This window comes from Phyllobates terribilis, unplaced genomic scaffold (genome assembly GCF_046119375.1).
Source record: "Phyllobates terribilis strain yellow unplaced genomic scaffold, ASM4611937v1 Scaffold_2__4_contigs__length_985480577, whole genome shotgun sequence".
Classification (NCBI taxonomy): domain Eukaryota; kingdom Metazoa; phylum Chordata; class Amphibia; order Anura; family Dendrobatidae; genus Phyllobates; species Phyllobates terribilis.
In genome coordinates, this window is record NW_027362762.1 from 133,985,236 (window position 1) to 134,129,414 (window position 144,179).

Here is a 144,179-nt window from a genome sequence, read left to right on the forward strand (position 1 = left end):
CAGGTTCAGAGGTTTATCGTTTGTTACCTGGTGAATCCTCTAGACACCAGCTCTAATGTCACCAGAGCGAGTTGTCCTCCTGAGCTCCTGGAAGAAGATCTACTGACGTGTAGAAGAGTGGACCCAGGCATCGAAGAACTGGAACGTCTAATAACACCTACAATTGGCACAGGACCGAAGCACATCATCTTCCCAAGAATTCATCAGAGATGAGGACAAGACTGACAGTGAAGACACCTGTCAATGGAGATGTTGAGGGACCCGACAAGAAGACATCAGAAGACCAGCACAACCGATGGTTGTAAGTGGTGGCGCCAGAACATCTGCGCTCCTTTCCCCTCATAGGCATGTGAAAAACACTTCAAAATGTATCTACCGGTAACTGGATTTCCTCACATTCATGACAGCACCACCATATTGTGCTGTCTTGGGTTGGAAGAACCAAGTGGTGAGTGTTGGCCGGCTATTTAGGGGTGGAGGAGGCCGGATTTTTTTTTTTTTTTTAATTAACATCTCCCACATGCCTATGACACTTAAAAGTGTTACTATATACAGATGTATCCACTGTGTATAGTAATTTTTAAAACTGACCGGTAATAGGATTTCCTCTGATTCATGACAGAGCTGTCATAGGTGAGGGGAAAAAGGTGAGTGATGGCCGGCTATTTAGGGGTGGAGGAGGCCGGATTTTTTTTTTTTTTTTTTTTTTTTAGTAACATGTAGCACATGCCTACGACATATTTATTACTATATACAGATGTATCCACTGTGTATAGTAAATTCTAAAACTGACCGGTAATAGGATTTCCTCTTATCCATGATAGAGCTGTAGGTGAGGGGAAAAAGGTACGTGATGGCCGGCTAATAACACTATAATTTGTACTTTACATAATTGACCAAAGGATTTAACTAAATGACTCTAATAAAAAGTAGATTTAGTTAGCGAAATATTTAGTAATGTGTTAGGAAGCTTTTATGTTAAGGCATTGACCACTTTCTGGTTATTGTTAAATAATGTGTTTGTGAGATGATTAAAAGGCTCTTAGAAATATAGGCTATTCTGCACTATTTCCCATATTTCATATTTGGTGACAAAATTCAAGAAAGGCCATATTAGTAAGAGCCTTATCATCATCTCAAACACATGGGTCAACAAAAAACAGAAAATGGCCATTACTTTTAATCATAGTTTAAAGATTTGGAAAGAATTTACTTTAACGTTTGTCACCCCTTATATCATCAAATAAGAAATAAACAGAAATTGCTTTTCTAATAGACTGACACATCCAGAAGAGATCCCATTTCAGCAGTCACCGCATTATCATAACAAGCAGGATTACAATGAGAGATAACAGAATCCACCATTCACAGTAGGTAGTGTCACAGCTCACCTCTTCCCCCTTCCTGCACAATGACATCTTTATGTCACTGAACATGAGAACCTCTATATAAAACTCTCGCAAGGAACGAAATAAAGTCCCCTATATTGTCTTGTGAGATAGATAGATAGATAGATAATAGATAGATAGATAGATAGATAGATGTCTATGTCCAATCTCCAAACAGGCAAGAGAGCAGCTTCCATAAATGTACAAAAAAAACAGTAATCTGCGATCAGAAATACAGGTTATAAAAAAAATTATCACAATCTGATTTCAATTAGTTTAAAAAAAATTATTTGACACATTCCCTTAAAGAAAAATAAATAAAAAATATACATAAAAAGAGTATTAGATATTATAAGAAATGTTTAATAGGTTAGAGTAGAGTAGGGCCCTGCCGAAAGAGTCTACCTTGTCGTGGTGGCAGGCTTAAAAAATCTTTTGGTCAAAACAAATCCTGATGGCTATGTATGTGATCTGGTGTTCAATGGAAACTATTAATGTGTGATTGGTGAGGACGTGGTGCAGAAGTGGAGTTTTTCCAAAGTGGGCGGTGGGACTGTGGAAGGTTTGAGGGTTGGAGGTGGAGCTAGGGTGGAGGCGGACCTGGGGTGGAGGCGGACCTGGGGTGGAGGCGCAGCTGGGGTGGAGCCTGGGTGGAGTCTGAAGGGGGTCTGAACATTTTGCCAGTATGTGGCCCTGAAATTCCTGGTGGCAGGCCTGACCACTCCTATAGCATGTGATAGAATATTTTTTTCAGCTTTACTGACAATCAAGAGAAAAGGGCTGACATTTCCTCCGAATTACATTATTTACACTCCAGCACTTCATTTTCACAAAGGCTGCTAGTAGATAAAATAAATGGTCATTTTAAAGGGATTGTGCCACCATTAAAGGGGTTTTCCCACGAACAAAAGTTGATTTTAACCAATAGATCTTGGAATAATAATAACTTTCACATTTGAATGTGTTTAAATAAAATGTTCCTGTGCTGAGATAATCTTATAAATGTTCCCCTGCTGTGTACTGTGTAACGGCTGTGTCTGACCATACAGGAACATGGTCTGATCATACCACAGCTCCTGGGCAGGGGAGGACACAAAAGAGTATACAGATATTACAGCTCGGGATCACAGATGATTCTTTCTTTGAAGTAAAACATTGTTTAAATACAGGAAGAGAAATGTTTTACCTCACAAAAAGTATAAGCTGTGTTCCCCTGCTGTAATATATGTATTCTCTTTTCCGTTCTCCCCTGTCCAGGAGATGTGGTATGATCAGACCATGTTCCTGTACGGTCAGACACAGCCATTACACAGAACACAGCAGGGGCACATTTATAAGATTATCTCAGCACAGGAACATTTGTTTTAAACACATCCAATTGTGGAAATTATTATTCTTCCAAGATCTGTTGTTTAAAATGATTTTGTGTTTGTGAGAAAAAAAACCCTTTAAATATCATTCATTGTATACAGTACTTGCAATTTACGTGTTGGAAAAAAAAATCCAGTGAAGACTTATAACATTTACTTCTGGCACCACCTTTTGTTGAAAGTGTGTAGCATGTCCACCTTATGAGCTGATGCTGGTGGTCACACATGCGCCGTCCCTTCCTCTGTAGACAGTTCTAGACATATTGATCCCCTGTTTACTGCAAATATAAATGACTTTTTACAAGGTATATTGTAGTGTAGCTGATAAGATTCCTTCTGCTGGAGACATAGGTGCTATATTGTTAGCTGCCAGAAGGTGAAGGAGATCAATTCAGTTTATCACCCACCCCTTGCAGTACTCATGGGAAGCAAACCATTATGGGTACTTTTTATACTATAAGCACTGCAAATTACCTTAACACACTGATCCCCTGTCAGGAATTTTAGTGTAAAAATTATTCCTGGGATAGCCCCTTTAGCCACAAATCCGAAAAGTGGAAACTATTGTCTTCAGAAAATTATATAACAAGGAATAATACATGTAATTCATCTGTCTGGAGAGAAAAAGTCTGAATATTTCCTTTTAGAACCAGGCCTACTTATTACTACTTTGAGTCTCAGAATATTAATATTGCTATGGTTTCTATTCGTATAGTGGAATATTGTTAGCAGACCTGATCTTTGTGCCAACGTTTCTCAAGGTTCTTATTCTAACATACAGAAGAAAAGTCTATTAAAAACCAGATATTGTATTAACTAGTGGAAAGGTTTAGTGTCACACATTAAGGCAGAGGGGAGAGCGGGATTACGGCCTCAGTGCGGATCCATCTTGTCCTGTTTCTCTTTCGGTCTGTATTCATCCACAATGACATGACTGGTTTCTTTTGCAGTTTTTTTCACCATTGCCTTTATACCTAAATGGCCAATATTAAGTGCAGTCACCCCGACACTGATAGCAGAATGTACTGCATCGTCAGGGGCATGACCAGCATCTTTTCCACACCTACAAAAAAGAAGTCAACTAGGTTATTTCTCAGTGAAACTGTTAAAAATGAAATTGGTAGAATTTGTACATCTGTGTAATTAATGTGCCAGGACGAGTTCTCCAGCTCGTATACATGACCCATGTGCTACAGACTCAGGCAATACGGGTGCTAAAATGTCACCATATTATGGAGGGATCACTCTACTTTTTACTTGATATTTGGGAAAAGGCCTAATCTGAGAGTGATCAGTTAAAGGAAAAAGGCGGCAGGATATTTTTGCTCCTGGTACTGCGCTTCCTGGCAAAAAAAATGCATATTTGTGAAAAGATATAAAACAATTTTACATCCTGTCAATGTTCAATTAAAAGTTCTATTAAGAATGTACTTGCTGTCAAAAATTATGTGGAATTAACAGAATATAAAAAGGTTGTTCCCATGACAGCAAGTTATCACCTATCCGAGGGATGATGGATAATCTAATGATCGCTAGGGGACAGAGCACAGGAACACCCAGTAATCATGAGACTGGGACCTTAGACTACGAGAATTGGACTGTCAACAAATCCATATGAGTAAATAGGATAATTTGTCAATCACACACATATAACCGATAAATAGACACATATACCAGAAATAATAAAATAGTCACATTTATTTCATACTTAATATTAAAAACAGAATACATAGAAATAGGAAAAAGGGAAAGTTGATAAAGACACTCACAAAAAGAGTACACTGGGGTGAGGTATTCTAGACCTATCAGAATAACAAATATCACATGCGAGGAAGTCAAATGACACTCAAGTGTATATATCCACAAACAGTGGAAAGTGCATAGTGCTATTCAATGAATCATGATAAGTATATAAATATAATCATACCCATAATATATAAATCCAAGTGGATAAGTTATAAATAAATAAATATATAAATATATCATGAATATTGCACTGAAAGAGTAACCATGACCAAACAGATCGATGTAACAATCAGTAAATGAATAGGTACTAACCCTGGAGCATGTGGTGTCTCATGTGTGAGTCCTGCATCCAACGCGCGTTTCGCTGTCGCTTTCTCAAGGATACTGAGGTAAGATGAAATTTAGGTATATATATATCCGCAATAATTAGTGTGGCCAGGTGTAGCGGGAAAGAGAGAGTTATTACCATGCATGGTATCGTCCGGCATTGACAACCCCCCGTGACAGACGCGTCTCACACTGAGCGCGGCCGCACAGGAAGATGACAAGCCGGAAAGCGTTCCACAGTGGAACGCAAGAGGGAGTCGAATGCGCTCCACAGTGAAACGCAAAGGGCAGAACCGGAAGTGATGTCGGCTATAATAGCGCTACATGGAAACCAATGGGAATATGCAGAGCCAAGGTATGAATGTGAATAAAAATAAAAAAAATATAAAAAAGGAGTGTCAAAAGCCCTAATGTTAAAGGCAGAATATGTATATATGTATATATATATAAAGAATGATAGACGTGAAAAAAGTGAATAATAACTAAGTGTGAGTGTAGTATACAGCAAATATACGTGTATAAAATGTGAAAACACCACAAAACAAAAATGGGGATACATAGTGTACAATAATCATAATATAGCGTGATGCCAATCTTCATATATTAATATATGGGTCCATACATGTCCAAAAAGAGGCACCCATCGATAAAAATATGTACAAAAATATATATATATATATAAGTGCATACATGTGCACAAAACAGTCACATTAAAACGACGTGAAGAGGAGAGGAAGCCCTGGATCTTCGCAAGCCACCAAGCCAAACCCAATACCACCTCAGGAAAAAACGCAGGAAAACTAAACGGAAGAAAAAGAAAAAATTAAAATAAAGAATAAAGCCAATTAAAAATAAAACAAGACTAAAAATGAATGAAGCGTATAAGGAGTATAAAAACCTATCCCAACAAGTTACAAAAAAGGAGCGAAACTATAGGATTCATTAAGACCATACGGAGAGATTGAATTCAAAATGGTGATCCATTTCACTTCCTTCTGGGCTAGGGCCTTTCTCCAATTACCCCCCCTAATGCCTGGATAAACTCGATCAATCCCGCTTACCTTGAAGGATGATGGATCACAATTGTGATATTTCTTATAATGACGAGGAATGGTCTTAAGTTCTTCAAGGTTAGCTATTTCACTGGCTGCCCGTATGTCCAGTACATGTTCACGTGTCCTCCTATTTAGCTCTCGTGATGTCATGCCAATATATATCTTGTTACAGGGACACCTCGCGCTGTAGACAACGCCAATTGTATTGCAGAGATGGTATGAGTAATTTTATAGGTCTTCAAACCCTCTGCATCTGTGAATGTCTTAGTACATTCAATATTGGGACATGCGATGCACCCACCACAAGGACGGCAACCCCATTGTGGTCCTTTTGAGTCAAATATATACTTCTTGCCATTTGTCAAATGACTATGGACCAATACGTCACGTAAATTCCGTGCTCGGCGATATGTGATGGTAGGGTGGTTAGAGATGATATGTGATAATGAACGGTCCAATTCTAAAATACGCCAATGTTTCTTGAGTGCAGCCCAGACTTCAGAGCTCCTGGCATTGAAGGTAGAGATGAATCGAACGGTATCTGTTGTTTCCACCTTACGTTGTTTATAAAGTAGATCCTTACGATCAGAAAATTTAGCTCTTCTATAGCTGCGTTGAATGACCTTTTCACTATAGCCCCTGTCCAGAAAGCATTTTTTCAGTAAATTGGCTTGAGTCTCAAATTGGGCGTCATTTGAACAAATACGTCGTATTGGTAGGAATTGTCCGGTAGGAATATTGTTAACCAGACTTTTAGGGTGTGACGAAGTGGCGCACAGAAGTGAATTTGCCGAAGTAGGTTTACGGTATATATCTGTTTGAATGAAACCGTCATTGTCTATGTCAACCAGGACATCCAAAAAGTCCATTTTATGTCGTCTATATTTAAAGGTTAGTTTAATGTTGAGATTATTAGTATTAAGAGTAGTCATGAATGATGAGAGGTCAACATGAGAGCCCTGCCACAAAAAGAAGACGTCATCAATAAAACGACCCCAAAAAGTGACTTTGTCAATATTCAAAATAGGGTTAATCATAAAAATCTCTCTTTCCCACAGCCCCAGGAATAAATTAGCATAAGAGGGGGCACAAGCCGCCCCCATCGCGGTACCCTGGAGCTGTAGGAAGAAGGAGTCCCTAAAAGTAAAAAAGTTGTGTTTTAAGACAAAGTCCAACAGGCTCAGAATAAAGTTAGCAAATTCATTATCAATATTGGACACCTCAAGAAAAGCGGATACCGCCCTGATTCCGTCACTATGGCGAATGGAGGTATAAAGAGACTCTACATCACAAGTTACCATGAGAACATCATCGTCAACTTGGATGCCATCGATCCTCCTCAGAAAATCTGACGTATCTTTCAAATATGATGGTAAAGACTCCACCATAGGTCTTAAGATATGATCAATCAATTTACAGGCCGGTTCACAGAAATTATCAATCCCAGACACAATGGGCCTACCTGGGGGATTGGTGAGATCCTTATGAGTTTTGGGGAGAATATAAAAAGTAGAGATCTGTGGATCTTTTTTGAAAAGATAAGACATCTCCAGTTGAGTCAAGGATCCCCTCTGGACAGCGTCACAAAGAATAGTCTCAAGGAGGTTCTGGAATTTAGACAAAGGATTGAATGTTAGTTTTTGGTAAGTAGATGAGTCATTTAATGACTCCCTCTTGCGTTCCACTGTGGAACGCTTTCCGGCTTGTCATCTTCCTGTGCGGCCGCGCTCAGTGTGAGACGCGTCTGTCACGGGGGGTTGTCAATGCCGGACGATACCATGCATGGTAATAACTCTCTCTTTCCCGCTACACCTGGCCACACTAATTATTGCGGATATATATATATACCTAAATTTCATCTTACCTCAGTATCCTTGAGAAAGCGACAGCGAAACGCGCGTTGGATGCAGGACTCACACATGAGACACCACATGCTCCAGGGTTAGTACCTATTCATTTACTGATTGTTACATCCATCTGTTTGGTCATGGTTACTCTTTCAGTGCAATATTCATGATATATTTATATATTTATTTATAACTTATCCACTTGGATTTATATATTATGGGTATGATTATATTTATATACTTATCATGTTTCATTGAATAGCACAATGCACTTTCCACTGTTTGTGGATATATGCACTTGAGTGTCATTTGACTTCCTCGCATGTGATATTTGTTATTCTGATAGGTCTAGAATACCTCACCCCAGTGTACTCTTTTTGTGAGTGTCTTTATCACCTTTCCCTTTTTCCTATTTCTATGTATTCTGTTTTTAATATTAAGTATGAAATAAATGTGACTATTTTATTATTTCTGAGAATTGGACTCTGCAGATAGGAGACTGCCAGAGAAAGCGGAGTACAGACCTCCTCTATTTCCGGCAGTGCAACAGACAATAAATGGAGAGATCGAGCACATACACCCCCATTGTATTCAGGAATTGGCTTTGCAGGGTCCTGTCCTCGCAGATTCCAGAGTGCCAGTCTCACAATCACTGGGGGTTCCAGTGCTCTGATCCCCAGCCACCAGCGGGTTAAAGATAATGAGAACTTTCCGTCTTGGGAATAACCTAATGTAATGATGTAGTTTATGCTTAATTTAAGAAAAACATTACAAACCATCACCCCCTGCACAAGACACTGAATACATACAGATCTCTGTCTGCAGTTATAAGTATTGGTCTATAGGGGTTTGTAAACCCAATGGTGGATTAAGAGTAGCAAGGGCCCTGGGTAGTTTAGAAGGTGCGGGCACCCCCCCACACACACCTGATGTATCACGTGACATGTCACATGATCCCCTGTGATAGATTATGTGATAGTTCACGTGAAATTAATATGGCACAATATTAATAAATTAATTATAATAATTTTTTTACATTAGCTGTATGATTTAATATTGAGCAGAATTAAGTATGCTGACATCCCCTATATACAGTATGAGACCCTACAGACAATATGAGCTGCCACAATCCCCCTATACACAGCAGGAGGCCGCACGTAGCCATCTATACACAGCGGGAGGCCGCATGTAGCCATCTATACACAGCAGGAGGCTGCAAGGCGCCATCTATACACGGCAGGGGGCCGCACGTAGCCGTCTATACACAGCGGGAGGCCGCATGTAGCCATCTATACACAGCGGGAGGCCGCATGTAGCCATCTTTACACAGTGGAAGGCTACACGTACCCATCTATACACAGCAGGAGGCCGCACCGCGCTCACCAGATAGAGCGGGAGGCCGCACGTAGCCATCTATACACAGCGGGAGGCCGCACATAGCCATCTATGCACAGCATTAGGCCGCAAATAGCCATCTATACACAGCAGGAGGCCACACGTAGCCATCTATATACAGCGGTAGGCCACACGGCGCCATCTATACACAGCAGGAGACTGCACGTAGCCATCTATACACGGCGGGGGGCCGCATGTAGCCATCTATAGTATACACAGTGGGAGGCCGCACAGCGCCTTCCATACACGGTGGGGGGCGCACGTAGCCATCTATACACAGTGGGAGGCCTCACATAGCCATCTATACACAGCAGGAGGCCGCATGTAGCCATCTATAAATAGTAGGAGGCAGCACGGCGCCATCTATACACAGCGGAAGGCCGCACATAGCCATCTATAACAGCATTAGGCAGCACAGCGCCATGTATACACAGCAGGAGGCCGCATGTAGCCATCTATAAACAGCAAGAGGCCGCACGGCGCTATCTATACACAGCGGTAGGCCGAACTTAGCCATCTCTACAGAGTGGCAGGCTACACGTAGCCATCTATACACTTCGGGAGGCGGCACGGTGCCCCCAGAAACAGCGGGAGGCCGCACGTAGAAATCTATACACAGGGGGAGGCCGCACGTAGCCATCTATACACAGTTGAAGGCCGCAAGTAGCCATATATACATAGCAGGAGGCCAGACGTAGCCATATATATAAAGCGGAAGGCTACACGGCGCCATCTATACACAGGAGGAGTCTGCACGTAGCCATCTATACACAGCGGGAGGCCACACGGTACCATCTATAAACAGCAGGAGGCCGCACATAGCCATCTATAAATAGCAGGAGGCCGCACAGCGCCATCTACACACAGCAGGGGGCCACATGTCGCCATCTAAACACAGCGGGAGGCCGCACGAAATCATCTATACACAGCAGGAGGCCGCACAAAGCCATGTATACACAGCAGAAGGCCACACGTAGCCATCTATACACAGTGGGAGGCCACACATAGCCATGTATACACAGCAGAAGGCCACACGTAGCCATCTGTACAAATCAGGAGGCCGCACATAGCCATCTATGCATAGCAGGAGGCCGCACATAGCCATCTATACACAGCGGGAGCCCTCACATAGCCATCTATACACAGCATGGGGCCACATGTAGCCATCTATACACAGCAGGAGAACACACGGAGCCATCTACACACAGCGGGAGGCCGCATGTAGCCATCTGTAAACAGCAGGAGGCAGCACGACGCCATCTATACACAGCGGGAGGCAACGGGCAGCCATCTATAAACAGCAGGATGCAGCACAGCGCCATCTATACACAGCGGAAGGCCGCACGAAACCATCTATACACAGCAGGAAGTCGCACGTAGCCATCTATGCACAGCAGGAGGCCACAGGTAGCCATCTATAAACAGCTGGAGGCAGCTAGGCGCCATCTATAAACAGCGGGAGGCCGCACGACGCCATCTATACACAGCAGGAGGCCACACGTAGCCATCTATACACAGTGGGAGGCTGCACGTAGCCATCTATACACAGCAGGAGGCCGCACGTAGCCATCTATACACAGCTGGAGGCTGCACGTAGCCGTCTATACACAGCAGGGGGCCGCACGTAGCCATCTATACACAGCGGGAGGCCATATGTAGCCATCTATAAACAGCAGGAGGCAGCACGGCTCCATCTATACACAGCGGGAGTCTACACATAGCCATCTATAAACAGCAGGAGGCAGCTCGGCACCATCTATACACAGCGGGAGGCCACATGGCGCCATCTATATACAGCAGGAGGCCGCACGTAGCCATCTATACACAGAATGAGACCGTATGTTGCCATCTATACACAGCAGGAGGCAGCACGCAGCCATCTATACACAGCAGGATGCCGCAAGTAGCCATCTATACACATCGGGAGGCCTTACGTAGCCATCTATACACAGCAGGAGGCCACATGTAGCCATCAATACAAAGCAGAAGGCCGCACGTAGCCATCTATACACAGCGGGAGGTCGAACTTTGCCATCTATACACAGCAGGATGCAGCCATCTATACGCAGCAAGAGGCCGCACATAGCCATGTATACACACCAGGAGGACGCACGTAGCCATCTATATACAGCGGGAGGCCGCATTTAGCCATCTATAAACAGCAGGAAGCAGCTCGGCGCCATCTTTACACAGCAGGGGGCCGCACATAGCCATCTATACACAGCAGGAGGCCACACGTAGCCATCTATATACAGCGGGAGGTCACACGACGCCATCTATACACAGCGGGAGGCTGCACGTAGCCATCTATACACAGCGCAAGGCCGAACATAGCCATTTATACACAGCAGGAGGCCGCACGGTGCCATCTATACATGGCGGGGGGCCGCAAATAGCCATCTGTACACAGCGCGAGGCCTCAAGGTGCCAACTATATACAGAAGGAGGCCGCACGTATCTATCTACACACAGCAAAAGGCTGCATGTAGCCATCTATACACAGCGGGAGGCCCTACGGTGCCATCTATACACAGCGAGAGGCAGCACGAAGCTATCTATACACAGCAGGAGGCCGCACGTAGCCATCTATACATAGCAGGAGGCCGCACAAAGGCATCTATACATAGCAGGAGGCCGCACGTAGCCATCTATACACAGCAGGTGGACGCACGTAGCCATCTATACACAGCAGGGGGCCGCACGTAGCCATCTATACACAGCGTGAGGTCACATGTAGCCATCTATAAACAGCAGGATGCAGCACGGCACCATCTAGACACAGCGGGAGACAGCACGCAGCCATAAATACACAGCAGGAGGCCGCACATAGCCATCGATACACAGCAGGTGGCCGCATGTAGTCATCTATACACAGCAGGAGGCCGCACGTAGCCATCTATACACAGCAATAGGCCACACGTAGCCATATATGCACAGCGGGAGGCCGCATGTAGCCATCTATAAACAGCAGGAGACAGAACGGCACCATCTATACACTGCGGGAGGCTGCACATAGCCATCTATAAACAGCAGGAGGCAGCTCGGTGCCATCTATACACAGCAAGAGGCCGCACGGCGTCATCTATACACAGTAGGAGACCGCACGTAGCCATCTATACACAGCAGGAGGCTGCACGTAGCCATCTATACACAGCGGGAGGCCACATGGTGCCATCCATACACAGCGGGAAGCCGCACATAGCCATCTATACACAGCTAGAGGCCGCATGTAGCCATCTATGCACAGCAGGAGGCCGCACATAGCCATCCATGCACAGCAGGAGGCAGCATATAGCCATCTATACATAGCAGGAGGCCACACATAGTCATCCATACACAGCAGGAGGCCACACGTAGACATGTATACACAGCGGGAGGCAGCACTTAGCCATCTATACACAGCAGGAGGCTGCACATAGCCATCTATACACAGCGGGAGGCCGCACATAGCCATCTATACACAGCAGAAGGCCGCACGTAGCCATCTATGCACAGCAGGGGACTGCACGTAGCCATCTATAAAAAGCACGGGGCCGCATGTAGTCATCTATACAGAGTAGGAGGCCAGACGTAGCCATTTATACACAGGGGAGGCCGCATGTAGCCATCTATAAACAGCAGTAGGCAGCACGGCACCATGTATACACAGCGGGAGGCTGCACAGCGCCATCTATAAACAACAGGAGGCAGCTATGCGCCAAATATACACAGCGGGAGGCCGCACGGCACCATCTTTACACAGCGGGAGGCCGCATGTAGCCATCTATAAACAGAAGTAGGCAGCACGGCACCATGTATACACAGGGGGAGGCTGCACGGCGCCATCTATAAACAACAGGAGGCAGCTATGAGCCATATATACACAGAGGGAGGCCGCATGGCACCATCTATACACAGCAGGAGGCCGCACATAGCCATCTATATACAGCAGGAGGCCGCACATAGCCATCTATACACAGCAGGAGGCCGCACATAGCCATCTATACACAGCGGGAGGCCGCACATAGCCATCTATACACAGCTGGAGGCCACATGTAGCCATCTATAATCAGCAGGAGGAAGCACGGCACCATCTATACACAGCAGGTGGCCACATGTAGCCATCTATACACAGCAGGAGGCTGCACGAAGCAAACTTTACACAGCGGGAGATCGCATGTAGCCATCTATAAACAGCAGGTGACAGCATGGCCCGCTCTATAAACAGCAGGAAGCAGTACACCGCCATCTATATACAGTGGGAGGCCGCACGGCACCATCTATACACAGCAGGGGGCCGCACATAGCCAACTATACACAGCGGCAGGCCGCACGGCGCCCCCCAGATACAGCAGGAGACTGCATGTAGCCATCTATGCACGGCGGGGGGCCATACGTAGCCATCTATACACAGCAGGAGGCCACAAGTAGCCATCTATACACAGCGGGAGGCCGCACGTAGCCATCTATACACAGCGGGAGGCCGCACGTAGCCATGTATACACAGCAGGAGGCCGCATATAGCCATCTATCTCCTGCAATAAATGAAAAATTAAAAAACCAACCTTATCCTTACCTTTCGATGGTTCCCAGGACAGCTCCAGCTCTGCTACATCGAGATGACAGGCTGGACCGCAGCAGAACGCTGATATCCAGCCTGTCATCCCGCGGACACTGAGAAGCGCAGGCATGCTTGCGCTCCTCAGTGTCAGGCTGTGACGGCATCCTGATGAGCCGAGTCTCTCACGGTCACCGCATGCGCAGGAGAATTCTCCCACGCTGTAAGTGACGTGCACGAGGTGAGCTGAGTTCATTGTCGGCTCATCTGGATGCCGTCACAGCCAGACACTGAGGAGCGCAACATGCTTGCGCTTCTCAGTGTCCGCGGGATGACAGGCTGGATGGCAGCGTTCTGCTGCGGTCCAGCCTGTCATCTCGATGTAGCAGAGCTGAAGCCGTCCTGGGAACCATGGGAAGGTAAGGATGATGTTGCTTTATTATTTTATTTTTATTGCAGGAGATCATTGGCTTCAGTTGGAATGGGTATGACGGTAAGTATGGTTTAATTTAGAACAATAAAGAATTGTGTGTTTATTTCAATTAAAGGATTTTATTCTGGGTGTTTGTGTTTTTTTTAACTTTGACTATGGGGTTAGTAATGGGGGTGTCTTATAGACGTCTCTCCATTACTAACCTGGGCTTGATGTCAGCTGGCATTATAAGATGACATCAACCCCAACCCCATTACCCCACTGCCACCGCTACAGGGCAGTGGGAAGAGCGAGGCTAAGTGCCAGTATTGGCACATCCTATGGATGCGCCATTTTTGGGGCGGCTGACGGCTGGTGTTTCTAGCCTGGGAGGGGGCCAATATTCATGGCACCCTTCCTGGGCTATTAATATCAGCCCCCAGCTGTCTGCCTAGCCTTTGCTAGCTATTAAAATAGGGGGGACCCCACGTCATTTTTTTTGGGGGGTCCCCCATTTTAATAGCTAGTAAAGGCTAGGTATTCAGCTGGGGGCTGATATTAGTAGCCTGGGAAGCTCCGTGGGTATTACCCCCTTCCCAGGCTTCAAACATCTGCCCCAGCCGTCTGCTTAACCTCCGCTAGAGACTAAAATTAGGGGGAACCCCACGCCAATTTTTTTTTTAATAAATCCTTTATTTTAACGCTAAATGACAAGTACAGTAATCAACACTATCACTGTACTTCTTATATATGTGACTGACATGTTTCTATCTATCTATCTATCTAATCTATGTGTGATTCTCTATTCTTTCTATTCTAAATTGTTGGGTACAGATGCTGAATTGCCGGCCGGCTTTTTTAAAGAGACGGTGCATGAAAACACTAATATTTTTTTAAATAAATCCTTTACACTAAATGACAAGTACAGTAAGCAACACTGTCACTGTACTTCATATATATGTGACTGACATGTTTCTATCTATCTTATCTATGTGTGAAGCTCTATTCTTTCTGTTATAAATTGTCGGGTACCGGTGTATGCAGCTGCTTAATTGCCGGCTTTTCATGTTTCACTGTGAGCACTGTTCCCATCGATTTGGGCAACCACCTCTCCCAATACAGTCTACATTATTGTTAGTTGTTTTCCTTCATGTAGAATTAACCTACAAGGAAAGAAAGGGTTTATTTTCATTCCGATATTTGTGTCCCATTGACTTGCATTGGTTTCCGGTATAGGAATCGGCGATGTCCGATACTTTTTGGGTATCGGCCCGATCCAATCCGATCCGATATTTCCTGATATCGGAAGGTATCGCTCAACACGATACACGAGGTGACTTCAACTCAAACAACGGGTTGCTCTGGGTCAAGGGCTCAATTGGAAGATATGGAAATTCCAATTGGAGATTCTCCCAGTGAAACATACATTTTAGAATTGGACACCAATACAGATAAAATTGAAAAAAACATAGAAAATATAGATCAGAACATTGAAATATGTACACAGGAAATAATAATAAATGAAAAGGAAAATAGTCATATGGAAAACACGGGTGAAAATGGGTATATAGACAGCTTTACTGGTATTACGGTTGGGGGTCAATTGGAAATTTTACCTGTAATCACAGAGACATCAAATGTAAATATGTATGCACCTCAAAAGGAAAGAAACTCCAATGAAGGTAACTTACCAAAATCTATTATCCAAACAAACCTAAAAGACTCAAAAATCACTCAATTTTTTCGGGTGGCCCCAGGGCGACACCCCAAAAGAAATAGAGAACAAGAGGGTGTAGAGGCAGTGGAAGAACTAGAAGAAGAGAACTCCACGGCACAGAGCACCACTCTGAAAAAGACGAAATCAGGTTAAACCCCATAAGCATGATACAAATAGGGAATCCTGATGATCAGGATAGTGGAATATACAACTTATCGAGCTATACACTTACTAATGATGAACGCTGCTGTCGTCACTGCATTCTTGGTCTTCTATCCTTTGGATTACGATATCGGAGAGAATGAAGACACAGGACAGGATGTTTGTGTCTAAACATGCTCTAAACTTTATTACAAAACACAGGGCTAATATACACCCTGAAGGCAGGAAACGGATTTGCCATATATGGTTCGATTATACAGTTTAGCTGAACAAGCGAAAAAAGCTAGCTTCTGTATGCTTTAAAATATTTAATTAGACGTATCTGGTTAGCAAGGCCATGTTATCTTCTTGCAAGAACACATTATTGCTACAAGAAGAAACATCTGGCCAGGGAGGACACTTTATCTTCTTAGCAAGGACACGCTATTGATACAAGAAGGAACATTTCAGCTTGCTGTTGTTTTCTACCTAAAATAACTGTCAGACTTATATAGCATAGATGGGGCCTTTAAACTTGAGGGACTCCATCTTCTGCTATAACATTCCATCCTTTTGTTCCTTCATTTATCAGTACGAATCTCTATGTTTTTTTTTAGTACAACGCTGAATACACATTAGAAAAAGCTTAAAAACCAAATAAACCGCAAGGCACATTAGCAAAACCTGTAAAATAGCTTGCACTATACTAGCCAACCACCCACCAATACCTTTAAACCAATTTGCGGGATTTAGAAAGGAAAATCTCTATGTGAAATTATTGGCCAAAGTATCTGAACAGTTCACCCAAAAGTTTATCTCTTCCCATAAGACTGGGACAGCGAGAAAGGGTATGCTAGTGGACGTCACAAGGGCATGTGTACATATCCAACAGTTAGCAATGGTCTGGTTTTGCTCCTTTAGTCCATCGATTAGAGCAAGATGGTGTTTAATGAATCTATTGTCGTCTCCATCTGTGGTGCTCAAACTAGTCCATGCGCCTGTGGTCGCAAGGATGCAGGTAAGTATAAACAATGTCATCATTCTTTGTCCGCTGGTTCTCCTAGTATCTTTTTGCAATGGGACGCGTGGATCCAGGCCTCTGGAGCAGAACTTGAAAGGGTCCATCAAACCGTGGATCTAGGCTTTTCCTCACGTGTCTTTTTATAACCACCCATTCTCCAGGTTGCAGCGTATGGCTGCTAGAGTCTTGATCTGGATCTGGAAGAGAACTGAAGACATTATCATGTATTTGCTTAATCTTTTTGTGTAAAGCCCTTAAGTAGGAACTTAGCACATGGTTGTTCATTTCTAATGCTTGCGGATAGAAACACCCTAGGCTGGGTACGTTGCCAAACAATATCTCATATGGAGAGAGTCCAGTCTTTCTATTGGGCGTGTATCTTACTGAAAACAGAGCAAGCGGTAAAAAGTCTGGCCATGGTTTTCCTGTCTCAGCCATGGCTTTCTGAATTTTTAATTTCAATGTCCCATTCAGTCTTTCCACTTTACCACTACTTTGTGGGTGATATGGGGTGTGGAATGCTTGTTGAATTCCTAGAGCTGACATGACTTCATTCATTATTTCACCTGTGAAGTGTGTACCTCTGTCACTCTCAATTACCTCTGGTACCCCATACCTGCAGACCACCTCCGCAAGCAGTTTCTTTGCGGTTGCCGCAGCCGTGGCTTTGGCAATCGGGAAAGCCTCTGGCCATCCTGAGAACAAATCAATACAGACCAACACATATTCCCATGATCCTGACTTTGGCAGCTGAATATAATCAATTTGCAGTCTCTGGAATGGATAGAGGGGCCGGGGGGGGTGTTTGAGTGGTGTTTTAACTACTCTACCCTGATTATGTGTAGCACATATCATGCACCCTTGTATCAGGCTTTCAATACAGGTGGAGAATCCTGGTGCCACCGAATGTTTCTGCATCACACTCATCACACCCGTTTTAGATTGGTGTGTCGGCCCATGTAGTATCTGGGCAGCTGCTGGGTACAGTGCCCTTGGAAGGCATCGTCGTGTTCCTTTCCCCCATACCTCATTTGCTTCATTCAGGCATGCACCTTCCTTTAACCACTTATCAACCTCCTCCTTTTGAGCCTGAGCCTGCATTTGGGATAAGATGTCCTCCGACACAAAGGGGTTTTTAGGGGCACTTAGCTGACATACTGTTGACCCTTGTTGCGGCTTACAGGCTTCTGTTTTTGCCGCTGCATCTGCCATCGCGTTTCCTCTGCTTACCTGGTCGGTGCGTCTGGTATGTGCTCTTACCTTTATGACGGCTACTTTTTTGGGTAGTTGTAGTGCATCAATTAACTGCTGGACTGCATCAGCATTCTTAATGGGGTGTCCTGCTGCCGTCAGGAAACCTCTTGACTTCCATATGGGACCAAAATCATGCGATATACCGAATGCGTACCTAGAATCTGTGTAAATGTTAACAATACTACCTTCCGCTAGTTTACAGGCCTCGGTTAGGGCCCTAAGTTCAGCTTCTTGAGCCGATTGATGTGGGAGCATTGGTTCTGCCTTGATTACTGCATTAAGGGAGACAACTGCATATCCAGTATGGAAGGTACCTGAATCGTCCTGATGACGGGATCCATCTACAAAAAATTCAAAATCTGCATTTTGTAATTCATGTTCAAATACAGTAGGTAAACCTGCCGTTTCTTGTGCCATCATTTGTACACAGTCATGAGGAACTTCCTCTCTTGGATCTTCCTTAAAAAGCACAGAACCTGACCCCTCCTTTAGATCCGAGAGAGGTAACAAAGTTGCTGGGTTCAGGGTAGTACACCTCTGTAAAGAAACATTGGGAGGCATTAACAGTGCACATTGTAACCTGAGATGACGTGCTGCTGAGAGGTGAGCGGGTTGCACTTGGTTCAATATAGTGTAGACATCATGAGGTGTTAGAACGGTGAGCGGGTGGTCAAGAACAATGTCTGCGGATTTATGGAGTAATAGTCCAACAGCATGCAGAGCACGTACGCAGGATGGTGCACCTCTGGCTACCGCATCCAATCTGCCACTAAAGTAGGCAACAGGTCTCTGATTATCACCGTGTGTTTGAGTTAAAACTCCTGCTGCATGTCCAGCTTGTTCATGAAGGTTCAGACTAAATGGGAGCTCATAATTAGGGGTACCCAAAGCTGGAGCGGCCAAAATACGGTTCTTGAGAGAATAATAACAGTCTATTGCCTCTGGTGTTAGTATGAAAGGTGTTGGAGTAAGACAGTCATAGAGGGGCTGCATTAAAACAGAGACGGCATGAATCCACTGTCTGCAATAGGAAACAAGTCCAAGAAAAGTTCTGAGGGCTGCAACATTAATGGGGACGGTGAATGCCTGTACTACTTGTTTGCGTGCATTTGTTAAATGACGAGCTCCTGGTGTAATGCAATGTCCCAAAAAGGTGACTGAAGATTTACAAAACTGAAGCTTATCTTTCGATGCCTTGCAGCCAGCGTGATAGAGAAACAACATAAGTGATATAGTTGCACTATGACATTGTTTCCTGGAGGGGACACAAATGAGCAGGTCATCGACATATTGCAAAACAACGATATGTGGTTCAGACCATCCCTCCAGTATTTCCTGCAGACTTGCAGTGTACATTGTGGGTGAATTCTGGGCACCCTGTGGCAACACTGTCCATGTATATTGACTGCCCTGGAATGTGAAAGCAAACAGGTACTGGCAGTCAGGATGTAATGGTACACTGAAAAATGCATTTGCCAAATCGATCACTGAAAAGCAAAGAGAGTTAGAAGGTATCTGTGACAGGAGAGTATGCGGGTTGGGCACAACTGGTGTTAGAAGTTCTGTGGCTTTGTTAACCAACCGGAGGTCATGGACCATTCTATATGCGGCTGGTTGTCCTGGCACGCTCTTTTTCTTTACTGGGAACAGGGGAGTGTTGCAAGGGGACTGGGTTTTGACTAGGACTCCTCTCTGTAGTAATTTTTGGACTTGCTGGGCTATGGCATTCTCCTGAGCCGAGCTAAGGGGATACTGCCTCTGTTGAGGCAAGATTGCTCCTGGTTTTAATTTTACCATTACTGGTTGAACTCTTAACCTACCAACATCTGTTTTGTCTGAGGCCCAAAAATCATGTGACACAGCATGCTCCAATATCGGGGGAAACTCATTTGTCTCTTCTATGCTGGCAATATCTAGTGACATAATTTTGCAAAGGGTATGACATGATGGGAAAAATCAGTGTCAGTATATGGCCAATCACCTTGCGTAATTACTGAATTGTCGGCCCCCGTATCTACTTGGAAATCGATTTCATGTCCCCCTGGGTGGTTCACTTGCACTATACAACTGGGAGTTGGGGGTAAGGAGATGAGGGGGTCATGTGCAAGCTACCCTCATCCTATGGGGGCGTTGTTTGGTCGGCTGGAGGACCCGTACTCTGAGCATTTGGATACGGGTTGGTCCTACAGTTCTTTCTAAAATGTCCTGGCTTTTTACATCCGTAACACAGTTTCTGTCCTCCTCCTTCAGTCCGTCCTCTGCCTCTGTTGTTTCTGGGGGTCGTCTCTACTATATGTATTCTGGCAGCTCTTTTTGCCTGCGCTAAGTCATGCTGTGCCCCCTGAGCTATTCTAGCTAAATCTTCTGCCTTCACTGATCTCCAGTCCGGTCTACTTGCTTTTACCTTCTCTGCAATCTCTTTCTTTAGTCCATTCATGAAAGCACTTGCTAATACCCTCTCACTAGTCTTATTCCCGGGGTTGAACCCCATTTCTGACCAGGTTTTCTTTAGTGCATAGAAATAATCCTTAGGATCTTCCTCCTTCCCCTGCACTCTATCTTCTAGTGTAACTTGCTTTTCTGCTTGCCTGTCTTGACATGCTTTTACCAACGCTGCTGCGAATAGGACTCCAGCTGCTGCATCATTAGATTCTGCATCTACGGGTCCGGTCCTATTGGCCTACTGTTTTTTTGTCTCATCTATCAACCTATCATAGCGGGCTTCATCTGCCAATTTTCTCTTAACCCCTTTCTTACCGGGGACGTATTAGTACGCATATTTGCGTACCCACCGTTCAGTGAGGGCTGCTGCGCTGAGCCCTCACTGAACGGAGCACATGTCAGCTGATTCTTACAGCTGACATGTGCCCGCAACAGCCGCGGGTGGAATCGCGATCCACCCGCGGCTGTTAACCAGTTAAATGCTGCTGTCAATCTCCGACAGCAGCATTTAACGCGCGCTTCCGGGTAGCGCGTCATAAGCCCCGCCCACCGGCGACCCCGTCACGTGATCGCGGGTCGCCGATGGGCGTGCATGACAACCCAGGGTCTGCAGCAGACGCCTGTGGTTGTCATGATCTTGTCGCTATGAGCGCCACCTAGTGGTCGGCGCTCATAGCACAGGACCATTTCTGCTGCATGCAGGGGACCTGCTCGTCCCCTGTATGTAGCAGAGGTGATCGGATAGTTGCTGCTTCTAGTCTCCTATGGAGACTATAGAAGCATGCAAAAAGTAAAAAAAAAAAGTTTTTAAAAATATAAAAAAAAATAAAAAAATATAAAAGTTTAAATCACCCCCCTTTCGCCCCATTCAAAATAAAATATATAAAAAAAAACCCCACATATACATGTTTGGTATCGCCGCGTTCAGAATCGCCCGATTTATCAATATAAAAAAAGAATTATTCCGATCGGTAAACGGCGTAGCGAGAAAAAAATTCTAAACGCCAGAATTACGTTTTTTGGTCGCCGCAAAATTGCAATAAAATGCAATAACGGGCGATCAAAACATCGGATCTACCCCAAATGTTAAAAATAAAAACGGCAGCCTGGCACGCAAAAAATAAGCCATCAACCAGCCCCAGATCACGAAAAATGGAGACGCTACGGGTCTTAGAAAATGGCGCTATTTTTTTATTTTTTTTTTTACCAAATTTTGGAATTTTTTTCACCACTTAGATATAAAAGAACCTATACATGTTTGGTGTCTATGAACTCGTAATGACCTGTAGAATAAGAAGGGCAGGTCAATTTTAGCATTCAGTGAACATGGTAAAATAAATAAATAAAAAACAACTGTGGTATTGCACTTTTTTTGCAATTTTACCGCACTTGGAATTTTTTTCCCGTTTTCCCGTACAGGATATGATAAAACTAGTAATGGCGTTGAAAAGTACAACTTGTCCCGCAAAAAATAAGCCCTCAAATGGCCATATTGACCAAAAAATAAAAACGCTATGGCTCTGGGAACAAGGGGAGCAAAAACGAAAATGCAAAAACGAAAAATGCTCCGGGGCTTAAGGGGTTAATTACCCCCTGCAGATCTATTCTAGTGGCATGGTACGTATCCTGTATGGTGGTGATCATTCTAGCGAAACCCATAGGGGACTGGGATGGGCCTGGCAGCTGGGAGATCAGTGCCAACTGCTCTGAAGGACTCCATGGTCTATACATTAACATTGTACGAGCTTCCTGACCTGGAACCACTGCATCCCCCCCTGCTGCTGCTGCTGCTGCTCCCGGTGCTCCTGGCACAACTACCGTCCTCATTGGGAATAGTCTAGCTGGGTGGGGTCTCGGTCCTCCACATACCACACAGATGTCTACTGTCAAGGGGTTCTGCTGTCCACATCTGGGGCAAACCCAACAATTGGGTTCCTGAGAATTCTGGTACTGGGGTGGGGGTGACGTCGGGAGCGGACAGGGAGGAAAATCTGTCATTTCGGCTTTTGTCAGTCTGTAACATCCGTCTCCTAATTTTTCAATCTTTCCTTCAAAATAAGCGCATGCATTCATCCATACATCTACTGTCCCTAACAGACCCTTATCTTTCAGCCATACATGATAGGAGTTAAAGAAGGATTTCCATTTCTCTCCATTCATCTCTCCATTCTCATTCATTCCCGCTTTACACAATATTTTGTCAATTCCAGTCAGTGCCTGTTTCCCTTCTCTGCGTACCACTAAGTCTTTGGCTATAATGTCTTCCTTGGCATTTTGATTCCGCATTCTTTTGGTTCTCCTCACCTAGAAGAGACTCCTCAGTCACTTAGACAATGGTCACTTAGACAATGGGCCACAAAGGTTTCTGAACCATTCCACTACTAGCCTCTCTAGGACTTATACGCCAGCCAGAAAAACAGACCAAAAACATCAATCCCGGGACACATCCACAACACAATCATCGGATCCATACTTTCATTCTTAAATTCTCCAAAGGATAGAAGGCAGGACTGTCAGTTTATCTGAGGGATTCTACTGGTTCAAAGGGACCTGAGCCAGACAACAATCTGTTGAATTACCTGGGGAGCCAACCGCTCGGGGGTGAGGGAGTCTCTTCTATGCAGTGATATAATTAGGTAGAATATAACAGTTATTCTTACCTCAGCGCTGTATATATCACCAACAGAGAGCTTCACTCGTCCCACGTCTCGGACCGGTCGAGCACCCTTGGGTAGATTAACTCAAGGTCCCTGTTCGAGGTGCCAGCTGTCGTCACTGCATTCTTGGTCTTCTATCCTTTGGATTACGATATCGGAGAGAATGAAGACGCAGGACAGGATGTTTGTGTCTAAACATGCTCTAAACTTTATTACAAAACACAGGGCTAATATACACCCTGAAGGCAGGAAACGGATTTGCCATATATGTTTCGATTATACAGTTTAGCTGTACAAGCGAAAAAAGCTAGTTTCTGTATGCTTTAAAATATTTAATTAGACGTATCTGGTTAGCAAGGCCATGTTATCTTCTTGCAAGAACACATTATTGCTACAAGAAGAAACATCTGGCCAGGGAGGACACTTTATCTTCTTAGCAAGGACACGCTATTGATACAAGAAGGAACATTTCAGCTTGCTGTTGTTTTCTACCTAAAATAACTGTCAGACTTATATAGCATAGATGGGACCTTTAAACTTGAGGGACTCCATCTTCTGCTATAACACTCCCTTCTAAGTAAGGGGCTTTCATTTTGTCCCACAGCAGAAATAGACACATTCTTGCTTTACCTTGACTTTAATGAGTTTTTTTAGGAAACTTGAAGAAAAAAATGGTAAAAATGTTAAGATGAACAAGAGACAGAAAAGGATAGAACCACAATAGATGAAATAGTACATGTAGAGATCAAACACCCAAATAAAAATGTTTATCCTCTACACCATAAGGGGTCGCATATTGAGGCATTCCAGCAACTAATATTAAAGGAAGAAAACAGAAGCATACAACGAAAAAGGGACTACCAAAGGTTTTCTTTAGAAATTCATATAAAATTTATTATTAAAAAGAATAGAAGGCACAAAATAGGGGAGAAGTGAACCTGAGAACAGTGGTAGCATTTAAAAAGCCTCTCACAAAGCACGGTCATTGCCCCAACGGACCCCACATATTCTAATTTATACAATCATATTACTTAGAGAGCACCAAACTGTTGTTGTCATAGCAACAGTGGTTAACAATCAAAATCAATAAATATATAAATATATATATATATATATATATATATATATATATATATATATGGTAATCAAGTAAATCACCTCTATAATACATAAAGAGTAGACAGGAGGGAATTTCTCATCAACTCACTTCAATGTACAATCCCTATAATGAATAATAGATGCCAATACATAGCAGGGATTAAACCAAATCACGGAGTTCTATCCAGGAAGCCTGAGACCGAGGGATCCATTGGGAGAGCGCACACGTGAAGTGAAGTGCCCCGACGCGCGTTTCGAACTCCCTTCTTCAGGGGGCAATATTAAAGGATGTAAGATCAATTCCCCGCATGAAAATGAGAGATAATTTGAAAAAAGAAGAGAGAGCAGCCATTGAATCCATCAGAGAAAATAAAGATATCATCATTCGTAATGCAGATAAGGGAGGAGGAATTGTCCTTATGGATAGATCTTGGTATGTGGAAAAGGGCATGAGAATATTGAGTGATACGGAATTTTATGAAAAATTGGAGGATGATCCTAATATCAGTATCTTTATAAAGTATAATCTTCTAATTAAGAAGGCTTATGAAAATGGGATACTCAATAAAAAAGAAAATAACTTTTTAGATATTGCGCAATATAGAATACCTTTTTTCTATTTTCTGCCCAAACTGCATAAAGACCCAAAAAATCCTCCTGGACGCCTAATAATATCAGGGATCCAATCCATTACAAGTAATCTATCGCATTATGTAGATTTATTTTTGCAGACATATGTGCTGAGATTAACGTCATATCTAAAGGACTCGTCACAATTAATTAAAGAATTAAGGGCTCTACCACCCATGGAGGGATGAATCTTCCTCTCTCTGGATGTAGTGGCCCTCTACAATAATATATCACATACATTGGGAATAAAGGTCATCGAAGAGGTTTTAACTGGAGACACTAATATGCCTATAAACCAAAGAGAATTCATTCTGAGCGCAATAGCGTTCATATTGGAGAACAATGTGTTTTCTTTTGAGGATGGATTATATAAACAGATCAAGGGCTGCGCGATGGGGACGAGATTCGCACCAAGCTATACTAACCTCTTCATGGGTGCGGTGGAATCCGTCCTCATCGCGCAGCCGGGATCATCCACGAGTGGAGTACTTTTCTATAGGCGCTTTATAGATGATTTATTCATTATATGACACGGATTAATGGAGGAGGCTTTGAGCTTTGCGGACAAACTAAATACCAATGATTGGGGGATAAAATTCACGGCCACAGCATCATCCACTTCTCTCCAATTCTTGGATCTATGGGTGCAGTTCGACCACCTGGGGAGAGTATCCACATCCACGTTTTTTAAACCAGTGGATGTGAATAGCTACCTCAAATTCAATAGTGGACACCTTCCCAGATGGATCAAAAATGTGCCTTATGGGCAGTATTGAAGAGTCAGGAAAAACTGTACTCTGGATTCTGACTTTGAGGTGGAATCCAAGATTCTCAAAAAGAGATTCTTGGAAAAAGGCTATCCAAAAAAACTTTTAAAAGATGCATATAAAAGAACGTGCACCCTATCACAAGATTCGTGCTTGAATAGAAGGGAGAATCCAGATAGGGCTTCTTTAAGAACAGAGGAAAAGACAAAGTGGAGTTTAATTACCACATTTTGCTAATCCAGGTCGGTAGTACGGGAGTTATTACAGAAACATTGGTTCATTTTAAAAGGTGACCCCATTCTCTCCAAAAGCATTCTAGAGAAACCAAATATTATCTTCAGGAAGAATAGAAGTTTAAAAACCTTGCTTGCTCCCAGCAACACGAATAGAAAGAAAAAAATAAGGGATGTGACGACTAATACCAACACAGGAGGCTGTTTCGCATGCAATACACCTAAATGTATGTGTTGCGGCGTTATAACTAATAATGCAAAAACCTTTAAATCTAATACCACTAATGAGGTTTTTCAGAACAAACAGAGATTAACATGCCAATCCACCTATGTAGTATTCCTGTTGGAGTGCCCTTGTGGCTTGCAATACATCGGCCGGGCAATTCAGACGGCCCATGCCCGATTAAATAAACACAGATCTAATATAAGGGCAGGATATCAATTCCATAGTGTTTCCAGACACTATGCAAACCATCACCACAAAGACCCGAGTAAAATGAAAATAACCATCATTGACCATATTGTGGATAATGGACAAGAACGATTGAGTACACTTATAAAGAAAGAAAGTTTTTGGATATACAAAATAGGTACTTTGTACCCTGAGGGTTTGAACATTATGATTGAAAACACATCAAACCATTAAATCCGAGAAGGTTTAATGTTGTCCCTCTCATATCTTTCCCGGGTTGTCATCAGCCGTTTAATGACGGCTTGCGGGGTTACCTGCACAGGATTTTAGGTATGGTATGAGGCAGCCTAGCAGGAGACTTGCTCGCCCTTTCAGGTTGTCATTTAGCTCATTTTTCCTATTGTCGTCGGTTACTTGGTTTACTGGAAGCATAGGTTCCGATCATGATAATGGATAGTATTGGGTTTTAGGAGCTTTATAATAGTAGTGGGCAACCGTACAAGGTTATTTTCATCCATTTTATATGAAAGTGTACTGTCTCTTTAAGAAACTTAACTTTTGAATTGGGGGTTGGTAATCGCAGTATAGCATTGTCAGGACACCCTGGGAAGGTTCCCAGGGTATTCTTAAAAATGTATGGGGTTCATAATCGTAGTGGGCAACCGTACAAGGTTATTTTCGTCCATTTTATTTGAAAGTGTACTGTCTCTTTAAGAAACTTAACTTTTGAATTGGGGACTAGAAATCGCAGTATAGCACTGTCAAGACACCCTAAATAGGTCCCCAGGGTGATTTTAATAGTTGGTAGTAAAATTTAAAAAAAAAAAATTTACATTTTTTTTAAACATAAATAGGAAGTTTTTATTAAGAATTGTGAGTTTATGAATCCATGTAGGGATTTTTAAATATGAGTGCACAATGCTGTTTCAAGGGGAAATAAGAGGTTAATTGGTAAATAATGCATTATATGGAGTTCTTCAATGAACGGGTTAATTGATTACAACACGTGGTCTAAATTATGTAAAATACGACCCCTTTATAAAGCTGTAATTGTAACATTCTCCTTTACCCCACCTGATGAAGACGGCTTAGACAGTCGAAACGCGTTGTGGCAGTGGTATTGGAGGAATAATAAAGGTCAGTTATCATCTATCAAATTGTCCAGTATTCCTTTAGCGCTCCCTGAGACCGCTGCACCATTGTTTATATGCATATAGCCATCTAAACAAAGCGGGAGGCCGCACATAGCCATCTATTCACAGCAGGAGGCCGCAGGTAGCCATCTATACACAGCAGGAGGCCGCACATAGCCATCTATACACAGCAGGAAGCCGCACGTAGCTATCTATACATAGCGGGGGGCAGCAAGTAGCCATCTGTACACAGCAGGGGGCCGCATGTAGCCATCTATACAAAGCAGGAGGCCGCACATAGCCATCTATATACAGCAGGAAGCCGCATGTAGCCATCTATACACAGCAGGAGGCCGCAAGTAGCCATCTATACACAGCGGGAGGCCGCACGTAGCCATCTATACACAGCGGGAGGCCGCAAGTAGCCATCTATACACAGCGGGAGGCCGCACGTAGCCATCTATACACAGTTGGAGGCTGCACATAGCCATCTATATACAGCAGGAGGCTGCACGTAGCCATCGATACACAGTAGGAAACCGCACGTAGCCATCTATACACAGCAGGAGGCCGCAAGTAGCCATCTATACACAGCGGGAGGCCGCACATAGCCATCTATACACAGCGGGAGGCTGCACATAGCCATCTATATACAGCAGGAGGCTGCACGTAGCTATCTATGCACAGCAGGAGGCAGCACATAGCCATCTATACACAGCAGGAGGCCGCATGCAGCCATCTATACACAGGAGGAGGTCGCACATAGCCATCTATACACAGCAGGAAGCTGCACGTAGCCATCTATACACAGCAGGGGGCAGCGAGTAGCCATCTATACACAGCAGGGGGCCGCATGTAGCCATCTATACACAGCAGGAGGCCGCACGTAACCATCTTTAAACAGCGGGAGGCCGCATGTAGACATCTATAAACAGCAGGAGGCAGCACGGCGCCATCTACGCACAGCGGGAGACCGCATGTAGCCATCTATAAACAGCAGGAGGCAGAAAGGCACCATCTATACACAGTGGGAGGCTGCATGTAGCCATCTATAAACAGCAGGAGGCAGCACAGCACCATCTATGCACAGTGGGAGGCCGTCCATAGCCATCTATACACAGCAGGAGGCCGCACGTAGCCATCTATACACAGTAGGAGGCCGCACGTAGCCATCTATTCACAGCAGGAGGCCGCACATAGCCATCTATACACAGCAGGAAGCCACACGTAGCTATCTATACATAGCAGGGGGCAGCAAGTAGCCATCTATACACAGCAGGGGGCAGCATGTAGCCATCTATACACAGCAGGAGGCCGAACATAGCCATCTATATACAGCAGGAAGCCGCACGTAGCCATCTATACACAGCAGGAAGCCACACGTAGCTATCTATACATAGCAGGGGGCAGCAAGCAGCCATCTATACACAGCAGGGGGCCGCATGTAGCCATCTCTACACAGCAGGAGGCCGCACATAGCCATCTATACACAGCAGGCGGCCGCACATAGCCATCTATATATAGCAGGAGGCCGCACATAGCCATCTATACACATCAGGAGGCCGCACGAAGCCATCTGTACACAGCGGGAGGCTGCACGTAGCCATCTATACACAGCAGGAGGTCGCACATAGTCATCTATACACAGCAGGAAGCCGCACATAGCCAACTATACACAGCAGGGGGCAGCAAGTAGGCATCTATACACAGCAGGGGGGCGCATTTAGCCATTTAAACACAGCAGGAGGCCGCACGTAACCATCTTTACACAGCGGGAGGCCGCATGTAGCCATCTATAAACATCAGGAGGCAGCACGGCGCCATCTATACTCAGCGGAAGACCGCTTGTAGCCATCTATAAACAGCAGGAGGCAGATCGGCACCATCTATACACAGCAGGAGGCTGCATGTAGCCATCTATAAACAGCAGGAGGCAGCACAGCACCATCTGTGCACAGCGGGAGGCCGCACATAGCGATCTATACACAGCAGGAGGCCACGCAAAGCCATCTATACACAGCAGGAGGCAGGGCGTAGCCATCTATTCACAGCAGGAGGCCGCACATAGCCATCTATACACAGCACGAAGCCGCACGTAACATTCTATACATAGCAGGGGGCAGCAAGTAGCCATCTATGCACAGCAGGGTGCCGCATGTAGCAATCTATACACAGCAGGAGGCCGCACATAGCCATCTATATACAGCAGGAAGCCGCACGTAGCCATCTATACACAGCAGGAGGCCGCACGTAGCCATCTATACACAGCGGGAGGCCGCACGTAGCCATCTATACACAGCAGGAGCCCGCACAGAGCCATCTATATACAGCAGAAGGACGCACGTAGCCATCTATACACAGCAGGAGGCCGCACATAGCCATCCATACAAAGCAAGAGGCCGCACATAGCCATCTATACACAGCAGGAGGCCGCATGCAGCCATCTTTACACAGCGGGAGGCTGCACGTAGCCATCTATACACAGCAGGAGGTCGCACATAGCGATCTATACACAGTAGGAAGCCGCACGTAGCCATCTATACACATCAGGGGGCAGCAAGTAGCCATCTATACACAGCAGGAGGCCGCAAGTAGCCATCTTTACACACCGGGAGGCCGCATGTAGCCATCTATAAACAGCAGGAGGCAGGGACGGCACCATCTATACACAGCGGGAGGCCGCATGCAGCCACCTATAAACAGCAGGATGCAGCACAGCACCATCTATACACAGCGGGAGGCCGCACATAGCCATCTATACACAGCAGGAGGACGCACATAGCCATCAATCCATAGTGGGAGGCCGCATGACACCATCTATACACAGCAGGAGTCCGCACGTAGCCATCTTTACACAGCAGGAGGCCGCACATAGCCATCTATACACAGTGGGAGGCCGCACGAAGCCATCTATGCACAGTAGGAGGCCGCACGTAGCCATCTATACACAGCGGGAGGCCGCACGGTGCCATCTATACGCAGCAGGTGGCCGCACGTAGCCATCTATACACAGCAGGAGGCCACACGTAGCCATTTATACACAGCAGGAGGCCGCACATAGCCATCTATACACAGCAGGAGGCCGCACGTAGCCATGTATACACAGCGGGAGTTCACACATAGCAATCTATACACAGCAGGAGTCAGCACGGCATCATTTATACACTGCGGCAGGCCGCACGGCCCCTTCTATACACAGCAGGAGGTCGCAAGTAGACATCTATACATAGTGGGTGGCCGCACGTTGCCATCTATACATAGTGGGAGGCCGCATGTAGCCATCTATACATAGAGGGAGGCCGCACGGCGCCCCCCAGATACAGCGGGAGGCCACATGCAGACATCTATACACAGCAGGAGGCCTCACGTAGCCATCTATACAGAGCAGGAGGCCGCACATAGCCATCTATACACAGCAGGAGGCCACACATAGCCATCTATATATAGCAGGAGGCCGCACATAGCCATCTATACACATCAGGAGGCCGCACATAGCCATCTGTACACAGCGGGAGGCCGCACGTAGCCATCTATACACAGCAGGAGGTCGCACATAGCCATCTATACACAGCAGGAAGCCGCACATAGCCAACTATACACAGCAGGGGGCAGCAAGTAGGCATCTATACACAGCAGGGGGGCGCATTTAGCCATTTAAACACAGCAGGAGGCCGCACGTAACCATCTTTACACAGCGGGAGGCCGCATGTAGCCATCTATAAACATCAGGAGGCAGCACGGCGCCATCTATACTCAGCGGAAGACCACATGTAGCCATCTATAAACAGCAGGAGGCAGATCGGCACCATCTATACACAGCAGGAGGCTGCATGTAGCCATCTATAAACAGCAGGAGGCAGCACAGCACCATCTGTGCACAGCGGGAGGCCGCACATAGCGATCTATACACAGCAGGAGGCCACGCAAAGCCATCTATACACAGCAGGAGGCAGGGCGTAGCCATCTATTCACAGCAGGAGGCCGCACATAGCCATCTATACACAGCACGAAGCCGCACGTAGCATTCTATACATAGCAGGGGGCAGCAAGTAGCCATCTATGCACAGCAGGGTGCCGCATGTAGCAATCTATACACAGCAGGGTGCCGCACGTAGCCATCTATACACAGCGGGAGGCCGCACGTAGCCATCTATACACAGCAGGAGCCCGCACAGAGCCATCTATATACAGAAGAAGGACGCATGTAGCCATCTATACACAGCAGGAGGCCGCACATAGCCATCTATACAAAGCAAGAGGCCGCACATAGCCATCTATACACAGCAGGAGGCCACATGCAGCCATCTTTACACAGCGGGAGGCCGCACGCAGCCATCTATACACAGCAGGAGGTCGCACATAGCGATCTATACACAGTAGGAAGCCGCACGTAGCCATCTATACACATCAGGGGGCAGCAAGTAGCCATCTATACACAGCAGGAGGCCGCAAGTAGCCATCTTTACACAGCGGGAGGCCGCATGTAGCCATCTATAAACAGCAGGAGGCAGGGACGGCACCATCTATACACAGCGGGAGGCCGCATGCAGCCATCTATAAACAGCAGGATGCAGCACAGCACCATCTATACACAGCGGGAGGCCGCACATAGCCATCTATACACAGCAGGAGGCCGCACATAGCCATCAATCCATAGCGGGAGGCCGCACGACACCATCTATACACAGCAGGAGTTCGCACGTAGCCATCTTTACACAGCAGGAGGCCGCACATAGCCATCTATACACAGTGGGAGGCCGCACGAAGCCATCTATGCACAGTAGGAGGCCGCACGTAGCCATCTATACACAGCGGGAGGGCGCATGGTGCCATCTATACGCAGCAGGTGGCCGCACGTAGCCATCTATACACAGCAGGAGGCCACACGTAGCCATTTATACACAGCAGGAGGCCGCACATAGCCATCTATACACAGCAGGAGGCCGCACGTAGCCATGTATACATAGCAGGAGGCCGCACATAGCCATCTATACATAGCAGGAGGCCGCACGTAGCCATCTATACACAGCGGGAGTTCACACATAGCAATCTATACACAGCAGGAGTCAGCACGGCACCATTTATACACTGCGTCAGGCCGCACGGCCCCATCTATACACAGCAGGGGGTCGCAAGTAGACATCTATACATAGTGGGAGGCCGCACGTTGCCATCTGTACAAAGTGGGAGGCCGCATGTAGCCATCTATACATAGAGGGAGGCCGCACGGCGCCCCCCAGATACAGCGGGAGGCCACATGCAGACATCTATACACAGCAGGAGGCCTCACGTAGCCATCTATACACAGCAGGAGGCCGCACATAGCTATCTATGCACAGCAGGAGGATGCACGTAGCCATCTATACAGAGCAGGAGGCCGCACGGCGCCCCCCAGATACAGCGGGAGGCCACATGCAGACATCTATACACAGCAGGAGGCCTCACGTAGCCATCTATACACAGCAGGAGGCCGCACATAGCTATCTATGCACAGCAGGAGGATGCACGTAGCCATCTATACAGAGCAGGAGGCCGCACATAGCCATCTATACACAGCAGGAGGCCGCATGTAGCCATCTATACACAGCGGGAGGCCGCACAAAGCAATCTATACACAGCAGTAGGCCGCACGTAGCCATCTATACACAGCAGGAGACCGCACGTACCCATCTATACACAGCAGGGGCCCGCTTATAGACATTTATACACAGCAGGAGGCCGCACTGAGCCATCTGTACACAGTGGGAGGCCGCATGTAGCCATCTATAAACAGCAGGATGCAGCACAGCACCATCTATACACAGTGGGAGGCCGCACATAGCCATCTATACACAGCAGGAGGCCGCACATAGCCATCAATCTATAGCGGGAGGCCGCACGACACCATCTATACACAGCAGGAGTCCGCACGTAGCCATCTTTACACAGCAGGAGGCCGCACATAGCCATCTATACACAGTGGGAGGCCGCACGAAGCCATCTATGCACAGTAGGAGGCCGCACGTAGCCATCTATACACAGCGGGAGGCCGCACGGTGCCATCTATACGCAGCAGGTGGCCGCACGTAGCCATCTTTACACAGCAGGAGGCCACACGTAGCCATTTATACACAGCAGGAGGCCGCACATAGCCATCTATACACAGCAGGAGGCCGCATGTAGCCATGTATACATAGCAGGAGGCCGCACATAGCCATGTATACATAGCAGGAGGCCGCACGTAGCCATCTATACACAGCGGGAGTTCACACATAGCAATCTATACACAGCAGGAGTCAGCACGGCACCATTTATACACTGCGGCAGGCCGCACGGCCCCATCTATACACAGCAGCAGGTCGCAAGTAGACATCTATACATAGTGGGAGGCCGCACGTTGCCATCTATACATAGTGGGAGGCCGCATGTAGCCATCTATACATAGAGGGAGGCCGCACGGCGCCCCCCAGATACAGCGGGAGGCCGCATGTAGCCATCTATACACAGAAGGGGGCCGCACGTAGCCATCTATACACAGCGGGAGGCCGCATGTTGCCCCCAAGATACAGCGGGAGGCTGCACGTAGCCATCTATACACAGCGGGAGGCCACACAGCGCACCCCAGATACAGCAGGAGGCCACATGGTGCCCCCCCAGATTCAGCAGGAGGCCGCACGCAGTCACGCACACACACAAACATATACAGACATACACATACACGCATAAACACATTTGAAACACAAAAATACATATAAACAGACATCACACAATGATTTCTTCCTGCACACACACACAGACACACTCACTCACACACTCACTCATTCACTCACTCACTCACTCACTCACTCATACACACACACCCTCACACACACACACTCACTCACACACTCACCATCCCCCGGCTCGGCTCCAGTCGTCCAGCTCCTCTCCGATGCAGCAGTACAGGGCACACACTGTGTGATGTCATGCTAGCAGACACGGCCACGCACAGGGCCGTGTCTGCTACCTGTGACGCGGCCGAGCCAGCACAAGCACACAGGGAAGTTAACAGGTGCAGTTATGGCCCGGCCAAAGAAGCAGCGGCCGTGCGCAGCTGCTGTGGAAGCGGTACGGGCTCCTCTGCCTGCTGCCGGCATGTGCTGCATTGGCGCCGACATATTAAAATGAGGACAATCTGGCCATGGGCTCCCCGGAGCCACGGGCCCCGGGCTGTAGCCCACATTGTCCTCATTATAATCTGCCTATGTGTAAACCTATAAACAATCTATAAACAACCTATAAACAACAACCTATAAACCTGTAACAAGACCAATCTCACCCCATAACAGTAGAGATATGTAATGTCCACAAGACACCAGTTTGCAGACATTTTGTAACTAATATTAATTTCAGAACAATTAGAAAATTCTGTAAAGTTCGGGGTTCATACCGGACACCTGGTGATTTTTTTCTGGATGTCCGGTTTACTTTTCGAAAGTTCAATGGCTGTGCGAAGTTCTTGTATGGCCAGCATACTCACCGGACATGTCACCCATTGAGCATGTTTGGGATGCTCTGGATCGATGTATATGACAGCTGTTCAAGTTCCCCCCAATATCCAGCAACTTCGCACAGTCATTGAAGAGGAGTGGACCAACATTCCACAGGCCACAATCAACAGCCTTATCAACTCTATGCGAAGGAGATTTGACCACCATTTGCATCACGCAGTTCAACACACCAGATACTGATTGGTTTTCTGACCCCTGCAATACTGTAAAACTGCACATTTTAGAGTGGCCTTTTATTGTGGGCAGCCTAAGGCACACCTGTGCAATAGTCATGTGTCTTAGATTTTTGGTCACTATAGTGGGTGCAGGGGTTGCAGTTGCATCTTTTTCCAGGAGCCTAGGGAAGGCGGTGGACCAAATGGTCTGTTTAGCCCATCTGAAAAATCAATTCTAATATAGAGATTCTCTGAGAATATGATAAAAATGTCCCACCAACACATATTTCAAGCTACAACCTGTTCTAGTCATGTCAGGATGGGCTACATCCTAAACAAACACCATCTGAGACATGTCAACTGTCAGAGGAGTAACACTGTAAGCAAACACATCTGATCTTCCCACTCACATCTGATCTACCCCCTGTCAGTCTGACAGCTTTACAGCAGGGCACAGAGACTGACTGAGCACACAGTCAGACTGAAAGTGGACAAAAAAAACAACCATTGTGCTGTTAGCTGAGGGGGAAGTTTTTTGGGGTTTTTTCGTTCATGTTACAGCCCTGCTCTGTGGCTTAGTGAGCAGATTAGTTCATGATGCTGCATCTCTGACACTTGGGACATGTCTCAAGCAGTATTTATTCATCCTGAAAGCCGTCCTGACAAGTAACTAGGAAGGGTTGCAGCTTGACACAGTGAAGGAAATAATTATTTGATCCCTTGCTGTTTTTGTAAGTTTGCCCCCTGACAAACACATGAACAGTCTATAATTTTAAGGGTAGGTTAATTTTAACATCGAGAGATAGAATATCCCCAAAAAAATCAAGAAAATCACATTGTATAAATTAGACAAATTATTTTGCATTTTGTAGTGAGAAATAAGTATTTGATCCCCTACAAACCATTATGAGTTCTGGCTCCTACAGACCAGTTAGATGTTCCTAATCAACTCATTACCTACATTAAAGACAGCTGTCTTACATAGTCACCTGTATAAAAGACTCCTGTCCACAGACTCAATTAATCAGTCAGACTGTAACCTCTACAACATGGGCAAGACCAAAGAGCTTTCTAAGGATGTCACGGTCAAGATCAAAGACCTGCACAAAGTTGGAATGGGCTACAAAACCATAAGTAAGACACTGGGTGAGAATGAGACAACTGTTGGTGCAATAGTAAGAAATAAAAAATGACTGTCAATAGACATCGATCTGGGGCACCATGCAAAATCTCACCTCCTGGGGTATCCTTGATCATGAGGAAGGTGAGAGATCAGCCTAAAACTACACGGGGGGAACTTATTATTGATCTCAAGGCATCTGGGACTACAGGCACCAAGAAAACCATTGGTAACACATTACACCTTAAAAGTTTAAAACCCTGCAGTGCCCGCAAGGTACCCCTGCTCAAGAAGACACATGTGCAGGCCCGCCTGAAGTTTGCCTATGAACACCTGATGATTCTGTGAGTTACTGTGAGAAGGTGCTGTGGTCAGACGAGACAAAAAATTGAGCTCTTTGGCATTAACTCAACTCGCCATGTTTGGAGGAAGAGAAATGCTGCCTATGACCCAAAGAACACCGTCCCCACTGTCAAGCATGGAGGTGGAAACATTATGTTTTGAGGGTGTTTCTCTGCTAAGGGCACAGGACTAGTTCACCACATCAATGGGATAATTTATAGAGCCATGTACCATAAAATCCTGAGTGACAACCTCCTTCACTCCACCAGGACATTAAAAATGAGTCGTGGCTGGGTCTTCCAGCAAGACAATGACCCAAAACATACAGCCAAGGCAACAAAGTGGCTCAAAAAGAAGCACATTAAGGTCATAGAGTGGCCTAGCCAGTCTCCAGACCTTAATTCCATAGAAAGCTTATGGAGGAAGTTGAAGCTCCGAGTTGCCAAGCGACAGCCTCAAAATCTTAATGATTTAGAGATGATCTGCAAAGAGGAGTGGACCAAAATTCCTCCTGAGTCCTGACATGTGCGCAAACCTCATCATCAACTACAAAAAACGTCTGACTGCTGTGCTTGCCAATAAGTGTTGTTTGCCAGAGGGATCAAATACTTATTTCTCACTGCAAAATGCAAATAAATTTATCTAATTTATACAATGTGATTTTCTTGATTTTTTTTTGGATATTCTCTCAATGTTAAAATTAACCTACCCTTAAAATTATAGACTGTTCATGTCTTTGTCAGTGGGCAAACTTACAAAAACAGCAAGGGATCAAAAAATTATTTCATTCACTGTACATTGCAAACTTTTTAATTTCGCTTTTCTACACTCGTGGTTTCCAAATCCAGAATTCATGTTTTGAATAATAATCTTTTTATTTGGGGATTTTTACAATTAGGGGGAAGGGAAAATAAAATGTAATATATTGTTACATCAACCTCAAGAAAACAAACTTGTAACATAGAAGAAACAAAGAAGAGAACAGGAAAGAGATTCGGAGGGTAAGGAAAAGGGGAAAGGAAAAGGGGAAAGGAAAAGGTGGACAAAAAAGGGGTGGGAAGGTAAATTTAAATATGGAAAGAGGGATAAAGGGAAATAAAAGAGAGATCATACATATTATAATCATAGTTATAATTTCACAGGTTTTCAATTTATATGTATTGAAATAAAGAAATCTATATATTTTCTGGCTAAAAATAATAACACATTTATGTTGAGAGGTTATTCCTGCTTGGGGAGAAGTACAGTACAGACCCAAAGTTTGGACACACATTCTCATTTTAAGATTTTTATGTATTTTCATGACTATGGAAATTGTACATTCACACTGAAGGCATCAAGACTATGAATTAACACATGTGGAATTATATACTTAAAAAAGTGTGAAACAACTGAAAATATGTCTTATATTCTAGGTTCTTCAAAGTAGCCACCATTTGCTTTGATGACTGCTTTGCACACTCTTGGCATTCTCTTGATGAGCTTCAAGAGGTAGAAATGGGATTCATCTGAAAATATACTGCAATTTAGGCAAGATAATCATTTTTATAAAAAAACGATTCTGCTTAACCATGAAGTGTTGATTTTATCAAAATTGTTCATACTAGTTTGAATATGTTTTTGTAAGCAATTTAAGTTCTCATTCAAGATTTTGTTTAAGAGGTTCATAATTTTAATTCCTAAGTAAGGAATTTGGGATGTTTCCCAGGTGTAGGGAAATTCCCTTTCCATTGCTTTTTTTAATTGAGAGTCTAAAAAACTTAAGAATTTTGAGTTTTTTTGATTAATTTTGTAATAGGATACCAACGAGAACTCCCTAATTATTAAAGAAACAGCTCTTAAAGAGTTAATAGGGTCCACAATAAAAATTAAAATGACGTCCGCAAATAGTCCAATTTTATATTGTCTATATTGTATACTGTCTATATTGTGATTGAATGGAATGCCCTTTATGAGATTGCTGGTTCTGATGGTTTCAGCGAAAGGTTCCATTATAAGATCAAAAAGGAGCGGGGATAATAGGCAACCTTGGCGTGTGCCGTTTGAGATAAAAAAGGAATTAGAAAGTAGGTTATTGACTTGGACCCGTGCTGAAGGGCAAGAATATAGGGAAAAGATGGCCTTAAGAATTTGTCCCTGAAAGACAAATTTATTTAAAATGGTGCGCATAAAATCCCAATTGATCCTATCAAACTTCTTTTCTGCATCTAGAGAAATCAGAATGGAGGGGATTTTCCCCTTTTCCACAGATGTAAGTAAATTCAAAATTCTCCTGGTTCCATCTGAGGCCTGTCTCCCCTTAAAAAACCCTACCTGATCAGACTGAATTAATAAGGGTAAGATTTTCAGAAATTAGTTTATCAAAAAATTTTATGTCTGTTTTTAATAGGGATATGGGTCTATCATTCGAAATCGCCTCAAGAGCACTGTTTGGTTTGGTATAACAACGATAGTCACTTCTAAGGATTCTTTTGGAAGAAGGCCTTCGTTATTAGCTTGATTAAACATGGACGTCAAGGGGCTGGATACTTTATGCTTAAATAATTTGTAATATTCACTGGGGAATCTATCAGGTCCAAGAGATTTATTTTCTTGTAGTTTTTTAATGGCAATTTCTGTTTTGTCTATGGAGAAAGGGGAATTTAGCGAGTTAATTTGTTCAGAATTTAGTTGCGGTAGGTTGACTTTAGAAAGGAATTGATTTGTTTCTTTGATGTTTGGTTGGGTGGTAGTCACATCCTTTTTCAGGTTATATAAAGAGGAATAGAATGCTGCAAATTGCTCAGCTATGTCTTGCGGATGGACATAAGAGGCTCCAATTTTTTTAATAGAAATTACCCTTGATCTTATACGTGGTTTTTGTTAGAACCCTCCTGTTTGTTTTTGTTTCTATCTTGTGTTTTGCAGTCATGTGACCTTCTTCCTATATATTTCAGCTCCGCCCTTTTGGCCTTGCTGGACTTCAGTGTTGTTTAGGCTGTCTCTCTAGCCAGGTGCTTTTGTGCCTATCTATCTCTAGTTTGCTTGGTCCTCTGGACCTTTACAGTCATGGCCAAAAGTTTTGAGAATGACACCAAAATTATATTTTCACATGATCTGCTGGCCTCAGGTTTTTATTAGTGTTTGTCTGATGTTTATATCACATACAGAAATATAATTGCAATCATATTATGAGTACCAATAGGTTATATTGACAGAATGAGTTAATGCAGCAAGTCAATATTTGCAGTGTTGCCCCTTCTTCTTCAAGACCTCTGTAATTCTCCCTGGCATGCTCTCAATCAACTTTTGGACCAAATCCTGACTGATAGCTGTCCATTCTTGCATAATCAATGCTTGCATTTTGCCAGAATTTGTTGGTTTTTGTTTGTCCACCAGTCTCTTGATGATTGACCACAAGTTCTCAATGGGATTAAGATCTGGGGAGTTTCCAGGCCATGGACCCAAAATCTCTGTTTTGTTCCATGAGCCATTTAGTTATCACCTTTGCTTTATGGCAAGGTGCTCCATCATGCTGGAAAAGGCATTGTTGGGCGCCAAACTGCTCTTGGACGGTTGGGAGAAGTTGCTCTTGGAGGACATTCTGGTACCATTCTTTATTCATGGCTGAGTTTTTAGGCAAGACTGTGAGTGAGCCGATTCCCTTGGCTGAGAAGCAACCCCACACATGAATGGTTTCAGGATGCTTTACAGTTGGCATGAGACAAGACTGGTGGTAGCGCTCACCTCTTCTTCTCCGAATAAGCTGTTTCCAGATGTCCCAAACAATCGAAAAGGGGATTCATCAGAGAAAATGACTTTGCCCCAGTCCTCAGCAGTCCACTCCCTGTACCTTTTGCAGAATATCAGTCGGTCCCTGATGTTTTTTCTGGAGAGAAGTGGCTTCTTTGCTGCCCTCCTTGAAACCAGCCCTTGCTCAAAGAGCCTCCGCCTCACAGTGCATGCAAAAGCACTCACACCAGCCTGCTGCCGTTCCTGAGCAAGCTCGGCACTGCTGGTAGTCCGATCCCGCAGCTGAAACAGTTTTAAGATACGGTCCTGGCGCTTGCTGGTCTTTCTTGGGCGCCCTGGAGCCTTTTTGACAACAATGGAAGCTCTCTCCTTGAAGTTCTTGATGATGCGATAGATTGTTGACTGAGGTGCAATCTTTGTAGCTGCGATACTCTTCCCTGTTAGGCCATTTTTGTGCAGTGCAATGATGGCTGCACGTGTTTCTTTAGAGATAACCATGGTTAACTGAAGAGAAACAATGATACCAAGAACCAGCCTCCTTTTAAAGTGTCCAGTGATGTCATTCTTACTTAATCATGACTGATTGATCCCCAGCCCTGTCCTCATCAACACCCACACCTGTGTTAATGGATCAATCACTAAAATGATGTTAGCTGCTCCTTTTAAGGCAGGACTGCAATGATGTTGAAATGTGTTTTGGGGGTTAAAGTTCATTTTCTGGGCAAATATTGACTTTGCAAGTACAGTATTTGCTGTTAAGCTGATCACTCTTTGACATTCAGGAGTATATGCAAATTGCCATTACAAAAAATGAAGCAGTAAACTTTGGAAAAATTACTATTTGTCTCATTCTCAATACTTTTGGCCATGACTGTAGTACTTTTGTCAGTTTATCTTTTGCTCTGCAACAACTTCTGTTAGGAGGTGTCCCATTTTTGTCCCAGTCCTTAGTTCTTTTAGGGACCCCTCCCTTTCTCTATAGGTCTCCATTTAGACTAGCCGAGGACGAAGGCGGTTCTGTTCACAAGGAACAGGTCGCCCGCTACAACGTAGGGACTCAGCTTAGTCTTACTGCAGGGACAGCTCTCCCCTTCTTTCCCTAGTTTATGTTGCAGATCATAACAGTTTTCTAACTTTATTAGCCATCAGTTTGGTCATTTTGTTAATAGGAGAAATAATAATTAAGTTTGATAAGGTTCATTAATTTATCGTAATTATTCCATAGAATGAATTTAAGTTCTGCTCTAAGACTCAGTATAACTGAGTGGGTTTTATTAGTCGGGTTTTGTTGTTGTTTTTCCTCCTCATCACTAATCTTTTGAATTATATTTTGGATACTTTCTCTAGTTTTTCTTTCATGTTGTGAGTTAAATAGTATGACAACTCCTCTAAGTAGTGCCTTATGGGCGTTCCATATACAGTACAGACCAAAAGTTTGGACACACCTTCTCATTTAAAGATTTTTCTGTATTTTCATGACTTTGAAAATTGTACATTCACACTGAAGGCATCAAAACTATGAATTAACACATGTGGAATTATATACTTAACAAAAAAGTGTGAAACAACTGACAATATGTCTAGGTTCTTCAAAATATCCACCTTTTGCTTTGATGACTGCTTTGCACACTCTTGGCATTCTCTTGATGAGCTTCAAGAGGTAGTCACCAGAAATGGTCTTCCAACAATCTTGAAGGAGTTCCCACAGATGCTTAGCACTTGTTGGCCCTTTTGCCTTCACTCTGCGGTCCAGCTCACCCCAAAACATCTCGATTGGGTTCAGGTCTGGTGACTGTGGAGGCCAGGTCATCTGGCGTAGCACCCCATCACTCTCCTCCTTGGTCAAATAGCCCTTACACAGCCTGAGGGTGTGTTTGTGGCCATTGTCCTGTTGAAAAATAAATGATGGTCCAACTAAACGCAAACCGGATGGGATAGCATGCCGCTGCAAGATGCTTTGGTAGCCATGCTGGTTCAGTATGCCTTCAATTTTGAATAAATCTCCAACAGTGTCACCAGCAAAGCACCCCCACACCATCACACCTCCTCCTCCATGCTTCACGGTGGGAACCAGGCATGTGGAGTCCATCCGTTCACCTTTTCTGCGTCGTACAAAGACTCGGTGGTTGGAACTAAAGATCTCAAATTTGGACTCATCAGACCAAAGCACAGATTTCCACTGGTCTAATGTCCATTCCTTGTGTTCTTTAGCCCAAACAAGTCTCTTCTGCTTGTTGCCTGTCCATAGCAGTGGTTTCCTAGCAGCTATTTTACCATGAAGGCCTGCTGCACAAAGTCTCCTCTTAACAGTTGTTGAAGAGATGTGTCTGTTGCTAGAACTCTGTGTGGCATTGACCTGGTCTCTAATCTGAGCTGCTGTTAACCTGCGATTTCTAAGGCTGGTGACTCGGATAAACTTATCCTCAGAAGCAGAGGTGTCTCTTGGTCTTCCTTTTCTGGGGTGGTCCTCATGTGAGCCAGTTTCTTTGTAGCGCTTGATGGTTTTTGCAACTGCATTTGGGGACACTTTCAAAGTTTTCCCAATTTTTCGCACTGACTGACCTTCATTTCTTAAAGTAATGATGGCCACTCGTTTTTCTTTACTTAGCTGCTTTTTTCTTGCCATAATACAAATTCTAACAGTCTATTCAGTAGGACTATCAGCTGTGAATCCACCTGACTTTTGCACAACACAACTGATGGTCCCAACCCCATTTATAAGGCAAGAAATCCCACTTATTAAACCTGACAGGGCACACCTGTGAAGTGAAAACCATTTCCAATGACTACCTCTTGAAGCTTATCAAGAGAATGCCAAGAGTGTGCAAAGCATTCATCAAAGCAAAAGGTGGCTACTTTGAAGAACCTAGAATATAAGACATATTTTCAGTTGTTTCACACTTTTTTGTTAAGTGTATAATTCCACATGTGTTAATTCATAGTTTTAATGCCTTCAGTGTGAATGTACAATTTTCATAGTTATGAAAATACAGAAAAATCTTTAAATGAGAAGGTGTGTCCAAACTTTTGGTCTGTACTGTAGTAGCGGGGGAAAAGTCTTGTGAGATATTTTCTTGGAAGTATAATTTAATTATTATCATTTTTTGTTTTATACATTGGAAAATGCAGTAGAAAAGAATTGCATTTCCACATTTTAGAGTAAATATTTGATTATGTGGATTTCAAAGACAATTTGATAGGAGCATGGTCTGAACCAGTGATGGTACCTATTTGAATATCTGTACATTTTTGTAGGGTATGTAAATTAGTCAGAACCATGTCTATTCTGGAAAAGGTTGTATGTTTAGCAGAATAATAGGTGTATTCCCTTGAGATCAATTTAAAATTTCTGAATACATCAAATAACTGTTCCTTTATTAACCAATTTTTTAAAGTAAACATTTTACATCTCGGAGAAGCTGAAGTATCCAAATTTTGCTTGGGGATAATATTAAAATCACCAAAAATAAATACATTTCTTTTTTGGTGTCTACCTTTTTCATTAATTTATTGAGGAAGGAAATTTGGCTCTGTTAGGGGCATACACATTTACCAAAGTGTACGTTATTGTGTCAATAATGCAGACAAGAATATGCTAGCGACCATTGTTATCTATAATCTCTTCTAATAATTGAAAGGACACGGTGTTTCTTATGGTTGTAATAACACCAGGCTTTTTTTCCTCCAAAGAGGATCTAAAAATATGGGGGAAATCTTTATGAGAAAATTCTGGTGGGTTAATTTGAGAGAATTTCGTTTCTTGGAATGCCACTATATCAGTATTGGAGCTCTTGGCTTCCCTCCAGGCCGAATACCTCTTAAACCGACTATTTAGTCCTTTGACATTCAGTGATAGAATTTTTAGCACCATTAGGATTTAAACAAGAAAAATATGTATAATAGCCAGAAAAAAACATATGTAGTGCTTTGTACAATATTTAAAAGCATATACCTATGGTGAAGGTGGTAAAATAAAATGCAATTCTGTAGAAAACCAATCATAAAACAAAACAAAAAACAAAAGAAAGCCAGATTCTGATACTCCTTAGATGATCTGGGGAAAAAGGTTGAGAACAAAAATATACCAGTTCTCGAACACCTCATGCTATATCTGGGAAAAGAAAGTTCAGCGAACTCTGTGTGCAAGTCCTGGAGTTAAAGCAATTTTAAGTAGAAGAAGAGAACTCAAATCAGAAGATTGCTTATAATCAGCTGTAAAATAAAATAGAACAAGAACAAGGAAACTGTATAGCAAGTTTTACTTTAAAACCTTCAACTACCATTACTCCGCAGTGTCTTCTTTTCCTTCATGGTCGCAGTCTATCTCTTTCCGGGTATTTTGCTTTGTTTTAAACAGTTCCATCTCGTCTCTGGATCCTGTAACGTGTTTGTCCTTCCATTAAAAAATACTGTGAGTTTAGTGGGGAAACCCCACTTAAAGGAAAGGTTGTTTGATCTTAAAATGGAGGTAATACCTGCCAAAGATTTTCTGGTGTCTAAAGTTTCTTTCAAGAAATCCGGAAAAACTTTAATCGACTCATAGGGGGGAGGTAGGTTCTTGTGTTTTCTTAGATAGTCTCTTAAATTGATCTTTTGCTTGGCAAAAGTGCAATCTAGCAATCACTTCTCTTGGTGTTTCTTTTGGAAGAAAGCTAGGTTTTTGTAACCTATGTACTCTGTCGATTTTAAATCTACAGTAGGAAAGGAAGGCAAGGGTTTGTGCAATATATATTTAATACATGGAACAAGATCTGCTGGTGGTACATTTTCCGGGATACCTCTGAATTTTATTTTGTTCCGCCCAGTAGCATAGCTACCGGGGTGGCAGAGGGGGCGGCAGAGGGGCCACGCTCTGAGGGGGGACCACAACAGAGCTACGCCAGTGTAACGGTATCAGCGTGCGCAACACGTCGATACAGTTACACGTTGGGCCAGAGCAGGGAGACTCGATGTCCCTGCACTGCCAGGTGGCCGCTATCGGGCCCTTGAGCAGGAGGGGGGGCCCCCAGTGCCAGCATCAGACCCCCCACTAGTCACCCAAAGACAGTTCAATGATGAGAGAGGAAGCGTGACGCTCCCTCTCCTATCAGTTCCCTCTGTGCCTGACGTTGCTGAACGGGCGCGATGACGTTACACTTGGCACCCGCTGTTCTGTAGATGTACGGGCACTCGGAGCAGTTGGGGAATGAGGAGGAAAGGTGAATATTGTATTTATTTAATTTTATCGGGGTGCATTACTATGTAAAATGCCTCTAGGGCTGCATTATACTATATACTCTGCCTATGGGGGTGCATTATACTATATAGAAGCCTATGGGGGTGCATCATACTATATAGACTGCCTATAGGGGTGCATTATACTATATAGACTGCCTATGGGGATGTATTATACTATATACTCTGCCTATGGGGGTGTATTATACTATATACTCTGCCTATAAGGCTGCATTATACTATAGACTCTGCATATGGGTGTGCATTATACTATATACTCTGCCTATGGGGGTGCATTATACTACATAAACTCTGCCTATGGGGAGTGCATTAAACTATATTCTCTGCCTATGGGAGTGCATTATAGTATAGACTCTGCATATGGGGTGCATTATACTATATAGACTGCTTATAGGGGTGCATCATACTATATAGACTGCCTATGGGGGTGCATTATACTATAGACTCTGCATATGGGGGTGTATTATAGTATATACTATGCCTATGGTAAGTGCATTATACTATATACTCTGCCTATGGGGGTGCATTATACTATATACTCTGACTATGGGGATGCATTATACTATAGACTCTGCCTATGGGGGTGCATTATACTATATGGAGGCATATGGGGGTGCATTATACTATATAGGCCTATGGCGTGCATTTTACTATATAGGGTCTGCCTATGGGGAGTGTATTGCACTATAGAGGCCTATGGGGAGCGCATTATACTATATTGGGGACTATCTGGTGTGTTGCATTATACTTTATGTAGGCTACAGTGGGTACGAAAAGTATTCAGACCCCTTTTAAATTTTTACTCTTTGTTTCATTACAGCCATTTGGTAAATCTAGGTGTTTAGTTGAGTTCTGTTGATAAGGAATTGAATAGCCTTATCAATTTGAATTCCCAGATTTTTCTGGGAATTCAAATTGATAAGGCTATTCAATTCCTTATCAACAGGGCTCAACCTAACACCTGGATTCATGACTCACTACATGGACACAATTCACACCTTCAGATAATTAAACATCCCCACTGCATCTCCTCTTGCAACAAAAAAAAACTAATTTGATCTCCTTGACTTATCAGTAGGAAGCATCACCCCCTCCACCTCATGAACAAATGTCATACTGTAACATCTCTTAAATGTTGTGCATTGTGTTTTATGTATTAATTTGTAATATAGCCTGAAGAAGAAGCCTCTGTGCTCTGAAAGCTTGCATATATATTTTTTCTGGTTAGCCAATAAAGGAATCATTCCTAGAATACTTTTGTCATTTTTGAACTTAAAAGTATTTACATAGATTGTCAGTTTCAATAATTTTGTGATTTATATCATCCAGTGATGTTTGTAAACTGTTAAACTTTTAATCATATTGACATTCAGTTGCTGTATTGTAGATGTCAGAAGGTCTAGTATACACTTCTGTGATGCTGAAAGGTTTACAGAGTGTCTAGTTGTTGGGAATGTTTGAGAAATATCACTAGGAATATTTTTAGGTAGGAACAGCAAGTGTGGAAAAGGGACTTGTACAGTCCATTTTAGGTAGTTGTTTATAAGGTGTGACTTTTGGTGAGTAGTCCTCTGAATCCTTATCTGTTTCTACTGAAGGTGATTTCTATCATCATTATTCCCACAGGCAAGCTCTTTCCTTTTATTTCTTGACAGTGAAACCCCTGAAAGAAATGTCATGTCCAGATCAACTATTTGGCTATGTGCGCAAGATGCGTATTTGAAGCAGAAATTTTCTGTGCGTTTCTGCTTCTCCTTGGCAGGGAAAATACATGCGATTTTACATGCATTTTTGATGCGTTTTTTTTAAGCGTTTTTGTACATCAATGAATGATTTTTGGAGCTATATAAAGTTATTTGGTGAGATATTGCTTAAACCTTGGATTACCATCAGAACTGGGGTGAGTATATTGGTTAATTTGAATTGTTAAAGAATGTGTTTGTTGTAATTCAAATAAAGTGTTTGCTCTGTTTCTGTGTGTTTATTTAACTCTTTACTTTAATTAAGTTTGATAATGAAAAGGTCTGATTGACACTTTGTCATAACCAAGCAAAAGAGCAAGATGTCAGCTAGTCCCATTCACCCAATCTTCATTAGCATTTCTATTCACGTAATTTATGCAGCTGCTGTGAGCTACTATTTTTAGCCTGGGAAGGTGCCATTAGGCAAACATGGTCAGTGACCATTAATAACATCTCACAGCTGGTTTGCTAGCCACTACGTCCCCCTGATCAGCACTCAGCAGTGCTTTGGACATAGCTTATTTTTACTGCGTCCAAAACGCGGTGTTCTAATGCCGCACTTTTGTTGTCGGTAAATGGGAATCCACCTCATATAATGACACTTCAATTGGTCAAAATCTGCAGCGGAGACTGGCCTGTCCGCTACTGAAATTGACATGCTGCGGGTGAGTTTCCTGTCCGTCATCACTGATGTCACTGCTGTAGAAGACAGCAATGTATACTGACAGGGGTGTAAAATCATCCCCTGACAGTGTACATTGCTGTGCAGGAGGTTACGTGACCATCAGCTGATACTGACGTCACCGCTCAGCTGATGGTCACGTGACCAGCCATGCCCATGACTCGCCCCCTGGGCCGTGGGGCACTCGGGACCAGGCGATGGGGAGACGATGGGGGTAATAGTGGCGGCCCGGTCCCGTGGCTCAGGGTGGTCAGACCAGTGGTAGTCTGCTATGCACTCTTGATAATGTCCGACTACGCCACCCGTGGATTTGCGGTCATTAGGAACCGCCGCTGCAGGGCAGACCGCTGGGGCTGATGGTGGGTGCAGCTGAGGTGGTGTGACTCCCCACGGGAAGAGTGCAGCCCCAGGCAGTGTGATGGATGGTGGGAGTGATGGTGGTGAGAGTCCCAGTACCGGTAGTGCTGGAGGCGCGAAGGAGCACACAGACAACAAGTTACAGTCCAGGGTCTTTACTCACAGTTCATTTGTTCCGGGTCACTTCTGTCAGCAGTGACCGCCCGAGCCGTGCTGCGTCCACCAGGTGTGGCGTCCACCAACTCCCAGGCAGCTCAGAAGTATGGCTCAGGACCCCCTTCAATCCTTCCTCTGGCCCGCCTCACCAGTGACCCACTTTTGTCCAGCTAAAGCGGATCTGCGGATCTTTATGGTGCCTTCCTAGCAGGTTTGATGAGGTGCTGCACCAATAAATGGTCACAGCCTCCGGTCTTTGGCTGAGGGTTGTTTCTCCTCCACCAACTTGGGTTCCGGTACCCTTAATGTGCCTGACCCTTCACCCGGTATTCTCGTGGGTTCTTAGGGTCCCTTCCACTTTCTTGTTCCTGAGCCCCTCTGTTCCTCTGTCTCTTCCTCTATTCTGTTCTGTTCCTCCTTCTTCTCCTTTTTCGTGGAGCTGGGCTGAGAAGGAACCACAGCTCCCCTTTACCTCCTCTCTCTCTCCACTCTCCTCCTCGGCCTCTCACTAGGCCCACTCTGGAGTAGAGCTCCTACAGAGCCTCTTCTCCCTGTCTTCTCCTCTCTCTGCACAGACTGACCGTCTGACCTAAGATGGTGCCCACCTTTTATACCTCCCTCTAGCCATGAGCCCAGGTGACCAGCAACCAATGGGCTCCTACCTACGATCAGGAACCAACCCCTATCTGCTCCTACATCACTGGGTATCCCCCCCCCCTCCCCACTCCAGCCAGGGACATGGTCTGTCGTACCTGCATTTCTGTCTAATGGGAGTACCGTTGAACTGTCCCTCGGAAATGGGGTGAGTGTGCTGTATGCAGCTAACTGAGCCCTGGTCCATATTCCATCCTTACCTGGGAGTGGAATACCACATCTCTGGCAGAGGTGCAATACCCCTGCAGCGGCCGAACCCTCGGGGCGCTACACCCACCAACACCTGCCTGTCTGTAAACCAGCCGTGCCCACCAGCACCTACCCAGCCTGTCTATTTACCAGCCATGCCCGCCTGCATCTACCTGCCTCTCTGTATACCAGTTGTGCCCACCAGTACCTACCTACCTGTCTGCATACCAGCCGGATTTGCCCGCATCTGCCAGTGGTTATCCAGTCTGTCCTGGGCCCTACCCGTTCCTGTATTCCAGTCTGTCCTGGGGCCTACACAGCCTGGCTTTGTATCAGCTGCGCCAGCCAGCACCTACCTGTCTGTCTGTATACCAGTCGGATCTGCCCGCACCTGCTAGTGCTTATCTGCATACCAGCCGAACCGGCCAGTGACTGCATACCTCATTGAGGGTCACAGCCGTGTGTCCGAGGTCTGCCCTGGTGTAGCACCTGGTCCACCTCCCTCGTCCCTCCTTAGATTGCGGAGTAATCAAGGCGTCGTATATCTGCGTTCGGATTTGCTGAGGTCCCTAGTTACGCCTCTGCAGGCACTACTTGGTCCCTGGCACAGTGGGACCACAATCCATGCTTGCGCTAAACTGAGCGTGAGCATAACAAAATCTAATGATGTTTGAAATAAATCAAATTTCTGATCTGGGGCAAAATTGAATCCCTTGGATAATACTTCTCTCTGTTCGTTATTTTCTGAGTAAGAAGTATGACATTATTTTCAGTGTCTTCTATGATGTTGATTCTTGTCTCTTCTTCCTTGTAAAATATCCTTTTATATTGTCCATTCCTTCTGCGTCGTCTTCTCCTTTGTCTTTCCCGTTTTTGATGGTTGTTGTCGATTACCCATATCATTGTTGACATAATTTTTTTTTTAAATTTTGGCCGTATCGGGACAAGAGTCAAATGCTTCATAATCTGATGAAGAGAAATTGAATTTTTTCTTTTCCTCATTAAAATGTTATCTTTTTTGTTGTTATTTTTTTAAATAGATTTTGGTGTACATTCTTTCCAAGTAGGTCTCCAGTCATAAACTTTATTATTTTCATAGTCAATACTGTCCCTTTGCAATTTTTTTTATTTACTTGCGTAATAGAATTTCCAAATTTATCCACATTTTCTTTTAATTTTTTATGTAGCTCTTCATATAGTTAGTGAGTAGAAAATTTCAATGCTTCTTTTTTTATCTCCACAATTTGCTCTTTAACCATTCTTAGTTTTTTCTCTTCCTCCATTATAATTCCATTCATTAGATCTAAAGAGATGTTGATATGATCTCATTCATTTATAGATTGTAAGCCCGCAAGGGCAGGGTCCTCTTCCCTCTGTACCAGTCTATCATTGTTAGTTTACTGTAAGTGATATCTGTATTTGGTATGTAACCCCTTCTTATGTACAGCACCATGGAATCAATGGCGCTATATAAATAAATAATACTAATTTCATTTAATCATGAATTCATCAGAGAATATATATGTGAGTATTTTTTTATCCTTTAACCTCGTGGTATCATTTGACATTCCACATAGATGCTTAAGGTATTGCAGTCCCATCATGCGCGTGTTTCTTGATTTAATTTCTTATTCCACTCATGCATTCATTTTTTTATTTCTGTATAATATGGTGCATCCTCCATTGTTTCCCCAAAAACTTGTGCTAACTTAGCAAAACGTTCATCTCCATTGGAATTAGCCATATTGCCTTGAGTGTGGTTTACGTTGCAATTATCCATCATAGTGCTAGCATCCAGCTGCTATGCAGGTATAAATGCTTTAATACACTGGCAGACACAGACAGAAATGGGCCCCTATGCAAAAACAATATATGATTCCTTTGCAGCCCAAGAGCTCCTAAATATGCAAAATTACACCTGCTTGGGAAGTAGAAGTGGACCCCCTTAACTCTTGGTCCCCTGTGCAGCCGCACAGGTTGCACCAATGATATATCCTCCCCTGCTTCAATATATGAATGCAGTGTTTTTTGTCTTTTTATAATATACCATTCATGCACTATCCTTCCATATAAGTGGAGTTCAAATAAATCAAAAACATAGCATAACTTGTAAAAAAGTTTTTTTTCAGAACTCACCACCTTTATATATTCAAGAATTCACACTGTGTGTAGGATACATTTTAACTGCTAACTTGCAGTATAGTATATGTTCCTTTGGAGATAAACGGTACATCCACTTGTAAGAACTATTTTTTTTATTTCTTATCCATTAAAGCATGTTTTGATAGTCCATTAGACTTTAGAATTAAACACATTGCCATGGGTGTAGTTCACATTGCAATTTTCCACCATAGCACTGGCTTCCTGCTGCTATACAGGCGTAAATTCTTTAGTATATAAATTTAGTGCAGTATTTTTATAATAATATATCATCCATGCATTATCCTTCCATATACAGTTGAAACCAAAAATTTGACCCCATCATCAGTGTTACTATCCCACTTTTTTGCCTCCTAGAAAAAACGCTTCAGTCAATGAAAGATGAGGTGGTAGCACAGGAGAAAGAGGGACTATTCACACCATTATCAGTTCAGTCGTCTACACATGGATTGGATGGTGGGTTCCTGCACCAACAGTGGCCAGGTGGTCAATTGTCCAGCCAGGTGACAGTTCTAGAGGATGAGGAGGAACCGTGTTCACAACAGAATGGCACTCAAGGCAGTTTACAGCATCAATGGAGTGTGTCTGGGGGATACAGAGGACACAGACAATACACCTCCCACCCAGGCCAGCTTGTTGTGCCTCTGGGCAGCTTGGCACACATGAGCGAAGACATGCTGTGGTGCCTGCGCAATGACCGCCGCATTCCCTGGATTGTTACCGGTGCAGATTACTGGGTGGCCACATTGCTGGATCCTCGCTATAAGAATAACGTACCATCCTTACTTCCATCACTGGAGCTCAAAGCCAAGGAGGAGGAGTAAGTCGCCAACGCAGCTGAGGCACTGGCACCTGGAGGATTAGCCTGGCTAATTAGCCTAGCCTGGCTCAGACTCAGAGAGGGTTAGCCTGGCTCAGACTCAGAGAGTGTCATGAGAGAGTGAGAGAGTGTCATGACTAGGTCACAGCGGGCCACCCAAGCATTAAGTCGACTTGTCACCTGTTGAGCACAAAGTATTGGTGGCAGTCCTTGGGTAAGGATATTGAAGCTTGCACACGAGATCTGTGCCAAGAACAAAGTGCCTCACATCGCCCCGGCAGGCAAACTTCCCCCCTTGCCTATTTCTGTATGTCCCTGGTCCCACATATCCATAGACTTCATTACGGATCTCCCTGACTCCAAGGATATGACTATAGTGTGGGTCATTGTGGACCAATTTTCTAAACAATGCCATTTGGTTCCTTTGGCTCAGTCCAGTGTGCAGAACTTGGTAGATTAGTTCCTTGTTCAGGTGATAAGATTACATGGGGTTCCTATGAATATTGTCTCCAATCGTGGGTCCCAGTTTGTCTCCAGATTGTGGAGGGTTTTCTGTAAACGCCTCTGGTCGGAACTCTCGTTTTCATCTGCATACCATCCTCAAACTAATGGGCAAATGGAGCGAGCCAACCAGTGTCTTTTGTCCTATCTAAGATGTTTTTGCTCCCATTTTAAGCATGATTGAGGATCATACTTAGCCTTGGCAGAGTTCGCCCTAAACAATAGACACCACAAGGGCTTGGGAATGTCTCCCTTTTCTGTAATCTAGGATTCCATCCGAGGTCTCCTTATTTTGATGGAGGGGACAATGTACTTCCAACGGTCTCTGCTACTATCCACCGCCTCCGGAAGGTTTGGGGGGAAGCCTGTATCCATCTGAAGAAAGCAGGGGAGAGCATGAAGAAACAGGCCGATAAGCGTTGTCAACAAGGTTGCGAACTCAGAGTGGGGGACAGAGTTTGGGTGTCTACTAAGAATCTGAAGATTAAGGCACCATCTTCTAAGATTGTATATGGGTTTATAGGTCCATTTCCCATTATTGAGGTTGTCAATAAGGTAGCTTTTCGGGCAGATCTGCATTCCTCTATGTGGGTTCCCAATATTTTTCACAAAACGTTGATAAAGAAGGTGGTTACCCCGCTTTTGACCCAGGATAATACTGAGGAATTTGAGATAGAAAGTATTGTGGACTCTCGTAGAGTTCAAAACTCCATTCAGTATTTGATTCATTAGAAGGGAACAGTCCTGAGGAGAGGTCCTGGGTCTCAAGAGGTAATATATATGCCAATCATCTCATCGCTGAGTTCAATAAGAGGTTTCCGGACAAGGTAGGTGGTGAGAGCCCGGAGGTCTCTCCTAGGAAGGTGGGTACTGTTAGGAATCGTGATTCTGTGCTCACACCTGGGAATGGAGCAGGTCCGGCGCTACGCTACTCCAGTCGCAGGCGCCGCCATTGCCCTGACCCTGGAGGCGGATCTACTATGCATGTGACTCGCCCCCTGGGCCGTGGGGTACCCGGAACCGGGCCTTCTGGTGTACGGTGCTGATGGGGGTAGTAGTGGCAGCCCAACCCCGTGGCTCAGGGTGGTCAGACCAAATTGTGGCAGTCTAGTTATCAGTGTTTTGTGAATGTCCGACTACGCCACCCGTGGATTGCGGTCAGGGACAACCGCCGCTGCGAGGCAGACCGCTGAGACTGGTGTTGGTGTGCAGCACAGGGATAGGATAACTCCCCACGGGAAGAGTGTAGCCTCAGGGCAGTGTAGGTGGATGCTGGGGGTGATGGTGCAGGCGCAGCAAAGATCACACTGAGTCCAATGGTGCAGTCCAAGGTTTTTACTCACAGTTGTTATCCATGTCACTTTTGTCAGAAATGACTGCCCAAGCCGTGCTGCGTCCACCAGGTGAGGAGCTCTGTCAACCCCCAGGCAATTCAGGAGTATGGCACAGGACCCCCTTCTGTCCTTTCTCTGGCCTCTCGTGCCCCACCAGTGACCAAACTTCTGTACAGCTACCGCGGACCGTGTCGGGCAAGCGTTGACCTCCGCTTCCCGCTATCCTTTATGGTGCCTTCCTAGCAGGTTTGGCGGGGGGTCGCACCAATAAATGATCACGACCTCCGGTTCTTGGCTGAGGGATTATTTGCCTCCATCAACTTGGGAATCCGGTACCTTTCCACAGCATGACCCTTCACCTGATATATCGCGGGTTTGCAACAGTTGCTGTCCGTTCTGCTCTCTTAGGGTCCCTTCTGCCTTCTTGTTTCTGGAGCCTTTCTACTCCTCTGTCTCTTCTCCTTCCTTCTTCTTCTTCTCTTCTCCTCTCTGGCCCCGGCCTTCTCTCTAGGCCGGCCTCGTGGAGCTGAGCTCAGGCTGAGCCTCGGCTCCCTGTCAGCTCTCTCTCCCTTCTGCTCTGACTGAACTTCTAAGATGGTTCCCACCTTTTATCTGCTTCTCTGTGTCTGAGCTCAGGTGACCTGTACCCAATGAGCTCCTTCTTATGCTCCAGAAACCGTCCCCTCTGCTCCTACATCACTGGGTTCTCTCCCCCCTCCCCACTCCAGCCAGGGACATGGTCAGTTGTGCCTGCATAAATGGGAGCACCATTGAGCTGTCCCCCGGAAATGGGGTGAATGTGTGTATTCAGCTAACTGAGCCCTGGTCCACACTCCATCCTTACCTGGGAGTGGAATATCACACCTCTGGTTGAGGTGCAATACCCCTGTAGCAACCGAACCCTCGGGGCGTTACACATGCACGGAGACTGTACCAATCTTATGGAGCATCGCGTTCTGGTGTTGTAGGATGTGTGAGGACATGGGACGCCGTGTCTCTCACTGATTTCCCAGGTTGCCAGGATACGCAGGACGCTGCTTTGTCTGACACTAAGCAGTGGTGCAATTATGTTCATTCTGCTGTGCAAGCTAGCAGGGAGTGGCTGTGTGGGGATGATTGAGAGGTATTCAACACCTGAACATTAGGCGGGCTATTTAATCATGCTCCCTGCTCAGTGTGACTCGCCCCCTGGGCCGTGGGGCACTTGAGACCGGACTTCAGGGCAATGCTGGGAGTAGTAGTGGCGACCCGGTCCCGTGGCTCAGGGTGGTCAGACCAGTGGCAGCCTTTTATATGTTTTAAGTAATGTCCGACTACGCCACCCGTGGATTGGGGTCAGGGAGGACCGCCGCTGCAAGGCAGACCGCTGAGGCTGGTGTTGGGGATGCAGCAGGGAATAGTACAACTCCCCACGGGAGGAGTGTTGCCTCAGGGCACTGTAATAGGATGCTGGGGGTGATGGTGCAGGCGCAGCAGTAACCACACATAGTCCAATAATGCAGTCCAGGGTTTTTTACTGCAGATCTTATCACAGGCCCACCAGGAGTACAGGGTAGGAATGGACCTGGGTGTCTGAGGGCATTCGGGCGAGCTCCGCTGGTCAGGGTGAGTGGGTAGGCCTACCGTTCTCTCTCTGCCCTTGCTGACTATCTCCCCCTTTAGTGGTATGATAGCCCACGTCCCTGAGCTTGCCGTGTACTACGCCTGTATGGCTTGCGACTCGGGCCTTAGGTACCTGTAGCTTCTCCGTGCTGTACCGGTCCCTCTGTGTGGCGGAGCCTCCAGGCTTCTTGACCAAGGGACCTGAAATCCCTTGCGGGTTGGTTATCTGCTGCAGGGCTTGCAACTCTGACAGCCTCGGACCCCAGTGTCCAGTTGTGTGGTCTCTCTCTGCCAGGACCGGCTCTCGTCGCCTCTGTCCCTGGCTTTCTGTTCCTCCTTTGCCTCCTGGACTCCTCAGCTGCGGCTGACCTGTCCCTCTCTTCTGGGAACCCTTCTGGAGGCTTCAGAAGTGGGTCCTGGTCTCCCTAACCCTGCCCTCAGTACCAGTTTTTATAGGGGCAGCCTGCTCCCCCTACTGGCCTGGGACAGGAGGTGTTGCATGCAAATGGACCATGACCAGAGAACCTCCCTCCTGCTCTCAGACACAGACTTACAAGTTTGTGGCATCCAGGCCTGGGGTGACACAAGTGCTTTGCTGTTCATTGCAGTTCCTATGTGCAGTGGTGGTTAGTGGTACTAGTACTAATGTTGTTAGCTTTTCAGGGGTTTTCACATTTTCTCTTCTGGCTTCACTTCCTGGGGTTCTTGGAAAGGTACTAACCTGGTTCTTGACTAGGCACCAGCCACGTCACCAGACGACAGCTCTCCAGCGACAATGAACCTGGGAAGGGCTCTGCCAAAGTCCCCCTTCGATTTACTGGAAGCTGAGTGAAGTGTATTCCCAGCCTTCAGGGGGTTGCCTAGCTTGGCAGCTTGTGCCAAGAGCATCTGTGGCTGTGCCTTTGCTGGTTTGGTGCCAGTCTTGTTGGGTCTCTCTGCAAAGCGCATAACAGAAACAAAGCGCTGGATAGTTCTGAAGTGGCCATCAATGAGTCAGGATCTAAATACCATTGAACACCTGTGAAGAGATCTTAAAATTGCGGTTGGGAGAAGGCACCCTTCAAATATGGGAGACCTGTAAGAGTTTGCAAAACAAGAGTGGTCCAAAATTCCAGTTGAGAGGTGTAAGAATCTTGTTGATGACAATAGGAAGCAATTGATTGCAGATTTTTATTCCAAAGAGTGTGCAACCAAATATTAAGTTGAGGGTGCCAACAATTTTATCCGGCTTATTTCTGGAGTTTTGTATGAAATTATGTCCAATTTGCTTTTTTTTCTCTGTTTTTTTGTGTGGTTCCAATACACACAAAGGAAATAAACATGTCTATAACAAAACATGTGTAATTGCAATAATTTTGTGGAAGAAATACTTCATTTTCTGGAACAATTTCAAGGGTGTCAACTCTTTTAGCCATGACTGTATGGTTGGCTGATTTCACAACTATAGAATACAGGGCGTAATACAGCCATAGTACAATCTGCTGCTGGCCAGAGTCCAATTCTAGTTAGCAACTCTTCCCAAGTAGTACCGTACGTCTGCACAGGAAGCTATGGCCCAGTACACTCAAAACTTCCTCCAGAGGCGGCAAGCGTTTCTCTCTGCCCAGTGATCAGCATCTGCTTTCGTGGGTTGACCAACGAAGCCTGGTCTTTGGTACTTGACCGACGAAGTCAGGTCTTTGGTACTTGACCCAGGAAGCCAGGTCCTCTCTGGGATCAGGTCACTCTCTAAAGCTTCTACTGCAGTGTCAGCCTCGAGCCCAGTCCGCTGCTCATGCATACACTCTCTCTTTCACACCCTGGTGCCAACTGAACTCTTGCGTCATCGTCCTGGCCTTTTACATTTAGCAACTGCTTCAGAGGAAAAGTATAATAGAAACAAGTCACCACTTGTGCATTTTTCATCCACTCCTGGTTTTGATTTACAAATACTGATGCAAAATACTGTCAAAATACTCAACGTGTGACCTTAGAGTCCGATTCATTAAGACTGGTGTTGTTCCAATCTTAATCATCGGTGTGCAGAAGTAAAATGCACCTAATTTGTTAAGAGGCACCTCTTATCTTATCACTGGCACGCACCTCCCCCAGAATTGTTACTCTAGTCAGGGACTGAAATAACATTTCTTGCGTAAGTTACGCCACAACTTTTGATGAATTTATCAGGGGGGCTTCGCCATTTTGATGGAGCTGTCTAAAACTGGCGTGAAAATGGCAAAAGTCACAAATAATTTGCACAACTTTGTGTTACACAAAACAATTTGCAACATTTAAAGATGTTTATGCCAAAATTCTGTCCAAAACACTTTCATGAATCAGTGCCATAGTATATGAGTATCAGAAAAGGAAATATTTGAAAGGGGAGACTGGTAATAAGCAACATGCACTTATCACAGCCTTTTATTTCTAATTTATATGTTTAGATACTCTCAAAAACTTAGAAAACTTAATGAGAAAAGGGATTTAATTATTAAATTCCATAATTAGATTTTCTCCTCAGCATGTGGGTGCTATGTGGTAAAATCTCATCCACTTTGATGGTACCGTTACATGGAAAAACAGAAGATGCTCACCTCTTACGGCCCATGAGAACAGACCTTAATTTTGGACATAAAGTTAGAGCTATCTGTTACTTTCAAGTAGAGACCTGAATAGCAAGTTGGATACCCATCATTTATCTTTGAGCAAATCAAATGGCTGAGTCTCTACATTTGGGTCATTATGGTTGGCAACTGAGTGAAATGAAATGTTGCAGTAAAATATAAAATATTTGTGAATCACTTACATACAGTGGATATAAGTCTACACATCCCTGGTAAAATCCCAGGTTTTTCCCATGTTAAAATAAGAGGTATAATTTCAGAACTTTTTCCACCTATAATGTCACCCATAATCTGTAGTAATCCATTGAAAAACAAGATGAAATAATTTTGAGGGGAGAAATAAAAATATGAAAGCTAAAAGTAAATTGTTGCATAAGTGTTAACACCCTCTTAAAATTGGGGATGTGGCTGTGTTCAGAATGTGCCAATCATATTAAAACTCATGTTAAATAGTAGTCAGTACACAGCTGCCATCATTTACAGTGATTCTGATTAATCCCATATAACATTAAGCTGTTTAATTACAATTTTCATGATGTTTTATTAGTTCCATTTTACAACAAAAGCCATGATCCATAAACAGCTACAACACAGCAAAGGGATCTCATTGTTGAAAGTTATTAATGAGGAAAAAGGTACAAAAAGCTTACAAGGCATTAGATATACCATGGAACACTGTGAAGAAGGCCATCAAGAAGTGGCTTAAAGGGAAACTGTCACCACATTTGACCTATCTAAACTATTAAAATGGGCATACAGGTTATAGACTGGTGAAAAAAGTGATACGTGTATGCCTCATATCAGATGCCTTGTTGTTAATAAATCATCTTTTATCACTTTATGAAAATGACCTCTTTCAAGTTCTGGGGAAGACACTGCCTGGAACATAACTCTGCCTCCAGAGCTTATTTTATATAAAAGGGGGAGTTACCAGTGTGAGACAAGAAACTAACGAAGAATGGAAGAAACGAAATTCGGCTTCTTGCAAACAAATTTTTTGCAGCTCTCTGAGCTCTGCTGTATTGTAACAATATAACAGCCCTATCTATCTGTGAGATGGAAGTTGAGAGGAACCTGCAGATGTGTCAGGTATAATCACACACAGCTCTGCAGTGAGATCAGGAGAGCAGAGAGCGGCCATTACACATCACACTGCTAACTCCTCCTTCATGTAAAATAATCTCTGGACTCAGAGTTATCTTCCAGGCAGCGTCCTCCCCACAGCCTGGAAAAGGTCATTTATATAAAGTGATAAAAGACGATTTCTCAACAAGGCATCTGAAATAAGGTATACAGGGATCACTCTCCTCAGCAGTCTATAACCTGTATGCCTATATTAATAGTTTAGATAGGTCAAATGTGGTGACAGATTCTCTTTCAGGGGTACCTGCCATGTCAAAAAACACTATTAATCTGCAGATAGGGGGTTAATCTGCAGGTTAAAAGTTTTCTGAGTTCATGCAGCCGCTGCACTGAATGCCCGGCTGCCAGGAGGAAATGAATTTTATTCCCCTCAGAAGCATCCGGCTTTCAGTCAAAGATGCGCAGCCATTGCTGCTTCAGTCATCACTCAGTACATAGTGAGTGGCGGCTGTAAGGACGCCCGGCACTAACTGACAGCCAGTTTAGCGGTGCATCAGTAGAACGCCAGCTGTCAGTCAGTGCTGGGGCGTGGTTACAGCCACCCCTGACTATGTACTGAGTGGAGGCTGAAGCCGTGCCGGTCGCACCTCTGTGGCTGAAAACCAGAGACTGCTGGGAGGAATAAAGTTCATTTCCTGGTAGCCGGGAATCCAGTGTGGCGGCCACACAGCTTTAGAATGCTATTAACCTACAGATTAACCACATATCTGCAGATTATTAGCATTTCTTTTACATCACAGGTTCCCTTTAAATTTGGTACAACAGTGGCATCACCTAGAACATGACATACCTGAAAATATGGTCAAGAAAATTGTTCCAGGAGGCTGCTAAGAGGCTTACAGCAACATTAAAGGAGCTGCAGAAATTTCTGTCAATCATTGGTTGTGTACTACAAGTGACAACACTTATATTGTTCATATGTCTGGCCTGTGGGATAGGAAAGCAGAAAAAAACACCAAGCCCAGCTATGTTTTGGCAAAACCTAGAATGCCAAAAGAATGTGGGAAAATATGTTATGATCTGATGAGACCAAGGCTTTTTGGCCATAATTCTCTAAGGCATGTTTGGTGCAAAGCGTAGACTGTGCATCACTAAAAGAACACCATAACCACAGTGGTGGAGGCAGCATTATGCTTTGGGGTTGTTTTTCAACAGCTGGGAAAAAAAACAGAACGTTTTACCTGGGGTGTAGGAACATTTTACATCCACTGTACTTGCAAATCAACAAAAGAATGGTTTCACCAGAAGAAAATCAAAGCTTTGGAATAGCCCAGCCAGAGCCCAGACCTGATTAAAAATAAAAATCTGTGGGTGACCTGAAGAGGGCGCTGTACATTGTGTGCACAATTATTAGGCAAATTAGTATTTTGACCATATCATAATTTTTACGCAGATTTTCCAATTCCAAACTGTATAAACTTGTATGTTTACTGAATGAAGCAGATCAGGTGATGTGTTTTGTGTAATGAAGGAGGATGTTACCCAAATATACAACACCCTTTATCACAGTGTGCATAATTATTAGGCAGCTTGTTGTCCTCAGGCAAAATGGGCCAAAAAAATTAGATTTAACTGATTCTAAAAAGTCAAAAATTGTTACAAGTCTTACGAAGGGATGCAGCACTCTTGAAATTGCTAAAATATTGGGGTGTGAACAGAGAACCATCAAAAGTTTAGTTGCAAATAATCAACAGGGTCACAAAAATGTATTGAAAAATAAAGACGCACATTTACTGCCAAATATTTGGGAAGAATGAATCATGAAGCGACCAGGCACCCATTATTTTCCATTATTATACACTATTCTTAAATATTCGGGTTTCAGGGTTATTAAACTTTTGGATTGACAGACAGCAATGTAATAATAATAGAATTAATCATCAAAAATACAAATTGTATAATAATTGTGCTGACATATTCCAGAACTACAATCTTCCTGGAGGCCCAGAAGTACAAGATGTTCAGTGCTCAGAGACATGACCGAGGTAAGGAAGGATGAAACCCGACCACCACTGAACAAGACACAGAAGTATAAGGTGTTCAGTGCTCAGAGACATGGCCGAGGTAAGGAAGGATGAAACCCGACCACCACTGAACAAGACACAGAAGTATAAGGTGTTCAGTGCTCAGAGACATGGCCGAGGTAAGGAAGGATGAAACCCGACCACCACTGAGCAAGACACAGAAGTACAAGGTGTTCAGTGCTCAGAGACATGGCCGAGGTAAGGAAGGATGAAACCCGACCACCACTGAGCAAGACACAGAAGTACAAGATGTTCAGTGCTCAGAGACATGACCGAGGTAAGGAAGGATGAAACCCGACCACCACTGAACAAGACACAGAAGTATAAGGTGTTCAGTGCTCAGAGACATGGCCGAGGTAAGGAAAGATGAAACCCGACCACCACTGAGCAAGACACAGAAGTACAAGATGTTCAGTGCTTAGAGACATGGCTGAGGTAAGGAAGGATGAAACCCGACCACCACTGAGCAAGACACAGAAGTACAAGGTGTTCAGTGCTTAGAGACATGGCTGAGGTAAGGAAGGATGAAACCCAACCACTACTGAACAAGACACAGAAGTACAAGGTGTTCAGTGCCCAGAGACATGGCTGAGGTAAGGAAGGCTGGAACCTGACCACCACTAAAGATGACAGAGAAGCTGAAACGTCAAGACCAGGCCAAGAATTGTCTGAAGACAGAGAAAGGTTTATGGACTTATGAGATGAGAATGACTCTTAACAAACCAGATTGATGGGCCCATGGCTGGATCAGTGTTGGGCACAGACCTCGACTTTCACTCAGATGCCAGAAAGGGGGTAGGGTACTGCTATGGGCTGCTAATATTAAAGATGAGCTAGTTGGACGTTTTTGGGTTCAAGATGGACTCAAAATCAACTCCCAAGCCTCCCAGTACCTGCCTGCCTGTCTGTATACCAGCCGTGCTCGTCAATAATCGCCTGCCTATCTGCATTCCCGTCGGACCTACCGCATCTGCCAGTGCTTATTTACACTCCAGCCAAACCTGCCCGTTTCTGCATACCCCGGTGTGGGTCAATATCTGTGTGACCGAGGTCTGCCCTGGAGTAGCACCTGGGCCACCTCCCTAGTCCATCCTCGGACCGTGGAGTCGATTAAGCCGCCGTGCGTCCGGAGTCGGATCTGGCAAGGCCCCTAGTCACACCCCTCCAGGCACTCCTCGGTTTGTGGCCCAGTGGGACCACAAACCACCCTCACGCCAGAAGATCCAGGTGTGAGCGTAACAAAGGGCGACTATGTTGGTAACTGATTTTTTTTTTTTTGAAATGTCAAAAATAGTTTTTTGTACATTTTAAGTAGTTTGGTTAATATTCTCACATTAACAAATGAAAATAAACAATCGAAATTGGAAATTTTAAGTTTTTATTTGCATAATAATTCTGCTCAAATTGTTGTCCTATACACATAGATCTTCTAAAAAAGATGAAACCTCACTTTTACTTTCTTAAATATTATAGTTTCAGGGTTATTAAACTTTTGGATTAATAGACAGCAATGTAATAATTATAAAATGAATCATTAAAACTACAAATTGCATAATAATTGTGCAGACAGTGTATATCTCTCCCTATCTCTCTCAGGGTACCTAGGAGTCCCATTTCCCTCTTCGCCTTTCCCGACCCCTCTGTTTTCCTTTCAGAATGTCATTTCACATTTTCCACATATACAGAGATCCCTGCCCCGTGTAACTGCTTACACTCAGGCAGCTTTAGTTCAGGGTCCTATATGGTGGCACGCAGCCGCTGCTTTTCCTTCCTGCTGCTGCTGACAATGTGATAGTGTGCAATAAGCTCACTGATTGCTGGAGCAGTCCTGCTTGCTGACTGTTGCTCTGCCTATCAGCACTGTGCACACTTACCCGAGATTAGGATGGGGATGAGGGGCACACTAACTGCTGTGACTGTTTGGTCCCCCCTCTTTACCTATCCCTTAAAGCCTGAGTTGGACAGAAGGTTGAGGAGGGTGTTTAACATAAAAATAAAAATATGTTATTTCTATTAGCTGTGACTGCCGCCGTCCTGCCACCTGCCGCCCTGGGCACTGGACCTTCACTGCCTTGTAGCAAATACAACCCTACACCAGAATGGTGCTGAAAAGAAATGCAATGTGTCCTGCATACATCAAAGCCTCATACAGCTATGCCACTTAAAAAATAATAAAGATATGGCTGCTAAAAAGCAGAAAAGGAAAAACATGGCCAGTTATTAAAGCCCTTCCAGCAGGGTTGTAACTATAGTTGATGGAAGAGTCACAGTCACATCTGAGCTCTTGAGCCTAAAGGGGCCCAAAAGATACCTTTGCCCCACATGAAAATACAAATACTATTAATGACCTGTGATAGATGGGGTCTTTGTTGGAGATTTTGGACACACAAGCCTTAAGTTACGCCCCAGCCTTCCAGGTCTGGTCATTAAGTGGTTAATACTTGTGAGCAAACCTTTGAAAATAACATTTTCTCTCTAAATAAACTAAGTCTAGTGATCAATAATGTGAGAGTTTTACTTTACAAAGGAAAATGTGAAGCAAATTGTATCAAAAGTATCACTGCATAAAGTATTGTCCCATCTGATAGCGATTTAGGGAGTGTTCACCATATATGATGCATTTATTTAGAGTTGTCATTTACAGTATGTCACTTCAAAACCTTTCATAAACCCGTTTCTCCTGTCTTTTCTACAGCACACATTTCTAGAACATTATTACTCCACTTTCCTGGCACATTTTGTTGGTAAAAGTCACCAATGTGTTTCTTAATTATCGGAATGAAAAATAAAATTCATTATAATATTTGTTAAAGAAAAGATTAATACATATAAGATTATCCCATATATATGGATGGCACTTAAGGCTGAGTTCTATTGGTCAGTTAGTGATCACATGACCAGTGCTGCCCGTGCGGCCAGGGTAGTTCTATGTGAGCGGCAGTTGGCAGTTGGTCAGTGACTGGAGATGGTGGAGAACTCTGCTAGCCCCAAACAAAGCGCTAAAATGGATTGTGAGGATGAAGAGGAGATTGTAGTGAAGAGGAGAAGAGGACAAAAAAGATGTCTAATTTCTGACTCATCGGCTGATGAGCAGAATATGATGGAGGATGAAGAAGAAGTTGTGAGGAGGAGAAGAGGGAAGGAGCTAAGACCAATTTCTGACTTATCGGCTGATGAGCAGAATATGATGGAGGAAAAAGAGGTTGCCTTAAAGAGGAAAGGACCAAAGAGACAATGTGCCATCCACACCTCATCTGATGAAGAAAAGTTGCCCAAGAACAAGAGCAAGAAGAGGGAAAAGAGACAGACAACATCCAGCTCCTCTATGAAGATGTCTTCCAACCAAAACATCATTCAAGCAGATGAAGATGTGCCAATGGTGAAAAAATGTGCCAAGAAGAGAAAACTCATCCTGGTCGCTTCAAAAGATGCAAAGAAGCCGCTGATCGGGAAAGAAGATGACATCCAGACGCGAGAAGACCGTCTGGATGTCCCAAAAGACTCAGGTAGATATATAAATACACACACTAACATAGGAGTCATAGTGACATCCCCTACACAAGCATTTTATATGAAGTCCCTTCTATTGTACTGAGATTTGGGACAAACACAAGTGACATTATTACAGATATATTTATTGCATGGCAGGGGTGTTGGTAGCATGGCATGTGCCCTGGTTGCTGAGTTCCCTGTTGGTGGTCACAAGCTCTATACTGACAGCTAGTTAGTTGTTAGTGAATGTAATCTATGATATCTAAGTTACTGTAATGCCCTTCACATAGGGAAAGTGACATAGCTAATCAGAAGAACTATACTACATTTCTAATATCATTATTGCAAAAAAGAACCACTCACGAGTCCTATTAAAATCCAACGTTTTTATTCAAGACATCATGTAAAAATTGGCTGCAGGAGAGAGTGAAGCACATGGGATGGACGACGGCCGTTTCCAGGACTCTTTGAAGCGCAGAAAGGAGCGAAATGGCTGTCGTCCATCCCATGTGCTTCACTCTCCCCTGCAGCCAGTTTTAATACAATGTATTGAATAAAAACATTGGATTTTAATAGGACTGGAGAGTGCCACTATGTTTTTCTTTTTTTCATATGTTCATGGACTTTATCAGGTGTGCACCCGGTATCTCTAGGCGTGATTGCTCTGTCTAAATACAATTGTATAAGGAAACACACAGGTTTTGGTGCCGGCTTTAACTTTCTTTGTTCATGTTAATATTATTATTATTACACCTACTACATATTGGGATAGGATCTTGGGAATACCCCTTTAAGTTATTACTGGATACAAACTAGTAATTAACGGTAACCTGGTCAGGTCATTTCACTGTAAAAACAAAGCCTTGGCAACAACAGCAAAATTAAAAATTTTCAACCATTTTATCTTAAATAAAAAAATGTTCTGCTTTTTAGTCCATTATATGGCAAACTGAATGGTGCAGTTTAAAGCTATAACTTGTTTCGTAAAAAAACAAGGCCTAATATGGCTGTCAATGAAAAAATAAAAACATTATGGCTCTTGAACTATGGGGAAACAAACTTGGCCGCAGCGATAAAGTGTCCATCCCGCACTTCTGTCCTCAATGGTGAGAGACCTGTCAATCACCTGGAGCGGCACTGGGAGAAGCCGACTGGGTGGCAGCACCGGACTGGTCACGTCACATCCTATGATCCCAGCAGCGTCTTCACACTGTATGTTCTCTGAAATACTGGAGCATTTCAGAGAAAATATTCCTGACTGCAATTGTGCAGCCGGCTCTGATTCACGCTGCCCGCAGTTTGGGCACAATGGATCACATGACACGTTCCCTTTAACACCTTACTGCTGCAGTCAGTGTTTCTTCCCCATAGTTCAAGAGACATAACCTTGTAGTTTTTTCATTGCCATAGCCGTATTAGGGTTGTTTTATTTACAAGACGAGCTATAGCTTTGAATTGCGCCTTTAAATTAACCATATAATGTGCTGCAAACAGGAAAAACAACCACTGTTGTTGCTGAGGTTTTGCTTTTACAGTGCAATGAGCTGGTGACTTAATTCTACGGGTCACTACAATTACACTGATACCAAACTTATATGGGCTTTTTTTATTTTATTGCTTTTAAAGTGAACCTCTCACATCCCAAAATGCTATTAACCGGCTGATATGGGGTTAATCTGCGGGTTAATAACTTTCTAAAGCCATGCGACCGCCGTTCTGAGAGCCTCGGCTACCAGAAGGAAGGGAAGATTATTCCTCTCAGCAGCCTCCGGTTTTCAGTCACAGAGGCGGCCGATGTGGCTTTAGTTACTGCTTAGTACACAATAAGTGACGGCTGCAACCACTCCCCGGTACTGACTGACAGCCAGCTCTGTACTGATGCACTGCTGAGCCGGCTGTCAGTCAGTGCTGTGGCGTGGTTACTGCCGCAGGTCACTATGTACTGCGTGGTGACTGAAGCCGCCCCGGCCGCGCCTCTATGACTGAAAGCCGGAGACTGACGGGAGGAATACAATTAATTCACCCCCGGTAGCCAGATTTCAGAGCAGCGGCTGCACGGCTTCAGAGCGCTATTACCCGGCAGATTAACCCCATATCTGCAGTTAAATAGTGCTTTAGGATGTGACAGATTCCCTTTAAAACATTAAAAACTTTTTTTATTTAGTTTGTGTTATTATTATTATGTAAGATCCATAACTTATTTCTTGCTGATCTTTAGTTTTTATTGGTACCACTTTAGGGATACAAACAACATTTGCTACATTTTTGAGGGGATGTGGGATGACTGAAAAACAGCAACCCAGGTGTTTTTTTTTTCTTTTACGGTATTAATCGAATGAGAGAAATAATGTCACATTTGAAGGATCTGACTTTTACAGGCTCAACAGTCATGTGACATACATGTGAGTAAGGGGTTAAAGGGTTTTCTAGGTTCTGAACTTTAAAGGGGTTCTCCAGGGTTGGGGCAAAAGTCTGCAGTCACCATATATGATTGCGGACTTGGGAATCCTCACAGTGCGCACAGTAGCGCTATCAGATTTCTCCTCTGCCGGCGCCAGGAGTGGGCGCAAGTATGTGATTTGCATACTCCCGGCCACATTCCGTCTACACATGATCGGCTTTTGTCTATTCACTTGTATTGATTACATATTTTTTGACATTTATTATTATTTTTTCTTTTTATATCATTTTTAATCTAATGCACGTGACACTTTATCATCATATATGCTGAAGATTGTTTTTACACTTCACGTTACTTTTATATTTATTTCCTTTATGCCACGTATGTAGCTTGTGCACATGCCACTTTATGATTATATATTATCATATATTATTATGATATTTTTTATTATATTTTTTCTTTTACATCATTTTGCACACAGTTGCACATCACACTTTATCATTGATATGTATTATTAGGATTTGTTTTAATCATACATTTTCTTTCTCATTATTTTTTTATTTTTCATTTAGTGCACATCACACTTTTTCATTACTATATATTGTATATATATATATTTTTAACATCTTTTATTTTTTATTTAAACCTTTTAGTATCACCTTACACATTTGTTGTGTTTGATATATATATTTCACTGTTTTCATCCCGCACTATCTTATTCATACACGTGGTCTTTCCTCTGTCATATATGGTATTTTATGTGGCGTTTTTTTTCACTTTACAATAAAATTTAAACATGTTTTGTTTTCTCTCTCGTCTCCTTTACTCTTTTTGTGGTTTATTACATTATTTTATTTTCACATTCTTTCACTTGCACTTCTCTGGTTCACTGGTATATCCTTCTTTTTCTTTTTTCTTCTACTTCTTCTTTTTCTTCTATTTCTAGTTGGTTATTCTTCAGAGTTCCTGTTTCCTTCATACTTACCTTTGTATGCCTCGGGGATTCGGTTTCAGTTTGAATGGTTGCCATCGCGCACGCGCTCTGCTGTTATACTAATCACGTGATTTAGTTCCGATCATGTGACCGTTTGCGATCACGTGACGGGAAGTACTTTCTTCTCATTATGTCCTTCCGGTGGCTGTGCAGCAGGATGGGTGGCGCGGCGGTGGAGTTCTTGTGCGGGGGCAAGATAACATACAGGTACCCATGGTAACATCCAGCAGAGGTCAGGTTAAGTGCTCATTCACAGCTGTAGATAATCATCAATCTGCACGATACTGGCCAGGATCCTTTATATACGTATTCACTCCAGCATATCATCACCCCTGGACGAAGCATTTCCTATACGAAACGCGCGTCGGGTGCGTGGTGGGTGCCTGGACTGGTGTGATCTATGCTCTTTGGGTAATTATGGCTACTTTGTAAACCATTTGGGGCTATTTTTATTGACACTGGTCATTCATATATGCAGCTATTTTGGCATAAGGTATTTATTGAGGTTATCTAGCGGCTATGTATGTACTTTGCAGGCAGAGTCACTGTATATATTGATGCACTGATCTTATTAGCACTATGTGATCTGCTATATTAATACATTAATATATCAATATATATGTGAAATATCTGTTTGATAGCCTCATTATTTTCACTGCGTTTATTATTTTTTGCTGCTTTTTGTACTTTATGCCCTCGGTTTTACTTTATATTATCGTTACATATTACCTGTGGGAGCTCTATGTCAGAGTATAATGTCATCTCTTACACTATTTAGTCCAGGCACTCCACTTTTTCCATCTATGGTGTGTCTTTGATTTTATTATTGTTGTTGGTATTTGCTTTTATGTGTTATTATTAAAGCTTTGGCAATTTTCAGCTTGGGCTGTGCGGTTGTTTATCTGCCTTATTTTTTGGTGTAGCCTATTGACTTTCAGTCTATATGACTTATTGGTGTTTATTCACTTGTACTGAGCGAGGCCACGGCCCTCTAGTCGTCACGTGACCGCATGTATACAAATTACACACTTGCAGTCACGTTTTTGCCCATTTCTGGCGCCAGTGAATGCTGACAGCGCGCACAATGAACCCTAAGCCCGGACAACCCCTTTAAACAGAACTTGTCATGTGCAAAAATGCTATTTGTCAGCAGATATGGAGTTTATATGCAGATAAGCAGCATTATAATCCTGGCCAGCTGCCTAAATGACAGCACGGATACCAGGAGGAGATGACTTTACATTCTCACACCGGCGACTCGTCTCAGTCCCTGGGGCGTGCACGGAGCGATCATCACTGACTATACTGTGGGCGGGGGCTGTAATCACTGCTCTGCATTTTGATTGACAGCTCTCTCTGCAGCGTGTATGTGCCACGTGTATGTGCAGAGAAAGCTGCCAATCAGTCTGCCAGGGAGTGATTCCTGCTGCTACTCACAATATAGTGAGGGGTGATTGTAACCGCTCTGTATGGAGTGGCTGCAGGTGTTAGAGTGAACACTTTGGTATGTTCACTAGTTGCCTGCTCCTGGCCTAATGAACATGATCAAGTGCATGCAAGAAAGAATAACATCAGACACACACAGTCGGATGTAAGCTCTCCTTGATCAGATATGACACAGCTCCAAGTGTCTTTATTCAACCCGAACATAGACTTATATAAACTGTAAATAGGGGCTCGGTTAGCCCTAGAATGTGAGTAACCAGATGTATTCATTGTTTAGTCCATGGGCAGATCCATGAGGTCATCAGGGTGGGTAGGTCCATGAGGTCATCAGGGGGCGTGATCCAAGAGGTCATCAGGGGGCGTGATCCATGAGGTCATCAGGGTGGGTATGGTCCATGAGGTCATCAGGGGGCGTGATCCATGAGGTCATCAGGGGACGTGTTCCATGAGGTCATCAGGGTGGGCTGGTCCATGAGGTCATCAGGGGGCGTGATCCATGAGGTCATCAGGGTGGGTTTCTCCAAGCAATGTGTCGCTCTGTGGTTGGTTAGTCCTTCTATAGAATGCAGCTTCCTCCCAGAACAGAGCATGGTGTGATGAAACAGGAAATGGCAGCCATCTTTTGATCTAAACAAGCTTATGTAAGGTTAAATAATACACTTTGTGGGTCTTTTCTCTCAATCTCCTATGTCTTGAGGTTAATTAAGTATTTGATCCTATGGCTCTCCTCAACACAGGGAGGATAGAAGCTAATTTCTATTACTGATAGAAGCTAATTTCATCAGTAATGTGGCCAGACAGCATTTTAACGCTTTTTACCTGCAGATTAACCTTATATCTGCTGGTAAATAGTGGTTTTGCACATGACAGGTTCCATTTAAGATGCTTATCCTTACTTGATAACAAGAGACATTTAAAGGGATATTTCCAACCAACTCCCAGTAACACCTGAATTACTTTTTTAAGGGGTCTCAGAACTTAGTAAGTGATGCAGCCTCTTCTGCCCCGCTTACCTGCACGCTGGCTACATACTACAGCAACTGATGGATTTTGCAACATTGTTCCATTGAAGTGAATGGAACACTGAAATACCAAACACAGTCACTACTATCTAGACAGAGGAAACCAGCAGAAGAGCGATGGTGGAGGTGATAAGAGTCGGACCATCCACGAACTGTTATTGATGGCCTATTCTAAGGATAGGACATTCATATTGTAAACCTTGGAATCCACTTTCTGAAAATACTTTGAACACTTTGTGAAATGCAAAAGGGATTTTCCCATTCCCAGAATAAGCCATAAGTACCGTCTATTGCCTGAGGCTCCCAAAAGTCAACTCCTGACATTCTCCATACACTTCAATCGTGAGGAGGCCGCGTGTGTATGTGGCCCTCTTCATTAATGTCTATGAGGGTTATAGAAAGAGCCAAATAAATGAAATGTCAGAAATGCCTAAAATGGGAACATCCTTGTAAATGTCTCCTGTTCTGTAATTCTTCACCCTAGTAGAGGACAGCGGTGTTCGGCCGACCTGCTCTAGCAGCAAAATCTCAGATAACATCAGGCAGAGATTAATATTCCATCATGTGCTCGGGCAGGGGAGTTATGGGAAGGTTGTCCTGGCGGAGGATGCTTCTAACCATCAGAAGTATGCTGTGAAGATCATCAGCAAGAGATCCCTGCTCTCTACTGGCTATGAGGTGGATGTGATGGTGGAGCACCGAGTGTTACAGTTGGCATCTGGGAGCCCCTTCCTCGTCCACGCAGACTTTGCATTCCAGACCAAGGTATAATACTGAATACTACTTTACTACTATCCCCATAGGTAATCAGCAGATCAGGAGGGCAGCAGCGCTTACTGGGATACTCTGACCGATTCACTGCACTACCTCACAGAGCGCCGGCCATGTGCGAGCAAATTGTCTGGTACTAAGAATGGGAATGAACTGCAGTACCGGACACAGGGTCATGGATTCTACACATAATCTACTTTCTATATCAATTCATCGCCATCTTAAGATCTCTGCTTTCAGTCAGTTAGTAATCTCCATTGTTTGCCTCCAATGTGTGAGAACCCTTTCCTGATCATGTGATGGACGCTCAGGCGCACGGCTCATTGCAGGCCAGTTACTGGATCTGTTTCTTGTAAAGTGACCTGTGTGTCCACTACATGATCAGGAGAGGGTTTGTAGCCACTGGAGGTGAACAATGTAGGTTCCTACACAGCGACTGAAAGCAGAGATCTTAGAAAGTTTGAGGAATGGATATAAAAAGCAAAGTGGAAAATTGTATAACTAATCATTAATGGGTTTATCCATGACTAATTAATTTTTTTGGCTATGGGCCTAAGAGCTGACAGGCAGGTGATTGTTAATTACCTGCCTGTTGTGCCTGGGACGACTAGTCTGGTGAAGCCAACACCGTGTTGACTAGTCTGATGCTAATTGGCATATTGCAAACAAAATTTATAAAATAATTTTTTGGCATTCACTACAATCAAATATACAGTACAAAGGGCTTGTTAGGAAGGGTATTATCATAAGAATAAATACATGGTGGTGGTTGGGAGACATGGAGGAGCTGTCAGATTCTCTTTAAAAAAATAATATATTTTTCTTGCTAAAGCTGGAATATCCCTCCAAGCAGTAGAGAAGCCGCTAATGTATTCTGTATAGTAAATGTGTAGATGTTAGGATGATTCAGTAATTATAACTTCTCTTTGCTGTGTTTCTTCCATGACACAGATGTTTGTGCTACTTGGTCTGGAATACATGAGGTGCGGGGACTTCCACCACTTCCTACAGATGAAGGGGCGGCTTAACATCCCCAGTGCAAGGTAATAAGATATAACATTCACCTGTCAGTCTATAGATTAGTGTGGATTTCTAAGGGTCTCCTCACATTACATCTTTCCATTTTCTTTTGTGACAGATTCTATGCCGCGGAGCTCGTGTGTGGCATCCAGTATCTCCATTCTAAGGGCATCGTCCACAGAGACCTCAAGCCCGAGAACATCCTGGTGGCTGAGTCGGGCCATGTTAAGATCACAGATTTCGGTCTCGCACTTGAGAACATGCTTGGAGACCGCACAGCCACCGAATATGCTGGGACCAAGGAATTTGTGGCTCCTGAGGTGAGAAGAAGAGAATTTTCCTCTTTTTACTGATGCAATGATAGTAATAATTTTACATCACAGACAATGGAGAGGTGGAGAGATTAGGAACATGGACAATACAAAATCAGGGAAAGTGTTACCCCATCTCTTACATAGGGGTAAATGTCCCCTCTAAATAGTAGCATCCGGTCATCAAGTCTGGTCAGTCCACAATGTTGGCTCCTTAGTATTTTCTCTGCAGTAACTGTTCTCTCCTCTTTGGCAGATGCTGGCTGAGGAGGAGTATGGCGCTGGAGTGGACTGGTATTCATTTGGCATCATCTTAAATAAAATGATTACCAGTAAGTGCAATTACCATCCTGCACTATTTAATCAATTATCCTCCAGCGCTGAAGATCTCATCAAAAAGGTGAGTATGGCACTGTAATAAGACACCACTGTATTTTAAACCATATTACATGAAAACCTCCGACAGCAAGACATCCCCCCTCTACTACACTCCAGACTGCACCATTATAGGGGATATCGAGGACGTAGTGAAAACCAAAAAATGTAGCTAAGGACTAACAGGCAGGGAGTTGCTACCTATCTTCCTGTTGTGCTTGACACCATTCATTGCCGGCACAGATTGCTCCTGCCGGTGATTCAGCTGTCTCTGCTGTTGTGACAGAGTAGCAGCTTCTTTTCCGCCATGCTCTATTGACGGAGCGTAACTTCTGCCGTCATTCTGATTCATAGTCGGCTCCTCCAGTTAGGCAGCGGGAATACGGCGGTCAATCAGAATGACGTCAGAAGTCATGCTCCATCAACAGAGCAGGGCGGAAAAGAAGCCACCGCTCTGTCGACGTGACGTCAGCAGAGGCAGCTGAATCGCCGACCGTAGCAGACTGTGACCGCTCTGTACTGGGGAAGAGCGGTGCCGGCCACCTGCCTGCCTTTGTTTTTCCACAATATTCCGGATATCCCCTTTAAGGGACAAAATCTTACTGATCTAATGAATAATAAGAGTGAGAGTTTCCCTTTACAGTATCAGTCTGGTAGCAGATGTATGGAAGGCATCTTTTCACACCTAGAAGCCTCCATGTGCAATCTTCTTGTTCTTGGAATCACTAATGATGTTTCTCTATTTCAGCTCCTCCAGAGAGATCCTGCCAAGCGCTTAGGAGTCCACGGAAACATCAGAGGTCATCACTTGTTCCAGCATATTGACTGGGTCTCTGTGGAAGCCCTTCGGATGCCCCCACCACACATCCCTGTAGTAAGTATATACAAAAACATTCTACATTCTGGACACATTTTATAGACAATATATGTTACCTAATGTTAGGAGGTAGATGAAGAGGGATGTGCCCAGGGGCTGCAGAGGAAGGTGTGGATACCATTCAGCAGTAGTGTTGACATATAGCCTGTGCAACCAGAGTAGTTACACACATGCATAGTGAGGAGGGGGCCTTCACAAACTATGAGGTTTGACCAAAAAATATGCAAGTGTTAATGATCGGGGAGGACTTTTTCTTCTGTTTGGTTTGATCTTGTTGGAGCCAATTAGCGCTGGCTTCACTCTCCTCTCCTATGGACATAATTGACTTTCAGAGGAAGTGAGTGCAGCCGCTGCTAGTAGTGACTATACTGTAAGTGTTATTTTACCGAGGGGACACTTAGGGACTGAAAAGACATTGTCCGAGCAGTGGATAACCCTTTAAGTGAGGGGGTCAATACAGAATTCTCAGACAAGGGCCTTTAATTCTCAGTGATCGCATCTGCAGTAGTGATAGGGCATGATATCCCTATGATTCAGCCACTTCATTCTAAATCCAAATATGCTTGTGAGCCTTCAGAGATTTGTGTGCATGATGGGGAGAGAAAAGCACAAAATATATACTATCATGTAAGTTACATTCTAGGATGCCATTAGGACGTATCGTCTGATCATCAGAACATCATAATCTATTTTTATTTCTCTCTTACAGCCACCTATACCTCAACGCCGTGCCAGAAAATTCAACCTGAACAACATGGAGAGAGCAGAGGCCGAGAAGGGACCTTTACCAGTTAACTCTACGGCCAGGTTCAGAGGTTTATCGTTTGTTACCTGGTGAATCCTCTAGACACCAGCTCTAATGTCACCTGAGCGAGTTGTCCTCCTGAGCTCCTGGAAGAAGATCTACGGACGTGTAGAAGAGTGGACCCAGGCATCGAAGAACTGGAACGTCTAATAACACCTACAATTGGCACAGGACCGAAGCACATCATCTTCCCAAGAATTCATCAGAGAGGAGGACAAGACTGACAGTGAAGACACCTGTCAATGGAGATGTCGAGGGACCCGACAAGAAGACATCAGAAGACCAGCACAACCGATGGTTGTAAGTGGTGGCGCCAGAACATCTGCGCTCCTTTCCCCTCATAGGCATGTGAAAAACACTTCAAAATGTATCTACCGGTAACTGGATTTCCTCACATTCATGACAGCACCACCATATTGTGCTGTCTTGGGTTGGAAGAACCAAGTGGTGAGTGTTGGCCGGCTATTTAGGGGTGGAGGAGGCCGGATTTTTTTTTTTTTTTAATTAACATCTCCCACATGCCTATGACACTTAAAAGTGTTACTATATACAGATGTATCCACTGTGTATAGTAATTTTTAAAACTGACCGGTAATAGTATTTCCTCTGATTCATGACAGAGCTGTCATAGGTGAGGGGAAAAAGGTGAGTGATGGCCGGCTATTTAGGGGTGGAGGAGGCCGGATTTTTTTTTTTTTTTTTTTAGTAACATGTAGCACATGCCTACGACATATTTATTACTATATACAGATGTATCCACTGTGTATAGTAAATTCTAAAACTGACCGGTAATAGGATTTCCTCTTATCCATGATAGAGCTGTAGGTGAGGGGAAAAAGGTACGTGATGGCCGGCTAATAACACTATAATTTGCACTTTACATAATTGACCAAAGGATTTAACTAAATGACTCTTATAAAAAGTAGATTTAGTTAGCGAAATATTTAATAATGTGTTAGGAAGCTTTTATGTTAAGGCATTGACCACTTTCTGATTATTGTTAAATAATGTGTTTGTGAGATGATTAAAAGGCTCTTAGAAATATAGGCTATTCTGCACTATTTCCCATATTTCATATTTGGTGACAAAATTCAAGAAAGGCCATATTAGTAAGAGCCTTATCATCATCTCAAACACATGGGTCAACAAAAAACAGAAAATGGCCATTACTTTTAATCATAGTTTAAAGATTTGGAAAGAATTTACTTTAACGTTTGTCACCCCTTATATCATCAAATAAGAAATAAACAGAAATTGCTTTTCTAATAGACTGACACATCCAGAAGAGATCCCATTTCAGCAGTCACCGCATTATCATAACAAGCAGGATTACAATGAGAGATAACAGAATCCACCATTCACAGTAGGTAGTGTCACAGCTCACCTCTTCCCCCTTCCTGCACAATGACATCTTTATGTCACTAAACATGAGAACCTCTATATAAAACTCTCGCAAGGAACGAAATAAAGTCCCCTATATTGTCTTGTGAGATAGATAGATAGATAGATAATAGATAGATAGATAGATGTCTATGTCCAATCTCCAAACAGGCAAGAGAGCAGCTTCCATAAATGTACAAAAAAAACAGTAATCTGCAATCAGAAATACAGGTTATAAAAAAATTATCACAATCTGATTTCAATTAGTTTAAAAAAAATTATTTGACACATTCCCTTAAAGAAAAATAAATAAAAAATATACATAAAAAGAGTATTAGATATTATAAGAAATGTTTAATAGGTTAGAGTAGAGTAGGGCCCTGCCGAAAGAGTCTACCTTGTCGTGGTGGCAGGCTTAAAAAATCTTTTGGTCAAAACAAATCCTGATGGCTATGTATGTGATCTGGTGTTCAATGGAAACTATTAATGTGTGATTGGTGAGGACGTGGTGCAGAAGTGGAGTTTTTCCAAAGTGGGCGGTGGGACTGTGGAAGGTTTGAGGGTTGGAGGTGGAGCTAGGGTGGAGGCGGACCTGGGGTGGAGGCGGACCTGGGGTGGAGGCGCAGCTGGGGTGGAGCCTGGGTGGAGTCTGAAGGGGGTCTGAACATTTTGCCAGTATGTGGCCCTGAAATTCCTGGTGGCAGGCCTGACCACTCCTATAGCATGTGATAGAATATTTTTTTCAGCTTTACTGACAATCAAGAGAAAAGGGCTGACATTTCCTCCGAATTACATTATTTACACTCCAGCACTTCATTTTCACAAAGGCTGCTAGTAGATAAAATAAATGGTCATTTTAAAGGGATTGTGCCACCATTAAAGGGGTTTTCCCACGAACAAAAGTTGATTTTAACCAATAGATCTTGGAATAATAATAACTTTCACATTTGAATGTGTTTAAATAAAATGTTCCTGTGCTGAGATAATCTTATAAATGTTCCCCTGCTGTGTACTGTGTAACGGCTGTGTCTGACCATACAGGAACATGGTCTGATCATACCACAGCTCCTGGGCAGGGGAGGACACAAAAGAGTATACAGATATTACAGCTCGGGATCACAGATGATTCTTTCTTTGAAGTAAAACATTGTTTAAATACAGGAAGAGAAATGTTTTACCTCACAAAAAGTATAAGCTGTGTTCCCCTGCTGTAATATATGTATTCTCTTTTCCGTTCTCCCCTGTCCAGGAGATGTGGTATGATCAGACCATGTTCCTGTACGGTCAGACACAGCCATTACACAGAACACAGCAGGGGCACATTTATAAGATTATCTCAGCACAGGAACATTTGTTTTAAACACATCCAATTGTGGAAATTATTATTCTTCCAAGATCTGTTGTTTAAAATGATTTTGTGTTTGTGAGAAAAAAAACCCTTTAAATATCATTCATTGTATACAGTACTTGCAATTTACGTGTTGGAAAAAAAAATCCAGTGAAGACTTATAACATTTACTTCTGGCACCACCTTTTGTTGAAAGTGTGTAGCATGTCCACCTTATGAGCTGATGCTGGTGGTCACACATGCGCCGTCCCTTCCTCTGTAGACAGTTCTAGACATATTGATCCCCTGTTTACTGCAAATATAAATGACTTTTTACAAGGTATATTGTAGTGTAGCTGATAAGATTCCTTCTGCTGGAGACATAGGTGCTATATTGTTAGCTGCCAGAAGGTGAAGGAGATCAATTCAGTTTATCACCCACCCCTTGCAGTACTCATGGGAAGCAAACCATTATGGGTACTTTTTATACTATAAGCACTGCAAATTACCTTAACACACTGATCCCCTGTCAGGAATTTTAGTGTAAAAATTATTCCTGGGATAGCCCCTTTAGCCACAAATCCGAAAAGTGGAAACTATTGTCTTCAGAAAATTATATAACAAGGAATAATACATGTAATTCATCTGTCTGGAGAGAAAAAGTCTGAATATTTCCTTTTAGAACCAGGCCTACTTATTACTACTTTGAGTCTCAGAATATTAATATTGCTATGGTTTCTATTCGTATAGTGGAATATTGTTAGCAGACCTGATCTTTGTGCCAACGTTTCTCAAGGTTCTTATTCTAACATACAGAAGAAAAGTCTATTAAAAACCAGATATTGTATTAACTAGTGGAAAGGTTTAGTGTCACACATTAAGGCAGAGGGGAGAGTGGGATTACGGCCTCAGTGCGGATCCATCTTGTCCTGTTTCTCTTTCGGTCTGTATTCATCCACAATGACATGACTGGTTTCTTTTGCAGTTTTTTTCACCATTGCCTTTATACCTAAATGGCCAATATTAAGTGCAGTCACCCCGACACTGATAGCAGAATGTACTGCATCGTCAGGGGCATGACCAGCATCTTTTCCACACCTACAAAAAAGAAGTCAACTAGGTTATTTCTCAGTGAAACTGATAAAGATGAAATTGGTAGAATTTGTACATCTGTGTAATTAATGTGCCAGGACGAGTTCTCCAGCTCGTATACATGACCCATGTGCTACAGACTCAGGCAATACGGGTGCTAAAATGTCACCATATTATGGAGGGATCACTCTACTTTTTACTTGATATTTGGGAAAAGGCCTAATCTGAGAGTGATCAGTTAAAGGAAAAAGGCGGCAGGATATTTTTGCTCCTGGTGCTGCGCTTCCTGGCAAAAAAATTGCATATTTGTGAAAAGATATAAAACAATTTTACATCCTGTCAATGTTCAATTAAAAGTTCTATTAAGAATGTACTTGCTGTCAAAAATTATGTGGAATTAACAGAATATAAAAAGGTTGTTCCCATGACAGCAAGTTATCACCTATCCGAGGGATGATGGATAATCTAATGATCGCTAGGGGACAGAGCACAGGAACACCCAGTAATCATGAGACTGGGACCTTAGTCTACGAGAATTGGACTGTCAACAAATCCATATGAGTAAATAGGATAATTTGTCAATCACACACATATAACCGATAAATAGACACATATACCAGAAATAATAAAATAGTCACATTTATTTCATACTTAATATTAAAAACAGAATACATAGAAATAGGAAAAAGGGAAAGGTGATAAAGACACTCACAAAAAGAGTACACTGGGGTGAGGTATTCTAGACCTATCAGAATAACAAATATCACATGCGAGGAAGTCAAATGACACTCAAGTGTATATATCCACAAACAGTGGAAAGTGCATAGTGCTATTCAATGAATCATGATAAGTATATAAATATAATCATACCCATAATATATAAATCCAAGTGGATAAGTTATAAATAAATAAATATATAAATATATCATGAATATTGCACTGAAAGAGTAACCATGACCAAACAGATCGATGTAACAATCAGTAAATGAATAGGTACTAACCCTGGAGCATGTGGTGTCTCATGTGTGAGTCCTGCATCCAACGCGCGTTTCGCTGTCGCTTTCTCAAGGATACTGAGGTAAGATGAAATTTAGGTATATATATATCCGCAATAATTAGTGTGGCCAGGTGTAGCGGGAAAGAGAGAGTTATTACCATGCATGGTATCGTCCGGCATTGACAACCCCCCGTGACAGACGCGTCTCACACTGAGCGCGGCCGCACAGGAAGATGACAAGCCGGAAAGCGTTCCACAGTGGAACGCAAGAGGGAGTCGAATGCGCTCCACAGTGAAACGCAAAGGGCAGAACCGGAAGTGATGTCGGCTATAATAGCGCTACATGGAAACCAATGGGAATATGCAGAGCCAAGGTATGAATGTGAATAAAAATAAAAAAAATATAAAAAAGGAGTGTCAAAAGCCCTAATGTTAAAGGCAGAATATGTGTATATATATATATAAAGAATGATAGACGTGAAAAAAGTGAATAATAACTAAGTGTGAGTGTAGTATACAGCAAATATACGTGTATAAAATGTGAAAACACCACAAAACAAAAATGGGGATACATAGTGTACAATAATCATAATATAGCGTGATGCCAATCTTCATATATTAATATATGGGTCCATACATGTCCAAAAAGAGGCACCCATCGATAAAAATATGTACAAAAATATATATATATATATATATATATAAGTGCATACATGTGCACAAAACAGTCACATTAAAACGACGTGAAGAGGAGAGGAAGCCCTGGATCTTCGCAAGCCACCAAGCCAAACCCAATACCACCTCAGGAAAAAACGCAGGAAAACTAAACGGAAGAAAAAGAAAAAATTAAAATAAAGAATAAAGCCAATTAAAAATAAAACAAGACTAAAAATGAATGAAGCGTATAAGGAGTATAAAAACCTATCCCAACAAGTTACAAAAAAGGAGCGAAACTATAGGATTCATTAAGACCATACGGAGAGATTGAATTCAAAATGGTGATCCATTTCACTTCCTTCTGGGCTAGGGCCTTTCTCCAATTACCCCCCCTAATGCCTGGATAAACTCGATCAATCCCGCTTACCTTGAAGGATGACGGATCACAATTGTGATATTTCTTATAATGACGAGGAATGGTCTTAAGTTCTTCAAGGTTAGCTATTTCACTGGCTGCCCGTATGTCCAGTACATGTTCACGTGTCCTCCTATTTAGCTCTCATGATGTCATGCCAATATATATCTTGTTACAGGGACACCTCGCGCTGTAGACAACGCCAATTGTATTGCAGAGATGGTATGAGTAATTTTATAGGTCTTCAAACCCTCTGCATCTGTGAATGTCTTAGTACATTCAATATTGGGACATGCGATGCACCCACCACAAGGACGGCAACCCCATTGTGGTCCTTTTGAGTCAAATATATACTTCTTGCCATTTGTCAAATGACTATGGACCAATACGTCACGTAAATTCCGTGCTCGGCGATATGTGATGGTAGGGTGGTTAGAGATGAAAGGTGATAATGAACGGTCCAATTCTAAAATACGCCAATGTTTCTTGAGTGCAGCCCAGACTTCAGAGCTCCTGGCATTGAAGGTAGAGATGAATCGAACGGTATCTGTTGTTTCCACCTTACGTTGTTTATAAAGTAGATCCTTACGATCAGAAAATTTAGCTCTTCTATAGCTGCGTTGAATGACCTTTTCACTATAGCCCCTGTCCAGAAAGCATTTTTTCAGTAAATTGGCTTGAGTCTCAAATTGGGCGTCATTTGAACAAATACGTCGTATTGGTAGGAATTGTCCGGTAGGAATATTGTTAACCAGACTTTTAGGGTGTGACGAAGTGGCGCACAGAAGTGAATTTGCCGAAGTAGGTTTACGGTATATATCTGTTTGAATGAAACCGTCATTGTCTATGTCAACCAGGACATCCAAAAAGTCCATTTTATGTCGTCCATATTTAAAGGTTAGTTTAATGTTGAGATTATTAGTATTGAGAGTAGTCATGAATGATGAGAGGTCAACATGAGAGCCCTGCCACAAAAAGAAGACGTCATCAATAAAACGACCCCAAAAAGTGACTTTGTCAATATTCAAAATAGGGTTAATCATAAAAATCTCTCTTTCCCACAGCCCCAGGAATAAATTAGCATAAGAGGGGGCACAAGCCGCCCCCATCGCGGTACCCTGGAGCTGTAGGAAGAAGGAGTCCCTAAAAGTAAAAAAGTTGTGTTTTAAGACAAAGTCCAACAGGCTCAGAATAAAGTTAGCAAATTCATTATCAATATTGGACACCTCAAGAAAAGCGGATACCGCCCTGATTCCATCACTATGGCGAATGGAGGTATAAAGAGACTCTACATCACAAGTTACCATGAGAACATCATCGTCAACTTGGATGCCATCGATCCTCCTCAGAAAATCTGACGTATCTTTCAAATATGATGGTAAAGACTCCACCATAGGTCTTAAGATATGATCAATCAATTTACAGGCCGGTTCACAGAAATTATCAATCCCAGACACAATGGGCCTACCTGGGGGATTGGTGAGATCCTTATGAGTTTTGGGGAGAATATAAAAAGTAGAGATCTGTGGATCTTTTTTGAAAAGATAAGACATCTCCAGTTGAGTCAAGGATCCCCTCTGGACAGCGTCACAAAGAATAGTCTCAAGGAGGTTCTGGAATTTAGACAAAGGATTGAATGTTAGTTTTTGGTAAGTAGATGAGTCATTTAATGACTCCCTCTTGCGTTCCACTGTGGAACGCTTTCCGGCTTGTCATCTTCCTGTGCGGCCGCGCTCAGTGTGAGACGCGTCTGTCACGGGGGGTTGTCAATGCCGGACGATACCATGCATGGTAATAACTCTCTCTTTCCCGCTACACCTGGCCACACTAATTATTGCGGATATATATATATACCTAAATTTCATCTTACCTCAGTATCCTTGAGAAAGCGACAGCGAAACGCGCGTTGGATGCAGGACTCACACATGAGACACCACATGCTCCAGGGTTAGTACCTATTCATTTACTGATTGTTACATCCATCTGTTTGGTCATGGTTACTCTTTCAGTGCAATATTCATGATATATTTATATATTTATTTATAACTTATCCACTTGGATTTATATATTATGGGTATGATTATATTTATATACTTATCATGTTTCATTGAATAGCACAATGCACTTTCCACTGTTTGTGGATATATACACTTGAGTGTCATTTGACTTCCTCGCATGTGATATTTGTTATTCTGATAGGTCTAGAATACCTCACCCCAGTGTACTCTTTTTGTGAGTGTCTTTATCACCTTTCCCTTTTTCCTATTTCTATGTATTCTGTTTTTAATATCAAGTATGAAATAAATGTGACTATTTTATTATTTCTGAGAATTGGACTCTGCAGATAGGAGACTGCCAGAGAAAGCGGAGTACAGACCTCCTCTATTTCCGGCAGTGCAACAGACAATAAATGGAGAGATCGAGCACATACACCCCCATTGTATTCAGGAATTGGCTTTGCAGGGTCCTGTCCTCGCAGATTCCAGAGTGCCAGTCTCACAATCACTGGGGGTTCCAGTGCTCTGATCCCCAGCCACCAGCGGGTTAAAGATAATGAGAACTTTCCGTCTTGGGAATAACCTAATGTAATGATGTAGTTTATGCTTAATTTAAGAAAAACATTACAAACCATCACCCCCTGCACAAGACACTGAATACATACAGATCTCTTTCTGCAGTTATAAGTATTGGTCTATAGGGGTTTGTAAACCCAATGGTGGATTAAGAGTAGCAAGGGCCCTGGGCAGTTTAGAAGGTGCGGGCGCCCCCCCACACACACCTGATGTATCACGTGACATGTCACATGTTCCCCTGTGATAGATTATGTGATAGTTCACGTGAAATTAATATGGCACAATATTAATAAATTAATTATAATAATTTTTTTACATTAGCTGTATGATTTAATATTGAGCAGAATTAAGTATGCTGACATCCCCTATATACAGTATGAGACCCTACACACAATATGAGCTGCCACAATCCCCCTATACACAGCAGGAGGCCGCACGTAGCCATCTATACACAGCGGGAGGCCGCATGTAGCCATCTATACACAGCAGGAGGCTGCAAGGCGCCATCTATACACGGCAGGGGGCCGCACGTAGCCGTCTATACACAGCGGGAGGCCGCATGTAGCCATCTATACACAGCGGGAGGCCGCATGTAGCCATCTTTACACAGTGGAAGGCTACACGTACCCATCTATACACAGCAGTAGGCCACACCGCGCTCACCAGATAGAGCGGGAGGCCGCACGTAGCCATCTATACACAGCGGGAGGCCGCACATAGCCATCTATGCACAGCATTAGGCCGCAAATAGCCATCTATACACAGCAGGAGGCCACACGTAGCCATCTATATACAGCGGTAGGCCACACGGCGCCATCTATACACAGCAGGAGACTGCACGTAGCCATCTATACACGGCGGGGGGCCGCATGTAGCCATCTATAGTATACACAGTGGGAGGCCGCACAGCGCCATCCATACACGGTGGGGGGCGCACGTAGCCATCTATACACAGTGGGAGGCCTCACATAGCCATCTATACACAGCAGGAGGCCGCATGTAGCCATCTATAAATAGTAGGAGGCAGCACGGCGCCATCTATACACAGCGGAAGGCCGCACATAGCCATCTATAACAGCATTAGGCAGCACAGCGCCATGTATACACAGCAGGAGGCCGCATGTAGCCATCTATAAACAGCAAGAGGCCGCACGGCGCTATCTATACACAGCGGTAGGCCGAACTTAGCCATCTCTACAGAGTGGGAGGCTACACGTAGCCATCTATACACTTCGGGAGGCGGCACGTGCCCCCAGAAACAGCGGGAGGCCGCACGTAGAAATCTATACACAGCGGGAGGCCGCACGTAGCCATCTATACACAGTTGAAGGCCGCAAGTAGCCATATATACATAGCAGGAGGCCAGACGTAGCCATATATATAAAGCGGAAGGCTACACGGCGCCATCTATACACAGGAGGAGTCTGCACGTAGCCATCTATACACAGCGGGAGGCCACACGGTACCATCTATAAACAGCAGGAGGCCGCACATAGCCATCTATAAATAGCAGGAGGCCGCACAGCGCCATCTACACACAGCAGGGGGCCACATGTAGCCATCTAAACACAGCCGGAGGCCGCACGAAATCATCTATACACAGCAGGAGGCCGCACAAAGCCATGTATACACAGCAGAAGGCCACACGTAGCCATCTATACACAGTGGGAGGCCACACATAGCCATGTATACACAGCAGAAGGCCACACGTAGCCATCTGTACAAATCAGGAGGCCGCACATAGCCATCTATGCATAGCAGGAGGCCGCACATAGCCATCTATACACAGCGGGAGCCCTCACATAGCCATCTATACACAGCATGGGGCCATATGTAGCCATCTATACACAGCAGGAGAACACACGGAGCCATCTACACACAGCGGGAGGCCGCATGTAGCCATCTGTAAACAGCAGGAGGCAGCACGACGCCATCTATACACAGCGGGAGGCAACGGGCAGCCATCTATAAACAGCAGGATGCAGCACAGCGCCATCTATACACAGCGGAAGGCCGCACGAAACCATCTATACACAGCAGGAAGTCGCACGTAGCCATCTATGCACAGCAGGGGGCTGCACGTAGCCATCTTTACACAGCAGGAGGCCACAAGTAGCCATCTATAAACAGCTGGAGGCAGCTAGGCGCCATCTATAAACAGCGGGAGGCCGCACGGCGCCATCTATACACAGCAGGAGGCCACACGTAGCCATCTATACACAGTGGGAGGCTGCACGTAGCCATCTATACACAGCAGGAGGCCGCACGTAGCCATCTATACACAGCTGGAGGCTGCACGTAGCCGTCTATACACAGCAGGGGGCCGCACGTAGCCATCTATACACAGCGGGAGGCCGTATGTAGCCATCTATAAACAGCAGGAGGCAGCACGGCTCCATCTATACACAGCGGGAGTCTACACATAGCCATCTATAAACAGCAGGAGGCAGCTCGGCGCCATCTATACACAGCGGGAGGCCACATGGCGCCATCTATATACAGCAGGAGGCCGCACGTAGCCATCTATACACAGAATGAGACCGTATGTTACCATCTATACACAGCAGGAGGCAGCACGTAGCCATCTATACACAGCAGGATGCCGCAAGTAGCCATCTATACACATCGGGAGGCCTTACGTAGCCATACATACACAGCAGGAGGCCACATGTAGCCATCAATACACAGCAGAAGGCCGCACGTAGCCATCTATACACAGCGGGAGGTCGAACTTTGCCATCTATTCACAGCAGGATGCAGCCATCTATACGCAGCAAGAGGCCGCACATAGCCATGTATACACACCAGGAGGACGCACGTAGCCATCTATATACAGCGGGAGGCCGCATTTAGCCATCTATAAACAGCAGGAAGCAGCTCGGCGCCATCTTTACACAGCAGGGGGCCGCACATAGCCATCTATACACAGCAGGAGGCCACACGTAGCCATCTATATACAGCGGGAGGTCACACGACGCCATCTATACACAGCAGGAGGCTGCACGTAACCATCTATACACAGCGCAAGGCCGAACATAGCCATTTATACACAGCAGGAGGCCGCACGGTGCCATCTATACATGGCGGGGGGCCGCAAGTAGCCATCTGTACACAGCGCGAGGCCTCAAGGTGCCAACTATATACAGAAGGAGGCCGCACGTATCTATCTACACACAGCAAAAGGCTGCATGTAGCCATCTATACACAGCGGGAGGCCGCACGGTGCCATCTATACACAGTGAGAGGCCGCACGAAGCTATCTATACACAGCAGGAGGCCGCACGTAGCCAACTATACATAGCAGGAGGCCGCACAAAGGCATCTATATATAGCAGGAGGCCGCACGTAGCCATCTATACACAGCAGGTGGACGCACGTAGCCATCTATACACAGCAGGGGGCCGCACGTAGCCATCTATACACAGCGTGAGGTCACATGTAGCCATCTATAAACAGCAGGATGCAGCACGGCACCATCTAGACACAGCAGGAGACAGCACGCAGCCATAAATACACAGCAGGAGGCCGCACATAGCCATCGATACACAGCAGGTGGCCGCATGTAGTCATCTATACACAGCAGGAGGCCGCACGTAGCAATCTATACACAGCAATAGGCCACACGTAGCCATATATGCACAGCGGGAGGCCGCATGTAGCCATCTATAAACAGCAGGAGACAGAACGGCACCATCTATACACTGCGGGAGGCTGCACATAGCCATCTATAAACAGCAGGAGGCAGCTCGGTGCCATCTATACACAGCAAGAGGCCGCACGGCGTCATCTATACACAGTAGGAGACCGCACGTAGCCATCTATACACAGCAGGAGGCTGCACGTAGCCATCTATACACAGCGGGAGGCCACATGGTGCCATCCATACACAGCGGGAAGCCGCACATAGCCATCTATACACAGCTAGAGGCCGCACGTAGCCATCTATGCACAGCAGGAGGCCGCACATAGCCATCCATGCACAGCAGGAGGCAGCATATAGCCATCTATACATAGCAGGAGGCCACACATAGTCATCCATACACAGCAGGAGGCCACACGTAGACATGTATACACAGCGGGAGGCAGCACTTAGCCATCTATACACAGCAGGAGAACACACGGAGCCATCTACACACAGCGGGAGGCCGCATGTAGCCATCTGTAAACAGCAGGAGGCAGCACGACGCCATCTATACACAGCGGGAGGCAACGGGCAGCCATCTATAAACAGCAGGATGCAGCACAGCGCCATCTATACACAGCGGAAGGCCGCACGAAACCATCTATACACAGCAGGAAGTCGCACGTAGCCATCTATGCACAGCAGGGGGCTGCACGTAGCCATCTTTACACAGCAGGAGGCCACAGGTAGCCATCTATAAACAGCTGGAGGCAGCTAGGCGCCATCTATAAACAGCGGGAGGCCGCACGGCGCCATCTATACACAGCAGGAGGCCACACGTAGCCATCTATACACAGTGGGAGGCTGCACGTAGCCATCTATACACAGCAGGAGGCCGCACGTAGCCATCTATACACAGCTGGAGGCTGCACGTAGCCGTCTATACACAGCAGGGGGCCGCACGTAGCCATCTATACACAGCGGGAGGCCGTATGTAGCCATCTATAAACAGCAGGAGGCAGCACGGCTCCATCTATACACAGCGGGAGTCTACACATAGCCATCTATAAACAGCAGGAGGCAGCTCGGCGCCATCTATACACAGCGGGAGGCCACATGGCGCCATCTATATACAGCAGGAGGCCGCACGTAGCCATCTATACACAGAATGAGACCGTATGTTACCATCTATACACAGCAGGAGGCAGCACGTAGCCATCTATACACAGCAGGATGCCGCAAGTAGCCATCTATACACATCGGGAGGCCTTACGTAGCCATCTATACACAGCAGGAGGCCACATGTAGCCATCAATACACAGCAGAAGGCCGCACGTAGCCATCTATACACAGCGGGAGGTCGAACTTTGCCATCTATTCACAGCAGGATGCAGCCATCTATACGCAGCAAGAGGCCGCACATAGCCATGTATACACACCAGGAGGACGCACGTAGCCATCTATATACAGCGGGAGGCCGCATTTAGCCATCTATAAACAGCAGGAAGCAGCTCGGCGCCATCTTTACACAGCAGGGGGCCGCACATAGCCATCTATACACAGCAGGAGGCCACACGTAGCCATCTATATACAGCGGGAGGTCACACGACGCCATCTATACACAGCAGGAGGCTGCACGTAGCCATCTATACACAGCGCAAGGCCGAACATAGCCATTTATACACAGCAGGAGGCCGCACGGTGCCATCTATACATGGCGGGGGGCCGCAAGTAGCCATCTGTACACAGCGCGAGGCCTCAAGGTGCCAACTATATACAGAAGGAGGCCGCACGTATCTATCTACACACAGCAAAAGGCTGCATGTAGCCATCTATACACAGCGGGAGGCCGCACGGTGCCATCTATACACAGTGAGAGGCCGCACGAAGCTATCTATACACAGCAGGAGGCCGCACGTAGCCAACTATACATAGCAGGAGGCCGCACAAAGGCATCTATATATAGCAGGAGGCCGCACGTAGCCATCTATACACAGCAGGTGGACGCACGTAGCCATCTATACACAGCAGGGGGCCGCACGTAGCCATCTATACACAGCGTGAGGTCACATGTAGCCATCTATAAACAGCAGGATGCAGCACGGCACCATCTAGACACAGCAGGAGACAGCACGCAGCCATAAATACACAGCAGGAGGCCGCACATAGCCATCGATACACAGCAGGTGGCCGCATGTAGTCATCTATACACAGCAGGAGGCCGCACGTAGCAATCTATACACAGCAATAGGCCACACGTAGCCATATATGCACAGCGGGAGGCCGCATGTAGCCATCTATAAACAGCAGGAGACAGAACGGCACCATCTATACACTGCGGGAGGCTGCACATAGCCATCTATAAACAGCAGGAGGCAGCTCGGTGCCATCTATACACAGCAAGAGGCCGCACGGCGTCATCTATACACAGTAGGAGACCGCACGTAGCCATCTATACACAGCAGGAGGCTGCACGTAGCCATCTATACACAGCGGGAGGCCACATGGTGCCATCCATACACAGCGGGAAGCCGCACATAGCCATCTATACACAGCTAGAGGCCGCACGTAGCCATCTATGCACAGCAGGAGGCCGCACATAGCCATCCATGCACAGCAGGAGGCAGCATATAGCCATCTATACATAGCAGGAGGCCACACATAGTCATCCATACACAGCAGGAGGCCACACGTAGACATGTATACACAGCGGGAGGCAGCACTTAGCCATCTATACACAGCAGGAGGCTGCACATAACCATCTATACACAGCAGGAGGCCGCACATAGCCATCTATACACAGCAGAAGGCCGCACGTAGCCATCTATGCACAGCAGGGGACTGCACGTAGCCATCTATAAAAAGCACGGGGCCGCATGTAGTCATCTATACAGAGTAGGAGGCCAGACGTCGCCATTTATACACAGGGGAGGCCGCATGTAGCCATCTATAAACAGCAGTAGGCAGCACGGCACCATGTATACACAGCGGGAGGCTGCACAGCGCCATCTATAAACAACAGGAGGCAGCTATGCGCCAAATATACACAGCGGGAGGCCGCACGGCACCATCTATATACAGCAGGAGGCCGCACATAGCCATCTATACACAGCAGGAGGCCGCACATAGCCATCTATACACAGCGGGAGGCCGCACATAGCCATCTATACACAGCTGGAGGTCGCACGTAGCCATCTATACACAGCTGGAGGCCGCATGTAGCCATCTATAATCAGCAGGAGGAAGCACGGCACCATCTATACACAGCAGGTGGCCACATGTAGCCATCTATACACATCAGGAGGCTGCACGAAGCAAACTTTACACAGCGGGAGATCGCATGTAGCCATCTATAAACAGCAGGTGACAGCATGGCCCGCTCTATACACAGCGGGAGGCCGTACATAGCCATCTCTAAACAGCAGGAGGCAGCACGGCGCCATCTATACACAGCGGGAGGCCGCATGTAGCCATCTATAAACAGCAGGAAGCAGTACACCGCCATCTATATACAGTGGGAGGCCGCACGGCACCATCTATACACAGCAGGGGGCCGCACATAGCCATCTATACACAGCGGCAGGCCGCACGGCGCCCCCCAGATACAGCAGGAGACTGCATGTAGCCATCTATGCATGGCGGGGGGCCATACGTAGCCATCTATACACAGCAGGAGGCCACATGTAGCCATCTATACACAGCGGGAGGCCGCATGTAGCCTTCTATACACAGCTGGAGGCCGCACATAGCCATCTATACACAGCAGAGGGCCGCACGTACCCATTTATACACAGCAGGAGGTCGCATGTAGCCATCTATATACAGCAGGAGGAAGCACGGCATCATCTATACACAGCAGGTGGCCGCATGTAACCATCTATACACAGCAGGAGGCCGCACGAAGCAAACTTTACACAGCGGGAGACCGCATGTAGCTATCTCTAAACAGCAGGAGGCAGCACGGCCCGCTCTATACTCAGCGGGAGGCCATACGTAGCCATCTATAAACAGCAGGAGTCAGCACGGCGCCATCTATAAACAGCAGGAGGCAGCATGGCGCCATCTATACACAGCGGGAGGCCGCATGTAGCCATCTATAAACAGAAGGAGGCAGCACACCGCCATCTATATACAGTGGGAGGCCGCACGGCACCATCTATACACAACAGGGGGCCGCACATAGCCATCTATACACAGCGGGAGGCCGCACGCGGCCCCCCAGATACAGCGGGAGGCTGCATGTAGCCATAAACAGCGGGAGGCCGTACGTAGCCATCTATACACAGCAGGAGGCCGCACATAGCCATCTATACACAGCAGTAGACCGCATGTAGCCATCTATACAAAGCGGGAGGCCGCACGAAACCATCTATACACAGTAGGAGGCCGCACTTAGCCATCTATACACAGCAGGAGGCCACACGTAGTCATCTATACACAGCAGGAGGCCGCACGTAGCCATCTATACACAGCAGGAGGCCGCATGTAGCCATCTATACACAGCAGGAGGATGCACGTAGCTATCTATACACAGCAGGAGGCCACAAGTAGCCATCTATACACAGCGGGAGGCCGCACGTAGCCATCTATACACAGCGGGAGGCCGCACGTAGCCATCTATACACAGCAGGAGGCCGCATATAGCCATCTAAAAGAAAAGGGAAAGGGCGCATGTGTAGACTCACAGGGCTAGTTATATAAATTAAAAAGTGCCAGTGCACTCACCTGTGATGGTTGTGTACGTCTACACAACCAAGAGTAAGCGTGTGATTAATGAGGCTCCGGGTCGCCTCTCTCTATTTGTAATACCGTCCTGTCGGTGTTTGCATCGCAACTCCGTGCTTCTCGAGTGGTCACGCGATCCTGCCGGACCGGATAACACGTCACCGCAGGTGCTCAGTTGTTTATCCCGGTGGCTGGATAACCGCAGGTCCTCAAACATCCAAATATGCCAGGCTGCTCTTGACACTTTGGCTCCGTATGGAGATATTTCACATGTAAAGAATGGTGCAGTGGTCTCAGGGAGCGCCAAAGGAATACTGGACAATTTAATAGATGATAACCGACCTTTATTATTCCTCCAATACCACTGCCACAATACATTTCGACGGTCTAAGCCGTCTTCATCAGGTGGGGTAAAGGAGAATGTTACAATGTGTAACGGGTCTGGGAGGCGGAACCTCTGGGCTATTATACAAGGGAGCGGTCCTTGTAAGGGAGCGGGTGGCGACCAGGCAGGCAGTCACAGCAGGTGACCGGGACAGTCTCTGGGTGTACGGGCAGGAGGTCACGGCAAGTGATCAGGGCAGTCTCTGGAAGAACGGGCTGGAGGTCACGGCAAGTGACCGGGGCAGTCTCTGGAAGAACGGGCTGGAGGTCACGGCAAGTGACCGGGGCAGTCTCTAGGTAAGGGGTAGGTACGACCTGTGATGGCTGAACCTCCAGGTAGGCTAGCAAGGCAGATGGAGGATGTGTGCTCCCAGGTGAGCAAGCGAGAGTCTCTGGAATAGCAGGTGGTCACAGCACGTGACGGCGGAGCCTCCAGGTAGGCAAGCAGGCAGGTAGCGGAGAAGCGCTCCCAGGTGAACGGGCAAGAGTCTGGAATAGCTGGTGGTCACAGCACGTGACAGCGGAGCCTCCGGGCAGGCAAGCAGGCAGGTAGCGGAGAAGCGCTCCCAGGTGAGCGGGCAAGCTGGTCCATAGACAGACTGACCGGAGTTGTAAGGCAGACCGTCGGACCTCAGGCAAGCAGGCAGGTAGCTGATGTGCGCTCCCAGGTGAGCGGGCAAGTTGGTCCTTAGACAGACTGACCGGAGTTGTAAGGCAGACCGTCGGACCTCAGGCAGGCAGGCAGGTAACAGGAAATCAGGCAGGATTAGGACAGCAAGCTGGCAGGAATCTGGCAGGTAACTGGCAGGTAACTGGCAACGGGACCTGAGGGCTGAAGCAGAGTAGAACGGTGCAACAACATTGCTCGGGCACCTCCATTTTGGAGGAGGTGCCTTATATATGGTAAAGTCCTCTGGCCATTGGCCGGGGACTCCTTAGGACGGCGCGCGCGGCCCCTTTAAGAGGGAGGGAGGGCGCGCACGCGCGCCCTAAGTACAGTGGCCGGGAAGGAGCGCGCGCTGCCAGCAGAGCGGGAGAGGGACGCCGGGCACGGAGCAGAGCGGTGAGGGGAACAGCGTCCCTGCCTAGCAGAGGGCAGGGACTCCGGCACTACACAATGACAGCTTTATAAAGGGGTCGTATTTTACATAATTTAGACCACGTGTTGTAATCAATTAACCCTTTCATTGAAAAACTCCATATAATGCATTCTTTACCAAGTAACCTCCTATTTCCCCTTGAAACAGCATTGTGCACTCATATTTAAAAATCCCTACATGGATTCATAAACTCACAATTCTTAATAAAAACTTCCTATTTGTGTTTAACCCCTTAATAACATCTGACGTACTAATACGCGTCTGTGCCCTGGGACTTAAGAGCCAGACCCGTATTAGTACGTCATGGCGATCGCGCGCGCACACAGGTTGTACGGGCGCGATCGCCGCCGGGTGTCAGCTGATTGTCACAGCTGACACCCGGTACTATGTGCAGGGAGCGGTCCTGCACCGCTCCCAGCACATTAACCCCCGCGATGCTGCGATCGAAGTCGATCGCGGCATTGCGGGGGCAAGGGGAGGTGATCGGCGATACTCACCTCCTCTTCCGGCTTAAGAGGGAGGGAGGGCGCGCGCGCGCGCCCTAAGCACAGTGGCCGGGAAGGAGCGCGCGCTGCCAGCAGAGCGGGAGAGGGACGCCGGGCACGGAGCAGAGCGGTGAGGGGAACAGCGTCCCTGCCTAGCAGAGGGCAGGGATGCCGGCACTACAGTACCCCCCCCTTTAGGCCCCCCCTTTTTTAGGCCAGATAGAAATTTAGCTAGGATGAGAGGGGCATGGATGTTCTCCCGGGGCTCCCACGTTCTCTCCTCAGGACCAAACCCCTTCCAATCTACCAGAAAAAAGGTCTTTCCTCTTACCCTTTTGGTGGCAAGAATGTTCTCTACCTCAAACTCGTCCTCAGCAGAAACCGGAGCAGGAGGCGTACCTGTAGACTTGGAAAAAGAGTTAAGCACCACGGGTTTGAGGAGAGATACATGGAAGGAGTTAGGGATCCGTAAGTTGGCCGGGAGTTTCAATTTATAGGCCACCGGGTTGATCTGACTGATGACCTCCAGAGGACCGATGAACCGAGGCCCTAACTTGTAAGAAGGTATCTTGAGTCGAACATATTTAGATGAGAGCCAGACTTTATCTCCTGGACGAAATTGTGGAGGATCCAGGCGTTTTTTGTCAGCGTGTCTTTTCATACGCTCGGATGACAGAAGGAGTGCGGACCGGGTACTCTCCCATATGGAGGAAAATTTGCTAACGAGAGATTCCGCAGCCGGGTTGTCCACAGAGGTGGAGACAGGAAAAGGAATCCGAGGATGCTGACCAAAGACTACAAAAAACGGGGATTTGGAGGAGGATTCGCTCTCGTGATTATTATAAGAGAACTCGGCCCATGGTAGGAGATCCACCCAGTCAGAATGGTGGGCATTAACGAAGTGCCGGAGGTAACTGGTCAGGTTCTGATTGATCCGCTCCACTTGACCATTGGACTGTGGGTGGTAAGCGGAAGAGAAGTCCAGGGTGACGTCTAGTAGTTTACAAGTGGCTCTCCAGAAACGTGAGGTGAACTGTACCCCACGATCCGACACGATGTGGAGGGGCAGGCAATGAAGACGGAAGATGTGGCGGATAAAGTCTTTAGCCAGCTCGGGTGCAGACGGAAGGCCTGGCAGGGGAATAAAGTGAGCCATCTTGGAAAAGCGGTCAGCGACCACCCAAATGACCGTACAACCGGCAGAGACGGGGAGATCAGTTATAAAGTCCATTGCTATATGCTGCCAGGGGGCAGCAGGTACAGGAAGCGGAAGGAGGCGTCCGGCTGGCAGATGTCTCGGGACTTTGTTGCGGGCGCAGGACACACAGGCAGAAACAAAGTCTATTATGTCCTTGTGCAGGGTAGGCCACCAATAGTGCCGGGCAATAAGCTGGAGGGTCTTTTTCTGACCGGCGTGGCCAGCTAGTTTAGACGAATGGCCCCAGTGTAGGATCTTCTCCCGATCAGGTACTGAAACAAACGTCTTACCGGGAGGGAGACGATTTAGACTCACGGGAGCCACCTGCATTACTCTGGCGGGATCGATGATATGTTTAGGTTCTTCCTCGAGATCGGACACCAGAAAGGATCGGGACAAGGCATCTGCTTTGACGTTTTTGTCAGCCGGGCGAAAATGAAGAACAAAATCAAAGCGAGCAAAAAACAAGGACCACCGGGCTTGGCGCGGGTTAAGTCTCTGGGCATGCTGGAGGTAAGCCAAGTTCTTGTGGTCAGTGTAAATTATTACCGGATGAAGAGCCCCCTCGAGTAGGTAACGCCACTCCTCCAACGCCAGCTTGATGGCCAATAGCTCTCGGTCTCCTATGGAATAGTTGCGCTCAGAAGAGGAGAAGAGTTTGGAGAAGAAGCCACAAGTTACCATTCTCCCGGAAGATGATTTTTGAGTAAGTACCGCTCCGGCTCCAGAGGAGGAGGCGTCAACTTCCAGGAAGAACTGCTTGTTGCCGTCCGGGCGATGCAGCACCGGGGCGGAAGAGAAGGCCTGTTTTAGGGAAAGAAAGGCCTCCTCTGCTTCGGGCGGCCACTCTTTGGGATTAGTACCCTTACAGGTGAGCGCGGAAATTGGGGCAGTCCGGGAAGAGAAGTGCGGGATGAAGAGGCGGTAATAGTTGGCGAAGCCCAGGAACCGTTGAATAGCCTTCAACCCCTCTGGTCGGGGCCATTTCTCGATGGCAGACAGTTTCTCAGGATCCATTTGTAGGCCGGTCTGAGAGATAATGTAGCCCAGAAACGGAAGCGAGGTCTGCTCAAAGAGGCACTTCTCATATTTAGCGTAGAGATGGTTCTGCCTGAGCCTGAGCAGGATCTGACGAACATCCCTCCGGTGAGTCTGGAGATCCGGAGAGAAGACCAAGATGTCGTCCAGGTACACCACTACGCAGGAGTAGAGAAGGTCCCGGAAGATGTCATTGACCAACTCTTGAAAGACGGCAGGAGCGTTACAGAGGCCAAAGGGCATTACCAGATATTCATAGTGGCCGTCCCGGGTGTTGAATGCCGTCTTCCATTCATCCCCCTGACGGATACGAACCAGGTTGTACGCCCCACGGAGGTCCAGTTTGGTGAAGATTCTAGCCCCCCTCAGACGATCAAATAACTCCGGAATGAGCGGAAGGGGGTACTTATTCTTCACCGTGATCTGGTTAAGGCCTCTATAGTCTATACAGGGACGGATAGAGCCGTCCTTCTTTTTGACGAAAAAGAAGCCTGCTCCCGCCGGGGAGGTAGGTTTCCGGATGAATCCCCTGGCCAGATTCTCCTCAATATATTCGGACATCGACCGGGTCTCAGCAGCGGATAATGGATAAATACGCCCACGGGGAGGAGAAGTACCAGGTAACAGGTCGATAGGGCAGTCGTATGGTCTATGAGGGGGTAGTGTCTCTGCCTCCTTTTTATTAAAGACATCAGCATAAGACCAATAAGGAATCGGAAGTCCAGGTAGATTAGCTGGGGTAGGAGAAGGACGGACGGGATGAGCGGGAACCAGACAGGTCTTATGGCAGCCCTGTCCCCAGCGAAGGACTTCTCCGGTCTGCCAGTCAAGAACGGGTGCATGTTTCTGGAGCCAAGGTAGGCCTAGCAAGAGGGCGTGAGAGAGTCCAGGCAGAACATGGAAGGAGATACTTTCAGAATGCAGCATTCCCACCTGCAGAGTAATGGATTCGGTGATGAGTTGGATGGGGCGTGGTAAGAGCCCCCCATCCACGGCAGCAACAGACAAGGGTACAGCCAGAGGTTTGGTGGGGATGCGGTATTTCTCTACCAGGGACTGTGAAATAAGATTCCCGGCTGCTCCAGAGTCCAGTTGGGCTAGTTCGAAATAACGGTTCTCCCCGTAGACGATTGAAACTGACAACAGCAGGGATGGAGAGGATTTATTCTTGTCTAGGTGGACCTCTCTGAGCGAACCTAGACACAGGCGTTTCCCGACCTCTCTGGGCAGGCACGGATCCGGTGCTCCTTACTGCCACAGTAGAAGCAGGTCCCCTCGGCACGGCGTAAGTCCTGACGGGTCTTGACCATCTTGGTCTGGTCGACCTGCATAGGCTCAGGAGGGTGTACCTGGTTAGAGACAGAAGGAGTGACGGGTTTCTGAAAAGTAGGAGCTAGACGTGGTAACCTCCTCTCACGGGTGACCTCTCTGGCACGCTCCTGGAACCGTAGGTCAATCCGGGTGGCAAGAGTTATTAAGTCATCGAGAGTGGTAGGAATGTCCCGACCGGCAAGTTCATCTTTAATACGGCCGGACAGACCCTCCCAGAAGACGGAAACCAGAGCGTCGTTATCCCAGGCCAGCTCCGAGGCAAGGGTACGGAACCGTATGGCATATTGGCCCACGGTGAGACTTTCCTGACGGAGGCGTAGCAACGATGATGCGGATGAGGTCTTCCGTCCGGGTTCGTCGAAGACTTTCCGGAAAGCCGTGAGAAAAGCAGGCAAGTTGGACACCAGGGGGTCTCCTCTCTCCCATAGAGGATTTAGCCAGGCCAGGGCCTCCCCGGTGAGATGGGACATGATGAATGCAATTTTGGCTCGGTCGGAGTTAAACTGGTGGGACAATAGTTCAAAGTGCAGGGTGCACTGATTTATGAAGCCCCGAGCCTGGGCTGAGTCGCCTCCGAAGCGAGGAGGTGCAGAAAGCCAAGGTCCGGGGTAGGATATCATGGTGTTAGTGGACAGCGGAGCTGCCGGATTGCGAGACATGGCACTGGCGGAGGTTGTTGGTGGAACAGTCAGAGTGTCCAGGCGAGTATTGACATTCCGCAGGTGACCCAGGATGGACTCCTGTTGGGACCTTTGACGGGACAGTTCATGACACAGGTCCGAGAGCGAGGGAGCTTGAGTGCCATCGGGTTCCATGGCCCGAGCAAACTGTAACGGGTCTGGGAGGCGGAACCTCTGGGCTATTATACAAGGGAGCGGTCCTTGTAAGGGAGCGGGTGGCGACCAGGCAGGCAGTCACAGCAGGTGACCGGGACAGTCTCTGGGTGTACGGGCAGGAGGTCACGGCAAGTGATCAGGGCAGTCTCTGGAAGAACGGGCTGGAGGTCACGGCAAGTGACCGGGGCAGTCTCTGGAAGAACGGGCTGGAGGTCACGGCAAGTGACCGGGGCAGTCTCTAGGTAAGGGGTAGGTACGACCTGTGATGGCTGAACCTCCAGGTAGGCTAGCAAGGCAGATGGAGGATGTGTGCTCCCAGGTGAGCAAGCGAGAGTCTCTGGAATAGCAGGTGGTCACAGCACGTGACGGCGGAGCCTCCAGGTAGGCAAGCAGGCAGGTAGCGGAGAAGCGCTCCCAGGTGAACGGGCAAGAGTCTGGAATAGCTGGTGGTCACAGCACGTGACAGCGGAGCCTCCGGGCAGGCAAGCAGGCAGGTAGCGGAGAAGCGCTCCCAGGTGAGCGGGCAAGCTGGTCCATAGACAGACTGACCGGAGTTGTAAGGCAGACCGTCGGACCTCAGGCAAGCAGGCAGGTAGCTGATGTGCGCTCCCAGGTGAGCGGGCAAGTTGGTCCTTAGACAGACTGACCGGAGTTGTAAGGCAGACCGTCGGACCTCAGGCAGGCAGGCAGGTAACAGGAAATCAGGCAGGATTAGGACAGCAAGCTGGCAGGAATCTGGCAGGTAACTGGCAGGTAACTGGCAACGGGACCTGAGGGCTGAAGCAGAGTAGAACGGTGCAACAACATTGCTCGGGCACCTCCATTTTGGAGGAGGTGCCTTATATATGGTAAAGTCCTCCGGCCATTGGCCGGGGACTCCTTAGGACGGCGCGCGCGGCCCCTTTAAGAGGGAGGGAGGGCGCGCGCGCGCGCCCTAAGTACAGTGGCCGGGAAGGAGCGCGCGCTGCCAGCAGAGCGGGAGAGGGACGCCGGGCACGGAGCAGAGCGGTGAGGGGAACAGCGTCCCTGCCTAGCAGAGGGCAGGGACTCCGGCACTACACAATGACAGCTTTATAAAGGGGTCGTATTTTACATAATTTAGACCACGTGTTGTAATCAATTAACCCTTTCATTGAAAAACTCCATATAATGCATTCTTTACCAAGTAACCTCTTATTTCCCCTTGAAACAGCATTGTGCACTCATATTTAAAAATCCCTACATGGATTCATAAACTCACAATTCTTAATAAAAACTTCCTATTTGTGTTTAACCCCTTAATAACATCTGACGTACTAATACGCGTCTGTGCCCTGGGACTTAAGAGCCAGACCCGTATTAGTACGTCATGGCGATCGCGCGCGCACACAGGTTGTGCGGGCGCGATCGCCGCCGGGTGTCAGCTGATTGTCACAGCTGACACCCGGTACTATGTGCAGGGAGCGGTCCTGCACCGCTCCCAGCACATTAACCCCCGCGATGCTGCGATCGAAGTCGATCGCGGCATTGCGGGGGCAAGGGGAGGTGATCGGCGATACTCACCTCCTCTTCCGGCTTCCAGCGCAGTCTGCAAAGGATTCCCGGGTGTTGCCATGACGACCCGATGTCGTCATGACAACATCCGGGTCACCAGAGAGCAGCAAGATTGCTTGGGCATGCGCAGTGCATCTCCAAGCAATCTTCACACTGTGCACTTCTGACAGCCTTCATGGCATAGGGATGGTGCTTCATTCCTGTGCCATGCAGGCGATCAGAAAAAAAAAAGTGAAAGTTCCAGAGTGGGACAAAGTAATAAAGTGTATAAACTGTGTGAAAGTGGGAAAAAAAAAAAAAAATGTGCAAAAATATTATAAAAAAAAAAAAAAATAATACACCAAAAATAAAAATATAATGTACCCATCAATAAATATTATTATAAAAAAAATAAAAAAAACAATAAAAGTACACATATTTGGTATCGCCGCATTCGGAACAACCTGACCTATAAAACTGTCCTACTAGTTAACCCCTTCAGTGAACACGGTAAAAAAAAAAAAAAAAAAAAAAACGAAGCAAAAAACAATGCTTTATCACCATACCGCCAAACAAAAAGTGGAATAACACACGATCAAAAAGATGCATATAAATAAAAATGATACCGCTGAAAATGTCATCTCGTCCCGCAAAAAACAAGCCACCATACAGCTCCATCAGCCGAAAAATAAAAATGTTATAGCTCTCAGAATAAAGCTATGCTAAAAAATATTTTTTTCTATAAAATAGCTTTTATTGTGTATAAGCGCCAAAACATAGAAAAATGATACAAATGTGGTACCGCTGTAAATGTACTGACCCGAAGAATAAAGCTACCTCATCAATTTTACCACATGCGGAACAGAATAAAAAAAAAAACAATTCCTGAATTGTTGGTTTTTGTTTATTCTGCCTCCAAAAAATCGGAATAGAAAGCGATCAAAAAATGTCACGTGCCTGAAAATGGCACCAATAACAACGTCAAGTCATCCCGCAAAAAACGAGCCGTCACATGACTGTCTGCCAAAATCTGGAAAAATTATAGCTCTCAAAATATGGCGATGCAAAAACTAGATTTTACAAAAATTGCGTCTTTTAGTGTGTGACAGCTGTCAGTCATAAAAACCCCATATGATTCTGGCATTGCTGTAATCACACCGACCCGAAGAATAAAGTCGTTTAATCACTTATACCGCACAAGGAACGGCGTCAAAAATAAACTCTTGGGTTAGGATTGGGCTAGGGTTAGGGCAGGGTTTGGGGCTAGGGTTGTGCTGGGGCTAGGGTTGTGCTGGGGCTAGGGTTGTGCTAGGGCTAGGGTTGTGCTAGGGCTAGGGTTGTGCTAGGGTTAGGGCTGGGGTTGGGATTTTTTTCAAAAGTAAGAAAAAAAGATGACGATATGGCGACTAGTGTTGAGAGCAAGTGCTCGCTACTTGAGTTTGCATCGGGTGCTCTGGTATGCATTGAGTATCGAGGGTATTTGAGTGACATGCTCGAGTCTCTGCCCCATATGCTTCGCGGCCAAAAAACTTTACGGGGATTGCCTGCCATGCACGAGCGATCCCCGCATGTTTTTTTTTGGGTGTCTAATAACCGTGAAACATGCGGAGCAGGGACTCGAGCATGTCACTCGAGCACACGCTGTACATGGTGCATACCTGAGTACCCGATGCAAACTCAAGTAGCGAGCACTTGCGCTCAAGAATAATGACAACTTATTCAATATGATTACCTAATGTAAACAAATTCTGTGCCGTACCTCTGGGTTCAAAATGTTCACTATACACCTTAATAAAATCCTTGAGGGGGTATAGTTTCCAAAATGGGGACACTTGTGGGGGAGCTCCACTGTTTAGGCACATCACGGGCTCTCCAAACGCGACATGGTGTCCGCTAACAAATTGAATGGAAAATCGGCTCAAATTGTTAGCGGACGCCATGTTGCGTTTGGAGAGCCCCTGTGTGCCCAAACATTGGAGCTCCCCCACAAGTGACCCCATTTTGGAAACTAGACCCCCCAAGGCACCTATCTAGATGCATAGTGAGCACTTGGAACCCCAGGTGTTTCACAAATTGATTCATAAAAATGAAAAAGTGTTTTTTTTTTCACTTTTTCATTTTTACGAATCAATTTGCGAACCCCTTTGGGTTCCAAGTGCTCACTATGCATCTAGAAAGGTGCCTTGGGGGGTCTAGTTTCCAAAATGGGGTCACTTGTGGGGGAGCTCCAAAGTTTGGGCACAGAGGGGCTCTCCAAACGCAATGTGGTGTCCGCTAACAATTTGAGCCGATTTTCCATTCAATTTGTTAGCGGATACCATGTTGCATTTAGAGAGTCCCTGTGTGCCCAAACATTGGAGCTCCCCCACAAGTGACCCCATTTTGGAAACTAGACCCCCCAAGGCACCTATCTAGATGCATAGTGAGCACTTGGAACCCCTAGGTGCTTCACAAATTGATTCGTAAAAATGAAAAAGTGTTTTTTTTTTCACTTTTTCATTTCTACGAATCAATTTGTGAAGCACCTGGGGGTTACAAGTGCTCACTATGCATCTAGAAAGGTGCCTTGGGGGGTCTAGTTTCCAAAATGGGGTCACTTGTGGGGGAGCTCCAAAGTTTGGGCACAGAGGGGCTCTCCAAACGCAATGTGGTGTCCGCTAACAATTTGAGCAGATTTTCCATTCAATTTGTTAGCGGATACCATGTTGTATTTAGAGAGTCCCTGTGTGTCCAAACATTGGAGCTCCCCCACAAGTGACCCCATTTTGGAAACTAGACCCCCCAAGGCACCTATCTAGATGCATAGTGAGCACTTGGAACCCCTAGGTGCTTCACAAATTGATTCGTAAAAATGAAAAAGTGTTTTTTTTTTCACTTTTTCATTTTTACGAATCAATTTGTGAAGCACCTGGGGGTTCCAAGTGCTCACTATGCATCTATAAAGGTGCCTTGGGGGGTCTAGTTTCCAAAATGGGGTCACTTGTGGGGGAGCTCCAAAGTTTGGGCACACAGGGGCTCTCCAAACACAACATGGCGTCCGCTAATTATTCAAGCAAATTTTGCAATCAAAAAGTCAAATGGCGCTCCTTCCCTTCCGAGCCCTGCCGTGCGCCCAAACAGTGCTTTTTCCCCAAATATAGGGTATCTGCGTGCCCAGGAGAAATTGCACAACAAATTTTGGGGTCCATTTTTTCTTGTTACCCCTGTGAAAATAAAAAAAATTGGTTCTAAAGTAACATTTTTGTGAAAAAAGTTAAATGTTCATTTTTTTCTTCCACATTCCAAAAATTCCTGTGAAGCACCTGAAGGGTTAATAAAGTTCTTGAATGTGGTTTTGAGCACCTTGAGGGGTGCAGTTTTTAGAATGGTGTCAATTTTGGGTATTTTCTGTCAAAAAGACCTCTCCAAGTGACTTCAAATGTGATGTGGTCCCTAAAAAAATGGTTTTGTAAATTTTGTTGGAAAAATGAGAAATCGCTGGTCAACTTTTAACCCTTATAGCTCCCTAACAAAAAAAAATTTTGGTTCCAAAATTGTGCTGATGTAAAGTAGGCATGTGGGAAATGTTATTTATTAACTCTTTTGTGTGACATATCGCTCTGATTTCAGGGCTTAAAAATTCAAATTTTGAAAACTGCAAAATTTTCAAAATTTTCGCCAAATTTCTGTTTTTTTCACAAATAAACGCAAGTGATATCGAAGAAATTTTTCCACAATCATGAAGTACAATATGTCACGAAAAAACAATCTCAGAATCAGGGGGATCCGTTGAAGCGTTCCAGAGTAATTACCTCATAAAGTGACAGTGGTCAGAATTGTAAAAATTGGCCCGGTCATTAACGTGCAAACCACCCGCGGGGCTTAAGGGGTTAAAAAACAATTAAAATTTTTTTTTTTTTATTTTATTATTATTTTTTTTATTTCCAACTATTAAAATCACCCTGGGGACCTTTTTAGGGTGTCTTGACAGTGCTATACTGCGATTTCCAGTCCCCAATTCAAAAGTTAAGTTTCTTAAAGAGACAGTACACTTTCAAATAAAATGGCTGAAAATAACCTTCTCCCGTTGCCCACTAAGATTATAAACCCCATACATTTTTAAGAATACCCTGGGAACCTTCCCAGGTGTCCTGACAATGCTATACTGCGATTATCAACCCCCAATTCAAAAGTTAAGTTTTGTTAAAGAGACAGTACACTTTCATATAAAATGACCGAAAATAACCTTGTACTGTTGCCCACTACGATTATAAACCCCATAAATTTTTAAAAACACCCTGGGAACCTTCCCAGGGTGTCCTAACAATGCTATACTGCGATTACCAACCCCCAATTCAAAAGTTACGTTTCTTAAAGAGACAGTACACTTTCATATAAAATGGCCGAAAATAACCTTGTACGGTTGCCCACTACTATTGTAAAACTTCTAAAACCCAATACTATCCATTATCATGATAGGAACCTATGCTTCCAGTAAACCAAGTAACCGACGACAATAGGAAAAATGAGCTAAATGACAACCCGAAAGGGCGAGCAAGTCTCCTGCTTGGCTGCCTCATACCATACCTTCAATCCTGTGCAGGTAACCCCGCAAGCCGTCATTAAACGGCTGATGACAACCCGGGAAAGATATGAGAGGGACAACATTAAACCTTCTCGAATTTAATGGTTTGATGTGTTTTCAATCGTAAGGTTCAAACCCTCAGGGTACAAAGTACCCATTTTGTATATCCAAAAACTTTCTTTCTTTATAAGTGTACTCAATCGTTCTTGTCCATTATCCACACTATGGTCAATGATGGTTATTTTCATTTTACTCGGGTCTTTGTGGTGCTGGTTTGCATAGTGTCTGGAAACACTATGGAATTGATATCCTGCCCTTATATTAGATCTGTGTTTATTTAATCGGGCATGGGCCGTTTGAATTGTCCGGCCGATGTATTGCAAGCCACAAGGGCACACCAACAGGAATACTACATAGGTGGATTGGCATGTTAAACTCTGTTTGATCTGAAAAACCTCATTAGTGGTATTAGATTTAAAGGTTTTTGCACTATTAGTTATAACGCCGCAGCACATACATTTAGGTGTATTGCATGCGAAACAGCCTCCTGTGTTGGTATTAGTCGTCACATCCCTTATTTTTTTCTTTCTATTCGTGTTGCTGGGAGCAAGCAAGGTTTTTAAACTTCTATTCTTCCTGAAGATAATATTTGGTTTCTCTGGAATGCTTTTGGAGAGAATGGGGTCACCTTTTAAAATGAACCAATGTTTCTGTAATAACTCCCATACTACCGACCTGGATTGGCAAAATGTAGTAATTAGGCTGTGTGCCCAAGTAGCGTTTTACAAGCGTTTATGCTGCAGAATTTCCGCAGCATAAACGCTTGGGAAACGCTTGGTAATCCGCCCCCCATGGTCCCCAATGACAAGCCGCACTTTCAATGCCCATGTTGCGGATTTTTCCGCAGCGTTTATGCTGCGCTCAAAAATCTGCAGCATGTCCATTAATTTTGCGGACACGCAGCGTAATCGCCGCCATTGACTTGCATAGGACCGCGTGACATCCGCATCACTGCATTTGCACATGCGGATATCACACGGTTCAATGGTACCCAGGTATGGAGGAGAGAAGACTCTCTTCCAGACCTGGGTATCATAGAAACTGTAAAAAAAAGAATTTAAAATAAAAAATAAAGTTTATACTCGCCTTCCGATGATTTCCTGGTGTTTTGTCTGCTCCGTCCAGTGTCTTGCAATGTTCGCGTTGATGTGAAGGACCTGCCATGAGTCATGTGACCCATCACATGGCTCAATGACGTCACCGCAGGTTCTTCACATCCCCGCAAGCAGTGCAAGACACTGGACGGAGCAGACAAAACACCGGGAAGACATCGGAAGGTGAGTATAAATTGTATTTTTTTTATTTTTCACCATTCTTATTCTTTTTTTTTACTAACTTGGTCACACTACTATAAATACAGGCCGGTTGCATGGATTTATCTAGTGTGAACAAGTTGTCAAGCACTTTCCAAGTGATGCTAAAATCGCTTGGAAAAGCGCTTGATAACCCGCATGCAAAGACTCTTCACAAACGCTTCTACCTGGCGGGAAATCCGCATGTAAAATCCGCATGCAGAAATGCTTGACAAACGCTTCTACCAGGAAGGAAAAACACATGTAAAATCCGCATGCGTTTTTCCTGCCAGGGAGAAGCGTAAAAAATATGCAGCATTTCTGCAACGTGGGCACTTAGCCTTAAACTCCACTTTGTCTTTTCCTCTGCTCTTAAAGAAGCCCTATCCGGATTCTCCCTTCCCTTCTGGCACTTTTTAATTTATATAAATAGCCCTGTGAGTCTATGTAGCACCCTGAGGATTCGGCTGCTACAGGGGTATTGCACCTCAACCCAGAGGTGTGATATTCCACTCCCGGGTAAGGATGGAGTGTGGAACTGAGCTCAGTTAGCTGCATGCACTACACACATCCCATTTCCGAGGAACAGACCGATGGTACTCCCACTAGAGAAATGTGCAGGTACGACAGTGTCTGTTCCTGGCTGGAGTGAGAGGGGGGTGGAACATCCCAGTAGTGTAGGGGCAGATAGGGGGAGCAGTCTGGGTAATGCTAGGAGCTCATTGGGTGCTGGTCACCTGAGCTCACACATAGAGGGAGTATATAAGGTGGGAACCATCTTAGATCAGGGTCAGTCAGTGAGACGTCAGTCTTTGCAGAGGAAGAGAGCAGAGGAGAAGAGCAGCTCCAAGGCCAAGAGAGAGAGAGAGGAGAAAGAAAGACCCAGAGGGGGAGAAAGAAGGAACTCCAAGAGCCCAAATTAGACCAGAGGGTGAAGAGTTGGCAACAGGGTACCGGATCCCAAGCTGGCAGAGGCTACAGCACACCTTAGCCAGAGACCGGAGGTTGTGGGCAGGATCTGCCACGACCACCCACTAAATCCACCCGTAAGGCAGACCAGGAATAGGGTCAGGGAACCCAGAGACAAGGGTTTACCACCAAGAGGCCCGAGGGAGCCGGACATAGGTGGATCCCTGGTGGGGAAGGCCAGAGAAGAGGACAAGACAGAAAGGGAGCTCAGGACCACGCTCCAGAATCACCTGGGGGTTGGCTGAGTCCAGGACCTGGTGGACGCAGCACGGCTCGGGTGGTCACTCAAGGCCGGAGTGACCAGAACAACTGCAGTAAGTAAACAAACCCTGAACTGCACAGCCCGACTCTGACTCTCATTTCCATCCCCGCTGCACCACCACAACCCCCATCCTCTGCAACTGACCCCCTGAGGCTATACCCCTCCCGTTGGGGGTTATACCACCTGAGCTGCACATACATCACCAGCCTCAGCGGACCCTGCTGCAGCGGCGGCCGTACTGACCGCAATTCAACGGGTGGCGTAGTCGACACAAAAGAACATCTAATAACATCTGTAGGACTGCCTCACTCTGAGCTTGACACCCTGGGCACGGACCGGGTCACAGCCACTCGGAGACTACAACCCCCATCTGATCCGGCTCCGGGTATCCCCAACAACACTGGCCCAGGGGGCGCGTTATCTACACATGCGCCCTTTCCCTTTTCTTTTTGCATGTGATTAACGCTTCGGCGTTGGTTGAAACAACCACTAAGGCTGCTGCAAGTGGGCATCAGGAACTGTTTAGAGGATTATTCGTTACATGCATAAAGATTGTCTTACTAGGACCACGTGACTGATTGAATTGTGAACTGAGAATTAATACCAAAAAAGTAACTGCAAGAGGAGTTGGATAAAAGTGATATTGGTGTTTAGACTCTTCTGTGGAAATAATTTGAACTGTTGGAGTGATGGATTTTTTTATGGTGAATAGATGTACCCATAGGGAATTATTGATTGCAGATGCAATAGGTCTGGCCAGTAACATCCAAGGTACAGATAGAATTAATCAGAATCCTTCATCCAACCTTAGTGAAGCTGATAAAAAACATATGGCTGACCTGTTTTTTTAATTAGAAAACAAAAGCAAGGTGGAGATTGTTAATCATATTGACACAATGTTTCTTGGACGTTATATTGAGGAAAACATAGCTCCCAGGGGACTGAGGTTAATCCAAAAATATTCCACATCTTGCTCAATAGGATTTATGAAAATGTTAATTTGAAAGAGGGACTCACTAGCCATGATAGCCTTGGAGGGGGTTAAACGTCTTAGGGATAACCTGGAAATGTATTCTCCGTCTCCTGACTTCAAAGAATTTGATTTGGCATTAAAAGTCAAATTAAATAAATTTGAAGAGGATCTAATTAGAAAGAAAGCTATGAAATTATGGAGAGATAGAAAGGAAAGGATAAGTGAGTATGAAAAAATGGATACCACCACCCCAATAAATGCATCTGAGGAGGGATCAAGAGCACAATTAGATGTGGAAGGGAGGGATACAAAAGGGAAAGGAGAAAAAATGGATAAACTCACTAATTCCAATAAAGAAAGGTCATTTATTCTCCTCAAGACAGAGAAACAGAGAGCGTATTATGAACAACATATGAATAAAATCACTAACAATCAGAAAAAGAAAAAAGAAATGAAATCAAGTCAACAACAAGTAACTAGTATTATAACTTCCATGGCAAATGATTTCAATGCAAGAGTAGATAATAGAACTAGCACTAATACATTTTCACCAAATAAAGAATGCACGTCAAATAAAGAGAGAAAAGCATGCACACATGGAAAAATAGCAACACTGGACATGCAAGTAATAATAAACAGAGAAACTGAGAATATCAGTTTCTCTCAAATTACCATACACGAGTAGTGTTGAGCATTCCGATACTGAAATATCGGGTATCGGCCGATATTCGCGGTATCGGAATTCCGATACTTAATTCCGATACTTTTACAATATCGAATACCGGAATCGGAAGTTCCCATAATGCCTGCGCTCTGCAGTGTCTCTAAAGGATGACAAGCTGGATGGCAGCGCTCAGCTGCGATCCAGCCTGTCATCAGAATGCCATCCCAGCGTGAGAGAATTCTCCTGATTGTTTAAAAGCCGGCGGGCGGTAAAAAGCTGCCGGCTTTTAAACAATCACACAGCCCCATACTGCTTCCCCGCAGCCTCCCACCCCGATCCTCCGCTCCCCTCGCCACCTCCCATCCCGATCGTAAGTTATGACCGGGCGGGGAGCACAGCACCAAGAAGCGGGGAGCGAAGGACCCGGGCGGGGAAGCCGGAAGTGAAAAGACTTCACCGCCGGCTTTCCCGTACTGTGCTGCACTTTCCCGCCGGTTATTTCAAATGAACAGCTGAGGTATCAGGTGATGCCGATCAGCTGTTCATTTGAAGTAGCCGTGGTGCCCTCAGAGGGTTCATGTGAGTTCATGCTTGACTGCATTGCATGAACTCACATGAACTTTCCCACGGCCGCACAGGTCAGACTCACCTCCCAGACCATCAGCCCGTCATGATTAGTGTGTGCGCGGTGTCTGTGCGATGCCTGCGAGTGTGTGCGGTGTCTGTGCGATGTCTGCGGGTGTGTGCGCGGTGTCTGGGCGATGTCTGCGAGTGTGTGCGGTGTCTGTGCGATGTCTGCGAGTGTGTGCGGTGTCTGTGCGATGTCTGCGGGTGTGTGCGCGGTGCCTGTGCGATGTCTGCGAGTGTGTGCGGGTGTGCGCGGTGTCTGTGCGATGTCTGGAGGGGGTGTGCGTGCAGGCAGACATAGGCCGATGTGACACTACTACTCCCATCGGCCTATGTCTGTCCCCCGTCCACTCGTGCCAGCATGATCAGCTCGATGGGAGCAGTAGTTCCCATCAGCCTGATCCTGCTATTTAAATTGCCCTACTGTGTCCCCAATAAATTTTAAATACATGTCATTGGTGGCCAGTGTTTACCTAGAATAAATTAGTTCATACATTACCTGTCCCCGCCGATCGCCACCTAAAATAAAGTAAAAAATAAAAAACTACACCTATACTCACCTAGACACCTAATTCCCCGAAGCCATCGATCTCCTGTAATAAAATATAAAATAATAAACCACAACCTTATCCTTACCCCTCCGTAGTATTCCACGAGTGTCCCACGATGATCTCCAGTTTAGAGCAGCCACATGGAATGTGACAGCTCTAAACCACTGCCGCCGCTAGAATGACGGGGCCGTAAAGCATCCCCGTCATTGCATAAGCGGGTTCGCCGGAGTTCAGGCAGCGCTGCTCCGGTTAGCTCCTTTACGGCCCTGCTGTATCGTGAGAAATTCCCACGGTACAGCAGTGCCGTAAAGGAGGTCTCCGGAGCTGCGCTGCCTGAATGCACTCCGGTGACCTCAGTCAGTGGCTCCCGGCAGCTTGAGCTTACAGCAGCCATGCACAGCTGTCACCATCTCCAGATGTGACAGCTGTGCATGGGAGATCAGCGCAGGAACGTGGACAGGTAACTATTTTTTTTTAGTAAACTAAGAATTAAATAAAATGGTGTGTTTTATTTCAAATAAATTATTTTTTTCTGGGTGTAGTGTGTGTTTTTCTTTTTAACACTTTGTAGGTTAGTAATGGAGGTGTCTTATAGACGCCCATCATTACTAACCTGGGCTTCATGGCAGCTGGCGCTGACATGAACCCCACCACTATTACCCCACTGCCACCGCACCAGAGCAGCGTGGAAGAGCGAGGCTAAGTGCCAGAATTGGCGCATCCTATGGATGCGCCATTTCTGGGGCGGCTGACGGCTGGTGTTTCTAGCCTGGGAGGGGGCCAATATTCATGGCACCCTTCCTGGGCTATTAATATCAGCCCCCAGCTGTCTGCCTAGCCTTTGCTAGCTATTAAAATAGGGGGGACCCCACGTCATTTTTTGGGGGGGTCCCTCATTTTAATAGCTAGTAAAGGCTAGGTATTCAGCTGTGGGCTGATATTAGTAGTCTGGGAAGCTCCGTGTGTATTACCCCCTTCCCAGGCTTCAAACATCTGCCCCAGCCGTCGGCTTAACCTCCGCTAGAGACTAAAATTATGGGGGATCCCACGCCAATTTTTTTTTAAATAAATCCTTTATTTTAACACTAAATGACATTTGAGGAGTTAATAAAGATGCAGTCCCTAAATTATTATTTATTTTTTAATTAATTTTTCCCAAAAATTTTGACGTGGGCTTTGCTATATTTTTGTATACCAGCCAGGTACAGCATCCAGCTTCTATGAACGCGCCATTTTCCGGGGTGGCTGCGGACTGCAATTTGCAGTGGGAGGGGGGGGGGCCCAGAAAGCTTGGGCCTCCCTGCGCTGCAGATTCCATCCCCCAGCTGCCTAGTTGTACCTGGCTGGACACAAAAATAGGGAGAAGCCCCACGTATTTTTTTTTTAAATTATTTCATGAAATTCATGAAATAATAAAGAAAAAAAGGGCTTCCCTATATTGTTGTGTCCAACCAGGTACAAATAGGCAGCTGGTGGTTGGGGGCAGCCCGTTCCTGCCTGCTGTACCGGGCTGGACACAAATATAGGGCGAAGCCCCACGTCAATTTTTTTAAAGTTATTTCAGGAAATTAATGAAATAATGAAAAAAAAACTGATGTGGGGCTTCGCCCTATATTTGTGTCCAGCCAGGTACAGCAGGCAGGAACGGGCTGCCCCCAACCACCAGCTGCCTATTTGTACCTGGCCGGACACAACAATATAGGGAAGCCCTTTTTTTTTTTTTAATTATTTCATTTAATAATTTTAAAAAAATTGACGTGGGGCTTCGCACTATATTTGTGTCCAGCCAGGTACAGCAGGCAGGAACGGGCTGCCCCCAACCACCAGCTGCCTATTTGTACCTGGCCGGACACAACAATATAGGGAAGCCCTTTTTTTCTTAATTATTTCATGAATTTCATGAAATAATTAAAAAAAAAAAATACGTAGAGCTTCGCCCTATTTTTGTGTCCAGCCAGGTACAACTAGGCAGCTGGGGGCTGGAATCTGCAGCGCAGGGAGGCCCAAGCTTTCTGGGCCCCCCTCCCCCGCTGCAAATTGCAGTCCGCAGCCACCGCGGAAAATGGCGCGTTCATAGAAGGGCCATCTTCTGGCGCTGTACCCAACTCATCCAGGGCCCTGGTGCGGTGGCTCACTGGGTAATAAAGGGGTTAGGGCCAGCTTGGCATTATCAGCTGGCCCTAAGCCCGAAATTCATGGGGTCACGCCAATATTAGACATGACCGCCATGAATTTCTAGTAAAGTATTTAAAAAAAACACAAACACCCAGAAAAAAGTCCTTTAATTGAAATAAACACACAATTCTTTATTGTTCTAAATTAAACCATACTTACCATCACGCCCATTCCAGCTGAAGCCAACGATCTCCTGCAATAAATGAAAAATAAAAAACCAACCTTATCCTTACCTTTCGATGGTTCCCAGGACAGCTCCAGCTCTGCTACATCGAGATGACAGGCTGGACCGCAGCAGAACGCTGATATCCAGCCTGTCATCCCGCGGACACTGAGAAGCGCAGGCATGCTTGCGCTCCTCAGTGTCAGGCTGTGACGGCATCCTGATGAGCCGAGTCTCTCACGGTCACCGCATGCGCAGGAGAATTCTCCCACGCTGTCAGTGACGTGCATGAGGTGAGCTGAGTTCATTGTCGGCTCATCTGGATGCCGTCACAGCCAGACACTGAGGAGCGCAAGCATGCCTGCGCTTCTCAGTGTCCGCGGGATGACAGGCTGGATGGCAGCGTTCTGCTGCGGTCCAGCCTGTCATCTCGATGTAGCAGAGCTGAAGCCGTCCTGGGAACCATGGGAAGGTAAGGATGATGTTGCTTTATTATTTTATTTTTATTGCAGGAGATCATTGGCTTCAGTTGGAATGGGTGTGACGGTAAGTATGGTTTAATTTAGAACAATAAAGAATTGTGTGTTTATTTCAATTAAAGGATTTTATTCTGGGTGTTTGTGTTTTTTTTAACTTTGACTATGGGGTTAGTAATGGGGGTGTCTTATAGACGCCTCTCCATTACTAACCTGGGCTTGATGTCAGCTGGCATTATAAGATGACATCAACCCCAACCCCATTACCCCACTGCCACCGCTACAGGGCAGTGGGAAGAGCGAGGCTAAGTGCCAGAATTGGCACATCCTATGGATGCACCATTTCTGGGGCGGCTGACGGCTGGTGTTTCTAGCCTGGGAGGGGGCCAATATTCATGGCACCCTTCCTGGGCTATTAATATCAGCCCCCAGCTGTCTGCCTAGCCTTTGCTAGCTATTAAAATAGGGGGGACCCCACATCATTTTTTTGGGGGGGTCCCCCATTTTAATAGCTAGTAAAGGCTAGGTATTCAGCTGGGGGCTGATATTAGTAGCCTGGGAAGCTCCGTGGGTATTACCCCCTTCCCAGGCTTCAAACATCTGACCCAGCCGTCTGCTTAACCTCCGCTAGAGACTAAAATTAGGGGGAACCCCACGCCAATTTTTTTTTTAATAAATCCTTTATTTTAACACTAAATGACAAGTACAGTAATCAACACTATCACTGTACTTCTTATATATGTGACTGACATGTTTCTATCTATCTATCTATCTATCTATCTAATCTATGTGTGATTCTCTATTCTTTCTATTCTAAATTGTCGGGTACAGATGCTGAATTGCCGGCCGGCTTTTTTAAAGAGACGGTGCATGAAAACACTAATATTTTTTTAAATAAATCCTTTACACTAAATGACAAGTACAGTAAGCAACACTGTCACTGTACTTCATATATATGTGACTGACATGTTTCTATCTATCTTATCTATGTGTGAAGCTCTATTCTTTGTGTTATAAATTGCCGGGTACCGGTGTATGCAGCTGCTGAATTGCAGGCTTTTCATGTTTCACTGTGAGCACTGTTCCCATCGATTTGGGCAACCACCTCTCCCAATACAGTCTACATTATTGTTAGTTGTTTTCCTTCATGTAGAATTAACCTGCAAGGAAAGAAAGGGTTTATTTTCATTCCGATATTTGTGTCCCATTGACTTGCATTGGTTTCCGGTATAGGAATCAGCGATGTCCGATACTTTTTGGGTATCGGCCCGATCCAATCCGATCCGATATTTCCTGATATCGGAAGGTATCGCTCAACACTATACACGAGGTGACTTCAACTCAAACAACGGGTTGCTCTGGGTCAAGGGCTCAATTGGAAGATATGGAAATTCCAATTGGAGATTCTCCCAGTGAAACATACATTTTAGAATTGGACACCAATACAGATAAAATTGAAAAAAACATAGAAAATATAGATCAGAACATTGAAATATGTACACAGGAAATAATAATAAATGAAAAGGAAAATAGTCATATGGAAAACACGGGTGAAAATGGGTATATAGACAGCTTTACTGGTATTACGGTTGGGGGTCAATTGGAAATTTTACCTGTAATCACAGAGACATCAAATGTAAATATGTATGCACCTCAAAAGGAAAGAAACTCCAATGAAGGTAACTTACCAAAATCTATTATCCAAACAAACCTAAAAGACTCAAAAATCACTCAATTTTTTCGGGTGGCCCCAGGGCGACACCCCAAAAGAAATAGAGAACAAGAGGGTGTAGAGGCAGTGGAAGAACTAGAAGAAGAGAACTCCACGGCACAGAGCACCACTCTGAAAAAGACGAAATCAGGTTAAACCCCATAAGCATGATACAAATAGGGAATCCTGATGATCAGGATAGTGGAATATACAACTTATCGAGCTATACACTTACTAATGATGAACGCTGCTGTCGTCACTGCATTCTTGGTCTTCTATCCTTTGGATTACGATATCGGAGAGAATGAAGACACAGGACAGGATGTTTGTGTCTAAACATGCTCTAAACTTTATTACAAAACACAAGGCTAATATACACCCTGAAGGCAGGAAACGGATTTGCCATATATGGTTCGATTATACAGTTTAGCTGAACAAGCGAAAAAAGCTAGTTTCTGTATGCTTTAAAATATTTAATTAGACGTATCTGGTTAGCAAGGCCATGTTATCTTCTTGCAAGAACACATTATTGCTACAAGAAGAAACATCTGGCCAGGGAGGACACTTTATCTTCTTAGCAAGGACACGCTATTGATACAAGAAGGAACATTTCAGCTTGCTGTTGTTTTCTACCTAAAATAACTGTCAGACTTATATAGCATAGATGGGGCCTTTAAACTTGAGGGACTCCATCTTCTGCTATAACATTCCATCCTTTTGTTCCTTCATTTATCAGTACGAATCTCTATGTTTTTTTTAATACAACGCTGAATACACATTAGAAAAAGCTTAAAAACCAAATAAACCGCAAGGCACATTAGCAAAACCTGTAAAATAGCTTGCACTATACTAGCCAACCACCCACCAATACCTTTAAACCAATTTGCGGGATTTAGAAAGGAAAATCTCTGTGTGAAATTATTGGCCAAAGTATCTGAACAGTTCACCCAAAAGTTTATCTCTTCCCATGAGACTGGGACAGCGAGAAAGGGTATGCTAGTGGACGTCACAGGGGCATGTGTACATATCCAACAGTTAGCAATGGTCTGGTTTTGCTCCTTTAGTCCATCGATTAGAGCAAGATGGTGTTTAATGAATCTATTGTCGTCTCCATCTGTGGTGCTCAAACTAGTCCATGCGCCTGTGGTCGCAAGGATGCAGGTAAGTATAAACAATGTCATCATTCTTTGTCCGCTGGTTCTCCTAGTATCTTTTTGCAATGGGACGCGTGGATCCAGGCCTCTGGAGCAGAACTTGAAAGGGTCCGTCAAACCGTGGATCTAGGCTTTTCCTCACGTGTCTTTTTATAACCACCCATTCTCCAGGTTGCAGCGTATGGCTGCTAGAGTCTTGATCTGGATCTGGAAGAGAACTGAAGACATTATCATGTATTTGCTTAATCTTTTTGTGTAAAGCCCTTAAGTAGGAACTTAGCACATGGTTGTTCATTTCTAATGCTTGCGGATAGAAACACCCTAGGCTGGGTACGTTGCCAAACAATATCTCATATGGAGAGAGTCCAGTCTTTCTATTGGGCGTGTATCTTACTGAAAACAGAGCAAGCGGTAAACAGTCTGGCCATGGTTTTCCTGTCTCAGCCATGGCTTTCTGAATTTTTAATTTCAATGTCCCATTCAGTCTTTCCACTTTACCACTACTTTGTGGGTGATATGGGGTGTGGAATGCTTGTTGAATTCCTAGAGCTGACATGACTTCATTCATTATTTCACCTGTGAAGTGTGTACCTCTGTCACTCTCAATTACCTCTGGTACCCCATACCTGCAGACCACCTCCGCAAGCAGTTTCTTTGCGGTTGCCGCAGCCGTGGCTTTGGCAATCGGGAAAGCCTCTGGCCATCCTGAGAACAAATCAATACAGACCAACACATATTCCCATGATCCTGACTTTGGCAGCTGAATATAATCAATTTGCAGTTTCTGGAATGGATAGAGGGGCCGGGGGGGGGGTGTTTGAGTGGTGTTTTAACTACTCTACCCTGATTATGTGTAGCACATATCATGCACCCTTGTATCAGGCTTTCAATACAGGTGGAGAATCCTGGTGCCACCCAATGTTTCTGCATCACACTCATCACACCCGTTTTAGATTGGTGTGTCGGCCCATGTAGTATCTGGGCAGCTGCTGGGTACAGTGCCCTTGGAAGGCATCGTCGTGTTCCTTTCCCCCATACCTCATTTGCTTCATGCAGGCATGCACCTTCCTTTAACCACTTATCAACCTCCTCCTTTTGAGCCTGAGCCTGCATTTGGGATAAGATGTCCTCCGACACAAAGGGGTTTTTAGGGGCACTTAGCTGACATACTGTTGACCCTTGTTGCGGCTTACAGGCTGCTGTTTTTGCCGCTGCATCTGCCATCGCGTTTCCTCTGCTTACCTGGTCGGTGCGTCTGGTATGTGCTCTTACCTTTATGACGGCTACTTTTTTGGGTAGTTGTAGTGCATCAATTAACTGCTGGACCGCATCAGCATTCTTAATGGGGTGTCCTGCTGCCGTCAGGAAACCTCTTGACTTCCATATGGGACCAAAATCATGCGATATACCGAATGCGTACCTAGAATCTGTGTAAATGTTAACAATACTACCTTCCGCTAGTTTACAGGCCTCGGTTAGGGCCCTAAGTTCAGCTTCTTGAGCCGATTGATGTGGGAGCATTGGTTCTGCCTTGATTACTGCATTAAGGGAGACAACTGCATATCCAGTATGGAAGGTACCTGAATCGTCCTGATGACGGGATCCATCTACAAAAAATTCAAAATCTGCATTTTGTAATTCATGTTCAAATACAGTAGGTAAACCTGCCGTTTCTTGTGCCATCATTTGTACACAGTCATGAGGAACTTCCTCTCTTGGATCTTCCTTAAAAAGCACAGAACCTGACCCCTCCTTTAGATCCGAGAGAGGTAACAAAGTTGCTGGGTTCAGGGTAGTACACCTCTGTAAAGAAACATTGGGAGGCATTAACAGTGCACATTGTAACCTGAGATGACGTGCTGCTGAGAGGTGAGCGGGTTGCACTTGGTTCAATATAGTGTAGACATCATGAGGTGTTAGAACGGTGAGCGGGTGGTCAAGAACAATGTCTGCGGATTTATGGAGTAATAGTCCAACAGCATGCAGAGCACGTACGCAGGATGGTGCGCCTCTGGCTACCGCATCCAATCTGCCACTAAAGTAGGCAACAGGTCTCTGATTATCACCGTGTGTTTGAGCTAAAACTCCTGCTGCATGTCCAGCTTGTTCATGAAGGTTCAGACTAAATGGGAGCTCATAATTAGGGGTACCCAAAGCTGGAGCGGCCAAAATACGGTTCTTGAGAGAATAAAAACAGTCTATTGCCTCTGGTGTTAGTATGAAAGGTGTTGGAGTAAGACAGTCATAGAGGGGCTGCATTAAAACAGAGACAGCATGAATCCACTGTCTGCAATAGGAAACAAGTCCAAGAAAAGTTCTGAGGGCTGCAACATTAATGGGGACGGTGAATGCCTGTACTGCTTGTTTGCGTGCATTTGTTAAATGACGAGCTCCTGGTGTAATGCAATGTCCCAAAAAGGTGACTGAAGATTTACAAAACTGAAGCTTATCTTTCGATGCCTTGCAGCCAGCGTGATAGAGAAACAACATAAGTGATATAGTTGCACTATGACATTGTTTCCTGGAGGGGACACAAATGAGCAGGTCATCGACATATTGCAAAACAACGATATGTGGTTCAGACCATCCCTCCAGTATTTCCTGCAGACTTGCAGTGTACATTGTGGGTGAATTCTGGGCACCCTGTGGCAACACTGTCCATGTATATTGACTGCCCTGGAATGTGAAAGCAAACAGGTACTGGCAGTCAGGATGTAATGGTACACTGAAAAATGCATTTGCCAAATCGATCACTGAAAAGCAAAGAGAGTTAGAAGGTATCTGTGACAGGAGAGTATGCGGGTTGGGCACAACTGGTGTTAGAAGTTCTGTGGCTTTGTTAACCAACCGGAGGTCATGGACCATTCTATATGCGGCTGGTTGTCCTGGCACGCTCTTTTTCTTTACTGGGAACAGGGGAGTGTTGCAAGGGGACTGGGTTTTGACTAGGACTCCTCTCTGTAGCAATTTTTGGACTTGCTGGGCTATGGCATTCTCCTGAGCCGAGCTAAGGGGATACTGCCTCTGTTGAGGCAAGATTGCTCCTGGTTTTAATTTTACCATTACTGGTTGAACTCTTAACCTACCAACATCTGTTTTGTCTGAGGCCCAAAAATCATGTGGCACAGCATGCTCCAATATCGGGGGAAACTCATTTGTCTCTTCTATGCTGGCAATATCTAGTGACATAATTTTGCAAAGGGTATGACATGATGGGAAAAATCAGTGTCAGTATATGGCCAATCACCTTGCGTAATTACTGAATTGTCGGCCCCCGTATCTACTTGGAAATCGATTTCATGTCCCCCTGGTAGGTTCACCTGCACTATACAACTGGGAGTTGGGGGTAAGGAGATGAGGGGGTCATGTGCAAGCTACCCTCATCCTATGGGGGCGTTGTTTGGTCGGCTGGAGGGCCCGTACTCTGAGCATTTGGATACGGGTTGGTCCTACAGTTCTTTCTAAAATGTCCTGGCTTTTTACATCCGTAACACAGTTTCTGTCCTCCTCCTTCAGTCCGTCCTCTGCCTCTGTTGTTTCTGGGGGTCGTCTCTACTATATGTATTCTGGCAGCTCTTTTTGCCTGCGCTATGTCATGCTGTGCCCCCTGAGCTATTCTAGCTAAATCTTCTGCCTTCACTGATCTCCAGTCCGGTCTACTTGCTTTTACCTTCTCTGCAATCTCTTTCTTTAGTCCATTCATGAAAGCACTTGCTAATACCCTATCACTAGTCTTATTCCCGGGGTTGAACCCCATTTCTGACCAGGTTTTCTTTAGTGCATAGAAATAATCCTTAGGATCTTCCTCCTTCCCCTGCACTCTATCTTCTAGTGTAACTTGCTTTTCTGCTTGCCTGTCTTGACATGCTTTTACCAACGCTGCTGCGAATAGGACTCCAGCTGCTGCATCATTAGATTCTGCATCTACGGGTCCGGTCCTATTGGCCTACTGTTTTTTTGTCTCATCTATCAACCTATCATAGCGGGCTTCATCTGCCAATTTTCCCTTAATTACCCCCTGCAGATCTATTCTAGTGGCATGGTACGTATCCTGTATGGTGGTGATCATTCTAGCGAAACCCATAGGGGACTGGGATGGGTCTGGCAGCTGGGAGATCAGTGCCAACTGCTCTGAAGGACTCCATGGTCTATACATTAACATTGTACGAGCTTCCTGACCTGGAACCACTGCATCCCCCCCTGCTGCTGCTGCTGCTGCTCCCGGTGCTCCTGGCACAACTACCGTCCTCATTGGGAATAGTCTAGCTGGGTGGGGTCTCGGTCCTCCACATACCACACAGATGTCTACTGTCAAGTGGTTCTGCTGTCCACATCTGGGGCAAACCCAACAATTGGGTTCCTGAGAATTCTGGTACTGGGGTGGGGGTGACGTCGGGAGCGGACAGGGAGGAAAATCTGTCATTTCGGCTTTTGTCAGTCTGTAACATCCGTCTCCTAATTTTTCAATCTTTCCTTCAAAATAAGCGCATGCATTCATCCATACATCTACTGACCCTAACAGACCCTTATCTTTCAGCCATACATGATAGGAGTTAAAGAAGGATTTCCATTTCTCTCCATTCATCTCTCCATTCTCATTCATTCCCGCTTTACACAATATTTTGTCAATTCCAGTCAGTGCCTGTTTCCCTTCTCTGCGTACCACTAAGTCTTTGGCTATAATGCCTTCCTTGGCATTTTGGTTCCCCATTCTTTTGGTTCTCCTCACCTAGAAGAGACTCCTCAGTCACTTAGACAATGGTCACTTAGACAATGGGCCACAAAGGTTTCTGAACCATTCCACTACTAGCCTCTCTAGGACTTATACGCCAGCCAGAAAAACAGACCAAAAACATCAATCCCGGGACACATCCACAACACAATCATCGGATCCATACTTTCATTCTTAAATTCTCCAAAGGATAGAAGGTAGGACTGTCAGTTTATCTGAGGGATTCTACTGGTTCAAAGGGACCTGAGCCAGACAACAATCTGTTGAATTACCTGGGGAGCCAACCGCTCGGGGGTGAGGGAGTCTCTTCTATGCAGTGATATAATTAGATAGAATATAACAGTTATTCTTACCTCAGCGCTGTATATATCACCAACAGAGAGCTTCACTCGTCCCACGTCTCGGACCGGTCGAGCACCCTTGGGTAGATTAACTCAAGGTCCCTGTTTGAGGTGCCAGCTGTCGTCACTGCATTCTTGGTCTTCTATCCTTTGGATTACGATATCGGAGAGAATGAAGACTCAGGACAGGATGTTTGTGTCTAAACATGCTCTAAACTTTATTACAAAACACAGGGCTAATATACACCCTGAAGGCAGGAAACGGATTTGCCATATATGTTTCGATTTTACAGTTTAGCTGTACAAGCGAAAAAAGCTAGTTTCTGTATGCTTTAAAATATTTAATTAGACGTATCTTGTTAGCAAGGCCATGTTATCTTCTTGCAAGAACACATTATTGCTACAAGAAGAAACATCTGGCCAGGGAGGACACTTTATCTTCTTAGCAAGGACACGCTATTGATACAAGAAGGAACATTTCAGCTTGCTGTTGTTTTCTACCTAAAATAACTGTCAGACTTATATAGCATAGATGGGACCTTTAAACTTGAGGGACTCCATCTTCTGCTATAACACTCCCTTCTAAGTAAGGGGCTTTCATTTTGTCCCACAGCAGAAATAGACACATTCTTGCTTTACCTTGACTTTAATGAGTTTTTTTAGGAAACTTGAAGAAAAAAATGGTAAAAATGTTAAGATGAACAAGAGACAGAAAAGGATAGAACCACAATAGATGAAATAGTACATGTAGAGATCAAACACCCAAATAAAAATGTTTATCCTCTACACCATAAGGGGTCGCATATTGAGGCATTCCAGCAACTAATATTAAAGGAAGAAAACAGAAGCATACAACGAAAAAGGGACTACCAAAGGTTTTCTTTAGAAATTCATATAAAATTTATTATTAAAAAGAATAGAAGGCACAAAATAGGGGAGAAGTGAACCTGAGAACAGTGGTAGCATTTAAAAAGCCTCTCACAAAGCACGGTCATTGCCCCAACGGACCCCACATATTCTAATTTATACAATCATATTACTTAGAGAGCACCAAACTGTTGTTGTCATAGCAACAGTGGTTAACAATCAAAATCAATAAATATATAAATAAATATATATATATATATATATATATATATATATATATATGGTAATCAAGTAAATCACCTCTATAATACATAAAGAGTAGACAAGAGGGAATTTCTCATCAACTCCCTTCAATGTACAATCCCTATAATGAATAATAGATGCCAATACATACCAGGGATTAAACCAAATCACGGAGTTCTATCCAGGAAGCCTGAGACCGAGGGATCCATTGGGAGAGCGCACACGTGAAGTGAAGTGCCCCGACACGCGTTTCGAACTCCCTTCTTCAGGGGGCAATATTAAAGGAAGTAAGATCAATTCCCCGCATGAAAATGAGAGATAATTTGAAAAAAGAAGAGAGAGCAGCCATTGAATCCATCAGAGAAAATAATGATATCATCATTCGTAATGCAGATAAGGGAGGAGGAATTGTCCTTATGGATAGATCTTGGTATGTGGAAAAGGGCATGAGAATATTGAGTGATACGGAATTTTATGAAAAATTGGAGGATGATCCTAATATCAGTATCTTTATAAAGTATAATCTTCTAATTAAGAAGGCTTATGAAAATGGGATACTCAATAAAAAAGAAAATAACTTTTTAGATATTGCGCAATATAGAATACCTTTTTTCTATTTTCTGCCCAAACTGCATAAAGACCCAAAAAATCCTCCTGGACGCCTAATAATATCAGGGATCCAATCCATTACAAGTAATCTATCGCATTATGTAGATTTATTTTTGCAGACATATGTGCTGAGATTAACGTCATATCTAAAGGACTCGTTACAATTAATTAAAGAATTAAGGGCTCTACCACCCATGGAGGGATGAATCTTCCTCTCTCTGGATGTAGTGGCCCTTTACAATAATATATCACATACATTGGGAATAAAGGTCATCGAAGAGGTTTTAACTGGAGACACTAATATGCCTATAAACCAAAGAGAATTCATTCTGAGCGCAATAGCGTTCATACTGGAGAACAATGTGTTTTCTTTTGAGGATGGATTATATAAACAGATCAAGGGCTGCGCGATGGGGACGAGATTCGCACCAAGCTATGCTAACCTCTTCATGGCTGTGGTGGAATCCGTCCTCATCGCGCAGCCGGGATCATCCACGAGTGGAGTACTTTTCTATAGGCGCTTTATAGATGATTTATTCATTATATGACACGGATCAATGGAGGAGGCTTTGAGCTTTGCGGACAAACTAAATACCAATGATTGGGGGATAAAATTCACGGCCACAGCATCATCCACTTCTCTCCAATTCTTGGATCTATGGGTGCAGTTCGACCACCTGGGGAGAGTATCCACATCCACGTTTTTTAAACCAGTGGATGTGAATAGCTACCTCAAATTCAATAGTGGACACCTTCCCGGATGGATCAAAAATGTGCCTTATGGGCAGTATTGAAGAGTCAGGAAAAACTGTACTCTGGATTCTGACTTTGAGGTGGAATCCAAGATTCTCAAAAAGAGATTCTTGGAAAAAGGCTATCCAAAAAAACTTTTAAAAGATGCATATAAAAGAACGTGCACAAGATTCGTGCTTGAACAGAAGGGAGAATCCAGATAGGGCTTCTTTAAGAACAGAGGAAAAGACAAAGTGGAGTTTAATTACCACATTTTGCTAATCCAGGTCGGTAGTACGGGAGTTATTACAGAAACATTGGTTCATTTTAAAAGGTGACCCCATTCTCTCCAAAAGCATTCTAGAGAAACCAAATATTATCTTCAGGAAGAATAGAAGTTTAAAAACCTTGCTTGCTCCCAGCAACACGAATAGAAAGAAAAAAATAAGGGATGAGACGACTAATACCAACACAGGAGGCTGTTTCGCATGCAATACACCTAAATGTATGTGTTGCGGCGTTATAACTAATAATGCAAGAACCTTTAAATCTAATACCACTAATGAGGGTTTTCAGATCAAACAGAGATTAACATGCCAATCCACCTATGTAGTATTCCTGTTGGAGTGCCCTTGTGGCTTGCAATACATCGGCCGGACAATTCAGACGGCCCATGCCCGATTAAATAAACACAGATCTAATATAAGGGCAGGATATCAATTCCATAGTGTTTCCAGACACTATGCAAACCATCACCACAAAGACCCGAGTAAAATGAAAATAACCATCATTGACCATATTGTGGATAATGGACAAGAACGATTGAGTACACTTATAAAGAAAGAAAGTTTTTGGATATACAAAATAGGTACTTTGTACCCTGAGGGTTTGAACATTATGATTGAAAACACATCAAACCATTAAATCCGAGAAGGTTTAATGTTGTCCCTCTCATATCTTTCCCGGGTTGTCATCAGCCGTTTAATGACGGCTTGCGGGGTTACCTGCACAGGATTGAAGGTATGGTATGAGGCAGCCTAGCAGGAGACTTGCTCGCCCTTTCGGGTTGTCATTTAGCTCATTTTTCCTATTGTCGTCGGTTACTTGGTTTACTGGAAGCATAGGTTCCGATCATGATAATGGATAGTATTGGGTTTTAGGAGCTTTACAATAGTAGTGGGCAACCGTACAAGGTTATTTTCATCCATTTTATATGTAAGTGTACTGTCTCTTTAAGAAACTTAACTTTTGAATTGGGGGTTGGTAATCGCAGTATAGCATTGTCAGGACACCCTGGGAAGGTTCCCAGGGTATTCTTAAAAATGTATGGGGTTCATAATCGTAGTGGGCAACCGTACAAGGTTATTTTCGGCCATTTTATTTGAAAGTGTACTGTCTCTTTAAGAAACTTAACTTTTGAATTGGGGACTAGAAATCGCAGTATAGCACTGTCAAGACACCCTAAATAGGTCCCCAGGGTGATTTTAATAGTTGGTAGTAAAATTTAAAAAAAAAAAATTTACATTTTTTTTAAACATAAATAGGAAGTTTTTATTAAGAATTGTGAGTTTATGAATCCATGTAGGGATTTTTAAATATGAGTGCACAATGCTGTTTCAAGGGGAAATAAGAGGTTAATTGGTAAAGAAAGCATTATATGGAGTTCTTCAATGAACGGGTTAATTGATTACAACACGTGGTCTAAATTATGTAAAATACGACCCCTTTATAAAGCTGTAATTGTAACATTCTCCTTTACCCCACCTGATGAAGACGGCTTAGACAGTCGAAATGCGTTGTGGCAGTGGTATTGGAGGAATAATAAAGGTCAGTTATCATCTATCAAATTGTCCAGTATTCCTTTAGCGCTCCCTGAGACCGCTGCACCATTGTTTATATGCATATAGCCATCTAAACAAAGCGGGAGGCCGCACATAGCCATCTATTCACAGCAGGAGGCCGCAGGTAGCCATCTATACACAGCAGGAGGCCGCACATAGCCATCTATACACAGCAGGAAGCCGCACGTAGCTATCTATACATAGCAGGGGGCAGCAAGTAGCCATCTATACACAGCAGGGGGCCGCATGTAGCCATCTATACAAAGCAGGAGGCCGCACATAGCCATCTATATACAGCAGGAAGCCGCATGTAGCCATCTATACACAGCAGGAGGCCGCAAGTAGCCATCTATACACAGCAGGAGGCCGCACGTAGCCATCTATACACAGCGGGAGGCCGCAATAGCCATCTATACACAGCGGGAGGCCGCACGTAGCCATCTATACACAGTTGGAGGCTGCACATAGCCATCTATATACAGCAGGAGGCTGCACGTAGCCATCTATACACAGCAGGAAACCGCACGTAGCCATCTATACACAGCAGGAGGCCGCAAGTAGCCATCTATACACAGCGGGAGGCCGCACATAGCCATCTATACACAGCGGGAGGCTGCACATAGCCATCTATATACAGCAGGAGGCTGCACGTAGCTATCTATGCACAGCAGGAGGCAGCACATAGCCATCTATACACAGCAGGAGGCCGCATGCAGCCATCTATACACAGGAGGAGGTCGCACATAGCCATCTATACACAGCAGGACGCTGCACGTAGCCATCTATCCACAGCAGGGGGCAGCGAGTAGCCATCTATACACAGCAGGGGGCCGCATGTAGCCATCTATACACAGCAGGAGGCCGCACGTAACCATCTTTACACAGCGGGAGGCCGCATGTAGCCATCTATAAACAGCAGGAGGCAGCACGGCGCCATCTACGCACAGCGGGAGACCGCATGAAGCCATCTATAAACAGCAGGAGGCAGAAAGGCACCATCTATACACAGTGGGAGGCTGCATGTAGCCATCTATAAACAGCAGGAGGCAGCTCAGCACCATCTATGCACAGTGGGAGGCCGTACATAGCCATCTATACACAGCAGGAGGCCGCACGTAGCCATCTATACACAGTAGGAGGCCGCACGTAGCCATGTACTCACAGCAGGAGGCCGCACATAGCCATCTATACACAGCAGGAAGCCACACGTAGCTATCTATACATAGCAGGGGGCAGCAAGTAGCCATCTATACACAGCAGGGGGCCGCATGTAGCCATCTATACACAGCAGGAGGCCGAACATAGCCATCTATATACAGCAGGAAGCCGCACGTAGCCATCTATACACAGCAGGAAGCCACACGTAGCTATCTATACATAGCAGGGGGGATCAAGCAGCCATCTATACACAGCAGGGGGCCGCATGTAGCCATCTCTACACAGCAGGAGGCCGCACATAGCCATCTATACACAGCAGGAGGCCGCACATAGCCATCTATATATAGCAGAAGGCCGCACATAGCCATCTATACACATCAGGAGGCCACACGTAGCCATCTGTACACAGCGGGAGGCCGCACGTAGCCATCTATACACAGCAGGAGGTCGCACATAGCCATCTATACACAGCAGGAAGCCGCACATAGCCAACTATACACAGCAGGGGGCAGCAAGTAGGCATCTATACACAGCAGGGGGGCGCATTTAGCCATTTAAACACAGCAGGAGGCCGCACGTAACCATCTTTACACAGCGGGAGGCCGCATGTAGCCATCTATAAACATCAGGAGGCAGCACGGCGCCATCTATACTCAGCGGAAGACCGCATGTAGCCATCTATAAACAGCAGGAGGCAGATCGGCACCATCTATACACAGCAGGAGGCTGCATGTAGCCATCTATAAACAGCAGGAGGCAGCACAGCACCATCTGTGCACAGCGGGAGGCCGCACATAGCGATCTATACACAGCAGGAGGCCACGCAAAGCCATCTATACACAGCAGGAGGCAGGGCGTAGCCACCTATTCACAGCAGGAGGCCGCACATAGCCATCTATACACAGCACGAAGCCGCACGTAACATTCTATACATAGCAGGGAGCAGCAAGTAGCCATCTATGCACAGCAGGGTGCCGCATCTAGCAATCTATACACAGCAGGAGGCCGCACATAGCCATCTATATACAGCAGGAAGCCGCACGTAGCCATCTATACACAGCAGGAGGCCGCACGTAGCCATCTATACACAGCGGGAGGCCGCACGTAGCCATCTATACACAGCAGGAGCCCGCACAGAGCCATCTATATACAGCAGAAGGACGCACGTAGCCATCTATACACAGCAGGAGGCCGCACATAGCCATCTATACAAAGCAAGAGGCCGCACATAGCCATCTATACACAGCAGGAGGCCGCATGCAGCCATCTTTACACAGCAGGAGGTCGCACATAGCGATCTATACACAGTAGGAAGCCGCACGTAGCCATCTATACACATCAGGGGGCAGCAAGTAGCAATCTATACACAGCAGGAGGCTGCAAGTAGCCATCTTTACACAGCGGGAGGCCGCATGTAGCCATCTATAAACAGCAGGAGGCAGGGACGGCACCATCTATACACAGCGGGAGGCCGCATGCAGCCATCTATAAACAGCAGGATGCAGCACAGCACCATCTATACACAGCGGGAGGCCGCACATAGCCATCTATACACAGCAGGAGGCCGCACATAGCCATCAATCCATAGCGGGAGGCCGCACGACACCATCTATACACAGCAGGAGTCCGCACGTAGCCATCTTTACACAGCAGGAGGCCGCACATAGCCATCTATACACAGTGGGAGGCCGCACGAAGCCATCTATGCACAGTAGGAGGCCGCACGTAGCCATCTATACACAGCGGGAGGCCGCACGGTGCCATCTATACACAGCAGGTGGCCGCACGTAGCCATCTATACACAGCAGGAGGCCACACGTAGCCATTTATACACAGCAGGAGGCCGCACATAGCCATCTATACACAGCAGGAGGCCGCACGTAGCCATGTATACATAGCAGGAGGCCGCACATAGCCATCTATACATAGCAGGAGGCCGCACGTAGCCATCTATACACAGCGGGAGTTCACACATAGCAATCTATACACAGCAGGAGTCAGCACGGCACCATTTATACACTGCGGTAGGCCGCACGGCCCCATCTATACACAGCAGGAGGTCGCAAGTAGACATCAATACATAGTGGGAGGCCGCACGTTGCCATCTATACATAGTGGGAGGCCGCATGTAGCCATCTATACATAGAGGGAGGCCGCACGGCGCCCCCCAGATACAGCGGGAGGCCACATGCAGACATCTATACACAGCAGGAGGCCTCACGTAGCCATCTATACACAGCAGGAGGCCGCACATAGCTATCTATGCACAGCAGGAGGATGCACGTAGCCATCTATACAGAGCAGGAGGCCGCACATAGCCATCTATACACAGCAGGAGGCCGCATGTAGCCATCTATACACAGCGGGAGGCCGCACATAGCAATCTATACACAGCAGTAGGCCGCACGTAGCCATCTATACACAGCAGGAGGCCGCACGTACCCATCTATACACAGCAGGGGCCCGCTTATAGACATTTATACTTGAGCCATCTGTACACAGTGGGAGGCCGCATGTAGCCATCTATAAACAGCAGGATGCAGCACAGCACCATCTATACACAGCGGGAGGCCGCACATAGCCATCTATACACAGCAGGAGGCCACACATAGCCATCAATCCATAGCGGGAGGCCGCACTACACCATCTATACACAGCAGGAGTCCGCACGTAGCCATCTTTACACAGCAGGAGGCCGCACATATCCATCTATACACAGTGGGAGGCCACACGAAGCCATCTATGCACAGTAGGAGGCCGCACGTAGCCATCTATACACAGCGGGAGGCCGCACGGTGCCATCTATACGCAGAAGGTGGCCGCACGTAGCCATCTTTACACAGCAGGAGGCCACACGTAGCCATTTATACACAGCAGGAGGCCGCACATAGCCATCTATACACAGCAGGAGGCCGCATGTAGCCATGTATACATAGCAGGAGGCCGCACATAGCCATGTATACATAGCAGGAGGCCGCACGTAGCCATCTATACACAGCGGGAGTTCACACATAGCAATCTATACACAGCAGGAGTCAGCACGGCACCATTTATACACTGCGGCAGGCCGCACGGCCCCATCTATACACAGCAGCAGGTCGCAAGTAGACATCTATACATAGTGGGAGGCCGCACGTTGCCATCTATACATAGTGGGAGGCCGCATGTAGCCATCTATACATAGAGGGAGGCCGCACGGCGCCCCCCAGATACAGCGGGAGGCCACATGCAGACATCTATACACAGCAGGAGGCCTCACGTAGCCATCTATACACAGCAGGAGGCCGCACATAGCCATCTATGCACAGCAGGAGGATGCACGTAGCCATCTATACAGAGCAGGAGGCCGCACATATCCATCTATACACAGCAGGAGGCCGCATGTAGCCATCTATACACAGCGGGAGGCCGCACATAGCAATCTATACACAGCAGTAGGCCGCACGTAGCCATCTATACACAGCAGGAGGCCGCACATACCCATCTATACACAGCAGGGGCCTGCTTATAGACATTTATACACAGCAGGAGGCCGCACTGAGCCATCTGTACACAGTGGGAGGCCGCATGTAGCCATCTATAAAGAGCGGGAGGCCGCATGGCGCCCCCCAGATACAGCGGGTGGCCACATGTAGACATCTATACACAGCAGGAGGCCTCACGTAGCCAACTATACACAGCAGGAGGCCGCGTGTAGACATCTATACACAGCAGGAGGCCTCACGTAGCTAACTATACACAGCAGGAGGCCGCACGTAGCCATGTATTCACAGCAGGAGGCCGCATGTAGCCATCTATACACAGCAGGGGGCCGCACGTAGCCATCTATACACAGCGGGAGGCCGCACGTTGCCCCCAAGATACAGCAGGAGGCTGCACGTAGCCATCTGTACACAGCGGGAGGCCGCACGGCGCACCCCAGATACAGCAGGAGGCCGCATGGTGCCCCCCCAGAGACAGCAGGAGGCCGCACGCAGTCACGCACACACACAAACATATACAGACATACACATACACGCATAAACACATTTGAAACACAAAAATACATATAAACAGACATCACACAATGATTTCTGCCTGCACACACACACAGACACACTCACTCACACAGTCACTCATTCACTCACACACTCACTCACTCATACACACACACCCTCACACACACACACTCACTCACACACTCACCATCCCCCGGCTCGGCTCCAGTCGTCCAGCTCCTCTCCGATGCAGCAGTACAGGGCACACACTGTGTGATGTCATGCTAGCAGACACGGCCACGCACAGGGCCATGTCTGCTACCTGTGACGCGGCCGAGCCAGCACAAGCACACAGGGAAGTTAACCGGTGCAGTTATGGCCCGGCCAAAGAAGCAGCGGCCGTGCGCAGCTGCTGTGGAAGCGGTACGGGCTCCTCTGCCTGCTGCCGGCATGTGCTGCATTGGCGCCGACATATTAAAATGAGGACAATCTGGCCATGGGCTCCCCGGAGCCACGGGCCCCGGGCTGTAGCCCACATTGTCCTCATTATAATCTGCCTATGTGTAAACCTATAAACAATCTATAAACAACCTATAAACAACAACCCTTAAACCTGTAACAAGACCAATCTCACCCCATAACAGTAGAGATATGTAATGTCCACAAGACACCAGTTTGCAGACATTTTGTAACTAATATTAATTTCAGAACAATTAGAAAATTCTGTAAGGTTCGGGGTTCATACCGGACACCTGGTGATTTTTTTCTGGATGTCCGGTTTACTTTTCGAAAGTTCAATGGCTGTGCGAAGTTCTTGTATGGCCAGCATACTCACCGGACATGTCACCCATTGAGCATGTTTGGGATGCTCTGGATCGATGTATATGACAGCTGTTCAAGTTCCCCCCAATATCCAGCAACTTCGCACAGTCATTGAAGAGGAGTGGACCAACATTCCACAGGCCACAATCAACAGCCTTATCAACTCTATGCGAAGGAGATTTGACCACCATTTGCATCACGCAGTTCAACACACCAGATACTGATTGGTTTTCTGACCCCTGCAATACTGTAAAACTGCACATTTTAGAGTGGCCTTTTATTGTGGGCAGCCTAAGGCACACCTGTGCAATAGTCATGTGTCTTAGATTTTTGGTCACTATAGTGGGTGCAGGGGTTGCAGTTGCATCTTTTTCCAGGCGCCTAGGGAAGGCTGTGGACCAAATGGTCTGTTTAGCCCATCTGAAAAATCAATTCTAATATAGAGATTCTCTGAGAATATGATAAAAATGTCCCACCAACACATATTTCAAGCTACAACCTGTTCTAGTCATGTCAGGATGGGCTACATCCTAAACAAACACCATCTGAGACATGTCAACTGTCAGAGGAGTAACACTGTAAGCAAACACATCTGATCTTCCCACTCACATCTGATCTACCCCCTGTCAGTCTGACAGCTTTACAGCAGGGCACAGAGACTGACTGAGCACACAGTCAGACTGAAAGTGGACAAAAAAAACAACCATTGTGCTGTTAGCTGAGGGGGAAGATTTTTGGGGTTTTTTCGTTCATGTTACAGCCCTGCTCTGTGGCTTAGTGAGCAGATTAGTTCATGATGCTGCATCTCTGACACTTGGGACATGTCTCAAGCAGTATTTATTCATCCTGAAAGCCGTCCTGACAAGTAACTAGGAAGGGTTGCAGCTTGACACAGTGAAGGAAATAATTATTTGATCCCTTGCTGTTTTTGTAAGTTTGCCCCCTGACAAACACATGAACAGTCTATAATTTTAAGGGCAGGTTAATTTTAACATCGAGAGATAGAATATCCCCAAAAAAATCAAGAAAATCACATTGTATAAATTAGACAAATTATTTTGCATTTTGTAGTGAGAAATAAGTATTTGATCCCCTACAAACCATTATGAGTTCTGGCTCCTACAGACCAGTTAGATGTTCCTAATCAACTCATTACCTACATTAAAGACAGCTGTCTTACATAGTCACCTGTATAAAAGACTCCTGTCCACAGACTCAATTAATCAGTCAGACTGTAACCTCTACAACATGGGCAAGACCAAAGAGCTTTCTAAGGATGTCACGGTCAAGATCAAAGACCTGCACAAAGTTGGAATGGGCTACAAAACCATAAGTAAGACACTGGGTGAGAATGAGACAACTGTTGGTGCAATAGTAAGAAATAAAAAATGACTGTCAATAGACATCGATCTGGGGCACCATGCAAAATCTCACCTCCTGGGGTATCCTTGATCATGAGGAAGGTGAGAGATCAGCCTAAAACTACGCGGGGGGAACTTATTATTGATCTCAAGGCATCTGGGACTACAGACACCAAGAAAACCATTGGTAACACATTACACCTTAAAAGTTTAAAACCCTGCAGTGCCCGCAAGGTACCCCTGCTCAAGAAGACACATGTGCAGGCCCGCCTGAAGTTTGCCTATGAACACCTGATGATTCTGTGAGTTACTGTGAGAAGGTGCTGTGGTCAGACGAGACAAAAAATTGAGCTCTTTGGCATTAACTCAACTCGCCATGTTTGGAGGAAGAGAAATGCTGCCTATGACCCAAAGAACACCGTCCCCACTGTCAAGCATGGAGGTGGAAACATTATGTTTTGAGGGTGTTTCTCTGCTAAGGGCACAGGACTAGTTCACCACATCAATGGGATAATTTATGGAGCCATGTACCATAAAATCCTGAGTGACAACCTCCTTCACTCCACCAGGACATTAAAAATGAGTCGTGGCTGGGTCTTCCAGCAAGACAATGACCCAAAACATACAGCCAAGGCAACAAAGTGGCTCAAAAAGAAGCACATTAAGGTCATAGAGTGGCCTAGCCAGTCTCCAGACCTTAATTCCATAGAAAGCTTATGGAGGAAGTTGAAGCTCCGAGTTGCCAAGCGACAGCCTCAAAATCTTAATGATTTAGAGATGATCTGCAAAGAGGAGTGGACCAAAATTCCTCCTGAGTCCTGACATGTGCGCAAACCTCATCATCAACTACAAAAAACGTCTGACTGCTGTGCTTGCCAATAAGTGTTGTTTGCCAGAGGGATCAAATACTTATTTCTCACTGCAAAATGCAAATAAATTTATCTAATTTATACAATGTGATTTTCTTGATTTTTTTTGGGATATTCTCTCAATGTTAAAATTAACCTACCCTTAAAATTATAGACTGTTCATGTCTTTGTCAGTGGGCAAACTTACAAAAGCAGCAAGGGATCAAAAAATTATTTCATTCACTGTACATTGCAAACTTTTTAATTTCGCATTTCTACACTCGTGGTTTCCAAATCCAGAATTCATGTTTTGAATAATAATCTTTTTATTTGGGGATTTTTACAATTAGGGGGAAGGGAAAATAAAATGTAATATATTGTTACATCAACCTCAAGAAAACAAACTTGTAACATAGAAGAAACAAAGAAGAGAACAGGAAAGAGATTCGGAGGGTAAGGAAAAGGGGAAAGGAAAAGGGGTAAGGAAAAGGTGGACAAAAAAGGGGTGGGAAGGTAAATTTAAATATGGAAAGAGGGATAAAGGGAAATAAAAGAGAGATCATACATATTATAATCATAGTTATAATTTCACAGGTTTTCAATTTATATGTATTGAAATAAAGAAATCTATATATTTTCTGGCTAAAAATAATAACACATTTATGTTGAGAGGTTATTCCTGCTTGGGGAGAAGTACAGTACAGACCAAAAGTTTGGACACACATTCTCATTTTAAGATTTTTATGTATTTTCATGACTATGGAAATTGTACATTCACACTGAAGGCATCAAGACTATGAATTAACACATGTGGAATTATATACTTAAAAAAGTGTGAAACAACTGAAAATATGTCTTATATTCTAGGTTCTTCAAAGTAGCCACCATTTGCTTTGATGACTGCTTTGCACACTCTTGGCATTCTCTTGATGAGCTTCAAGAGGTAGAAATGGGATTCATCTGAAAATATACTGCAATTTAGGCAAGATAATCATTTTTATAAAAAAACGATTCTGCTTAACCATGAAGTGTTGATTTTATCAAAATTGTTCATACTAGTTTGAATATGTTTTTGTAAGCAATTTAAGTTCTCATTCAAGATTTTGTTTAAGGGGTTCATAATTTTAATTCCTAAGTAAGGAATTTGGGATGTTTCCCAGGTGTAGGGAAATTCCCTTTCCATTGCTTTTTTTAATTGAGAGTCTAAAAAACTTAAGAATTTTGAGTTTTTTAGATTAATTTTGTAATAGGATACCAACGAGAACTCCCTAATTATTAAAGAAACAGCTCTTAAAGAGTTAATAGGGTCCACAATAAAAATTAAAATGACGTCCGCAAATAGTCCAATTTTATATTGTCTATATTGTATACTGTCTATATTGTGATTGAATGGAATGCCCTTTATGAGATTGCTGGTTCTGATGGTTTCAGCGAAAGGTTCCATTATAAGATCAAAAAGGAGCGGGGATAATAGGCAACCTTGGCGTGTGCCGTTTGAGATAAAAAAGGAATTAGAAAGTAGGTTATTGACTTGGACCCGTGCTGAAGGGCAAGAATATAGGGAAAAGATGGCCTTAAGAATTTGTCCCTGAAAGACAAATTTATTTAAAATGGTGCGCATAAAATCCCAATTGATCCTATCAAACGCCTTTTCTGCATCTAGAGAAATCAGAATGGAGGGGATTTTCCCCTTTTCCACAGATGTAAGTAAATTCAAAATTCTCCTGGTTCCATCTGAGGCCTGTCTCCCCTTAAAAAACCCTACCTGATCAGACTGAATTAATAAGGGTAAGATTTTCAGAAATTAGTTTATCAAAAAATTTTATGTCTGTTTTTAATAGGGATATGGGTCTATCATTCGAAATCGCCTCAAGAGCACTGTTTGGTTTGGTATAACAACGATAGTCACTTCTAAGGATTCTTTTGGAAGAAGGCCTTCGTTATTAGCTTGATTAAACATGGACGTCAAGGGGCTGGATACTTTATGCTTAAATAATTTGTAATATTCACTGGGGAATCTATCAGGTCCAAGAGATTTATTTTCTTGTAGTTTTTTAATGGCAATTTCTGTTTTGTCTATGGAGAAAGGGGAATTTAGCGAGTTAATTTGTTCAGAATTTAGTTGCGGTAGGTTGACTTTAGAAAGGAATTGATTTGTTTCTTTGATGTTTGGTTGGGTGGTAGTCACATCCTTTTTCAGGTTATATAAAGAGGAATAGAATGCTGCAAATTGCTCAGCTATGTCTTGCGGATGGACATAAGAGGCTCCAATTTTTTTAATAGAAATTACCCTTGATCTTATACATGGTTTTTGTTAGAACCCTCCTGTTTGTTTTTGTTTCTATCTTGTGTTTTGCAGTCATGTGACCTTCTTCCTATATATTTCAGCTCCGCCCTTTTGGCCTTGCTGGACTTCAGTGTTGTTTAGGCTGTCTCTCTAGCCAGGTGCTTTTGTGCCTATCTATCTCTAGTTTGCTTGGTCCTCTGGACCTCTACAGTCATGGCCAAAAGTTTTGAGAATGACACCAAAATTATATTTTCACATGATCTGCTGGCCTCTGGTTTTTATTAGTGTTTGTCTGATGTTTATATCACATACAGAAATATAATTGCAATCATATTATGAGTACCAATAGGTTATATTGACAGTTAGAATGAGTTAATGCAGCAAGTCAATATTTGCAGTGTTGCCCCTTCTTCTTCAAGACCTCTGTAATTCTCCCTGGCATGCTCTCAATCAACTTTTGGACCAAATCCTGACTGATAGCTGTCCATTCTTGCATAATCAATGCTTGCATTTTGCCAGAATTTGTTGGTTTTTGTTTGTCCACCAGTCTCTTGATGATTGACCACAAGTTCTCAATGGGATTAAGATCTGGGGAGTTTCCAGGCCATGGACCCAAAATCTCTGTTTTGTTCCATGAGCCATTTAGTTATCACCTTTGCTTTATGGCAAGGTGCTCCATCATGCTGGAAAAGGCATTGTTGGGCGCCAAACTGCTCTTGGACGGTTGGGAGAAGTTGCTCTTGGAGGACATTCTGGTACCATTCTTTATTCATGGCTGAGTTTTTAGGCAAGACTGTGAGTGAGCCGATTCCCTTGGCTGAGAAGCAACCCCACACATGAATGGTTTCAGGATGCTTTACAGTTGGCATGAGACAAGACTGGTGGTAGCGCTCACCTCTTCTTCTCCGAATAAGCTGTTTTCCAGATGTCCCAAACAATCGAAAAGGGGATTCATCAGAGAAAATGACTTTGCCCCAGTCCTCAGCAGTCCACTCCCTGTACCTTTTGCAGAATATCAGTCGGTCCCTGATGTTTTTTCTGGAGAGAAGTGGCTTCTTTGCTGCCCTCCTTGAAACCAGCCCTTGCTCAAAGAGCCTCCGCCTCACAGTGCATGCAGAAGCACTCACACCAGCCTGCTGCCGTTCCTGAGCAAGCTCGGCACTGCTGGTAGTCCGATCCCGCAGCTGAAACAGTTTTAAGATACGGTCCTGGCGCTTGCTGGTCTTTCTTGGGCGCCCTGAAGCCTTTTTGACAACAATGGAAGCTCTCTCCTTGAAGTTCTTGATGATGCGATAGATTGTTGACTGAGGTGCAATCTTTGTAGCTGCGATACTCTTCCCTGTTAGGCCATTTTTGTGCAGTGCAATGATGGCTGCACGTGTTTCTTTAGAGATAACCATGGTTAACTGAAGAGAAACAATGATACCAAGAACCAGCCTCCTTTTAAAGTGTCCAGTGATGTCATTCTTACTTAATCATGACTGATTGATCCCCAGCCCTGTCCTCATCAACACCCACACCTGTGTTAATGGATCAATCACTAAAACGATGTTAGCTGCTCCTTTTAAGGCAGGACTGCAATGATGTTGAAATGTGTTTTGGGGGTTAAAGTTCATTTTCTGGGCAAATATTGACTTTGCAAGTACAGTATTTGCTGTTAAGCTGATCACTCTTTGACATTCAGGAGTATATGCAAATTGCCATTACAAAAAATGAAGCAGTAAACTTTGGAAAAATTACTATTTGTCTCATTCTCAATACTTTTGGCCATGACTGTAGTACTTTTGTCAGTTTATCTTTTGCTCTGCAACAACTTCTGTTAGGAGGTGTCCCATTTTTGTCCCAGTCCTTAGTTCTTTTAGGGACCCCTCCCTTTCTCTATAGGTCTCCATTTAGACTAGCCGAGGACGAAGGCGGGTCTGTTCACAAGGAACAGGTCACCTGCTACAACGTAGGGACTCAGCTTAGTCTTACTGCAGGGACAGCTCTCCCCTTCTTTCCCTAGTTTATGTTGCAGATCATAACAGTTTTCTAACTTTATTAGCCATCAGTTTGGTCATTTTGTTAATAGGAGAAATAATAATTAAGTTTGATAAGGTTCATTAATTTATCGTAATTATTCCATAGAATGAATTTAAGTTCTGCTCTAAGACTCAGTATAACTGAGTGGGTTTTATTAGTCGGGTTTTGTTGTTGTTTTTCCTCCTCATCACTAATCTTTTGAATTATATTTTGGATACTTTCTCTAGTTTTTCTTTCATGTTGTGAGTTAAATAGTATGACAACTCCTCTAAGTAGTGCCTTATGGGCGTTCCATATAGTAGCGGGGGAAAAGTCTTGTGAGATATTTTCTTGGAAGTATAATTTAATTATTATCAATTTTTGTTTTATACATTGGAAAATGCAGTAGAAAAGAATTGCATTTCCACATTTTAGAGTAAATATTTGATTATGTGGATTTCAAAGACAATTTGATAGGAGCATGGTCTGAACCAGTGATGGTACCTATTTGAATATCTGTACATTTTTGTAGGGTATGTAAATTAGTCAGAACCATGTCTGTTCTGGAAAAGGTTGTATGTTTAGCAGAATAATAGGTGTATTCCCTTGAGATCAATTTAAAATTTCTGAATACATCAAATAACTGTTCCTTTATTAACCAATTTTTTAAAGTAAACATTTTACATCTCGGAGAAGCTGAAGTATCCAAATTTTGCTTGGGGATAATATTAAAATCACCAAAAATAAATACATTTCTTTTTTGGTGTCTCTACCTTTTTCATTAATTTATTGAGGAAGGAAATTTGGCTCTGTTAGGGGCATACACATTTACCAAAGTGTACGTTATTGTGTCAATAATGCAGACAAGAATATGCTAGCGACCATTGTTATCTATAATCTCTTCTAATAATTGAAAGGACACGGTGTTTCTTATGGTTGTAATCACACCAGGCTTTTTTTCCTCCAAAGAGGATCTAAAAATATGGGGGAAATCTTTATGAGAAAATTCTGGTGGGTTAATTTGAGAGAATTTCGTTTCTTGGAATGCCACTATATCAGTATTGGAGCTCTTGGCTTCCCTCCAGGCCGAATACCTCTTAAACCGACTATTTAGTCCTTTGACATTCAGTGATAGAATTTTTAGCACCATTAGGATTTAAACAAGAAAAATATGTATAATAGCCAGAAAAAAACATATGTAGTGCTTTGTACAATATTTAAAAGCATATACCTATGGTGAAGGTGGTAAAATAAAATGCAATTCTGTAGAAAACCAATCATAAAACAAAACAAAAAACAAAAGAAAGCCAGATTCTGATACTCCTTAGATGATCTGGGGAAAAAGGTTGAGAACAAAAATATACCAGTTCTCGAACACCTCATGCTATATCTGGGAAAAGATAGTTCAGCGAACTCTGTGTGCAAGTCCTGGAGTTAAAGCAATTTTAAGTAGAAGAAGAGAACTCAAATCAGAAGATTGCTTATAATCAGCTGTAAAATAAAATAGAACAAGAACAAGGAAACTGTATAGCAAGTTTTACTTTAAAACCTTCAACTACCATTACTCCGCAGTGTCTTCTTTTCCTTCATGGTCGCAGTCTATCTATTTCCGGGTATTTTGCTTTGTTTTAAACAGTTCCATCTCGTCTCTGGATCCTGTAACGTGTTTGTCCTTCCCTTAAAAAATACTGTGAGTTTAGTGGGGAAACCCCACTTAAAGGAAAGGTTGTTTGATCTTAAAATGGAGGTAATACCTGCCAAAGATTTTCTGGTGTCTAAAGTTTCTTTCAAGAAATCCGGAAAAACTTTAATCGACTCATAGGGGGGAGGTAGGTTCTTGTGTTTTCTTAGATAGTCTCTTAAATTGATCTTTTGCTTGGCAAAAGTGCAATCTAGCAATCACTTCTCTTGGTGTTTCTTTTGGAAGAAAGCTAGGTTTTTGTAACCTATGTACTCTGTCGATTTTAAATCTACAGTAGGAAAGGAAGGCAAGGGTTTGTGCAATATATATTTAATACATGGAACAAGATCTGCTGGTGGTACATTTTCCGGGATACCTCTGAATTTTATTTTGTTCCGCCCAGTAGCATAGCTACCGGGGTGGCAGAGGGGGCGGCAGAGGGGCCACGCTCTGAGGGGGGACCACAACAGAGCTACGCCAGTGTAACGGTATCAGCATGCGCAACACGTCGATACAGTTACGCGTTGGGCCAGAGCAGGGAGACTCGATGTCCCTGCACTGCCAGGTGGCCGCTATCGGGCCCTTGAGCAGGAGGGGGGCCCCCAGTGCCAGCATCAGACCCCCCACTAGTCACCCCAAGACAGTTCAATGATGAGAGAGGAAGCGTGACGCTCCCTCTCCTATCAGTTCCCTCTGTGCCTGACGTTGCTGAACGGGCGCGATGACGTTACACTTGGCACCCGCTGTTCTGTAGATGTACGGGCACTCGGAGCAGTTGGGGAATGAGGAGGAAAGGTGAATATTGTATTTATTTAATTTTATCGGGGTGCATTACTATGTAAAATGCCTCTAGGGCTGCATTATACTATATACTCTGCCTATGGGGGTGCATTATACTATATAGAAGCCTATGGGGGTGCATCATACTATATAGACTGCCTATAGGGGTGCATTATACTATATAGACTGCCTATGGGGATGTATTATACTATATACTCTGCCTATGGGGGTGTATTATACTATATACTCTGCCTATAAGGCTGCATTATACTATAGACTCTGCATATGGGTGTGCATTATACTATATACTCTGCCTATGGGGGTGCATTATACTACATAAACTCTGCCTATGGGGAGTGCATTAAACTATATTCTCTGCCTATGGGAGTGCATTATAGTATAGACTCTGCATATGGGGTGCATTATACTATATAGACTGCTTATAGGGGTGCATCATACTATATAGACTGCCTATGGGGGTGCATTATACTATAGACTCTGCATATGGGGGTGTATTATAGTATATACTATGCCTATGGTAAGTGCATTATACTATATACTCTGCCTATGGGGGTGCATTATACTATATACTCTGACTATGGGGATGCATTATACTATAGACTCTGCCTATGGGGGTGCATTATACTATATGGAGGCATATGGGGGTGCATTATACTATATAGGCCTATGGCGTGCATTTTACTATATAGGGTCTGCCTATGGGGAGTGTATTGCACTATAGAGGCCTATGGGGAGCGCATTATACTATATTGGGGACTATCTGGTGTGTTGCATTATACTTTATGTAGGCTACAGTGGGTACGAAAAGTATTCAGACCCCTTTTAAATTTTTACTCTTTGTTTCATTACAGCCATTTGGTAAATCTAGGTGTTTAGTTGAGTTCTGTTGATAAGGAATTGAATAGCCTTATCAATTTGAATTCCCAGATTTTTCTGGGAATTCAAATTGATAAGGCTATTCAATTCCTTATCAACAGGGCTCAACCTAACACCTGGATTCATGACTCACTACATGGACACAATTCACACCTTCAGATAATTAAACATCCCCACTGCATCTCCTCTTGCAACAAAAAAAACTAATTTGATCTCCTTGACTTATCAGTAGGAAGCATCACCCCCTCCACCTCATGAACAAATGTCATACTGTAACATCTCTTAAATGTTGTGCATTGTGTTTTATGTATTAATTTGTAATATAGCCTGAAAAAGAAGCCTCTGTGCTCTGAAAGCTTGCATATATATTTTTTCTGGTTAGCCAATAAAGGAATCATTCCTAGAATACTTTTGTCATTTTTGAACTTAAAAGTATTTACATAGATTGTCAGTTTCAATAATTTTGTGATTTATATCATCCAGTGATGTTTGTAAACTGTTAAACTTTTAATCATATTGACATTCAGTTGCTGTATTGTAGATGTCAGAAGGTCTAGTATACACTTCTGTGATGCTGAAAGGTTTACAGAGTGTCTAGTTGTTGGGAATGTTTGAGAAATATCACTAGGAATATTTTTAGGTAGGAACAGCAAGTGTGGAAAAGGGACTTGTACAGTCCATTTTAGGTAGTTGTTTATAAGGTGTGACTTTTGGTGAGTAGTCCTCTGAATCCTTATCTGTTTCTACTGAAGGTGATTTCTATTATCATTCTTCCCACTGGCAAGCTCTTTCCTTTTATTTCTTGACAGTGAAACCCCTGAAAGAAATGTCATGTCCAGATCAACTATTTGGCTATGTGCGCAAGATGCGTATTTGAAGCAGAAATTTTCTGTGCGTTTCTGCTTCTCCTTGGCAGGGAAAATATATGCGATTTTACATGCATTTTTGATGCGTTTTTTTGAAGCGTTTTTGTACATCAATGAATGATTTTTGGAGCTAAATAAAGTTATTTGGTGAGATATTGCTTAAACCTTGGATTACCATCAGAACTGGGGTGAGTATATTGGTTAATTTGAATTGTTAAAGAATGTGTTTGTTGTAATTCAAATAAAGTGTTTGCTCTGTTTCTGTGTGTTTATTTAACTCTTTACTTTAATTAAGTTTGATAATGAAAAGGTCTGATTGACACTTTGTCATAACCAAGCAAAAGAGCAAGATGTCAGCTAGTCCCATTCACCCAATCTTCATTAGCATTTCTATTCACGTAATTTATGCAGCTGCTGTGAGCTACTATTTTTAGCCTGGGAAGGTGCCATTAGGCAAACATGGTCAGTGACCATTAATAACATCTCACAGCTGGTTTGCTAGCCACTACGTCCCCCTGATCAGCACTCAGCAGTGCTTTGGACATAGCTTATTTTTACTGCGTCCAAAACGTGGTGTTCTAATGCCGCACTTTTGTTGTCGGTAAATGGGAATCCACCTCATATAATGACACTTCAATTGGTCAAAATCTGCAGCGGAGACTGGCGTGTCCGCTACTGAAATTGACATGCTGCGGGTGAGTTTCCTGTCTGTCATCACTGATGTCACTGCTGTAGAAGACAGCAATGTATACTGACAGGGGTGTAAAATCATCCCCTGACAGTGTACATTGCTGTGCAGGAGGTTACGTGACCATCAGCTGATACTGACGTCACCGCTCAGCTGATGGTCACGTGACCAGCCATGCCCATGACTCGCCCCCTGGGCCGTGGGGCACTCGGGACCAGGCGATGGGGAGACGATGGGGGTAATAGTGGCGGCCCGGTCCCGTGGCTCAGGGTGGTCAGACCAGTGGTAGTCTGCTATGCACTCTTGATAATGTCCGACTACGCCACCCGTGGATTTGCGGTCATTAGGAACCGCCGCTGCAGGGCAGACCGCTGGGGCTGATGGTGGGTGCAGCTGAGTTGGTGTGACTCCCCACGGGAAGAGTGCAGCCCCAGGGCAGTGTGATGGATGGTGGGAGTGATGGTGGTGAGAGTCCCAGTACCGGTAGTGCTGGAGGCGCGAAGGAGCACACAGACAACAAGTTACAGTCCAGGGTCTTTACTCACAGTTCATTTGTTCCGGGTCACTTCTGTCAGCAGTGACCGCCCGAGCCGTGCTGCGTCCACCAGGTGTGGGGCTCGGTCAACCCCAGGCAGCTCAGAAGTATGGCTCAGGACCCCCTTCAATCCTTCCTCTGGCCCGCCTCACCAGTGACCCACTTTTGTCCAGCTAAAGCGGATCTGCGAGGGGAAATGTGGGCCCCATTCCCCACTGTCCTTTATGGTGCCTTCCTAGCAGGTTTGATGAGGTGCTGCACCAATAAATGGTCACAGCCTCCGGTCTTTGGCTGAGGGTTGTTTCTCCTCCACCAACTTGGGATCCGGTACCCTTAATCTGCCTGACCCTTCACCCGGTATTCTCGTGGGTTCTTAGGGTCCCTTCCACATTCTTGTTCCTGAGCCCCTCTGTTCCTCTATCTCTTCCTCTATTCTGTTCTGTTCCTCCTTCTTCTCCTTTCTCGTGGAGCTGGGCTGAGAAGGAACCACAGCTCCCCTTTACCTCCTCTCTCTCTCCACTCTCCTCCTCGGCCTCTCACTAGGCCCACTCTGGAGTAGAGCTCCTACAGAGCCTCTACTCCCTGTCTTCTCCTCTCTCTGCACAGACTGACCGTCTGACCTAAGATGGTACCCACCTTTTATACCTCCCTCTAGCCATGAGCCCAGGTGACCAGCAACCAATGGGCTCCTACCTACGCTCAGGAACCAACCCCTATCTGCTCCTACATCACTGGGTATTCCTGCCCCCTCCCCACTCCAGCCAGGGACATGGTCTATCGTACCTGCATTTCTGTCTAATGGGAGTACCGTTGAACTGTCCCTCGGAAATGGGGTGAGTGTGCTGTATGCAGCTAACTGAGCCCTGGTCCATATTCCATCCTTACCTGGGAGTGGAATACCACACCTCTGGCAGAGGTGCAATACCCCTGTAGCGGCCGAACCCTCGGGGCGCTACACCCACCAACACCTGCCTGTCTGTAAACCAGCCGTGCCCACCAGCACCTACCCAGCCTGTCTATTTACCAGCCATGCCCGCCTGCATCTACCTGCCTCTCTGTATACCAGTTGTGCCCACCAGTACCTACCTACCTGTCTGCATACCAGCCGGATTTGCCCGCATCTGCCAGTGGTTATCCAGTCTGTCCTGGGCCCTACCCGTTCCTGTATTCCAGTCTGTCCTGGGGCCTACACAGCCTGGCTTTGTATCAGCTGTGCCAGCCAGCACCTACCTGCCTGTCTGTATACCAGTCGGATCTGCCCGCACCTGCTAGTGCTTATCTGCATACCAGCCGAATCGGCGAGTGACGGCATACCTCGTTGAGGGTCACAGCCGTGTGTCCAAGGTCTGCCCTGGTGTAGCACCTGGTCCACCTCCCTCATCCCTCCTTGGATTGCGGAGTAATCAAGGCGTCGTATATCTGC